This window comes from Coptis chinensis, chromosome 2, assembly GCF_015680905.1.
Source record: "Coptis chinensis isolate HL-2020 chromosome 2, ASM1568090v1, whole genome shotgun sequence".
Classification (NCBI taxonomy): Eukaryota; Viridiplantae; Streptophyta; class Magnoliopsida; order Ranunculales; family Ranunculaceae; genus Coptis; species Coptis chinensis.
In genome coordinates, this window is record NC_141457.1 from 331,310 (window position 1) to 445,625 (window position 114,316).

Below are 114,316 nucleotides of genomic sequence, written 5' to 3' on the forward strand. Positions count from 1 at the left end.
CTAACCAAAAAGTTAAGAAAATTTGACTAATGAGGCGTTGTGTGTTTCGCGAATTATAAACCACCAAAAATTTTTGATTCAAGCGGTATGTTGATACACAATTATTCGATAACCCATATCACAGAACACTCTAACTAGACTCCGATCCTTGAGCGGTTTTTATTTTCTTCACTCTAAGTGTAGTCTAGCTTGCCTAGTATTTGCTCGAATCCTAGCATCCATCAGATTGTGTTCATGGGTAAGGCTATATATGAAATAACCTTCATTCAGAATGATGATGCTAAGGAGGGAGTACACAAGCAGAAGGAAATAAAGGTCAGTAAGTGGGAAAATAGAGAAACGGGGGTTCAAAATCTAAACACTAATGGGACGTTACAAGGATCGGTGGGGGGGATGGGGCTGCAACACTACGCAATGACACAAGGTGAGGTTATAGCGACCAACAATGGCTCGACAGGTTGAACTCGCGCGGCAAATGGCACATGGTATGGGCATGGCATTGAGACATGGCAACAAGGAAATAATAGTATAAACTGATTCCTTGGCAGTAGATGCATTCAACACAGAAGAATGTGTTTAGAAATGTACTTAGAGGGAAAAAAATAAAAATAAAAATAAGAGTATAATGTACTTATTTGTTACTCTCTTAAAAACGTGTTTCTTGATATCCCTCCGCACAAGAGGGGTCGGCATGAGTAGGTGCACAATACATTCTAGCCATTTTGCCTATAAAGGTGACAAATTGAGTAGAACCAGGACCAACAGGTAGCCCATTATAATTGAACCGAACTTGCTTCTTTGGACCTAAAGATTTCAATATCTTAGATTACACAACAAAGCAAAAGCAATAACAACTAAACATTTATGAAAATAAATCAATATCATAAAGTCACCTGTATGTTGTTCCTCGCTTTCATGTTGTTCCTCGATTTCTTCGGAGTCACTAGGTTCAAAGTCAAGTTGATAGTCACTAGGTTGATCAGATCCGGTTTGCGACATAACTGATTCAAATCTAAATAATGAGTTCACCAAATTCTAGACATAATGTAAGTAATGAATTCACCAAACGCAAACTGATTTCAAACAAGAACATCATACCATTCAAGATTAGATATATTCAAAAAGCTCGACTTACGCAAAATAGAAATAAAATGCAATATATAAGTGTCACACCAAATCAGCAGACACACCAAATCAGCAGACACAAAATAATTTAAAAAAAATGCAATATCCAGATCAGCAGACACGCCAAAAAAGAGTTACAATTGTGTGCACTAATCTAATTTCACTTTACTATCCACTAAACTTCAACACCATCAATATCACCCATTAAAGCAGATGCTAAACCATCTGAGTTTGCCATTGCTTCAAAGACTAAGGGGTCTTCATAAACATCCACATCATGGTTCAATCTCTTAGGAGCATGCAAGACGACATGCCAATTATCTCTACTAAGATCCTTGCAATAGAAAACTTGAGCGGCTTCAGAAGCAAGAATGAATGGTTCATCATCCTCATTCGTATTTCTTTGGCACCTTCTCAAATTAACATATACCAGATTTGTATCTGGATCAACAACGATCCATTTCTTTTTATCTTCAATACGCACCCAATCACAAAAGAACACTACTTGTTTAAACTTATGGTAATCTAGCTCAAGTATCTGCCTAATGATTCCATAATAAGTGGCTTCATCTTCCACTAAATTTTTGTCTTTAGCACTTGCTCTGAAATTAGTAAAAGCCTTCATTGAGACACCACTATTTTGGGTTGTTGAGTTAAACCCGACTCATATGCATTACAAAAACATATCCATTTACTGCGTAGGAATTATATGACTTTGCAATAAATGATGGCCCATCAGCAAGCATCTTGAATTTAGACTCTTTTTCTTTCTCAAGTTGTTTCCTTAGCCAAGGAATATACTCCATCTCCTTTTCTGATGATGCAATGACCCTACGACTTTTACCCCTAGATTTGAAGCTTTGGAGGTATGTCTCATACTTCCTGTAATTGTAAACAATTTACATTTATTATTAAAAATGTAGAGAGACATAATAAATGAAACTGAACGCAAACGATATCTAATTTTACCTTTCCCACTCAACATTTTTACTTGACTTTCTCAAAACCCATTTGCGTGCTTGCTGGTATTGCAAACTCGGAAGCAAGTAGTCCTTCCCCTTTTTATCAATAGGGTAGCCACACTCAGTTTTATCATCCAAGGCAGCCTTTTCTTCTTGCTTATGTATTTCTCTTTTGCTTGACGGGATATATTCCATGCAGTATTTCATTGCTTCATCCATAAGGTATTGTTCAGCAATACACCCTTCTGGAAATTTTGGGTTCCCTACGTACGATTTGTATGTTTTCATCATCCTGTGGTGTGTAATTAATCAATGTAAATATACACAAAAAACTAATGAATAACATAATTAGTTTCAGAAGTAACACTGACCTCTCAAATGGATACATCCAACGATATCTAACTGGTCCACAAATTTGAGCCTCTTCCGCCAAATGCAAAACAAGGTGTGTCATGGACACAAAAAAGATGGCGGAAATACTTTTCAAACACACATAGTGACTCCACAACACGTTGTCCATTTTTTCAAGTTCAAAGACGACAAATAACCTTCGAACACAAGACATTAAAGAACAAAGAAAATTGTCGAATAGTCGCACTTAATGGCTTATGTTTCTTGAACGCATGCATCAACAACACCGGCAATAGGTCTTTGTAACAGGATGTGATAATCATGTGACTTTAGACTCTTCAATTGAAAATCATCCAAGTTCACATTATGTTTCCAATTTGCACTATATCCGATTGGAACCTTCAATTGGTGCAAAGTTCTACAAATCAAGGATCTCTCGAGCGGAAAGACAATAAGGAGCCTTAGCATCGATAACCTCCCATTAATTTTCACAGGCCACAACTTCTTTTTGATCTTCATAGCCTTCAGATCTTTTACGTCTTTGCCATACCATCCTTCGACTTACTAGTGTTCATGATTAAAGAGAAGAGATTATCTGCAACATTTTTTTCAACGTGCATCACGCCTACATTATGTGGAATAGGAAGATATCTGTAGTAAATGTGAGAAGAGTATTAGTATATGCAAAATATAATTGCAATACTAGTAACTAGTAGCAGGACATGCTTGAGATAAAAGACTGGTCAACTAGTCTTGCTGCAACCATTTAATTTAATATCAAAAGAGCATAATACAGAAACAAGGGTGAGGCCTAAAGACAGAGACTTGGCATTGCCACCCTAAAGACCTACAAGTCTGATCAACTACCAATGGGTGAGGCCAACAATAAGGAAATGGGTATGGAGGTACTACCAAAAAATCCAAAGGGAAGGTGATATTTTCTTTTTTTAGTGGCAGCAAGAAGTCTAAGGATGGTACCGGTAACAAGAACAAGCCTAAAAACAGGAAAAAGTTCAAGGATATGGTGGCAGCAAGAAGAAGTTCATGGATGTGGTCAACAATAAATTACAGTGCTATTACATAGAACATTGAAAAGAAAGGGTAATAAATACCTCCGGTAATCGGTTTAAAGAAGATGGAATCCTTCAACCAACCAAATCAACTTAACCTCGTTTGAACCCCTCTTCCTCTTTTTTACCATTCACTTTACCGTATACATAAGGAATTTTGCTCATTTTCTGCTTCACTCTTGAACCAACCAAACGGTGAGGATGCTCTCCATGTTCTTCCTTCCTATTAAATTGGGATTTCTGTGTTCTGAAAGGATGGTTTTTGTTTTTCAGAAATTTCCTACAACCCATGTAAGAAAATTTCTTCCCATTTGTTAACCATTTCGACTCTATCCCTTCACTACAAACTGGGCAAGCGTACCTTCCTGCTGTTCTACGTCCTGAAACATGACCATATGCTGGAAGATCGTGAATAGTCCACAATAAAATTGCTCTCATGTTGAAAGTCTTCTTACTGCAAGAATCATAAGTTTCAGCCCCCTTAGACCACAAGTTTTTGAGTTCTTCAATAAGCGGCTGCAAATAAACATCAATTTCATCTCCTGGATTACTTGGAATCAATAGTGTTAACATTACAAACTCTTTGGCGATGCACAAGGATGGAGGAAGATTATGCGGGACGATCATTCTGGGCCAACAACTATGAATGCTATTGTTGTTACCAAATGGATTAAATCCATCCATTTGCAAGCCCTAATCGAACATTACGTGGCTCAAAGAAATAAATCGCTCCACCGATAATTAACGGACTTCCAACAAGAAGAATCTCACCGGGTGCCGCGATATGACTTTGGTTTGGAACTGATTTTGCATGCCATGTCATATTCTCAGCAAGCCACGGCACACTATACATCTTCTGCAACCTTTCTGTTAAAGGAAAATATCTTAGCTTCTTCATTGGCAAAGGTTTAGCCCTTGGCTTGGATTCATCAGCTGGCTTCCATCTGCTCGCACCACATCTGAATCTAATAATCCTTAAGCCTCACCTCTTTGTTCCGAGCTTGAACCATTTTCCGCTACATTATCAAGCACATCAACTACTGAACCATAAGTGGTTATCATGCCAAGAAGTGTATAATAGTGTGAGTCCCATCGAGTGTCACCAGATTGTTTAAGACTAGTCTCTTGATTCAACCCTTTGCCACTTGAAATTTCTCCGCTTTGTAATGCTGTAACAACTTTAGCCTTCATTGCATCACGCAACATATCCCGTCGCTTACATGATACTCCAACAGTATTTACCACATTAGAGATAATACTAAAAAGGTTAGCGATTGACTCATGGTTCTTTGCAACTGCTTCAAGGGCTAACTGAAGCTGATGGGCAAAACAATGAACATAAAATGCAGACTCATTCTCCTTCATTACAAGTTCTTTTAGGTCATTCAAATCACCTTGCATATTGCTGGCCCCATCATACCCTTGTCCACGTAGTCTAAATATGCTCAACCCATGCTTGGAGAACAACTCATCGATTGCCTTTTTAAGTGTTATTGGTTTCCTTAACATGCACAACTCCAAAAAATCTCTTAATCACGCAACCTTTCTTATCGACATAACGCAAAACAACTGCCATTTGCTCCTTAATTGATATATCACATGCTTCATCAACTAAAATAGCAATCAATGAATTTCCATAATCTTTTAGAATAGCATTTGTAGTTTCCACAGCAACCGAATTTATAATATCTTTTTGGATATTAGGCGAGGTCAATTTCCGATTTTTAGAAGCATTATCAAGAACTTTCTTAATAACTTCGTTATGATCTTTCATAAACCGTATAAGTTCAAGAAAATTACCTTTATTGATCGACTCATCTGATTCATCATGACCACGGAAAGCTAAACCTTGTCTCAAAAGAAACCTAATGCAATCAGTTATTACAATTAGGTGTATTCGATAATCCCTTTGAACTTGGTCAAATTGTCTGTGAAGAAATGTCTCGATATGTTGCTCTTGTTTTAACAAAGCCTGTGCTGCCCTGTAAACAATATTATGAGCACTATTTGGTCTTCCAACATGCTCTTTTAATTTGGTCTTTCTTTCCCAATTAGTAAACCCCCTGTGAGAAAAAACATCCCCACCTCCTTGTGCCCCCTTATTAGATTTAAAGAGATAACAATATAGACAAAACGTGGCATCTTTGTGAATACTATATTCCAGCCAACTAAACTCCTTATATCACTCTTTCTGAAAGCGTCAGATTCTCTTACCTCTTGTTCTTGGAGGAAAAGCATGATTAGGCTGGCAAGGACCCCTAAGCAAATATGCTCTTCTCATCGAGTCTTGATCATTAGGATGATAATCTGAAATCTATTTCCTTAGTGCAGGGTCTCCCTGAATACTAGACAAGTCAAGTTCTTCACGATTTTCACGTTGAACCCGCTTTGACGTGGGTTGTTCAACACCACCATCCTCAGTTTCTTGGTGACTTCACTTTGAGGAGGATCCTATTTCAACACTGGCAATATTATTTGTGTTATTAGGTGGTTGAGTAGGTTAAGCGGGCAACGCCTTTCCTTTGATCAAATATTTTAATATATCTGTTTAAATAATTAAAATAAACTATTAATCAACTGAATTGAAATTACACTAATGAAAATAAACCACCAATGTTATTATGATATTCACAAAATAAAATTAAATAAAACTATGTGGTTTAATGAATTCACAAAAAGAATACAAAAAAATTAAAAAACATAGTTTAGGAATCAACTTAACATGAAAAAGATAAAAAATAAAACAATCAATTTAATAATATTAGGCTTACCTATAAAACTTTAGAAATTATGGATAGCTAATTAGAATAATAGAGAGAAAGGTGAAATTGTGGAAAAGTGGGGTACGTAGGGGTGTGGGTTTTGTTTAACTTTTTAATAATGAGGCAGAGAGTCAAACTGGAGTAAGGTATTGGGGTTTTTGTTTCGTTGTTTGTTTGGTTTGGTGTGTGTGTGATGTGCTTTTATTTTGTCTTTTGTCGGTTATGGAGGTGAATACTGTTAAGTCATTGACTCATGATGTCGTGGTATTCTAAATTCTAAAAGATGTCCTGACTCCTCCCGAGAAAGTGAGAAGTACGACTTTAGGCCATTCAATCGTGAGAAGTTTAAATCTCACTGAATTAGTCAATCGTGAGAAGTTTTACACTGTTAAGTAGTTGTTTTTTTACGGTTATGTTTTTTAGTTTCTGCAAGACTGTGAACAGTAAAACTTTTTTTTTTTGGCCGAAAGTTGAGGGTGAGCCAGGGTGTACCCTGGACCCCCCTGGCTCCGCCACTATCACTACATACCTATAAGTTATGGTGGTCGTATTGTTGAAAATAGAGATTTTTATCATAAATGTACGTGTCGTGTGTGGGTGCCATAAGAATTTTCACCGTCAAGAGCTCTCTGGTCTAGTTGGAAGTAATCAAGCACCACTGTTAGAAACACCACTGTTAGAAGAATCTGATGATCAAATGTTGGAAGAATTCGGTGGGAGTGGTGATTATAATAATGTGAAGAGCAAACGGTTTAGAACAAAGTTCACAAAGATGCAGCAGAATAGAATGATACAGTTTGTTGATATATTAGGTTGGAGAACACATAAGCGTGATGATACTGCTCTTAGTCAGTTTTGTTGGGAAATGGGAGTTAAGAAACATGTTTTCAAAGTATGAATGTATAATAACAAAAAGAAAAGGTGAAAAATAAGTGACAACTTATCCTACATCTTACATTATTGTTGTTGTTAAATGGACGTTACTATTATGTTGACCCATTTTTCTCGGCGTGTAAACTGATGAAATTCTGAGTCATTAATTTGTTCCAAAACATCTTTATATTAAATATAATAACTCTAGTTTGATAGACTATAAGTTAGGACATACAGGATTAGGGCGTCTTTGATTTTTGGTTTTTGTCAGTGCTGATTATACTTATTCTAATTGTAAGTGATTGACTACTATTTTTAGGTTTTTTTTTCAGCAACTTATAAGTACGTGGCAGACCCTTTTTATGGTAGATGTTTACTAAGTATCACAAGTGTAAGTATAGTAGCAAAGCTTTATTTACATAAACTTATAAGTAGCAAGCTCTTACAAATAGTCAGCACTTATAAAAAAAACTTGATATATAACAAAAAAAAAAAGAGACAACTTAGTTGTTGTATTCCGTGTGGGCTCTGCAATCCCAAACATGCATTTCAAGGTTACTTGATATATATTCAACGGCAACAGCGCAAAAAACCCAACCACAACTATTTACTCCTTTATAAGGTGTTAATTAGAGTGCTCTTGAGCCGGTCTTCATATGTTTTATTAAACAAAAAAGGCTATGAGAGTTCCCTTTGATTTTTTAAAGTGCTTCTTTTCATAAGGTTTTGATACTTGCTGTCGTGGGGATAATATAATCTACACTTTATAATTCAGACGTTGCCACTCACATATTCTCATTCAAATTATTTTTAAACTACCGCAATTGAAATGGATCTTGAAGACCTCTCTAGCACAAAATATGATTTCCTTATTGTACACTTTCAAAAGCTCTTGCTCATCATACTTCTACTGTACCTCATCCAATTAAAGATGTTACTGACCTTCACATTAATGGCCATAAATGGTAAGCAACCCGGTTATCGAATTGATTTTTACTCCATATAGCCTCACTACATCAGCACCGGCACTGAATTTCAATAGATCTTATGCAAAATCTACCAAGCTATACATTTTTGTTTCTTTTTTTTCCAAAAAACAGAGGAATATAATTTTATTGTTTTTTCAACATTGTTGTTGCCTTTTCAACTCTAATGGGACTTTCAATTTTTGTTTTCCTTTGGGTACCTTTATGACAAAGAAAAACTTCCAAATACAGTCAGCCCAATACGTTGTCCCAGACTTACAAACACCTGCATTCAGCCATAGACTAGATCCACATCTTCCAAGAGAATTGATGTACTCCTAACAACATGTTCATCTAACTATACATCCAACATTGTGGAACCTCCATTAAAAAATATTAAAAAAAATGTCTACCCAGCATTGTTTCGTTAATACTGCACAAATTCAACCAATTTAGATTACTCCATTAAAAAAAAAATGTTATAATTATACGAAATCTCAAATGATCCACATAACATACGTTTCAAACGAGAAAAAAATAGGAAACTTCTTTATCCTCAAAACTTCAAAATGTCTTAAAGCCTTCTCTCATCCTACTGAGTTCATCACTTTAAACAATTTTGTATTGCTTAACATCATGTTCTATAATCTCAACAAATTTACTAATTTCAACGTATAGTTTGTCTCTAACAACTTTACGACAAATTAATTTTGACTAATTTAACTATCTCACAGTCAATTAACTATATCCACTAACTTATTTAGTGCAAATTCTTGAATTGAAATTGATATACTACAAATGACTATATTACAACTAGTAAACTTTATATAGCATAGAATAACATAAACTAAAAAAATTACCTGGATAGATACTTATTTAGAGTGGTCAAGTGGCCTTCATGACGTGTCAACACCTCATCAATTCTCACTTGAGAGTTGAGACTAAAAAATAAACATTTTTCTGACTTATTATCAAAACAAAATCTCAAAACTAGGGCACAAAAAAAAACATTTCCCAACCATGAATATATTCAGATTATTCGGAGACATGACTCATTTATTCAGTGTATTACTTCTCTTACTCAAAATCTACGCCACCAAATCATGTTCAGGTAACATTAATTTCTCTTCTTCAAAATGAATTAGTTATTCAGTTGGGTTTTAATTTGCTTTTTTTTTTTTTTTTTTTTTTTTTTTTTTTGTAAATTAGGGATATCGTTAAAGACACAAGAATTATATGCAATGGTGTTCTTAGCCCGATATTTGGATCTATTTACGGATTATATATCGATATATAATACTGGAATGAAGATTATATTCATTTTGAGCTCACTGGCTATTGTATGGTGTATGAGAATGCATCGGGTTGTGAAAAGGAGTTATGATAAAGAGCTTGATACTTTTCGCCATTATATTCTTATTGCTGGGAGTTTTGTTCTCGCAATTTTCCTTCACAAGAAATTCACGGTTCAAGAGGTAATTTTTTTGCACTATTGGTTTGTATTATATACTTGGACACCCTTTTCTATGTAGCCTGTGATTAATTGGGTTTAGGATGATGCAATGTGAATGTGAATGATATGCTTATTTAGTATTGTTGGGGTTTTAGTTTACGGAATTAGATTTGCTGTACAAGGCTTAACATCCTCAACAGGCACTATGGGAAAATTGAAACCTTTTGTGTGAAATATAAGGGATTGTGTGATTAATTGGGTAAAAAAGGGTGCAATGTGAATGGAGAGACGTGTGGTCTTTTTATTTGTAATTTAAAATGATCTAGTTTCCAAGAATTGGGTTTTTAGTTTATGGAATTAGATTAGTTTTAGATGGCTTAATATCCTTAATGTGTGGAATATAACAAACATTGTGATTGTTAAGACATTTGAGTTTATTCATATTTCTTAAATTGTTGTTCCCATTGTTTTTTATTTGACGAGAAATTGAAACTTAAAATCTTTGTATATGTCACTTGTGATGGTTTATGAAGTTAAAAGTAATGGAGTGTTCTGATTATTAGGTTAGAGTTGGTGTAGTGCGAATGTGGAAGACGTGTCGTAATTTCATTTTGTCATATGAAATGCTATAGTTCTTAAGTATTGGGGTTTTAATTTATGGGAATAGATTTAATTTAGAAGGCTTAATATCCTCAATGGACAGTAATTTCAGCTGCACTACGTCTTATCCTGAACAGAGTGAGGTCTTGGGCCAGAGAAGCCAAACCCACTTGTCCGTCCATCCGCTTTATCACAAACACACCTCTTTTTTCTATCTTTTTTTAATCCTTCGCTGAACACTAAAACACGCTATCTCTCTCTCTCCGAACACCACCATAACTTCCGTTTTCCTCTTTCCGTGCCTTCGTCTCCCCTCTGCATCTTCAGGTTACCACTTGTCATCTTCTCCTTCTTTTCTGTTTCTCTGACTTCTCTCTTGACCTGATTTTTCTATCTATTTAATCAATTTTAGCCTAATAATTGTTCTATAAATTTTCTGCTTTAGGTGCTCAGATTGTTTAACTGCTTTTTTCTCCTCAGGCCGCCATCTTCTTCATTCGGATCCTATCAATTTGCAGTATACTAGTAGTGTGAAGCTGATTTCATTGTTTTATATGTTTATCTTGTCGGCCTCGTTTATGTTGCTAAACTAACAAATACTAAGATGATGTTATTTGAAGTCCTTCAATACCTTTTTTTTTTCCAGTAAACATGTTAATTCATTAATAACTAAATTATGGAACTAAATAGTCTTTGGTAGCCCTCCTAATATAGTTACAGACAAAAATATCCTTCAATTGACCCTTGTGGACTATCAAACCACATATTAACACGTCATCATTGCTGACACTCTTGGCTAGGCAGTCTGCAGCATATTTTGGTTTGCTATAGTTGATAGAAAAAATGCACTAACAAAATGTTTACTTAAAGCCAAAATATCATCATCTAGGTTCTTCAAAACCCAAGGAAGAGACATTTCTCCAGTCAATTACCCACTTTGCGGCTTTGAGTTGCTACTAATGATCAATTCCTAGAACTCAGCCTCTAGCTTCAAGCAATTCATTGGATAGGCTTTCCAATGCAACACGAGCAGTAGATTTGCTTAAAATGATTCCTGAAACCAGCTCTGATTCCGTCATAGAAAATGTTAGAAAAGACGGCCCATCACAATTACCTTTAATGAAGCTTTCAGGGAGCGGACTGCGGACTCCAAGGTATATTGATTTCAGAAGTTGGAGTAGAGGTGGAATTGTAAAACGATATGGTTTGGCCTGTTTAAATTATTTTGCAAGCTTGTAGGCATTATGAAGAGTGGAAGAAGTGTTGAATGGGATGGTTGACAAGCGTAGATTATTTCTAGAATTCCAGATAGACCAGAGAATGTAAATGAAAGTGATACCCAAGGGATTTTGAAGCAAATCATAATTTGAAGTAATCCAAACAATTCTATTAGGGAAATTGATGAAACTAAAACCATGTTTGTCTATAAGCTCCTCCCACAAAGTCTCACCTTTTGACAATCTAGGAACAAGTGATCTATAGTTTCATGTTCTATACCACATAGAGGGCAATGAGGAGAAGAAACAATGGTTTCAGAGTAGAGGAGGTCATAAGTGAATAATCTGTTATGAGAAATTTTCTTCCAGTAATTATAAGGTTGTTGAGATGCAACCTTACTACACTGAATCTCCTAGTAAACCGACTTAGAAGTCAAAATTCCGTTATCTTTAGGAGCTCAAATGAAGTGATCAGATTGGGACGAATGAGAAGGGAAATAGAACCTCATAGGCTTCATATGGGAGTAGGTTCTGAATTGTTAACAAATGGTGTTCTTTCCTGGCATAGAAGTCAGTTACTGACACTTCTTGTTCAAAAGCAGGAGAGACAAAATTACAAAGATTTTCACCAGTTCACCAGACATCGTATCAGAATCTTGTATTTAGTTCGTTAACCACAAACTTTCTCAAACCCAGGCTAAGTGAATCTCTGCCTGTAGTATGCCTTTCCAACACCAAGAAGAACTTTACATAGCACCCACATCAAGAAAATTTGGTCTGAAGTATTGGGCCTTGAGAAATTGAGAGCTCAAAGGATTTTCATTATTAAGAAGTCTCCAAGCTATTTTGGCCAAACAAACTCTGTTCACGTCATTTAGATCTCTAATTCTTAAACCATTATCATCGATATTGATCATCTTTGAAACGAGAGGATATTTATGCATACAATAGATTGCAAGTGAGTTAAGGACAGACTTCAAGAGAGGAGATATTTCAGCAAGATTAAGGTAGTTCCTATGTCAACAACTATTCAAGAAGAACCCCAAAAGGATTGGAACCCCGAAACTTGACAGTAGTAGGAGTACCGAAATAGAGACCTGAGGTCAGACTAAACATTAAGAAATTTGTGAGAGTTGTGTTGTGGCAAGCCTACGATTGTAGGAAGAAACAAAAATAGTGGGGGCTTAGAGGGATTGACAGGAAGACCACTTAACTTCCCAAAATCCTTGATCAAATTAGAGAATGTATTACAGTTGCTAATGGTGGCTTTTAGAAAGAAACAATTGTCTGCATAAAGAGAATGAGTGACCATAGGAGCACCCCTAGCAACAGCAAAGCCTTTGAGCTTTTTCCTGTGCAGTGAGATGATCTATCCATATTGAGAGAACATTACTGCAGATAATAAAGAGATATGGGGACAAGGGTTACTGTCAGGCACCCCTCGTAGGAATATCATCTAGAGGATCCATTTATTAAAACATGGGTGGAAATTGTGGAAATGCAACAGTTAATGAGAGAGATCCATTTATTAGAAAATCCCATCTTAGCCATAACCGAGAATTGGAAAACCCACTCAAGTTTGTTAAAGGCTTTTTCAAGATCAGTCTTGATAGCCACCCAACCAGAAACACCTTTTTTATATTTGAAAGAACTAAGTATTTAATTAACAAGTAAGATTTTGTCAGAGATGAGCCTATTTGGAATCAAAACACCCTGTGCCACTTAGACGTGCCCAGTATGGGTTTCATTCTTCTAGCAAGAAGCTTAGATATCAGTAAAGAAAATGAAAATAAGATGATAATTTTATTATTGCAAAGGTGATTACATCAATCCCTTAAGTGGGTTTAAATAGATAATCAAATAAACCTAATATGGAAACTAGAATAATCAAATCCTATTCATATCAAATCGCTAATTGATTAGGATCTCTAATATTCTAGAATATATATCCTAATTCTAGATCATTCCAATATATGATCCAATACACCTCCACATTTACTAACACCCCCCCTCTCCCCCCCCCCCCCCCTCAATCTCATGGTGATCTAAGATCATTATGAGATTGCTCACAACAATCCGTGTAACCCCAATGCTTGTCGTAGATCCATGTCCAACCAAGAAGCAAAATCATGATTCTAAAGTTTACTTGAGTGACTCAAATCAAATGGTGCATAAATTTTTGCTAAAATAACCTCTTTTGGGGACAAAATATAGGCTAAAATTAAGCTTCGTCTTGGGCACAATCATTTGCCACAGCCTCTCTTGGGTCTTACATTGGTCTAAATGTGGCTCCACTGTGGCCTCTTCATTGGCCTAATTTTTTGGTTGGGGCTTCTTTTCTCCCTCAAACCTTTAAAAAATAATTTGTTGAAATAGGCTTGCCATTGGACTTGAAATGACCAAGTGCATGAAATATCATGCTTCAACTCCTCCAAGATGTTTTACGCTTAAGTCACACAAACTGTGGTACACCCCCGTTCCCGCTCTAAATTCGCGCTCCTGCGCTCTAAAGGCAAAACCAAGGTAAAACCGCGCTCTTATATTTTGAAAACCATGCTCTAGTATTTCAAACCGGCGCTTTCCAGTGAAAAGCTAATTGATGGCAAAAGTCCCCACACAAACTAAAATTCAATCATTCACTGATTGATAACTATGCTAGAACTGCTTCAATCTTGCACTTAATATTTTTTTTAGCATTCTCTAATGATATTTAACGATTGAGTTCGCTCTTATTGCATCGCTGTCCTGAAGGCTTTAGACAATAGCTACTAGAATTATCTAAAACTAAACATATAAAGAGACTAAGAGAGTGTGGGGGAGATGGTTTAGTTTTGAGAAGACGATATAAATACACAGTAGCAAAATGAAGATATGAGAAGGAGAGAGAGACTGGAAAAGATGGAATTTTGACTAAAAGATAGAGTGGTTTTAGAATTGGGAAGAGTGGTTTTAGTGAAATTGGGGTTTTCTCGGTATGAGGACCAAGTGGTTTTGAGAGCGTTTGACTATTCTAGAGTAGAGTTATGTTTTTTGTTGTGCTACTATTGTATCCTATTAGATGTCACTTGTTCATGTATTCTAAATTACAAAAAAAAATGATAAACACAAAGATAATTTTAATTTTTAATTCAATTTATTGGTAAATCTCTAATCTAATAATCTAATAATATAAAATATAAAATATAAAATATTTTATTGGTGCTCTGAAGACGCTCTAGATCACAGAGTTTCTCAAGTTAGGCATTCTCACGATCCCGCTTCTCAAGTTAGGTGCTCTCACGGTCCTGCTTCCGCTCTCGCTCCCACTCAGCGTTCTATTGACTAAGGTTTTACACGATTTACGAACTCACAAAATATAAATGGGGTTGTAGGTGAAAACAAAGTTACAAAAGCTGATTGGGGGAAATTCCTTAATCCTTTCAGGCGGACTAGTTTTACGAATAAGAGAGATGAGAGTATTGGGGAGGCCACACGGAAGATACCCGTTATGAAAGAAAGAAGTAACCGTGTGGAACTCGGGGTGCCCTATTAAATCCCAGAAATGCTGGAAAAGAGCACCAAGAAAACCATACAATCCTGGTGTATTGAGAGGTTGGAAGGAGAAGACATTGTCTTTAGCCTCCTTGAAAGTAACAGGGGCTGACAAAGTTGAATTATTGAGATCCCGAAATTAGGGTCGATAAGAGGATTTTAACTTTTTAAAAGGACCAGTAAAATAAGAAACGATGTGGTCTGAAAGTTCAGTAGGACTCTTAGTCCAACAATCATCATTAGTTTTAAGGGATAAGATTTTCTTTTTCTGCCATCTAATTAAGTACGCAAGATGGAAATATTTCGTACTTTCACCAAGGACAATACAATTATCATGAGCTTTTTGAACCTAAAATATCTCTCCTGTTCGCAAAGCTTGCAAATAATCCTGAAGGCACCTGGCCTCTTTCTTTTCATTGCTAGTTGAATGATCAGATTCCAATTTCTTTCGATTATCCTCCATGTTGAACCTGAGACCCTATAACTAAGCTTACCAAAATGTCTATGATTTTTCTTTTTATTTTTGATAAAAGTAAGAAATATTAATTAGGATGCAAAGAGGATACAATGTGAGAGAGTGTACAATTCCAACATATGGAGGACGAAGCAAGCTTTTTAAGATTAGGATGCAAAGAGGATACAATGTGAGAGAGAATCCATGATTCCAACATAGGAGGACGGAGCAAGTTTTTTAAAAGTGTAAGGTCAGAGTTGGAATCTAGACAAGCTGGCCAACAAATTTTGACCAACATACGATAAGAGGGGTTGTGCATCCACATGGCTTCGAAATGAAAAGGTCTGGTTTTGAAAGAAGAGTTGGGCATAAGATCAACATGTAATGTTCTATGATTAGAAGTAAAAAAGGGAAGTTGACATACGTGAGCATTGGGAAAGAAGTATGCCAAAGGGGATTCACCAGCACCATATCCAGTCTTTCCTGCATATTTCATCTCTTGTTATTCTGTGAAAATGAGGACCATTTGCTCCCATCCAGAAGATTACAAGCAGCCATCATATTTTTCAACTCATCGGTTCGGCAGCACAAGGAATCAAACCCCCTTGTTTTTCACTAGTATCATGGATCACATTATGTATTACCATAACGTACCGTGGACAATTGAAGAGATGAGACTGCTTCAAATTCTCTCCAGAGGCCCATCATTCTGCTCTGTTCAGGATTATATAGGTACCAGGCAGCAGCCAAGGTGGGCTAGGCTTTTATTCACAATTGCATGAATAGCCCATCTTGACTTAGTGTATTTTGAATGTTCTAAACCTCTCTGTCATAGAGCAGCCAGATATGACTTGAGAATCCTTCAGTGCCTTTTTGTTACTCTGTTATCCTGTCATTCGCTGGCTTTGCAGGCAGGTTTAGGAAGTTTAGTTTTGTCTATTGTTTATTTCAGTCTTGCTATGACAGTTTGTTATCCGAGCATGTTAGAAGGCATAGCTAGCGTAGTGGATATATTTTTTGCATCTTTAACCCTTTTCATAAACCCGGAGTTCTTCTGAAGCTAGACTATAAAAGAACTCGTGGATGATCTTGTAGAAGAAATACATTTGCTGTTTCAAGTCATATACAGTATTCCTTTCTAATTGCTATGTAAACATCTTTCCAATTTTTCCCAGCATGTCATTTTGTGGTGTTTTGATATAACTAGTTTTTTTTTCCAGATCTTTTGGGCATTTTCGATATACCTCGAGGCAGTTGCAATTCTTCCCCAATTAGTTTTGCTACAAAGAAGCGGAAATGTGGACAATCTAACAGGGCAATACGTATTCCTGCTCGGGTACTGTTTTTCTCTTTGATTTTGCATATTTGTATGTAATTTAGTGATTACGTTACAGTTTATTAATATTTATGTAACCCATTATATTAGCAAAAGAAAGGATTTTGTAGTTTAAGAATTGTCGCAGATGGCAACCGTAGTTTGTACAAACCAGGATTTGGATCTTGTCAGTGCCATTCACCTATATATACAGAAATGTCTTTTTCTTTAAAGTTTTGGTCTGCTATGAAACACTGGTTACAAGATTGCAAAGTGACATCTGACTTGGCTAATGTCAAATTCTTGGATCTTTAAGCGCAACGGCTTAATAAATTAAGATCAATCTCAACTCTCAACAGTATCCTTAGAGCTGACTTACAAGGTGCAGTGGTTTTGGTGCCGTAACGAGTCACCACCTGAAGTTAGCATGCACTAGTATTTGTGCTGAGGGTCTTTGCCACATACCTTCTTTCTTGGATGGTTGGTGCATATTGCTTGTAATTGTTGCAGTTTGATTACGTCACACTTACTGTGTCTACACTCTATATTTTCATCCTCAATCCCTTGGCTATACCTCGCTCTCTTATCACTTAGAAGCCTACATGCTAGGGTAAAGCCTGGGGATGTGACTTCCTTGGAAGTCCTAATTCATCACCATTCAAGTTGTCAGAGTGGTGAGATGCTCATTGACATCTTATTTCTTAAATCCATCTCGTTAGGATTTCTAGTGTCTTACCTAGACCAACTTAAACTTCCACTCTCGGTGAGGGAAGAATTGAATTAACATTATAACTATTCTCGTTAAACTTTTAATTTTATGTGCTGACCTTGTCATAATATTCATGATACTGTAACTTCAGATTTTTTTCAAAATCTGGTATGAATGGGTTTATGCTTTTTAGGTTACAGTTTCATAACATACACACTTGTCAAGTGTAGTACATCTATATCAGAAGTTGTCAATGTAGTTAACTTGTAAATCGTGATATCGTTCGTGTCCTAATCTCTAAGTCTTGACATCTTGTCAACAAAATCATGGGGTAGGCATCAACCACTAAAAGGTCATCTGTTCTGCAACCCCGTTATCTTCTTGGTGGTCATTTCTGCAGAGTATGCCAGACTTTATGGGATAAGATAATACATCACCTACACCAGGGAGTTGAACTCCTGGCCCTTCCTCCTGTGTCTCTTCAAATCCATAATGGGCTGAATTCAGTAAATCTGATTGAATAGAATAAGTGAGTTTCAGCAACAATGGTTGCAACCCACCTGTTTGATGTGTGATCAAGCACAAAAACAGTTTTTATCTTTTTGGATGAGATTATAATTGTGTAGTTTATAATTTGGTTCTTCCTTTTCCAAAGTACACATTGTTTTTGTTTAAAAGTATAGGTTATTTATATGAGTTTTATTCTGTTTTCTCCATGCAGGGCTTATCGCGCATTCTATATCCTGAATTGGATCTACCGTTACTTTGTGGAGAAGCAGTTTAGTCGATGGATATGTAAGTTTCATTTACATTTTCATGTTTAGAAGTCAAAACTCGAACTGATATTGAAGTTTGACTCCTGTTTTATTGTCTTGTATCCAGCTTGTGTCTCTGGCCTTGTTCAGACAGCTCTCTATGCTGACTTCTTTTACTATTACTTCTTGAGGTAATATGCTAAGATGTTTTTGTAGTTGTGATGTAAACGATGTATAAACTGTGGGAATCTTATTTATTTCTATATTTGTATTGCAGCTGGAAAAATAATGCAAAGCTCCAGCTGCCTGCTTGATGCAGATCCATGTTGGAATAAAATGCATGCTAACAGTTTCAAACCTCTTAGGCTGACTCAGTTTGCTAATTTGGTTTGTGATGACGATACCCTGAGGGAAAGCAATCACTACAAGTTTTTTTTACTTTTTTGTTGGGGTTACATCTTTGTATCTGTACTCGGAGTAGAAGTTTTTGGGTGAAAATGTGCACTGCACACCCACATCTCATAGGGTAGTAAATGTGAAATGCTATTTAGCATCTACTTAAGTTTATACACTAGATAGATAATATACATGTAGAGGCAGCACCAAAATGTAGATTTGCGTTGACCTCATAACAAGCACTAATTTGGTGCAAGTAATATTTTCTTTCTTTTGTTACCTTTCATATATTTTCTTTTTTCACAGTTTTTAGATGCCTTGACACAGCAGATTCTGTTCCTCTGTAGTTAGTGTAAGGTGTTTTTTCAAGCAGCTGGAAATGTCATTTCTTTTCTATAAACACGGAGGACGCTCAGTTGTTACAAGCAGAAATAGGCAATATGCTCTACTTAAATAGGATATTGGTGTGTTGGTATATTTTAGACAAGCAAAGCCAAACTTTAGAAATGAACCTATGTCCGCCTGATCTTGTACAACAAACATGCTTTATCTTAAACGGACTGGTCTGTTAACGGATATGTTCGTGGCCCAGCTTATATAGTGTCTTGAAACAGTTTATATAGTGTTTTGAATAGGGCTGGCCATTGAACTTTAGCGAGTTCGAGTCGAGCACGCGTGTCCCTCTCAAGTCGAGCTCAAATTCTTTCGAGCCGAGCTCGAGTTGGCTCATCAAGTATCCAAGTAGCTCTCGAGTCTGGATCTTGACGGTTCAGAGCTATATGTTCGAACTCCATCACAAGTTTTCAATATTGATTTGATTTGTTTTGTGCATAAGTTTGAATTCGAACATATTCAAGATACAAGTGAACAAAAATAGATATATAATACTTACTAAATATCAAAATAATATGCAGAGATAATCTCACGATATACGAGAGTGTGATTACAATTCACTGAAATAACAATGAACCTCTATCTAACAAGTATTATAAGGTGAACACATTATTGTTGCAATCAATATGTAATAAGCTATTATAATTCAACACACTATTATAACAATTATCATGTATTTTAACAAAATTATCTAAAATATGAGTAGTTTCGAGTAGCTCACGAGCTACTTGATTTCGAGCTCGAGCTGTAAAACGTGCTCATATTTTTAAATAAGCGAACTTGAGCCGAGCCTAAAAATAGTCGAGCACCGAGCTACTCACGAGCATCGAGCCTGATGACCAGCCCTAGTTTTGAACAACTTTTTAATTTATGCTTATATATAAGATAAAACATGTTATTTCACCTGCTAACTCCCTCTTTTTTCCTGTCTGCCATTTTACATTGTACTCTAAACTGTGTTTCAATTAAACTGTAGCGTGATCTTAAAAGATTAGTGAGAAACTGTATAACCTTTTGTCCAGTGTATTTGGGTGCGTTAATTATAAAAATAGTCGCTATTGCCATTTTTTTTGTTAGATCGATATGGTACATGCTTTCTCTTAAACAGACTGTCTGTTTAGGGACTGTATGCCCACGAACACACAAACACATTAATAAGCATAAATTAAAAAGTTGTTCAAAACACTATATAAGTTCTCCCACGAACATATTCATTTAAGAGAAAATTTGTCGATCCACCTGGAAATCCAAAGCAGCTTGTGTCAGATTATAACACCCCATGTTTTTATTTAATATTTTCCTAGTACAATAAATAATAATAATAATAAAAATAATAATAATAATAAGAGATAAGATAAAAATAAAAGATAGGGTAAAGAGGATAAACCTCATTTCCTATTTTTAAGGGGTTTTTGAAAAAGGGTGTTTACACCGGAGTTACACGGAGAGTTTTAAACAGTGGAGAGAGGGAGAGTTTTACTCAAAGAAGAAAATGAAGATTTCTTGCTGGGAATTTGTTTGCAACAGGACCGTATCCCGAGTGAGTAGTCTAAATCTTTTCTTTACATCTTTTGCTTCTCTTAGTCTTCCACTATTTTTCACTATTTTTTTCTTTATCACAAACGACAATCTTAAATACATATAAAAAATATTAGTAGTTTGAGAAAAGAATGAAAATTTTACTATAATTGATAGCTACAAGCATCTGATTTTCTGGATTTCCCTCGTATATCTATGTTTAAAGATAATTATTTGGAGCTGCGCAAATGTGCTGCGCTGTACCTGGACCCTTATGATATGGCTATGTTAACTAATTCAGATTTGGGAAAAGTGGGGAAAAAATCCGTCTTCCCATGTCTGTACCTCTTCCTGATGTCAATATATACTTCTCTAGTCATGTTGCATGATGCATGTAACTAAATGTAGAGAGCTAAGTCCAAATCAATGCATAACATATATAACTGATTCTCATTGTAGATTAATGATTTATACAATTAACAATCCCTTGTCTCGGAACTCCAAAAGTCTAATAGCAAAAAATGTGTATGATGAATTGATAATGTTAGTACCATATGTTGGCAGTCTTGTGCCACTATACATGTATCAATCAGTGTTGATTGATTAGTGCCAATAGTTAAGTCAAACTCCTCTATGGTGGATATGTGGGTGACTGGATGCAATTAAGGTAGGACTGCCTTTCTTCCATAGAGAGGTGCATGTGTGCAGGACCAACATCTCACATCTCAGGACAAATTGAAGGTAGCTTTCTCATTACCAAACAAATCGTTAGAAATTATTTGAATGGACACCCATGCTGTCTCGTGAGTTACCTGACTTCCTCATATATATAGTAGTATAGCGCTGGTGACATTTTTTGTTTTGACACCATATGTTACTGTAGTGCTGGTGAAGTTGTGAGTAGATATTTTTATCTTTCATTGAACTTATGATTTTACAGGACTAAATAGTCTATTTAAACATTTTACGAAATTCTGTTGAAAATATAAGTTTTCTATTTATTCTGCATACTATCGAATTTGCCTGCATACTGTTGAAATACTGTTGAAACAAAGTTGTATTAATAAAACTTTGAATATTAATTATTTAAATATTGACGATATAAATGTGTTATTATTCGACTTGTTGATTGTTGATTTGATTGATTGTTGGTATATTAAGTGTTATTGTTTTGTTGAACTTTTGATGGATAGTGGTTGATTTGGTGTTGTTTTCTTCATATTCGAGTTAGGAATTTTGTCTGATTTGGAGACGAATTTCAGTGTGTTTAGAGATTGATTTTGGTTTTCTTTAAGGGATGTTAAGTAAGTGTTATCCGCCCTCTTTCAAACTCAAAAAGTCCCATAGCATTTCGGTTTATGTAGGAGTTACACCCTTTGGAAATTGGCACGTCATAATTTTCTGACTGCAGAAATCCGGTCTGTGCCTGGTTTGGAATCGAGTTTTCATATAATTAGAGTCAGATTCAAACTCTCGCCAAAACATGAAAAAATAAGTTTTATGTGTCTGCTTTCCAACCCAATTGGCCTCGTCGCATTCCGAGGTCTGTGGTGGTAGATATGATGTCTGGAAGTTTGGTTGACAGAAAACAGTGCGCAGAAATCGTCAGAAATCAGTTTCTGCGCACTGTGTTCAAGTCCAGTTTTAATTTAGTTAGAGTTTGAACTAGATTTTTATGAAAACCTGAAAAAGTAATATTGGGAAGTTTGCTTTATATTCCAATTGGCCTCATTGCATTCCGAGGCCTGTGGAATTAATTATGGTGTATGGAAGTTGGACTGGAAGAAAACAATATGTCAGAAATCAGTTTCTGCGCACCGTGTTCGAGCCTAGTTTTGGCACATTTAGAATGAGATTGAGTATTTTTGTAAAACATAAGAAATTAAGTTCTGTGTGTCAGCTTTGCAACACAAAAAACCTCGATGCGTTTGGATATCTGTGAAAAGAGTTGTGTCATTCGGAAGATAGTCCGTCATAAATCTACTTTGCTGAAAATTAGGATTTTTACCGTTTTCGACCTAAGTTTTCTTCTAGATGGGCTGAGGTTGGGATTTCAAGTTCTATATGAGAAAGTATATCTACATATCTTAGTTTCTAAATAATTAAGTTACATGTCATTTGGATGAATGCAGGAAAAACTATAACATTGACTATGTAGCTGATAAGAACTACGAAGGCTTGATTCCAATCCTGAAAGATTTGGATACGTAGGCAGCTTTGAACAAAAGTGCAGCCACTATATCTATAATATATATATTAGTTTGTGTGATAACTATGTGATTGTGTTAAAAATTACTGTTGTTTTGAGATTATATAAATATATATGTGTGAGATAGAAGTTGTATATGAATATAGACTTTAATATATGTGGATCTGTTTTGGACGTTAGTGTGTGTGGACTTGAATTTGGGCTAATGAACTATTTGTTTACGATATTGTGTATATGAGTGTGGTTATGTATATTGTATTTGTTTGATTATAAGTTTGTTTACATTCAATGATATTTAAGTGCTTGATTTGCCTTAACGCGCGAAAATGACTCTCTGCATGTGTAGTTTGTGTTGACATGAGTAATGCTAGTATAATTATAAGTGATAATAATGTTTTAATGTGTCGCCCACATCTTTAGATCTCTCTATGCCTCTTTGATGAAAAGAAATGAAAAGAAATGTTTATGACTTGTGATGTCATGTAATAGATGGGTATTCATTGAATGTGTCATGAATGACCTGGGTATTTATTGAATGTGTCATGAATGACCCAATAGTTTGAACTGCCCTAGAGAGGAACTAAGGTATTCGCTTTGCGAGTTGGTCGTATTCCTTGAATGTACGGGAATGTAGGGTTGGGTATTCCTTGAATGTGGCGGAAATGACTCAGTGCATTCATTGAATGTGTCATGAATGACTCGTTAGTGTTATGATAGGTATTCCTTGAATGTGGCGGGAATGACCTAAGATATTCATTGAATGTGCCATGAATAACCTGTTAATATTATGATGGGTATTCCTTGAATGTGACGGGAATGACCCAAGGTATTCATTGAATGTGTCATGAATGACCTTATATTTTGTTATGCCCAAAGGAGGCTTTGTGATTATGTATATGGAAAGCCCAGAGATGGCTGTGACTCACAAGTTACGAGTTTACAAAATGAAAGTATATTTCCTGGAGGCGATATCCTGCTTGGGACATATGTCTTGTAGTGGTACTCAGTGTGAGTGAGGCACACGGATATGTGTGATTTGGCAAATGTGTGTAGTGCAAATCATGGAGTAGGAACTAAAAGGTCATCGCGGTCTTTGAATAAATGAGTCAACAAGATAATTAATAAGCAAAGTGAAAATATTGATTTTACGTGTGATGGAGTTATTGCATATGATGTATATGAGTTCTTATGAGAAATATATACGTGGTTTGTATGAGTTGATACTCACAAAGGATGAATGTACTCCTTGGGTGTGACGATATTTCCCCGTTCTCATAAGTTGACGAGTGGTTTAAGTAAAAGTATATGAATTGTGTGATGTTATGGATGTGAAGTGTGACTGTGAATAATATTAGTAAACGATTGTGATTTCTATGTGACTGCGAAATGACTACCTTTGATATAGGTATTATGATAAGTGGTATTCCCCGAATATGCGGGACGAACCAGGTTATATCAATTAGACTTAAATGTCTTAAATGAGGTTTGGTTATGAATGAAAATTTGACTGGCTATGATAAATCATTTTATTGTGATGTCTAACTCTGTTTTACAGGAGGGTAGGATCTATTAATCTTTTTTGTAGGGACGTAAATATCTTACCCTAAGATGACGTGTTGGCTTAAAGGTAAGGTATACCAAACTCATATTTAATTAGGTTATCATATGTGCATTTAATAAATGGAATGTAAGTGGTATTTATGTTGTGAGTTATTTTGAAAAGAGGGAATGATGAGTACTCTTATATGAGGTTCTTGAAATTTGTATATTGGGGGTAAAATCTTACTTGAGAAGAAACTACACGCCGCTTTGGAAAATGGAACTATATTGTCTTCCAAGTTGAAATGGTAATGTTATATTTGAAAGATTATTATATATATTTTATTGTTAGTCTACTCATACCAGCAAATTCAATTTGCTGACCCATGTTTGCTTTGTTTTGCAACGTGAGTGTGTTCTTGGAAACATAGATGGTGGAGTGCAGTGGATGAGGACACGTGATTTGGAGTTGCTCTTGGAGTCTTCTGGTTTAAGTTTTTCTGAAGCGTACGGTTTGTTTTGAGACAGATGTAATAGAATTGGTTAGTTTCTTTGTAATTTAATAATGTGATGAAGAGTTGTTCCTTTTAGTTTTTTTTTATTTCAGTTTTTTATACCGTGTTTGATAATAGAGTTTTGAGTTTTGTTTCACCCCAGATTTCCAAATGATTGAATATCATTGTTTTAAATTTTCTGGAAATTTGAAATATGACAGATCTCCATGTCCACATAGAAGATTTGATTAGGGGCGGTAAACAACTCAAGCAAATGATATATTGAAAAGCATCGCCAAGAAATACTTCAAGAAAAAGAATATAATAGAAGAAGAAAAGGTGTTGGTTACGAAGAAAAAGTTGGACATTGTTTAAAATAAATTGGTTGTGTACTTCATATATCAACTTTGTTAGGTTTCTATGTAGTTCTGTAGAAGTTTAACTGTACTTCATGATGTATCAACTTTGTTATGTGCTAATCTGTGAATGAATGAAGTTGGTCTTGTTTTTTTTTTAGTTTTTGACAATAAAAGCATCAATATGAACGCATTAGGCATCATCATTACATTCTGATAGAAATCCTGCGCGAGTAATAAATCAATTATTTGCCTTAATTATGGAAATAAAAAAAAATGAACATGCCCACTAGATACAACTAGGGATTCTTAATTATTACGGATTTTATTTTTCTTTAATTTAATAATCCAACCTAACCTTCTTCGGATTTGGCAAAATTTCACCAAGCCAAGTCAAAACTAATGACGTTAGAAACAACAGCCAATATATATCCATGCCAAGTTTAATGTCAAAGAGTCAAAGACCATGTATGTTATCGACATGAAAGGTGTTAACTTTTGAAAACTCAAAAGATCTCATGCAATTTGCTGTCATTTTCCAAACATAGAATCATCTCAATCAAACATCTGCTAAAACGTATTTTAGCATGAGAAAGTAGTACGTACAGGGAAGCTTCCTCATAACTTAGAAGGATTGGTTAGACAAGGAAAGTCTCGATTCTTATTTGTTATGTTTCTTTTCTTACTTGATTACATACTATCACATACAGATGACGACGTACAACCCTTACTTAAAAATGCAAATCTACATTTTTAATAATCTCTAATATTGTTATCACGCTCTGTGCAATTTTGGATAAAGGGTGAACAAGTGGTAAAAGGATATCTCGCATGGCGTATATTGCATATACATGATCGATAGGAAAATGTTTCCTTACAGACTTTCAGTAGCTATTTAAAGACACTTGCCCAAATACAAATATAATATGCCTACACTAGATAACTGCTAAGCAGTGGGAGAGTTTTGGCGGAGAGAAGAAACATAGAAAGGATCGATATTCTGAGTTGTCAGTTCTCACGCAAATTGCATTTGGGAAAACAAAAAATAAAAAAAACGTGTATAGCAAGGCATCAGGCACGTGCAGTGGTACGATAATGATGTAGGAAGGAAGGTAGGTAGGTGTCTGGGTTGGGTTTGGTGATGGCGTGAGCAACAGCGGAAATTGCCGAGTCCGCCGGCAGCCAATCACTTTCAAAAAGCAACAAGCTTACGAGAAAAAGAGCCCGCTGACAAACGCCAAGTTGGACTGGAACGACCGAGTCCAGACCTGGGCCCTACGATGCCTGCTCCAATGACGCCGCGTGGGCCATTCTCTGTCCCCTCTTCCAGCTACACGTCCGGCGGACCAAAATATTTTTCCATTCTTGCATGGCCTATTTTAGTTCCCACTTTTGTCCCATGTCCTAACACCTTCATAACGTCTGCACTTATTTATAAGCAATCCCCCGCATCACTTCTTTCCCACTACAACAACTACAACAACAACTACTACTACCACTCCTCCTCTCCCTCACTTAACCAATTTGCACGTGTTTGATTTTTTATTTCTTCCCAGTACGTACGTACGTAATGCCTAATATGGATACCAACCGACGCACTCCTGCTATCGACCCCGCTGCTGCTACTAGTGAGAAAGACGCCAAGGCTCTTCAATTCATTCAAGAAATGACCAAAAATGCTGATTCCGTTCAAGAGAAGGTGCTGGCCCAAATTTTGACCCAGAACGCTCACACTGAGTTTCTCGGCAGATACAAATTGGGAGGAGCAACTGACCGCGATACCTTTAAGTCAAAGATCCCTATGATCACTTATGAGGATCTTCAGCCAGATATCCTACGAATTGCTAATGGCGATCGATCTCCTATCCTCTCCTCTCACCCTATCTCCGAGTTCCTCACCAGGTGATGACTTTGTACTTTATTGTATTATAACATTGCAAATTTATTTATCGATCCTCAATATATTTGAATATGTAGAATTTAGAATGGTAATACGCACCCTATCTAAACCACGTTAGTACTGATCGATCAATCCTAAGAAAAAGGAAAAAAAAGAATTTGTTCGTAAATAATATATGTATGAACGACAACTCAGTACTGAATCACTTGATCAGTCAAAATTCAAGAACGTACACGGCCCTCAATGAAAACCTTAACCTTTCACGAGTGATACAATAATTTTTAACTCGGAGACTTGTAATTTCATCTTTGCAGTTCTGGGACTTCAGCAGGCGAGAGAAAACTGATGCCCACAATTCATGAAGAATTAGATCGCCGGCAGCTACTTTACAGCCTTCTGATGCCAGTAATGAACCTGTAAGTACAAAGTTTCATAGAAATAAATGTTTGCACATATGATGTCTACAGAAATCATTTTAGAAATACTGTAATACATAGACAAACATAAATATTTAGACATTAATTTTCTCCTTCTGTTTTGAGTGGTTAACCATATATTATATATAGCTATCATGTAATCAATTTAATCATAGGAAAATGCTGTATAGGTACGTGCCAGGGCTCGATAAAGGGAAAGGGCTTTACTTCTTGTTTGTGAAGTCGGAAACAAAGACCCCAGGAGGTTTACTTGCGCGCCCAGTGCTCACAAGCTACTACAAGAGTGAGCACTTCAAGACCAGGCCATATGACCCCTACATGGTGTATACCAGCCCCGACGAGGCAATTTTGTGCTCCGATTCCTTCCAGAGTATGTATACCCAAATGCTTTGTGGCCTCTACCATAACAAAGAAGTTCTTAGAGTTGGTGCTGTCTTCGCCTCGGGGCTCCTTCGAGCCATTGGATTCCTTCAACTCAATTGGCAACAACTTACGCATGATATCGCCACAGGAACCCTGAATCCTAAAATCACCGACCCCTCTATCCGGGAATGCATTTTGAACAGGTCACCATTCTTCAAACCAAATCCCACCTTAGCAGAGTTCATCACCAATGCGTGCTCCATAGGTAGCTGGGAGGGAATAATCACCAAAATATGGCCAAACACAAAGTATTTAGATGTGATTGTGACGGGTGCTATGGCCCAGTACATCCCCACTCTCAATTACTACAGTGGCGGTTTACCCCTAGCCTGTACTATGTACGCATCTTCTGAGTGCTACTTCGGGCTTAACCTTGAGCCCATGGCCAAGCCTTCAGATGTTTCTTATACCATCATGCCCAACATGGCTTACTTTGAGTTCCTTCCACATGAACCTGCAGCAACAGCAACACAAACATCCACACAGCAACGGCTTGTAGATCTTGTGGATGTCGAGATCGACAAGGAGTATGAACTTGTGATCACAACTTACGCCGGGCTTTGCCGCTACCGAGTGGGGGATATACTTCGAGTCACAGGATTCCATAACTCAGCCCCACAGTTTCACTTTGTGAGGAGAAAGAACGTCCTATTAAGCATCGACGCAGATAAGACTGATGAGGCCGAGCTACAGAAGGGAGTGGAAAGCGCATCGCAACTCTTAAGTGAGTTCGGAACTACTGTTGTTGAATACACGAGCTACGCTGACACTAAGACCACTATCCCAGGACATTATGTAATCTACTGGGAGTTGATGATTAAGGATCCAGATAGTCCACCCACTGATGAAGTGCTCAATCAGTGTTGCCTCGCCATAGAAGAATCACTCAATTCCGTGTACAGGCAAGGCCGAGTTGCCGACAACTCAATCGGACCCTTGGAGATTAGGATAGTAAAAGGCGGCACATTTGAGGAGCTAATGGACTACGCAATCTCCAGAGGTGCGTCAATTAACCAATACAAGGTGCCAAGATGTGTTAACTTCACACCCATCATGGAGTTGCTCGACTCCAGAGTCATATCCACACATTTTAGCCCAGTTTGTCCCCGCTGGACTCCGAGTCGTAAGCAGTAAAAACAGTATTGTGATTAGTACAAGTCAACAACAACTTGGTTTGGTTTGTTGGTGACTTAGTTGTAATTCGTTTCTCTGTACGTATGTGGTTCATTTAGAATAATTGTATGCATGTTGGATATCAATGGACGTTTTTTCTGATTGACTTTCCCTCTGATAACGATTTAATAAGGATGGCTATATTTTATGTTAAGATAATTGGGCACAATTTTCCCTTTTTGTGCCCCGCACGTTTTCTGAATAAAGATTACTTAAAAATAACAATAATCTTACTGCGTATATAATGAGCCAGCCGGATAGCTATCAATCTATCGTGGTGTCCGACATAGTGAAATTTTTTGGACAGAAAACCAATTTTAGGTGTAGATAAGTCACAAGTGTATATTTGTAAACCGGAACTCTTTATTTTGTTTTTTCAACTGAGGTCCCCACCAAACAGTTTTTTTTTGTCCCCCATTTTTTCTATTTTTTTTCAATTAGAGTCCCACCACTCATTTTGTGCTTCTACTAACGTGAGAAACACGTGCTCAAAACTAGTAATAATAATTGTGCAAAAATACACAAATACCCAATGACTGAATAATTTTAAATAATGTATTCAACATTTAAGAATTGAATTGTTTCACAGTTATCGAAAAAAAATCAAAGAGCTTTCACGAATTTTCAGGAAATATTTTAGGGGCCCCCACAACTATGGTGAAATTAGAGATGCCTCCTCAAAACTATCGGAATTAGACATCTCCCCAAAATCTTACCCAGAGATATACAGTATACCGAATCAAAGCTATACGCAAGAGACTTTGTCATGCAGTCAAACCATCGCTTGGAATCTTGTCCCACTTGGGTTTATAACTTTTCATTCATTAACGACGAGTGCAGCTAAAATAATCACAATCACCGCCGTCAACATTATCACCAATCATTATCTCCTTTATTTTAGTCACCATTTTCATTCCTCGTATGTTCTTCTCCTTTTAAAACTATTTTAGTCAATTTACTCGGACTGACTAGCAATAGTAATTTGATGTTCGAATGCACATGACAAAACAGTAACAGGGTACGTTCCCAAAAAAACAGGGTACGTACTTTTACAGGATTTCTCTTACAAACTTAAAAGTACGTACTATATAAACATGTCTCTTTAAGAGAAAGCCTGCATACTTTTTAAGTTTTAACTACCTGTACAATTTTAATGAGAAAACACTTGCAACATTTTCGATACACAACCAAAATTTGATACACATGGAAACAATCCTCAAATATGATTTTTCGGAATTGTACACTCAATCACTCACTCTGTTGAATCAATGCATCAAACCCTTACTTCCAAACTTACGCATAATAAAAACAAGAAATGATACAGAATTCCAATCCACCTATCAAACTTCTATTACAACCTTGCAAAAATGTCATTGAAAAAGAGAAGTTGGGATGAACAAAATGTACCAAAAACTATTAGCCGAACACCCTATACAACCCCAGACAATCTCCGGATGTCCCGTACAGGTCAAAAATGGGTAGTGCCAGAGCACTGTATTTGACTAAGCTAAGGATACTCTTTCAGTTCTTTGAACATTCAACGAATCAAACAACGGACACTTCTAAATGTCAACCGATCAGCTATTAAACGGAGAACCATGCTTCTTGCAGACTAAACAGCATATATCCTAATTGCTGTCTTAAATTTGAGACCTATACGATACAGAGGGTTTTGTGGTCCGAATTATAGCCATCACCCATAAGCCAAATTCCTGAAACACACAAACATCCAGATATAAATTAAATCCAACTGCGACAGGATAGAATTTAACTATTGAGAAGTCGCAAAATCGACAATGAAATTCACTTATTCATGTGGGATTCATGTGGAATATTGGACATTAATTGGACTATGGAACAATATACTTCCATACGGTACAACTACGGAACAATATACTTCATGTGGCACTACACAGATGATGTATAATTCCATCAGGTAAAACCATAGAACGTCAGAAAACCTAGTTTGATAATTATATAAGCTGTACTTAAAGGTCATGACTGATTCATACAGATCTCCTAAATCAATGGTAGTTGATACACAAAAAGGAAAAAATCTTAGTTTGTAACAATATATCATATATCAGGAATTTGGTAAAAAGTCCAGAAATTTAGTCATTTAGGAATGTTTATCTACTCCTATTGGCGGTGTTTATTAAGACACATGTACCCTCAAAAGTTTGTTCAAAAACCATTACTATACAGTGGTTAACACTGACGAACCAAACCTGATGCAGCGCACCATGGACCATGGCATCATCCCGAGCGCACTATCCCTTCCCGCACCACCTATTTAGGAACAACTGTCCTCTATTTCTAGTTCCCAATTTTACTTTTAGATTCGTCCAATTCCTTGTTGCATTTACTTGCCGATCAGTTTCCTATTTGATTTTGGAAACCACGCATTATTATAAACTAGTAGTATTATAGTTCAACCCAATTTCCCTATTAATAGAGTTAGGATTATAATTATTCATTGGTGTCCATTTGTCCATTTAATCTCCTTCCGCAGATTAGTTTGCAGTCAAAACCACTCTACCGCGATTGTCCCCGCCCCGCTTAAGCGCCTAGCTTTGAGGTGTGAGGTTTTTTCTCAAGGGTCTCCGTAATAAGTAGAGTCTGGCCAATCATTTATATCACCTAGGTCTTGAGCAGAACCCAATCGCTATAGGATTAAACCTCTAGCACCAGCACAATGCGTACTCCTTGGCTGGGGTACCACTATGTCATGACTAAAACCATTATAGCGTCAATAATGTCCCCACTTCATCACCTCCACATTAGAGAGGTATGAGGTCTTTAACCTAAAAGTCCTACAGAACCAACAGTGAAACCTTCACCCTTTTCAAGCTAGGTTACAAACATGGCCATAGCCTCATAGGGCCAACCTAGGCCAATGTAACGGAATATCCATCATACTCCATGTTAAACCAAGCTATACGGGAAGGGTTGGCTAGGGTAAAAGCATAGACAAAGTCATCTTGTTCTATCTCCAGGAAAGAGATGTCTGACTCATTCAAGCTAACGCTCCGTGTGGTCCAAAGAAAGATCGTGTGGGATCGGATTCAAGAAGGAAAGTCAGAGATACTGGACCCGTGGACCGGATTGAAAGGCTGGATACAAATTATGCCTTGGAATGAAAGACAATTCCGGAGCTTGCCTCAATCAAGATTCGTGAATCATCATACTGCCGTATTGTTGGGGGATCAAACTGCGGCAGGAATTTCCGGTGGAGCGGTAAAATGCGCAGAGATCGGATGTAAGAACAACTTTTCCTCCTACCCAACCTCGTTTTCCATATTTTATTTGCTTCACTTATGACAATTTCCCGGCGGAACGAGGTCCTCGTTTTGAGACATTACGGCTTTGGGTCTCCTGAGCCAAGGTATAAGGGTTAAGATGACTTGACGTCATTTGAAGCCTTGAATGTAAATGTGATTCAGTAAGAGATGATCAATGGAAAATTATACTTAAAATAGATGGAATGGAAAATTTATAACCGTTGAGTTCCCTTAAGGATTCAGTATATTGTTTGTACTTGACTTCCCCCAACAACAACAAATTTTCTTTTGTTTCTTTTTTTATCGAAAATTAACAGCAACACAAGATCAGCATAAGCAACATAGTAGCCTGAATTGGCAAACATAGATATAATATTAATGCAAACCAGAAGTACCTTTTTTGCCTGGTATTTCTTCCCTGAGTTTGTTCAGAATGACTTCTTTTCAAGAATGGGGCAACCGAATCGTCGAGTTTGACCAACCATAGTGCAACTGCAGATGATGTTTGGGGAATTGTCGGGAAGAACTGAATGATCTCATCTACAGTTGTGTCACAACCAAAGCCAGTGTTGCATCGGCATAGCCAGTCCTCATTGATGGCACCAACAAAATCAGTGAGAACCTGTAGGTGTTGAGAAAGAAAAACACTGTTTCACTTTCAAACCATCATAAAATACACAGTATAATCTATGTCTTAGTTTAATACGTTTTCTTCATTGATTGACATGCGATATACTCTCTCTCTCTCTCTCTCTCTCTCTCTCTCTCTCTCTCATTGTGCAACAGAGAAAAACTTTGAAAGCATATAATGACAATCCAACAAACTGAACAAGGGCTAATTTTCTGGAATAAATAGGTAACCTGACCCTCTGTGTGTGTGTGTTGGGGTGACGAATTTTTATGAGCACTTCTACACCCACCTATTTTTTCTACTTACTATTTCTACTCCCTACTTGCATAACGTAGGCAGAAAAAGTAGTTAGAAAAAATAGTTACGATTAGAACAATTGAAATTTTATATGCCAAAGGCACATGCAGAACCACAAAAGTAACATGTGGACTGTGTAGGCAAGAATCTTTGTTGAAGTTCCAGCTGCTACATTGCATGTGAAAGGCACCCCTATGATATGTGCCAAAAAGGTGCAAGTGTGTTTGTGCGCCAAATACATTTCAATATCCAGCGAAGTTGCATGATTTTCAGCTTGTTGTAAGTGTAGGCAATAACAAATCCCCCACCAAATAAAGAAACTAACCTGCAGAAGTTCTGACAGCGAAGAAGTTCGCCTGAGCCGTGTAACCCACAACTTGTGGTCAGATGTTGTCCAAGAACTGACTAAGGCTTCTTTAGGCATCACGCCCTGAAGAAGAAGAGATTGAATTATTTCGAGGAAGTTTCGAGCATAAGAAAATGTGTGTGAACACGAAAGGCATAAACCTTGCAGGCCTTTCATATCAATAATAGATATAAAAAAATTATACTGATTAATTATTAGCATATTTCAACAAAGAGATAAAACTTATATTAACCTTGAAAACACATTTAAATTATATAGAAATAGAAATAATTCGTCACTCATTGCCTTGAATAGGTAGTCATTGACTCGTTAAATGTCAACTCAAAAAATCAAATGTTCTAGTGAACACAAAATTTTATTCCAGCATTCTTCTACTGGAAGCATATTTAGAAGTTGGCAAACGTGATAGCTGTTCTTCCAATCCTCACATCTAAGCATGGATAAGCAGCATAGCTCACAAAACTTCACTATAGCTTTGCACAGAGCATAAGTTGTTAGAGGAAGTCAAGGCGTTAGTCTTTGATTGGGATGCGCCTACGCCATTGTTTAGTGGTGTAAAATTTGTTAGTTTTATGAGCAATTGATGGGTAGTGAGATGAGCGAGCTCCCTTAATTTGGGTTTTAGGAGAGTCCTGAGTTTGGTCAGAGTAGCTCCTTGCAAACTTGGACCATACAAGATTGTACATTATATTGGCATATTGTCAATACAAAGTGAATTTAACCTATCCAAAAATAATAATAATAATAATAATTTAAAGATTTTTTTTTTTAGTGCTTCCACAAACCTCACTACAGGGCAACCTTGATGCATGTCAATCACTTCAATATTTACCAGAACTAAGTTGGCAAAGTAGCAAGCGAAAACAGAGAAATAAATAAAGAGTTGAAAACGAATAAGAAGTTAGAAACACAAAAGACGAGTTCATACAGCTACTAACATATACACTGACAACTTAATTATGGCAAACACCAAATCAGATAAACGATACAATAACAATTAATAACTCGATAAACTTTATTAGATGAAATAAAGTCTGTCTAAGAAAGTATCATCGCTTCTATTTGAGACATGGTAAAGTAGTTTTAAATTTTGCTGGCTTCTAGTTTATAAGTTTCACATATTGTCTCAACCTAGGAATAAGATAGGATTAATAAGAAAAGACATATAGAAGTAAAGACACACCTCAATGGCATGAAGTGCAGCTTTGAGTGATTGCAGTTGTGATGATAGAACTTTATGCTTTGGGAACATGCTACTTTCCGCTTTCTGTCTACAAGTGGCCACATGGATAGCATATCTTTCTTCCAGATCGAAATCCAACTCAAATGTAGTGTGACATATCTTACAATGCTTCTCATCTCTCCAATAGAGGTCATGACAACTTGTACAATGTACAAGTGAATCAAGATAAGATCTTTTTCCATGTTTAACAGCATTGAGATTAGAGTAAAATGAGCTCCATACCCATGCACCAAAGGCTTGAAGGTGGTCCCATTTCCTCTTCTGCTCTTCCACCTTCCCAAGACCGAGAACTACGGCCCCGGATGAAGGCAAGGAGTCATGTACAATCTCAGTGAGAATTAGATTGTTGTCCACATCAGATATAGGCGAAGACCCATCAGCACCAATGATATCAATGCAAGATTCATCAGATTGTGCAGGTTGCCTCATGTCATTGTGATTTGCAATGCCAGTGGACATTGCTTCACAAAGAAAAGCCTCCAACCTCATCAAAGTGGCAAGAAGACAAGCTTCCCTTGAACCTCTGCCATCCAAGACTGACACCAAAGCACACAAAGCCTGCAATTAAGTCACCAAAGAGAAAACCCAGTAATTCTAGAATTTCAAGGACAATGGAAAACCAGAAAGGACTATGTGAGTAACATTCAATAAGATACCCACAAAAGGAGAGTTACCTCTCTCGTATTGAGCATCTCCCAGTGACCATCTTCAGAAGACTCAAAATATATCCTCCTGTGCCCTGGATCATTTGCATTGCAAGGGCCCAAAAAAATCCAGTAACTATTAAACCTACGATCTGAACCTAAATAAATCGATTGCAATGGATGGCCATCTAACCCCACTTCTTCAATTGCTTCTGAACCCTCAGGTCTTAAGAAATCGTTCTTCTTGGTACAGTCATTCCTATTCATCCTACAGTTTAGAGGTTCAGAAGAATCTAGGACTACTTGTCGTGGTGTCTGAATTTCCTTCATTCCATGCGCGTTTGAAATGTTACCAGTAAAGGGATTTGACAAACTGTTCTGATTTGCTGAGGATCGCTTGAGTTTTGCCCCACCATGATGCTGAATGGTAGGTAAGCTTTCTGTGGCGACGCATACTGGATTCTGAAGAATAATGAAGAAAGCATAAATCTCAAATAAGTTTGTCCATCAAAATTCCAGATCGATTCAACAACTGACTATAGAAGTCAAGAATATAATCATAAATAAGTTCCAGCGCACAAGAAACAGAAAATAGTCGAAGACAACAAGAAACAATAAGTAAAAAATGTAGAAAAAAGATTATTTTCCCTGGACAACTCAATAACTAGAAGAAGATATATCAATAAACCCCAAATTTACTGGCATTCACATCTGTGTGATTAGCCATCAGACCAAAACGGAAAGAACCGTACACCCTGCTGAGACCCCACAAGCAAACCAAGCAAAAAACAAAAAATCCAAGAAAAAAACCCACTTCTTATCTCTACTATCCTGTACACCCAGAGCATAAAGCTTAACAGTCATCTTCCTCCCATTCCTTGTCAGATCCTAGATTCAGCCTTTCCTCATGATCATCCTCATCAATATCATCAACATCCCTGCTTCCTTCAGTAGAATCCCCTATATTTCTTCCTCCACACTATCATGCAACTCCTTAAAGAAGGAAACAGAATATACTCGAAAACAGAATTTACAAAATAACACATGTACATGAACATTTTAGGGAGCAAAAAAAAGGATTGAGGGAGAGAAAGAGAGATTACTCAGAACTAATGATTTGTCGCCTTTACGATTAACGTATACTTGTCACAAACTTCATTTAAGAGTGAAAACCCACTTTACGACGAAGAAACTTCCAATACCCAAGCTCAAGATGGAGCATACAAATTAAACATGCCATGATTGAAACACAATGAAGACAAAGAACCACGAAGTAAATGGCTTAGCAAAAATTGCACTCGACTGATCTTTGGACTTCATGTAAGGAATGACAACTTACTTAGCCATCATCAATTCTTCAAAAAGGTAGCAATTGACTTCTATAAGCTTGGTGAGCACATGAGCCACCTTGAAGATACCAGTTTCATTGTCATGGTACATTTGCGGAGAATTTAAAAGCAAGAACATATCTTAATAATGCCCAGCAAACCATATCAAGTCAATGGAACACCTAGCATTCTGGAAGAAAGATGATACTGTGACAACATGGACAGGGACAAGGAGAAAAAAATTAAAAAATGAAAGTATTGTGTTTTTGCAATTAAAGATGAATGTAATTGAGCTGATGACGATTTGGAAGAGTAGGCTATAATAACTGCAGGGGAAGGTGAACACCACTATCTGATGAAGTTGGAGTACCTCAGATAAATGAAGTTGCAGAATGACAAAAAAACATAAGCTAAAATCCATTTTTGTGACATCCATATAAATCAGCCAGGCAGTTCTGAAGCAGACTAGAATATTCTCCCCATAACTAAGTATTTAATTAAAATAAGCCCGCGGCAAACCAGTACTAAGCTTGTAAATTTGAAACAATTTCTATATGTTATAACACATTGTAAATAACTTATTCTATTTACCTTGACTCTTATGCTGGATCCAGCACTAGTGAGATCTACCAAAGCCACCAAAGAGTCCAACTTTTCTTCAATGCTGAGATCTGAATATTCACCTTCCATCAAGGCTAACACCCACAGTTCTCCTGAATTACTTTCATCAATTTCAGTGCATTCAATCATCACGTGACTTTTCTTTGTATGGTGCTGTTTAGGCTTAACTATACTGAGATTGGTTCTTCCTGAATCCAACTCAGACTCATCACTACTAATTGTGTTGCTGTTCCCAGAGTCACCATCAACACTTCCAGAATCTTCAGAATCTGATTGATAAACTCCTGCTGATTTAATAGTTAGAGGATTACTTCGCAGGCGGTACCCCGAGGGTGAAATCTTTTCAAATAAGGTGATGTCACTCGAAAGGGTAGAGTATATCAAAATTTCCAATTCAGCAGTTGTGTTGGTGAGATGTAACTCAACAACCTTCAAAACAAACACAAACATTTGACAAAAAATTAAGAGACATCAACAGCATTCTTATAGCTCATTATTAAATCTAATGAATGATTACCCGGACAGCTTTCGCTAACTCCGAAACCTTCGATCCATTGTTCCCTTGCTCAGAGAGAATACTGAACAATACAGCCTTTAATGTCCCCGGACGTAAGCCGTATTCAGCCAAATGATTATCATCCTACACAATGACAAGTAGGACACCGAAAATCATGTACTGAGGCTCGTATTTCACTCCCAGAAGAAAGTACAAATATATAAATATTTCTCCAGGTAAAGGATATTCATTGATATAATTATAGAGCCAATTACGTCATTACTAGTCTAGGTAGCAAGAAAAAGCTAAGAAGAGTAGTTCCCAACCTATTACACACATAACCCCAACGACAAAACAAACAAACAAACAAAAACCTATGTTACATTGGCACGGATAGGTGAGTCCATTTCCGATACGGATATGAAATGTCTGACATGCCGAAATATTGAAAATTGAGGTATATCACATACAATATGTATCCGACATGGACATGCGGATATGTATCTGACACGGACACGTGGATACGTATCCGTCACAGATTTTTTTTATAAATATGGCATGTCCATGTAACATTTAAAAAACAAAGGCAATAAAAACAAAAGAAGAACAAAATAAAAAATAACAAATAACAAATAAAAACAGCACACGACAAAAAAATAACTATAGACTAAAGTCCCAAAAGCCCCATCCTCAACAAAAGTCAAGCCACCACAATCCCAATTGTCTCTACTCACAGTCCTCCAATTCCTCTCCAGAATAAATTGAAAATCAAATGATCTTCTTCGACGTTGTCATCTTCCCAACCCAGGCTATCGTCGATGGTTCCCTTCTCCTCCCTCTCTCCCACTTCTCCATCATATCTTAACCCTATACCTATCCATTACGACTTGCAGACCGCATTTTTCTTCAAAACTTGACTATTGCTCAGTGTTAGCCTTGCTCATTGAACCCTTCCCCATGTTACCGATTCCTTGCTAGTCCATCTCCTTCTCCCTACCAAGTATCAACATCAGTTTTTGCCCCTTCTCGTTACATACACTTAGAACTAATATATTTGTTCTACTCCGATCAAAATGAGGTTGTCAATGAGATTGAAACAACAAATGCATGGAAAAGTGAAGCAAACATTGTCAGTTCGTTTGACATGATTAAGCACCAAAATAAACGCTATAAGGAATCATAATCTCGTAAAGGGTAATTTGGGAAAACAATTATGGAAACGAAAAAAAAGGCCCTCGTCCTTTATAATTAGTATATAGGCAGGTATAGAGATTGGATGCAATCTATGTACCAAAAGGTGTTTGGTACAAAGAGTCTGCCGTTGAACTTAAAAGATGACTTGACCCCTGTTTTTGGTGGATATGATCTCCTCACCGTATAGATTCTAGCATTTTTGTTGGAAGCCAAGTCATACAATTATACATGACACAATAATATGATATTGCTCCTCCTACTGGTGCATCATCTATCCAGACATCATTCTAAAAGGAAATATATTCTATGGAACCGGGTTGAGAATGAGGCCTCTAGACAAATTGGACTACCCATCAGTAAGTTAGATCATCAATCGAGTAATTTAACTCAGATAAATACTCTTTCGAGGTGAATCGCTCCTTCAATTGTATATGTAACAAAACACTCCTCAATCATACAAGACACACCAGCTGAATTGACTAGTTCAATTCAAAAAAGTGCAAAAACAGTCAACTCGAAAAGCATAAAATCAAGTGCTTTTTCATTCTTTATCAATTAAAAAATGAGAAGGAAACACAAAAAGTAGAAGGAGAATATAGGAATGATAAGGGGAGATGAAAGGTTGGGGTGCAAACACATCTTGCTCATGAACAAAGTTTTACTAGAAAAATGGAGTTGGAGATATGGTGAGGAGGATGAACATTTATAGCAAAATGGCCATTGAAGGTTCTAAGAAATCCTTTTGGGAGGACTCTTTGGAGGAGCATTGCAAGTGTATGGGACAAGTTTAAGAAATGCGTGATTTTTCTACCCGGACCCGGTCATTTTGGGATGATGTATGGGTAGGGAAAACCACACTTAGGGAGCAATTTGATGACATTTATAGCGTGCAATAAGAAAGCCTTGATATTGGATTATTTGGAGAGAAGCAATCAAGGGGTGATGTGGAACGTGTCACTTTGAAGAGGCCTTAATGATTGGGAGATAGAAAACTTTAGACCTTCCTTGAGTCCATTTACCATGAGGGGAGTAGATTTGGAGAGGTTGACTCAAGAAAGTGGATTTGGGAGGAGAAATATGGGTTTACCGTAAAATCATTTTATTTGGTCTTAGCCAACGAGTTTACCTGGCAACATCTCGACACTACGGAGAGGATCCTTAATTTCCCACATAAAAGGATTTGGAAGATGTCTATCCCGTTCAAAGTGGCATTCTTTTGTTAGCTTACTTACTTGGGAAGGATCAAAACAGTTGATAATCTTAATCGAAGGGGTATGAACCTCTCAACCCTTTGTTCACTTTGCAAAAGGGTGGATGAAAGTATTAACCACCTTTTTCTCAATTGTCCACTTGCGGGCGATATTTGGAATGATTTCTTCTTCTCATTCCACAGGCCTTGGGATCTACCATTAAATGTTAGAGAAGCCTTAGTGAAGAAATTGATTGCGGGTTCTTTGTCTAACAAGTCCAAGTGGCTTGCGTATCATCTTCCTAGTGCTATTATGTGGACTTTATGGAAAGAAAAAAAGATAAGGATCTTTGAGCACAAGGAGAAAGAGATACATAAGATAGTAAAAGAAGTCAAAGAATTGTTGTTCGAGTGAGCTAGTGTGTGCTCAAGCTTTCGGGGAGTGGGTTATGTAGATTTTCTATGTGATTGGGATACTCTTGTAACTTAAGTGTACAAGTGGGTATAATCGAGTAACTACTTGCTACTTAAGATCTATATGCAATTTGTAATGTGTAACCCTTTTATCTATAACAAATGAAATTGAGTTTTATCAATCCAAAAAAAAGGGGGAGACAAAAGGAGGAATTAATTGAATTTTTTTCAAAACAGTTGTACTCAATGAGAAGTAGTGATACACAAAAGACAATACATTAATAACAAAAAAATATTATATTAACACTTGAATTAATAGACAGTAGGTAACTTTCCAAGACCAAAAGCCCGCCTCATCGCCCCTAATACTTGATGTGAAGTACTGCCAAGGATTATTCCAAATGATTCATGTTAAGTTGAAAGGTAACTTAGTTAGGATACTAAGTTATATATATATATATATATATATATATATATATATATATAGGGGAGAGATAGAGGCACATTCTTATGCGCACATTATAGCCACATTGTAAATTAATCCAAACAAAATCATGGACTTAAAAGTTGAATTAAGGGGGGGAGGGATAGAGGCACATTCATTATGCGCACATTATAGCCACATTTTCGACATACAAATGAATTAAGGCCTAGATTTTTGTGGAGATGATCTCCCCACCATGAAGATCATTCTCACAAAAAATCATAATATTAAATATATATATAGGGGTAGGTTCCGTTTACAACACTTTTTATACAACGTTTTATACAATACCCCCCACCGGACCCTTCAAGATGTTTTAAGGGCTAATTTTTTGTGGATAAGATGTTCTCACCATGGATATGACCTCCATAAAAAATCGGGTCCTTTGAACATTTCTAAGTTTACCAAAAAATGGTTACAAAATCGATAGGAATCAATGCTTAATTCATATTTTCAAGGGGTATTGTATAAAACGTTGTATAAAAAGTGTTGTAAACGGAACCTACCATATATATATATATATATAAACGGAATGTCTGTTAACGGACATGTTATATAGTATCTTTAGCAACTTATATAATGTCTTGCACAGCTTATATAGTGTCGTATATAAAGTGCCCCCATGAACAAGTTAATAAGGGTAAATTAAAAAGTTGTTCAATACACTATAAGCTTCCCCACAAACATGTCCGTTTAACAGAAAACTTGTATATATGAAAACCCCCTCTGTTGCAAACTTGCAACTTGTAGTTCGTCTCTCTTTCTTAATTTTCATTCAAAAAAACAAGTTGACTTTGGAACGTCATACCAAAACGAAATAGGCATAGCATATGCAGTTTGTCGCTCTTTCATACTCAGTTTCAAAGACAGACTTAGAAACTCCAAATTAGAGGGGCATTGTTTCCAAGACTCCCGCTCAACCATCTGTCCTCTAATTAGCTTCTTATAAAATAAGTAGTTGGGCGCCTAGAGAAGATGCATCTTTTTCCCCTTTTCACGTACTCACCGATGTTTTCATTTTGGCTTCAGTTGTGCACCAAAATGAAGAAATTTGAAGTAATTTAAACAAAAAAATGCATCATGCATGCTTATTGTAGACGCCCTCGAACAAATATCGTGAGGAATGAAACATACTCGTGTCAATAACAATAGAAAAGCCAACTTTCTTCACAAAAGAGAAGTTTAAACTAGTTAAAAGGTGTATGTACCTTATTAAAAGGTTCCCTTCTAAATTTATTCGGTTTTGAATTAAAACCAGCTGCAATCAGAACTTGACGCAATATTTCTGTCCATGTAAGGGGATTTAGAGATCTATTCCAGAATTTCAGAACAACCTCTTGCTCTCTGACCTGCCAAACCAGGAAAAAAAGGACAATGAAATGGCTATTCTTCAATCTTCTAAAACATAAGATCGGCCAAGTTAATGCCAGTAAAAATCACTTGAAAAAATTGAAGTAATATACATAGTCAATCTTCAGCTATGATTGCAAGTGTGCTGTTTTCATACAACCAAGACTAACATTCATATGCAGAGGCCAACACTACGTACTTGAGTTGTATGGGCATGGATGTCATGTCAGAGTAAGACGGGTGAAATGTCATGTTGAACAAACCCCAACAATTAGAATGCTTTTACTCTAGTCCGAATATAGAGTTCATAACTTCATAGTAGAAAGGGATTATGCATAGGGATATATTACGGCTTCCAAGACACCACATACAAGGTTGTCACATACCTAATGTGATCTTTCCTTTAGGGGTATATACAATAATATCTAATTAAAACCAATTAATCATTAGAAGTGCATTTCACCTTCTCAGGAATCGTACGAGTAAAAACGAAACACACACACACACACACACACACACAAAGAGAGAGACACACACATGTATATACAAAAGCACACACATAAACACCTGCATACTGAGTGTGTCTTCCTCCAGGACTCTAAAATTGGAAACTTTTACATGATATAATAAATAAACTAGCAACTATGCCGCAGCAGTTGGTTTTGATGGGTGGTGGGGTTTTCCTAAAATGTGGTAAACAAGGCAAAGTACATTTAGACGTTCTTATTTTCCTTATGCATCAAACAACATGAAAATCATTTGCATTGCAATTCCTTGACCTTATCCAAGTTCTCAATGAATCAAACACGGGCTAAGCAACCCAATAAAAAACAGCTATATAGGAAATGTTAAGAGTTCTAAGGGACATTTCCCGAGGGCATCTAAGAGCAGGGCCAAGAATTTTCTATTATGTAAACCCTACATAATATATGTTTGAGACAAGGCTGAATCTAATTACGGTCGTACAGTGTTTCCTCTCCTCTTCTCCAGACTCTCTTCTTCTTTTATTCAATAGCTAAAATAGAATTTTACTGGAAAGTTTTGATATATGTTACAGAATCATAATAGCATCTGTTTTGTCGGGGCAAAGCAGGATCTCCTTGTTGGATGGGGATTAAGTAATAGTTTTCTTTTTTTCTTTTTTTTTTGCTCAATAATAAAGTAATAGCTTTGAATCTTGGGAATGTGAAGGTTCAAGTTCTCATATTCAATGGTCTGTTTTGTTTGTGGTACACATCTCTTTCCCTCGATCTCAATAAAAGGGCGCTCTGTCATTGCCTGATTTTTGGTTGACTTACATTACAGAATCAACTATCGTTACTCACCGCGTGAAGAAACCCAACAAATCTGTAGTCTTTATTAGCATGGGGAAGAGATCCACCACCAAGCTCCATTTCAATATCTGAAAAGAGCAGTTTCAGAAGAACCACGTGTATTTTTCCAAGCAACAAGGAGTCCTGAAAAGCTCAAAAAAAGTAAAATTAGCTCAATATAAAAAATCTACAATTAAAAATTGAAATTAATCATAATAGTTGAGTGGAAGGAAGTTATGGTAATTTGATCAAGCACAAAACATTTTGATCCAAATGAAAATTGACCTTATCATGAAATGCCTGAGCAAATTCATCGAGCGTAAAGGGGCATATATCAACATTGCAGGAATGACTACATATGAAGCGAAAGATCTGTTCCACAGAAATAGGATTTTATGTCAGCAAAACCATTATAACGTCAATAACTAATAGAAGTTTGCATGAAATACAGAGTACGAAGGACATAGCAAACTTTGAGAACTACAATGAGAAGAGAAAACGCAATGAAAAAATCTGCAACTGCATTGAACATGTTGTCAAAGTTTAGCTCTGCATTAACACAATGCAGTGATTTTATTCCTTTTCTCATACTTAAAGAAGAAAAAGAACAATTATACTTCACATCATAAGAATATCTTGGTAAGTGAATACTCAATACCGAATATCATGTTAAATGTTCTATATTGGTGGATTTGATCCTACTTACAAGTTTATCAAAACTGGAATTGTATCTCTTTGTTCTTTCAATACTCGTTCCCTTTGAACAAATTTTATTATTTTCAGATATTTACTAATATTTTCCAAGATTTCTAGCAAGCATGCATGTTTCATCACCTCATCGGTCAGAGGTCAGATTGCTCATACAAATAAATAAAAAATAATTATATTTCGAATTAGGTTCGAAGAGATAGATAGTTGATAAATTAATCATATAAGGAGGTTCTCCTGCATGGTAAAATCAGCCACATTTAGGTGCAGAAACCTTGAAATGGGCAGACATCAGTATATTTTGTGAAATATCATAGCATTTTGTTCTAGGAGAGCAAATACATAGAAGTGATAGAACAATGAACATGTGGTATATATTTAAATCTACAAACCTTGAACAATTTCTTAACGAGCTCTTCTGAAGAACCCCAAGGTTGCACGCACAAGGGTTGCTTCATCTTCACTGAAGGTGGAGGAAAGCTAGCAAGCAAATCTGGTTGACAAATGAATAGGATGATACAAGTAGATGTATTTAAAACGTAATAAAGTTATTTGTAGAAAACAATCTTTAGTAAAGAGAAGTGGACAGTGGACAGTGGACCTTTACATTTTATGAACGTTTCTTTTTCTTTTATTGGCAAAACTAAAGATTTTAGTAGAAGAAATTAGTAGGGAAAACCTACAAGTACACTAAAAGAAGAAAAAACATTCATCAAAAACTACACTCTACAAGCCCGCCAATCAAATCCACTAAAACATGGTGTCGAACACGACAAACTAAACAACTTCAGGACACGCCCTGTTCTTTGTGTAGCATATATACTTTATATGTAAAGAAAAATTCAAGAGTCGAAGCTGGAGCAGGAATATGGTATACATGTATGTATGCCATAAACTTAATCTTTTGGATTCATGGTCTGTGCAGTTCTGCATCATATAGGTTTCTAGAATCCTTAAATAACAGAATAAACTTGTGCTCTAAGTGTTTGTAGCTTTTTCATCCCATGGTCTGTACATCATTGAGTCACAGCTTTTAATTAGATCTTCTATTAATGCTTTTTCCGTTGTCTTCTTATTTCTAGTCATCCTCAATTCAACAAAGTACGGATTCTTAGATTTTTCACGTATATTAGCAGGTTAATTTGGTTTCTTCAAAATTCAGAGACATGAAAACAAACCTTTGCAAAGTGAACAACCATGCATGCCATTAGAAGCTAGATGAGCAGAGCAGGTCAGAGGATTTGGTCCTGTTTGCAATTCTCTTAGCTCTAGCTCTTCGTCATCCACCAATTCGGTAATTGCATTAGGATGTTCTTGAAATCTGAGTCGTTCGAGTGCAAGCTTGCATTCTGCTCGGTATGGCTTCTTAGTACTTTCAGCCTTGTGACTTGACACCTGAATTTGGGCCACTGATTAACTATAATAGGCATCAAATTAAAAATTCAGTTACTTTGTTATACTTACCTTAGCATTTCTATTAGCCCGCTTCCTCCTTTCCAGTAATTTTTTTCTACCTAGTTTCTACAAAAAAGGATACCATTTCAATGTCACTATTTTTTTGGACTATGGTTTCAGCACACTACTAACTAGCAGTTACTTAAACTCAATTTTAATAAACCAATGCAAGAAGTTTCTCTTAACAGCTACAGGACATTAATAAAACCTTTTAACATATGAATAAATCCAGCAATCCAAATATTACCGCAGCTAGATTATGATGTAGCGATTTTCTCCTTTCCCGACGTAACGGTTTTATCAATTTTGTGGATGTTGAATGTAAACGCGCCTCAACAATGTCTCGGTCAGAATAGTTGACACCAGTTGGACAATCCCCAACACCTGGATTTGTTGCACGCCACACTGTCATTAGACCTTTCCCCATACCATGCTTCATCAAGGAAACGCTCTTCTTTGCTTTAGCTTTATAGACTGAGATCAAAGAATTGGAGACCTAACAGAAGAAAAGAAAATGAGTTAGAAAAAAGAAAGGACAAGCAATATTCTCTTCTTGCCGAGTAAGAAAAATGTTGCCGTGGTTTTTCTTTCCCTCTTTAACAAGAATTTTTTGGACAATGCGAGGGTCTCTAATAAAGCTTTTCTAGTCATGAAAATTGACGACTTCTTCCTTTCGTTTCTCCTATTTAACGATTTTAAGGGGCACACAGGTCAATCCTCAACGGGTATGGAGACATTTTCATAGAAATAAGATGGACTAACATTTCTATATCATTTTTCTAATCCTTCACTTGTGGACTTAATTGAAAGGGATCACTTCTGAGTATCATGTCTTCAGATAAAATAAGATATATGTTTTAGATGTAGAGATTACTCATTGTGTTCAGTGTTTTAAAAAATGCATCAAAGCCTTCAGGCGAGACTCAGAGGCCTCAAGGTGCTAAATCCCTAAAAGGCTTGAGGAGCGCCTTGAGGCTTAAGCCTCAATGAGTCAATGCGTTTATTTAAAATTTGATTTTGTTTAATTAGCTACTATTGCGTTGTCAATTAGCATTTCATTTTGATAGGAAAATCCACCACTAGATTTTCTCAAGTTGTTCAAAATAAGCAATTATAATTTAACAAGATATGACATGTGAAAGAAACAACTATGGAAAGGATTACCGCACATCCCAAACACAATAGAAAGCTAAATAGAGAGGATTAGGGGATAACCTAAGTTACATTGACACGGATAGGTGTACCCATGTCTGACACAGATACGAAGCGTCTGAAAGCGAAATATAAAAAATTGAGGTAAATCACATACAAAATGTGTCCGACACGGACACATGGATATGTATCCGACACGGATATTTTTCAAAATATGGAGTGTCTATGTAACATAGGGGATAACTAATAGGAACGTCAGAAAATACTTTTTTCTCTTATCTACGGAAGGACCCCAATTTGCCAGGGAAGTCAAGGTCACCTAAGTTTAGATCAAAGTTTTTACAGGAAAGCCAAAATTCATCAGATATTCCAATTTTATACCATCCATACGGTATTTTAGAGTACAGAAACTGCCAAAACTAGTTTGAGCTGTCAACTAAATCCACTACGATGGACCTTGTCCTGAATTTTTAAAATCGATGAGAAGTGTCAAAGTTCAACCTGATTTCTGGTTTTCACACAACCGGAAATCTTTTCTATATGGTATTACGATCTATGGGGTTGAGGAAAAGTTCTAACACTGAATATGGACCACAAGTCTTCAAAATGCTTTATCCTAATCCAGCAAGATGTAAATTCTAAAACTGAGGGATTGACGCTTAAAAATTTTAAATATTTCCACCAAAATTATTATTAGACTTCCACCTGCAGATACAACTTTTAGAAGTTGAGCCCTGAGCCTAATGTAGTTCCACCACTTGCCCTTAATCCCTTATCCAACCAGGAATTCACAGCCTTAAAAAAACTTTTGAATAAACTTCAAACTGAGGATTACATCAACTATGAGGGAGTGCTCTGACCAAATGAGATACGAAGGTGTCACACGTGTTTCACAAACAGGTATCCTGACATCAACAAGTGTCTACTCATATTGTATAGTCAAGCATAGTCAAACTGGGGGGCCCATTGTTTTAGAGGAAAGAGGAATTCCATCATCTCCTAATCTTCCTTCACAGCTGTTTTAAGAACATAATAAAATTTATGTCCTAATTAGTAAGTACCTCTTTGTCTAAAGATGTCTCTAGGTAAACCTTTCTCCACTGGTGTCCGCTGGTGATCTACAAGAGATAGAAAGTGTCTTGGATTTTTACCTTTTACCTTGTGGCAGTGCTGAATCGTTGCATCACATTCAACGATGTCATAGACTCGGCCTATGAATTAGGATATACACAAAAATAAGTTGAAAAATACACTCCCATATGACCACGAATTATGTCAGGATCCCTCTTAGACATAGATTCAACAAAGAGTAACCATCTGACACTATTTTAAGTCTATAAAACCCCAACAAGAAATTTTCGCCGTATACACCCTCCAACGCTCTCATAGTCTCAGCCTACGATGTAGAATTTGAAAGTTAATTTCCAATATGGGCACAACTATGCCAGGATTCTTATAACCTGGATTCAACAAAGATGAGCCAGCACTATTAAGTCTGGAAAACCCAAGAAGAGACTTTTACTGTCAACAACAACTACGTGTAAATTTTGGTAGGGACGGACTCCCTCTATCGATCTATCTACCAATCTATTCAATCTGTTGATACAATCAGAAGAAACAAGACAAACCGGTATCATCCCTCTGGTGCTTGAATTTTGTAGAAATAAAATTTAGTAATAAAGGATAAGAAGCAAAAGCTTACAGGATACATTGTATTGTCTTCAGACTGCCACAATTCTGAATGCTGCACTATTAGACGTAACTTACGACACAATAATGAATCTCAAGTGTCAGAAATTTATGAGCTTTAGCAAGCACCATATGTAAACCAAGTTCAGTAGACACTAATGGTATAAACCAATGTAAAAAGGACCAGTTTCTCAGGCATTGTGTTGTAACCCACACGAAGGACATGTACCGTGTGTGAACTAATTCAGTAGATACTAACTATACAGACCTACGTAAGAAGAACCAGTTTCTGAGATTTGTAGGGCCAAACACTGTGTCGTAACCCACACGTAAGACAAGTCAATACACTTCAATAAGATCAAATATAATAGGTTTAGACTTTAGAGCAATCAAAGATCAAATATAATAGGTTTAGACTTTAGAGCAATCAAAGATCAAATCCCATGAACCCATGTATAAAAGTCATAGGCAAACATGTGTTATCTATTTCATGTGTATCTGTGTGGATGTACACCGTACTCAACTAGGAAGAGCAATTGTTAAACAGTAAAGACCAAAATACATCTTAAATGAAACCTGCTGAAATAAGCAATTATCTTCATTACCTTCCTCTTTTTTGTCTTTCTTTGATTCTGTGAGCAAGTGGGGCCGCATGATGTAGCTGGTAAGCACAAAATACTTCCAGTCAGGATCAATCATGAAAAACATTGGGGAAAAATTGGAGTTAGAATGACTAAGCACATAAAACAGTAAGCTAATCTGATAAAAGAACCACGGATCGGAAAAAAAAAAAAAAAAAACTACAGCAACCAGCTGGCAATAGAATTAAAATTCCTGGTGATGTGGAGTATAAAACGGGGCTGGTCATGTGGTGTGCGTCTTGTGTCATGTAGTTATGTACTGGGTGGATCTTTCGGGTTCCTGTGGTGGTTTTTGGGTCTTTGGTTTGCTCGTTAATGGCTGGTACCTTTGGATGGAATCCAGTACTTCTTTTCTCTCTTTTTCGTTAAGCAAATCCAGTACATCAATTGTAATGCTTATGGGTATTTGCAGATCAGGGTGCAGGTTTTAGGATGTAGAAGCTAGTCTAAGGCATTAGGTGCTTCGACATTAGGCTTAATGATCATCTAATCGGAAATTTGGTTACATCTCTATATGTCTCTTACGTGTAAAAAAAAAATTAAGTATAATTAATGAAATTCATTTGTCTTTTTTAAATAAATCATCCGAGAGGAGGGTGGGGGTTTGGCAGGACCCCTACCAGTTTATTAAATTACGAAAAAAAAAACTGATAATAGATTACAGGGGAGAAGTATTTCCACGGTGAAGGCAGGAATCGAACCCAAGACCTTGGACCCCAAGTATGGATAATAAATCAAAATTGATCATAATCAGAACATAGACATCCACAAATTAAAATTTAGTGTTGTGGACTGGAAAAGAGCAGTAAGTAGTAAATATTCATGTATCGAAATGGAATAGAGTTGGTAGAGCAAAATATACCTGCAAAGCTAAATGGTCGATGAGGAAGAGGATCAAATTGTACACCGAGAGGAGGGCCGTCTTTCCGGAATACCTTCTTGAGGATAAAATCAAGAGAAAGCAAATCCGGTTTTGGCTTAAGACTAGTCTGAAAGAGTGGCCTTTGTAAATCTGTTGAATGATATTGGTGAAAAGATAAAAGGGTGGTCTCTCTCTTGTCCTTCCTCCTCCTCTCGACAAACCAGCCTCGGACCTGTTTGTATGTGAGGTTGAGAGAAGAGGCAAAGTCATCCATGGCCTTCTTGGATGGATACCTATCGTCTGCATAATTGGGAGTTAGAAAGAATTGAGGAGTGAAGGAATTAGTATAATAGATTATTACCTGAATACCAGTCCTCAAGGGCTTCAAGCTGGTGGGGGGTCCTCCTCTTTGATGAAGTTGCATGAAAAGTGGTTACCAGATCGTCGTTTCCCATGGCTAAGACTAGTAAATTATTATATTTGCTTCATTTGTAACAAAAACTATAAATTAAATTAGTCAAAACTTAGAGGCCTAATATAAATAAAAAATAAAAAATGATTAGTAGGGAAACCTGAATGTTGTGGCGGTGGAGTGTGAAGGGATGGAGGAGGAGTTTTCGTTTCTCACTCACTCACTGTCTCCAGTAGTAGCTCTACCCTCTTTCCCAAACACTTCAAATATCTCCGAGAGTGATGATAATATGTGAAAATCCAATCTCACCCTTTTGGTCCTCAAAAACCACTTGCCTGCTACTCAGTCAATCCTCACCATTGAGGCGTACATAATGACTCGTGTTTCTGTTAAATCAAAAAATCTGATTTGCCTTTGGGCCTGCCCGAGCCCATTTACAGCTTTGAACTACACAACCTACACTCTATAGGTGGTGGTAGCAATAATTTCACAAATTTGCCAAATTGTCATTTCTAGCATATCAACTGTCTGGCACCTACTACTTGCGCCACTTAGAATGCATTGAAAATTGAAGTGCCTCTATTTCCTGCACCAGTTGTCCAGTTGGAACTTGGGTCGGGTAAACCCAAGTCCGAATTTTGACAAGCTTTATATTACTTCATTTTAAGGTTTTTCTATGTGAATAAATGAGATTTCATAAGTACATTAATATTATACACCCCCATAAATATAGGACTATCACCTCTTTGACCAATTCAAAGGTATTAGCACCCCTCTATTAAACACACAAAATACACTAACGGCAAGTAACTGCCGCAGAATCGCACAATTCACGGCATTGGATTACCGCGAGATCTCATATCCCACAGAAAGTGGTTGTCGTGGGTCTTTTTTTTTTAATAGCCACTGTAAAAAAAGTTTGTTGCCGCAAGATTATTTTGTTTATTAAAATGGAGTATTTATTTGTGTTAATTATCAAAACTCTTCTTCATTAATTTGATCACAAAATTTTCTTATAGCATATGAAAATTTGCCGCGAGATAGCAAAATTATGGCTCGATCATATATTATTTTTTGTCATGGTTTTAGTGTTGTTCTTGGAGTGTATAAATAAACTTTAAAAAAGAAAATGAGATATCCATATGTCGTGTGTATTTAATACGCAAAATTTGAAGTGAAAAAAAAAAAACAAAAAACACAAAACACAAAACACAAAACACAAAACACAAAACAAAAAAAAAAAAAAAAAAAAAAAAATATATATATATATATATATATATATATATATAGGGGAGGGATAGAGCCACAGGTACTGCCACATTGTAGGCACAGCAAATCCCGGCCCTTTATCTATTCGAATCCAACGGATGTGACATAAAGTCTTTCTCCAGCAATCTCCAGTTTTAAGTGAGAAATAAGGGAGGGTATTTTTGGAATAAAAATTTGACTGAAACAAAAACGAAATCATTTTCTCCCAAAAATTTGGTCGATCTCTCTTCCAAACATTATCTTCTTCACTCAACCACTGACTCTCTCTCCAAAATCAGTATACACCACCCTCTCTCCACCATTCCAACTCCCTCTATCTCGCTCAAGAGTAAGCGCTGCAACTCTCTCTCCGAATTTCAATTTCACTTTCAATTTGGTGGACTGTGATTTCAATTTCAATTCCAGATTTGGGGATTTCCTTCCTCTCTTTCTTCGTTCGAATCAAGGTGAGAGATTCTTGGTTTGATTTTTTTTTCGTATATGATGGTATCAAGGATCAATTTGGAAATTGCAATCTGGATTTTGATATATAAAGCTCTTGTTTAGGTGTCAAGGATATGATGGTGTGAAACAGGATAGAAATCCAATCATTTTTTTCTAATATATATTGGTTTTGAAAAAACTAGAGTTTTGGAACTTGTCATTATATATGTATGGGGTGTATATGGTTGAATATTTGTTGATTTGGATGATGACACAAAGGTTATTTAAAGGAACATGAAGAGGGTTGGTACGTGGCTGATTAAAGTTTTGGTGCTTGAGTCTATGTATATACCCTTATTTTGTATGGGGGCTTGTGGCAGGAGAACTTGCTATGGGACTTATCCTTCTGTTAGGTGTTATGTTATCATGCTACCATGAATATAGTTCTTGTGCTTATGGTGCCCTATGATATAAATATGATTATGTTGGTTTTATCTAGGATTAATGAATTTATTTTGTATTTTGTTTAGCTTTCCTAAGTGGGTATTTAGGAGGAAATTTAAAGCAAACCTGAATGCATATTGTTCTTGTTGGTTTGTGGCCTATGATAAAAGTCATTTTTCCATGGCGAGGTCCTTCATTACATGTAGTAAGAAGTTTCTTATTGGGATGGCCTAGGTTCTAAATAAAGGTGTGGGTCTAGTGATCTTAAAGGTTAGTTATATGTTGATTTTGTGGATTATTTTTTCAGCATTTGCTTTTGTATTATATGGGTGTATGCTATTTTTTCAAATGTATGATTGTCACCCCTTATTCCAAAATTTTCATGATCCATTTAGTTAGATGCAAGTCCTGTGTGCATTTCTTTCTAATTTTGTTGTTGTTGTTGTTGTCAAACAAAACTTCGGGTATTCATTGTTTTTATATCTTGTACTTAGTTTACCTCAAATGGGTATGTTTGAGTCGAGGTTTGGTAGTGGTTTAGTTGGAACCTTGAGTTTGTATATATATATGTTTTTTGCTTCTTTACATATTTTTTGTGGGCTAATCATGTGTTTTCTCTAGTAATTTGTTAATGCGTATATGTGATACAATGGATCCATAAGCTCAAAATGGCAGAGCGCTCAAATAATTGAGAGGTTGATGGTTCGAATCCATCGGGATCCAATTCCATTTTGATGGTGCAGAGGTGTACTGCAGGTGGTGGTGTTGGTGGTGTAGGTGTGGTGTGTGCAGTGTGCTTGTGGTGTAGGTGTGTGCTGCTATGCGGGTTGCTGTGTGTGCTGCTGTGTGACTGTGTGGGCTGTTGGTGTGTGTTGCTGGCGTGTTGGTGGTGTGTGATGTTGTGTGACTGTGTGGGTTGTTGTTGTGTGACTGTGTGGGCTGCTGCTGTGTGCAAGTGGTGTGTATTGTGTGCATCATAGTTTCTGAAATTTTTTCATGCAATCTGTTCAGAGTTCTTTGTTCAACTGGTAGAGAGCGAAAAGGCTCCTGTGTTTGCAAAATAGAAGGGTAGAATTTGTAAAACATTTGTGCTTTCAAATACAGCTCTGACCGCCCAATCACACATTAGAAGGGTCTACAATAAGAGTGAAATCTAATATGCTATATCTAGTACAAGCTTCACTTGGAGTTTTCACCCATGAATAGAGAGAGCTAATCACTCTTATTTCTGTTGTTATTGCAATGGTGATGATTGTGGCTACTGCCAACTCTTTTCTCTTGCTTCAGCTGAGTAATCTCCAATTGAGTCTTCGTGAAGAACTGCATTCTCTGCAATTCGAGATTATTGGCAAATCCCATCCGCTGCTTCTCCATTTCTACCACTTGCTGCAGCCGTTGTCTCTGCCCGTTAAGTAAGCCTCTCCAAACTCGCTAATTGCCTGACTTAGTTCTCTCAGAGAATTGGCCCAAGAGTTGCCTTTGCCTGCATTGCGCTTACTGGTTCCAGAATCAGTCTTGGGTAGCTCTGAATTAACATTTTCTTCAAACCTCAGTCTTTTATTGCTAACAGTCTCAGGTGGTAAGCTATCTGTAGAATCTGGTGAAGGTGGCGCCTCAGATGATGAACTTGAGTCCAGTGATCCCGATATCTGAAATTGCTGTTTCTGTTGGTGTTGCCGTAGCCACGGCTGCTTTTCTTGCTGCTGATATTTGTTGTGGAACTTGGAACCAGCAGTTATCAATGTGGTAGGCAAACCAGCATTGATTTTGGCATTTGGACCAATAAGTCGATCAAGCCGATGGAAAAAGATCCACTTACTAGTACCTTGACCGGAAGCAATCTTGGCCTTCTCAATCTTGTACTTCTTCTTACAGGTATCAATCCTGTTTTTACATTGAACATCTGTTTTGGCAGGCTTACTATAGTCCTGACGACTACTCACAATATCAGCTACTTCTCTCCAATGCTTTTGCTTCAAATTCCCCCTGCTTAATTCCAAATACCTTTCCCCCATGCGTTGATTAGTATCGAGGTAGCCCCTTCGCTCCAACAATCCTCACGACCACCCCCACCACCAACAACAGCTGTTGCTCTCGGGTGTTGAATTGGTAAGGCTAAGGTTAACGTGTTTTGAGGAGACGGTATTGAAGCTACCGTTACAGGTTGAGGTAAGTGCTCTGACAAGTGTAGAATATAAGTGCTCACATTTTCATTAGAATAACAAGAGTGAAGATCACAAGATTACCAAACCAGTGCTCTGCCATGTTTTACTTAAAAGTGCTCTAACATGTGTTGTTAATTGTGTGTTGCTCCAATTATAGCAAACCAGTTTTGAGCTGCAAATATAATGGAAATCAGTTTTGAGTTGCAAAATATAAGTTCTGACAAGTTAAAACCAATACTCTAATAATCACAAACTGCCCCATAACACTGTAACAGTCACAAGATTGTGTTTGAGCTTCAAAATACAAGCTCTGATAGGTTAAAACCAATGCTCTAACAGTCACAAACCGCCCCATAACACTGTAACAATCACAAGCTCAAACACAAGATTTTATTGCCTTAACAAACAAGTAAACTAAAAATAATCCCATAACACTAACAGTCACAAAAGATCCAATAACACTCTAGAATAGACAAACACAAGTTACAACGTTCAACACTCTAATACAAAAAATACAAGCTTCAAACAATTTCAATCATCTTCGTCATCATTTGTGTCCTCGTCTCCGTTCTCCTCCTCGTCGAATACAACACAGTGTGGTCACCGAGCGACATTTCTTTGAATAATGAGTGGAATCACCACACCTGTTAAAGAAATTTCTTTCCACCTATGGCCAAACCTACAAACCAACATATAAATCAATATCAATTACTCTAAATCAACAAACCACACTCAAAATCAAAAACCAACAAACAAGAACAATATGCATTCAGGTTTGCTTTAAATTTCCTCCTAAATACCCACTTAGGAAAGCTAAACAAAATACAAAATAAATTCATTAATCCTAGATAAAACCAACATAATCATATTTATATCATAGGGCACCATAAGCACAAGAACTATATTCATGGTAGCATGATAACATAACACGAACAGAAGGATAAGTCCCATAGCAAGTTCTCCTGCCACAAGCCCCCATACAAAACAAGGGTATATACATAGACTCAAGCACCAAAACTTTAATCAGCCACGTACCAACCCTCTTCATGTTCCTTTAAATAACCTTTGTGTCATCATCCAAATCAACAAATATTCAACCATATACACCCCATACATATATAATGACAAGTTCCAAAACTCTAGTTTTTTCAAAACCAATATATATTAGAAAAAAATGATTGGATTTCTATCCTGTTTCACACCATCATATCCTTGACACCTAAACAAGAGCTTTATATATCAAAATCCAGATTGCAATTTCCAAATTGATCCTTGATACCATCATATACGAAAAAAAAATCAAACCAAGAATCTCTCACCTTGATTCGAACGAAGAAAGAGAGGAAGGAAATCCCCAAATCTGGAATTGAAATTGAAATCACAGTCCACCAAATTGAAAGTGAAATTGAAATTCGGAGAGAGAGTTGCAGCGCTTACTCTTGAGCGAGATAGAGGGAGTTGGAATGGTGGAGAGAGGGTGGTGTATACTGATTTTGGAGAGAGAGTCAGTGGTTGAGTGAAGAAGATAATGTTTGGAAGAGAGATCGACCAAATTTTTGGGAGAAAATGATTTCGTTTTTGTTTCAGTCAAATTTTTATTCCAAAAATACCCTCCCTTATTTCTCACTTAAAACTGGAGATTGCTGGAGAAAGACTTTATGTCACATCCGTTGGATTCGAATAGATAAAGGGCCGGGATTTGCTGTGCCTACAATGTGGCTACAGTACCTGTGGCTCTATCCTCCATATATATATATATATATATATATATATATATATATATATATACGCGGCAACTGCTTGCCATAGGATATTGGATCTCGCGGCAACCCAATTCCGTGGATTATGCGATCTCGCGGCAACTGCCTGCCGTAAAACTATGGACATGTGGGGTGTAAAATGACATATAAGAAATAGTCATTATTATTTTACTTTTTTTCAAAGGGGTGTTAGTCCCATTTACGGGAGTATCAATACCGCGCCCCTTAATATTATAGATCGGTGAAAATCTATTTAATAAAAATGATTGGTGTGGGGCCTCATTCGACGGTTACAAATGTTTCTCACAGGTTATGACATGACATATCCAAAGTCTTATATGATATGTGCAGATTAAAATGTTAATTTGAATGAGTATTAGATCATTGTTGATTTGGTCAACAATGATTGCTTTGTGGGTTGGGTTTTTATCATTCGGTTGGTTTGAGTTCTTTTGGATATAATTTGAAACAGTGTCGTGGGCACAAGCTATATACTAACAAATAATTAAATTCAGTTAGTTAATCTCCTTATTGTCTATTTAATATGTGTGGACACATGACAATAAACTAGTTGACCACATAAATTATTGAAAAACAAAAACAAATAAACACACACAACAAAAAACAACAACAACATCATATATAAGTTATATTGGAATGCTTTATACAAGTCTCTTCTTACACTGATGTACGTCGTACATAATCCTATCGCAATGAAGTGCGAGTGCATGAATATCAAAACTAGTGATGCAGTTTCGACTCCACTATTACTTCATACATCGATAAGACCAAGAAGACTTGCATAGTTAATATATAGGTCTTGTACCCAATATGGGTCGCTCTACCACTCAATAATCCCTAAGCCACGTACCCCAATTTTGTTACATACTTCACCCATGGTAAAACACTAGTAATGTCTAGCCAAACTTCACGTAATAGTACGTGTGACAAGCTCGATTGGAGATCACAATTTATACGAGTTTTATTTCGTGCTCAAGCTCCGCTCATCGAACTTGTTTTCAAATTATTCAAAACTTCGAGCTTGAATTAGACAACTTGTTTCAATGCTTGATTTGATTTGTGTTCGTGTGTTTTGTGTATAAATTGTTTCTATGCATCAAGGGAAGCTTTCGTCTTCAATTGCATAATTTGTGGTAGAGACGTAGAGCTTGCAAGCCTTGTATCTGCATAATTTGTGGTAGAGACGTAGAGCTTGCAGGCCTTGTATCTAGTCTAGAATTCTAGACCTATGACAAATCTAGAGATTCTCTTTCGTTAATTAACAAGGAACTGTCATATAAGATTTGATAAGGGCATCGTTTGAGTGGTGGAGTAGGAGTTCCAAACTGTATATCTGAACCAAGGAGGCGGAGCTTTGCAGTGGTGGAGGCAAAATCGTTTGTTTGAGAGATTTCATGGTGGGGTCCCAGGCAAAAAGGGATGTTAGTCACAAAACGAGGGCAGAATGGGGTGTACAAGGCATAAATTTCCGACGAGAGAGGCAAATGTTTAGGTAAGTACTTATGTTAGTGTAGTTTGGGAGTACATCAGAATTTGAGGTTCCAAGATGATAAATGGTCGGTGTTAGGACTGCGAAGGAAGAACAGATGGGGCCTTTTCTTAGAGGTTATCTTCTTTAGTAAGACAAATAGAAGCACTACCAAATCGATCTGATTTTGGGCAGGAAGGGATAAGGAAGGATGGGCTGAAATGGGGGTTTGTATTTTGGATATTTTTCCTACGGGAAAGAATCCAAATCACTCGCAGGCAAGGGCTAATGTTACAAGTAATCCCTCTATTCAAACTCCGTAGCGAAATACAGTAATTTATAATAAGGATAAGGGTAATATCCTATTGAAAAAAGGTAAGGATGGAGAAGACGTCCTCCAAGTGGTGACGCCGAACATCATCTGACATTATTCATGGTGGGAGGTCATAGTGGTTGGGAAACCCATCAAGAAGATAACTAATTGGCATGCATTCAAAATAAAGATAGAGGAGAAAGTAGGAGCAATAGATATGAATATTACAGATTCTGGGGAAGCACTCTGGTCAACTCAGAACAAAAAAAATGCACAAAGCTTGGTAAGTTTGAAAGAGATGAGTATCAATGAGATAACAGTGAAACTGTCACGATGGACACCAGAGTTTGGGGTAGTAAAAAATATATGTTTGAAGCCAAATCAATGGGAAGTAAAGTTCTTGGGGATCCTTCTGCATCTTAAAGAGAGAGATATTGTTGAAGCTCTAACTTATAGATGTGGTACAAAGTTCCGTGTTGATGAATCTTTTTTGTTAATCTCTTCAAAGTATGTAAAGGTCATTTTTGATAATATTAACCTAAAAACTCTTCCTATAATTATATATCTTGAAGAGATAGGGTATTCTTATCAGATTCGGGTATCTCCGGAAACACCACCGGAAATTATGGAGCTTATTACTTCAGAAAATCCTGGTGTAGATGAAGATGAGGTGGAAAGAAGGTCCCACATGGACTCTAATGAGACAAATGCAGTTGATGTGGGCCACCAATAAGGAGTCAATCAAACAGAATCTTTGGTACAAATGGAGGGACAACTGGGGATTGAAGTTCAAAATTCAAATTATCATCGTTCAATTCCAAATGGGAGGTCAGTTTGTCACTTTTTGGCAAACATTTTTGGGGAAGGCCCAAACCCATCCTATGCTGAAGTAGTGAGACAAAATCGGTTTGAAATGCTTGCATCGCCATAAGAGAACCAATAAAGCCCACTTCCAGGTCCAATATAGCAGCCTAGGGTCACACAAAACCCAATAGCTTATCAGGATGGCCCGATGACAGAAACAAGACTAGTTCACTTAAGTAATACTCCTCGATCGAACAGAAGCAGAACAACAAATTTATTCAGAAATTATTTGGTTCTCTCCAAAAGATATCTTGGTAACGCTGATGCTACCTATAAGAGGATGAGTTTGTCTAAGAAAGAATGGGAAAGGAGAGCAATTTCTGATATGGAACTTGCGCCGATTGTCGAAGTTGAGGAGCTTTCTAGACCCCTTCCAAATGAGAAAGATCAAGCTCATTATCGCAGTCCTGATAGGGTTATATACTAAAAGCATTACTTTTGTATTAACTCAAATTATTTATATTTTTAATGAGAATCATATGGGCAAATGTTATGCATATTATATATGTTATTAGTTATATGCATGTGTCTAATACTTTATGGTGTAGATGATATAGTGTGAACACACAGAATATCATATCATTAGTACCTTATAAAGTATAAGTAATCGTTCGCAACCTATATGGATTTGGACAAACCATTAGTACGGTTGTAGTATAATCTGGTATTAGTATATATTGACTATAGAATTACACTAGTACACTTTGTGTGTATTGAACATGACCAAGTGAGGTTGTTTCTCATTATACTGACTATATAAGAGAACAAACGCCTCTGTTATTATGGATGTTTGTCCTCCTAATCCGGATATAATAACGGGCACTTACGTGCATTGTACATAACTTTAAATCATCAATCAGTGAGATTCATTGGTAAATCAACAAACTCGATGGATTGGGTAATGACATTGTATGTAAGGTGTGTTGTTGATTATAGAAGGAATATGTGTCCCGCAAGAAGTCGGGTTGATGATGTCCCCTTGAGGAGCTCAAAAAGATTGTCATGTAAACCCTGCAGGTGGATTTATTCCGACATGACAATGAAGTTGAGTGGTACTACTCAAGGACATAAGAAGTTGATTAATGTAGTTGTCAGTAACTTGACTTAATCAACGGACATTCGATATCTTAAACACGGGGAAATCAACGAGCATATAATATAGAGCCCATAAACGCTGACACGTAATTTAGGATTAGGGCGGTAGTGCAACAATGACCTTTAGTGGAATAAGTCATTTGTTGACGGACTTGGATCGTGTGTTCAGGGAGAACATAGAAAGCCCAAGCCCGTTAGGAGGCCCAACCCTAATTTATCCTCATGGTCCCTGTTGTAGCCTATAAATATAATACTCTTTCTCTCTGGCCGAAATTCACTATTTATTGTTCTAAAAAAAAAGGCAAGAAAAGTAGATCTAAAGTCGTTTCTGATCTTGAGGGAAAGAGGAGGATTGGTAGATCGTTGTTCACACAACGTCCAATATATTCTAAAGGAATACAACAGAAGATCAAGGGGTTGATTTCGGATTTGATAAAGCTTGGATTCTCAGAGTTATCTAAATTGATTCTCAAAGGTATGTTTTCCAATCACAAATCGTTGACACCCATTAATTCCGTTGCACGTGGTGTTCGCAGTTTGTAGAAATATTTGCATTCTGAATAACGGTTCCTACAAGTCCAACAATTGAGAAAGCTACCTCAAACTTGAATCCGCAAGAGATTGAACATGAGCCTTGGAACATTGGCGAATCCTCTTCAGTTCCATCGACCCCAGTTATACAGTTTAGAACTAGTGACGGGCACTATTCTATTTATGTCTTAAACCCACCGAATGCTTAAGAGGACCAAAGAATTTTAATGGAGAATTTTGTAGATGCTAAATTGTTAGAAGGTTTGTTTGGTTGTGACAGTGATGTTGAGGTTGAACGTTGGGTCAACACAGTAATTTTGCCTGCAGCTGATCGCTTGGGTATGTCTTAAAAAATGGGTAAAGAAAAAGTGCATAAAATTTTGTATGCTCTGGGCAGAGATAAATTTGATCAAGCTACAGATGAACTGAATGAAGATGAGATTGAGATAAGGAATTACTCTCATACCAATGATGTTCTTAGGGGCTACACCGTTCCAAATGACGATTAAAATTGTTTCTTGGAATGCACGGGGTTTATGTAATTTAGCAACTCAGGGTAGTGTGAAACAACTTGTGAGGTTTTCAAAAGGTGATGTGATAATTATTCAAGAATCTAAACTTGCTGATCGGAAAGTGATCGAGGACAGTGGTATATGGCCAGATGACTGGAAATGGGATTATATACCTTCGGTTGGACCCTCTCGAACTTCTGGAGGTATCATTATGGCTGTGAATTCTAATAAAATTGTGGTTGAAGACAAACTTAAAGGGGGATACTCTCTCTATTTTAGTTGCTCAATTAGAGATGATGATTATAAGTGCCTTATTACTGGTGTCTACGGTCCAAGTGTTAAGAGTTACCAATAACATTTTTTGGAAGAACTAGAAGATATTAGAGTTTGGTCTGACTTCCCATAGTGTATTGGAGGCGACTTCAACGTAGTTTGATTTGAATGCGAAAATAGGGGGAGAACTGGATTCACAAAGGGTATGCAGGAGTTTGTTGACTTCAAAAATCGTTATTAGATGGTGGAGTATCATTTGGAAGGTGTTATTTATACTTGGTCAGACAATCGTATTAACCCAGCTATGTCGAAGCTTGATCGATTCATAACTTCGGTAAAGTGGGACACTCACTTTAGTGATGCAAAATTAGAAGCATTACCGAAGTTTACTTTTGACCACAGAGCAATGATGTTGAACTGTACTCTGGTAGCTAGAAAACCGAGGTTGTTTCAGTTTGAAATCATGTGGTTGGAGGATCCTTATTTCACCCAAAAAATGAGGGAGTGGTGGAGTTCTTTTGTGGTCCATGGAAAACCTAACTATGTGTGGTGGAGTAAACTTAAAGAGCTTAAAACTAGGCTCAAAGTATTGAACAAACAAGTCTTTGGGATAGTAGACCGGAAGATTGAGATTAAGATTATAGCTATAGAAGACTTTGATAAGAAAGAGGAGAACGACGATTTGTCATGTGATGAGATGATCGAAAGGGCTAATCTGGGAAGGGATCTCCATAAGTTACTAAAAATTGAAGAAATTAGTTGGCGGCAAAAGTCCAGATCTCAATTAGCTATTGATGGAGAACACAATACTAAATTCTTCCATAAAACGGGCAGTATGCGAAGCATAGGTAATAGTTTGTCATGTATATATGTTGATTGATGACACTGTTTGTAGAGATAACAAACATATTAGAGAACACTTTGAGAAGACTTCTACTCCAACCTTTTCAAATACGCACACATGGTACGACTTTAGCTAGATGGGCTATATTTTGATATGCTTGATCAAACCCATAGTCAGTGGCTGGAAAGAGATTTTTCGGAAGGGGATATCTTAGAAGCTCTTAAGGATATGGTTGACGATAAAGCTCCGGGTCTAGATGACTTCCCTATACTTGTCTATAGAAGGTTATGGGGCATATTTAAATAATATATAATGGAAACATTGAGAGAATTTCAAGACTCAGGATTCATAGATTGGCGTAACAACACCACTTACATTTATTTGATTCTGAAGAAGCAAGGTCTTCTTGGGTTGAGTGATTATAGACCCATTAGTCTGATTGGAGGTATCTACAAGATTCTATCTAAAGTTATATTTATAAGACTAAAAGACGTTCTCTCCAAAATCATTTATAGTCATCAAGGTGCTTTTGTGGGTGGTTGACCGATAGTGTTATAATAATAGCAAACGAGTGTATTGACTACATATTGCGACAAGATACACGGGGGGGTCCTTTGCAAAGTTGATATTACAAAGGCATATGATCATGTGAATTGGTATTTCTTGAATTACACTCTTGTAAGGATGGGGTTTGGTGCGAAACGGAGGAAATGGATTCGTATTTGTGTCTCGACGGTTCATTTGTCAATTTTGGTGGATGGAGCACCGGATACCAACATTAAAGCACAGAGAGGGCATCGGCAAGGAGATCCAATTTCACCACTTCTCTTTATTTTGGTGATGGAAGCTCTGGCTCGATTGACTAAAAAAGCTATGGAGCTGAACATGTTGAAAGGTTTATCTATTGGGCTTCAAAATTTAAATATTGGAATTCTCCAATTTGCAGATGATACTCTCTTCTTGACGGAAGCCACTCCAAACGCTATGCTCATGATCAAATATTTGCTCCTTATGTTTGAAGCAGTCTCGGGGTTAAAGATTAATCTGTCTATGTCTTCCATCACTGGAGTGGGTGAAGTGACTAATATCAACATATTAACCAACATCATGGGCTGTAATATTGATACACTTTCTTGCAAGTACTTTGGACTTCCTCTCAGTGCCAAATACAAAAGTGTCAAGGTATGGGATCCGATTGTGAACGCTTTCAATAGTAAACTATGTGGGTGGAAGCGTAAGCTCCTATCTAAAGGAGCGAGGTTAACCCTTGTTCAAAGTGTTTTGTCTAATCTACCGATCTATTATCTCTCTCTGTTAACCATCCCAGCTAGTGTGGCGAACCGGCCTGAAAAAACTATATATGCGACATTTTTTATGGGGCTCATGTGAAGAAAAGAGGAAATTCCATCTCCTAACATGGGAGAAGGTTTGCACTCCTACTAAGGAGGGTGGGTTGGGCATTAGAAATCTAAAGTTTATGAATCAAGCTCTCCTAACTAAGTGGATATGGAGGTTTGGTACTGAACATGGAGCTATTTGGAGAAAGATTATCACTGCCTAGTATGGCCTTCAAAGCATGGGGGGAAGACCACTTGACGTGACAACCACTTATGGTTGTAGTCTTTGGAGAGGCATTTTAGCATCTAAATCATTGTTCTTCAGTGGTGTTAGCTACTGTGTTGGTCAGGAAAATAATACCAGGTTTTAGCATGATGTTTGGTGTGGCGAGGAATCTTTTCCCTTGCGATTTCAGAATATTTTCCAGATTTGCAGTTTTGAAGGAGGGCACAGTCATGGACCATATGTATATGGACGCGAATGGTGTTAAGTGGAACCTGTAAGTGTGTAGACGAAATATCCGAGAGAGTAAAGCAATTTCTCTCAATGCACTCACTAATGCTATTTCTACTGCTCATATTGGGGATGGGATGACTATTGGGAGTGGAATTAAGTGGACTAAGGAAAAAACTTTTACAGTCAAATCCTTCTATCGTCAACTACTCAAAGCTAGTAGAAATGGTGCTGAGATTACTTCTCCGTTTCCATATGAGATCGTTCGGAAGGTTAAGATCCCATATAAAACATAGTTTTTCTTCTGGTGCACTCTACGAGGAAGAATTCTGATGGTGGATAACTTAATCACTCGAGGCATGTCGATTCTGAATAGATGTGCTATGTGTAAGAATGGGGAGGAAACAATCTTACATCTCTTCCTCCAATGCTCTATCACAACTCAAGTATGGAGTCACTTATCTCCAGTCACGATCTCCTCTTTTCATTCGATTTGCCACCTCCTCAAGAAATGGCCTCCACCTGTACACAATGGATTCACTACCCTTATGTGGAAACTCTTGCCTTATGTAGTTATTTGGGGAGTATGGAATGCAAGGAACAATTTGGTTTTCAGAGATGGCAACCTGTGTATTGGAAACATTATCCAAGCTATCAAGGGGATTATATGGTTTTGGATGGGAGTTCGTAAGGACAAGAAGCAATTTACGTTCGCCGATTGTATGTTTAATTGGGACACCCTTATTGCGAGTATATGAGGCCTTGTCTCCTTTGGGGTAATTGTTTTGATTTTTTGTGGCGATGGAGCCCATGTTCATATTGTTGAGGTTTTCACTTAACAATCCCTTGTATCTTATTTGGTTGAGACGTGTCCCTTTAACAATTGACTTAGGTCTTTTGATAATGAAAATATTTTACCAGATAAAAAAAAAAAACAATTCGACAAAACTATTACAGCCATTATCTCAAGTGTATAGTTTATGTAAAACACAAGCTAGTAGCTTGCGAGCCACTCGACTTGATAAGTCCTAGTTAAAATATAATTATAAACACAATTAGTTTTCAATGGCCCAAATTATCAAATTTTTTGCAACATGCACATTTTCAATGGGAAAATCATTTTAAAATGAAATTAAAAGACTTAAAACAAATTAGCTAGGTTTTGTAATGAAAATCACATCACAGCTATTGGCGAAGGCGAGTGTTTTATTCACAGTTCGTGATCCCAAACGGAATCTCAAAATTTCGTCGAATATTTTAATTTTTGAAAAATTCAAAATCACCTGTTAAGTATCGAAAAATTGCAAATTTCAAAAATATACTAGAAATGTACTCGAATACCAATAGGAACTATGGTTTTTGGAGTTGTTGGAATTCCAAACATTTCGAAATCTTGAACTACAGTTTGAAGCACCACTTATTTTACCAAGGGCTGCCTACATCCAAAACAAAACCAAACGGATTCTGAGACCAAATGGGCACCACTTGAAATTTGAATAGACACCACTTAAGATATTTTTTTTTAATAAAAAGAATTGTTTATTTTGTATTAGTTTAGTTTTATCTTGCCTTCAATTGAATCACTGCGCATTTTCAATGTTGACAAAATTCAAAATTTTAATCATTTTCCATAAAATTGAACGAATGAGTATATTCAAATGCGTGATTGAATAATTTCATTAAATTTTGGACTTGATTTCAATTGTAATAATGTGGAGAAAATATTATGAATTTGATTCGTAAATTATTATGAGACTACTTAATTGTTTTCATGTTGGGGTTCCTCCAAACTTTGATAAAATTTATAATTTAGTAATTTAAAAAAAAAAAATCAATGAGTATTTTCAATTAATCATAAAATTTATAAATATTTATTGTTTGATTTTGAATATTAAAAAATTTCGTAAAAGAAAATTTGTGTTTTGATTATTAATAAACTAGTAAAGGGTACGTGCTACGCACGTGATAGGAAGCAAGTATCGTCATCACTAAAGAGTTAAAGAGTAACGACTGCAATAAGAACCCCCTTTCCTTGTAAGAGGTCATATAGGGTCTGAAAAATTGGTCTATAAAGTAGAATCACTAATCTTCTTACACGCTTGCACTAATGCAAACGATGCAATTTGATGTGTAAGAAGCAGGTTCACAATGCAGATGAGTGGTTACATATTACCTCATATACCAATTGGGCATTTTTTTTATCTAAAACCGGGAAGTACTCTTACTTCACATAGAAGTTAAGTTTAATTTGTGATTACATAAACAATACGTCAGTTAGGTCAATACATACCGCTCACATCTTGCAAAGCATATTTGTCCGATGGTATCAATTAGTGAAAAATGGAGCAAATTGGACATTGAAATTAATGTGATAGTCTTGTATTTCATTTGGAAACAAAAAGCACGAAATAAAAAACTGCATATATAACTTTCAACAATGCTATATAGGAAGGCGTCAAACTTATTATGATTTATCATTTCTTGAAAATAGGATATAAGAACAAAAAGGAAAGACATACAATAGACCAACTTCTCTTGAGTGTGAAAACTTTACATAGGTTGTCCATGTCCATGAAAACAGAAAATATTTCTGTTTGGTGACATTTCAAATCTTTAGATCCAACACGTTCCCTCCTAGTGGTTTCTCGTGCAAGAATATACTTTTTAATTTAGATCATTGCAGATATAACATCTTCATTCTTATCTACTATTCATCTTGGCATTTGGTCCGAGGTATAAAATCTTTCTTGGTGCACATTGGATTAGGTTCTTCTTAGTGCATTCATTGGCCTGGTCTACTTCATTGAGAATCGTTCACACAATAACATGCTCATTGTCGCCACTTCTTCTTGTCAAAATTTAGAAGCATCTTCTCATCAAGTTAGTTTATGTTATTGATTGTAGTAATGTCTGTTCAACCATAATATCAGCCCGGCATAGAATGTCATCAACAAAAGAAAACGATATAAGGTGCATTAAGAGTCAAGTCCTTCAAGAATGACACAACAACAAAACCACAAAATTGGGAACTTTGATGAAAAAAAAAAAAAATAAGGGTACTCAAAAATAATGAAACCAATAAGAATGATACCACTCATTACTCCTTCCACGTTGTGCACATACACACTATTGTACAAAATTCATGGTACTATTCTCAAAATGTAAAACAAACATAATCTATTATTCATAGGGGTAAATGTCCGGCAACTTTTTTGAAGTTAAAAATCTTAGCAAAGAAGTGGACATAGAAGTTGTGAGGGAAGCCTAGGATAGAAGTGATAAAATAATTTTAAACCTAAGAAAATTAAATGTGAGGTGCAATAGTTTTATTAACTGATGTGTTTAAAAGTAAAAAACAGAGCGGAAACAAATAAACATAATAAGAATGAAAAATGTATCTCATTAAGAGTGGTTTGAAAGAAATTATCCTTTTGTTAATCAAACTAATATTTTAAAACGAAAAAGTCAACATGTAATAATACAAAACATAATCATGAAATAGCAAAATGGAGACAAGTAATAGATTAAAATTATTGAAATTAAAACCATTTTACAAATACCGAAAGATACAAATATGAAGTTGGAAATAGAAGTAGACAACCACCAACAGTTTTGGTTAAGTAGCGAATGAAATACAAAAATTAATATACCCGTTAATGTGAAAAAAAAAAATGGGTTGTAATGAAAAAACCATAACTTTGACATTGATCGAATGTAAATTATTTGCATAACCAAAAATTGTGTAAATAATAATAATCAATCAATCAATCAATCAATTTTTTAAAAGGACAAAAGAAACATTCACTTATACAGGATCCTAGTCCAAGAAATAGTGGAAAACCGAGTAAGTCAAGTAACACCCATAATATGATATGTAATTGTGATAGAGCTCTGTAGTGATACTCTTAGAAGAACTATCAATTGAAATTCTGATAGGCCAAAACAGTGAATTTCACACAACTGTCTTCATAAACCACAACCGAAAAAAAGAAACATACACTGAATATCCAAAATCCAATAATCATTGAAAAGTGAAAAGGTAGTAATAAGCATTCAATATCCAAGATGTGATGTTACTGAAGCATTCAAAGCCCCGAAAAATTAATTTGGGGAAGAAGCCCATAAACGTAAGAGACGTGCATTTCATCAGACTATTAGTAATCAAATGAAAGACGCAAACACATTCTTAAGATGACTACAAATGTTGCTCAAGCATATAACGAAGAGGGCAAAACGTATCACATCCAGAAGCCATAATTTTTAAAATCAAATGGAAACCATAATGAAGATTACTATGAGTGAAAAGGCAGAGTCCATACCTTTAAGTTTGAAGCAGAAATTTGGGGAAGGGTTGATAATATTGGAATGATCCCTGAAATAAATGTTCAAGAATGAAAGATTACATAAATGATAATATTGGAAAAATAAACAAAATAGTACCTTTGCGTTTAAGAAGAAATTTGAACCATATAGCCATTGAAAACCGGCGAGTTTGTTTGTTTTGGTAGAGAGGAGATAGAAAAATAGAACTTCGTCTCTATTTGGAAGTGAGATCGAGTTAATTTTTCAGCCAGATCGTGTTTGAGAAGAAAGAAGTTATGGGAGGATATCTGAACCGTCGAGAGGCGTTGTATTTGAGAAAGAAATGGAAAATACGCACTGTTTGGAAAAGATTAATCTTATATAACTGATTAAATGACCATTATGTCTTATATAACTGAATAACTGATTAAATGACCATTATGTCCTTAGGTTTTAAGGCTATTGGGAATTTCGTGGGTGAAATTTTAGGGTACCCTTTTGATTTAAAAGATTGGTTTAAAACGGAGAATACGGGGACTAATAAAGGGGGCAAGTTTTCCCATTATATATAAGATTATTTTAAAAGATTAATTTTTTCAAGTCATATTGCTGGGACCCGTTTGTTTTGTGGTTTGCGTGTGGGTTCTTGGTAAAATGAGTAGTGTTTATATGAAAACCCTTTTTTTTATTTATTAGGGGGTAATTGCATTAGAATCTTAGATACGAATCTGCGACTAGTCGGAAATGGAATGGACCTGGCAACTTTAAAGTTTGACCTAATAATAGCAACACAGAGAAAATGATGTAGTAGTAGTAATGAGACGCTCACTAAGGTAGAGTGATGTAAGTTAATAAGTCAATGGATCATTGTAGGCTTGTGGGGGGGGGGGGGGCATTTGCATTATTTCAGGTGGTGCACGTGTGTATAATAATGTTTATCCATGTCATGGTCATGATAATGGTAATGTAGATGTAAGGTATTTTGAAGCATCTTTAATTGTTAGAGTTTTCACGAAAGTGCACACTTTTGTTTAGTCTGGGGCATATGAGCATATCCAATCTATTATTGGATTCCCTCTGAAATAAACCTAAACTTTTCAAATTAGAAAAAGATATGAAAAACGGAACACGTAAATAAATGACGTAAGGATATCGAAAAGAAAGGAGAGGTTTTTGTCCGTGTACAATGGAATCGAACGGATGAACACAAATACGACACGCGTAAGCCTCCAGCCAATGATAGTAAAGTAAAAAAAAATCTAGGGCCGGTCGAGTCTCACTTTTTGGAAACTAATTCTATAATAATGAAAAATCTGGCGGGCAAATGTGTGAAATTAATTCAAATTTTCAGCAATTCTAGACTCCCGCCCTCACTCCCACACAAAACCTCTTATTATTATTTTTATTATTGTTATTAGGGTTTTTCTTCTTCTTCTTCCTCCTCAGCCGGCCGGGGGTTCATGTTCAAATTTATTAAATTAAGAGGAGCAGTAGTAATTATTAAGATTTAATGGCGAAGGTTTCTCCAAAGGAGAAAACAACAACTACAGCAGAAGCAGCTATTAGAAGGAAGAATCATCATCATCGAAGTGGGAAGCAGCAGAAGAAGAGGTTTTTGAATAGCACTACTTGTCGGAGTAGGAAAGAGTATGTGAGGCCCGGAGCTCTTCGTTACAGTGTCAGCAGCAACAGCAGCAGTAGGATTGCAAAGTCTTCTTCTTGTACTGATCTTGCCAAGAAGAGAGTTCTTGTCTTGGATTCCTCCTCCCCTACTACTACTACTACTACTACTAATAAGAAGAATCAGGAGGACACTATTACCCCAAAACCTGATTCCGATTGCGATTCTGTTATTTCTGAGGCCCACTCTCCTCTGATGCTGCTCTCACCACAAAGGACTGTCCCTGCTCTGTTTGGAGGACCGCTGCTGTTTTCTTCTTCTAAATCTGGAACGCCCATGACACCCCGAACACCTTGCTTGGCTGCTGACCGAGGCTCTGATTCTGACTCTAGGCTTGAATCGCTTCCCATGGACTTACTGGTATAAACATATTGCCTCTTTATTTCCTATTTTAGATATATATGTTTTCAAAGATTGGATTTTTTTCCAATAGATATATACTTTTTGTGGATTGTTGCTTTAGGCCTCTTTCAATTCGAGTTTTTTACTAAACATTTGGTTTATGTGTGTAATTAAAAAAAATAAATCTATCTAATGAAAAATATAATGGAAAGGAACCAAATTTATCCAATCGTAAAATGGAAATTGGAATATTTTAGGACATGTGAATTGTGTAAAGAATATTCCTTTTCTAATTGTTGGGAATTTTTGTTATGATCCCTTGCTACTACTGAAGAATCAAACTAGATTACATATCTGCAGCAGATTCCCAAATCACCAAATCAACTTATATCTTAATTTTGTTATTAATTTGCTTGCTTGCCTCTGTTCTGTCTGAAACTATATCTAATTTTGAACTTAGACCGTTTCTGGTCGCCAATTTGTTGTTGCATTAATCTTCACTCCTTGCTTCAACTAATTTTCCCACCACTACACTTTAGGCATCTCAGATTTTGTTCAACCATGGTATATTGAGTTACTATTCAGGGATAGTATTTTCTTCTGATCTATTATCTATGCTAGGCTGCTAGCATTGCTGTTTGTGTTTCTTCACTGTGTTAATAAAATCAGTTTCCTATGAGTGGGTGGATGGACAGAGAGGATAACAATTTATGCTTATTTTCATGCAAGCCTCTTATATGTTTTGGCATGCTTCAGCTACCATTGTTCGTCTATGTAGACATACTTCATCGTTTATGTTTATTTGTCATTTTCTTTTTGTATTTCCAGGTTAAAATCCTCTGTCACTTGCACCACGATCAACTACGGCCTACCTTTCATGTTTCCCAGAAAATTAGAAAGGCTGTGAGTGTCTCTCTCCCCTCTATGTATGATTTGATTTAAATTATTGGCCGCAACAATTAGGTTTTGATATTTGCAGCACTGTTTTTTTCCAGGTTATTATTGCAAGACAGTTCCATTTCAATTATACAACTCCAGATCGTTCCCGACAAGAGATGTTGCGAACAATGACACCCCTTCCGACAGAGCACTGGCCTTTTGCAAGGTTGGTAGTGCAACGCAATCTTCCTGTATTTAAAAAAATATATATATTTGCGAATATTATATGGTTAATTGTGTTTCTTTATTGGTTCATTGTAGCAAGGAAGAGCAAAAAGGTTTCTTGTTTTCCAGCCCTCACACTCCAAAAGCACCTAAACATGGTCCTCGACCTCCTCGTTTCAAAGGGGATGCTGAAATACGCCAAATTACTACTGTGCTCTTTCAGGAATCAGTATTGACATCCAAGTGCATACCTCCCGGCTTACCGAAATCAGTATGCAAATCTTTTGCCTCAAATAGGGCCTTATTTTGTGAAGATGAATTATGCCAGGCTGTTGCTCAGAATAAGCTTCGCTAATTCCTCTGCAGTTTTTCTTAGCTCTTATTCCCCTTGTGTGAAAATTTGTATATAGCTCTACTTTTTCTCCGCACTCCAGAAGGGTAAGTAGAAGAGATTATTCAGTTTTGTACTCTGTCATGAAGGTAGTAGTTGTTTTAGAAATTTAGATCTGCAGTGAGGGTTGAGTGTTGGTCATCTACATATAAGAGTATCTTGGCTGTAGGACTTGTTATCTCAAGTTCATTTTTGTACAGTTTATCTTTATTGTTTGAAGTTGCAAGGTTTGCTTAGCTTCTTGTATAGTTGTATTGATGTTTCCCAAAGTTTGTCATCCTTCCCTCCTCTTGCCTATGCTTTTCTCAGGTTCACAGTTCTTTATGCCAGTTTGGTACTTTGGTTTACCTGTAAATTGATGTTTTGGATGTACTTGTATTTATTTTTCCGATGTACTTGTATAGTTGTATTTGAAGCCTTCTATTTTCTGTAGTGTTGAGCTCGTCATAACTCAGAATAAGCTGTGCTATTTCCCATTTTGGCTTAATGTTTGTGCAACAAAATAAGGGTGCCTAAACAGAAAGGTTTTGAGCAAAAAATCAAAACTATTCAACCGTCCTTTTAGTTTTATGACCTTGGCGCAATTGTAATATTTTATGACCTTGGCGCAATTGTAATAGAGTGTGCAATTTCTACAAAAGAGCATACCTATTCAACCAGGGTAAAGAAAAGCTAGAGGGTACTGCAAAAAGAAAATGTATCCTATGCTGTTTAGACCACTTGTAAAAACCTTCCATTTTTGTTTTTATCCGCTCACCATAATGAGATATCCTATTAATCCAAAATGAATATAAGTTAATCCATATGGTTACTGATGATGTAACAACCCTAATTTTATGCCAAATAATCTGGCGTAGCTGGAACTCTCCATGACGTAATATGGACATAGGAAACGAAAAAGAGACTTGTAATTTGTAAATAGCCCTCATCTCATCTCTTCTTTTCTTTCCATTCGTTTGAAAAAACACTAGACAATCCAATGGACGACGGGCACACAAATACCGAAACGGCGTCACCTCATCAGCAGCAAGATGAAGAGCTGCATAGCCTTCTTGTACCCAATATCGACGATCTGCCAGTCACCCCTCCCTCAGCCACTGACTCCAATTTTGTTACATATTTCGCCCCTGGTCACTCTTTACTTGTCTCTGTTTGTGTCTTGTGTTGTGCTGACATAGATTCATAGCTCTAATCTCCTCCTTATTGTTTTCAGATTTCATAAATCCAGGGCATGATCAATATGTTCATCGCCACGCTAATGGGTAAGAAAGAAAGAGAAATTAAATAGCATATTTCTGGAATTCATGTTAAACTAAATGGTCTTGTTTTCTTTTTAATCCAAAAAATTAGGTTATGTGTCATAGGCTTGGCCCCGACACACATTGCATTGAGAGAGAATGAGCCTGTTAAGTCTGTTGATTTCAACGTTGGAAAGTCCAATCGAAGCGAAATTAAAGTCACAGGAAAACATAAAAGGGTAATCCATTGTTTTACAATCTCATAATTGTTATGCTTAGTTAATCTCATGTGCTTGTCAGACGCCAGTTTTGCTCAACTAATCCCCAAGCTTGTCTCGCGCAGAATGCTCGCCACTTTGAGAGAAACACAGCTTTGTGCAAAGTTTTTGTCAAAGAAACATCCTATATTGTCAGGTCGGTACTGCCTACTATCATTGTTTGCTGCCTAGGTCTGTTTGATTAAAGACATTTTTATTTTGGGTGGCTTTCTTCAGGTGTTGCGTAAAAGGCTCTTTACTAGAAGTAAACGATAGACTCATAAAGCAGCCCGACCTTCTAAACTCTGCGGTAAGAGAAAGTTTGTATCATCATCATCATCATCTGCAGCCGCCATATGTTACGTTTTTACCTAATCACTCTATCTTGGTCCAAGTGTATGGAATATTGTGTATCTTAGTCTGGTGTATGTGGCATAACCTCTGGAAGGAGGGGAATTCTCATACGCCCTCATGGCTGATTGTAATTCGTAGTCTATTTCTTTTAGATCGAACTTAACATCAGTAATAGTTAGATATTACCGTTTCTTGTATAGTATTGCATGAACAGTAGCTCATATGTGTGATTCTTCTTCTCCTTTTCCGTCTGTAGTTGTGTTTTCTGCATATCTGATCAGATATGATTGGCAATATGGTTCGCTAATTGTAGCTGTTGTACATTGTACATCAGTCAAAGGTTGTAACGTAGTGGAAGCGTATGAATAGTTCATTGGAAATTTGAAAATTAATTAGTAGAATAAACATAAGTAAACATGAAAAGTTTTGATTGAATTAAGTGATGAATAATAATGATTTTCGTACATGGAGCTCTTTATGTAGAAACTTGCTAAAAACACTGAAAACATGTTTCTTAGGCTAGGTATAACTTTAAGTTAGCTTCTTAATGCTAATACGGCTCACAATGGAACCTATAGACTCTTCTAAATAGTTTAGGAATACTAAAAACGAAAATATAAATAGTTCTAATTAAACTAGGACTCAAAATACAAAATAGAAGCTAATCACTTAAACACAAAATGAACACTTCCTAAGCTCATTAAATAAACTAAAAGGAAAATAGGAAACTAGCGAAGCTACTACTAAAAACAATTATTATCAAGATCTCTTGCATTAGGTTGACTCTTTGAAATAATTTTTTTGGAACATGAAATTCACAAGGTTGACGATGTTCTTGACGATTTGAAATTTGAAAGAAAACATAATGACTTTTTCTTGAATTACTTGGTCTCGGATAACGAGTTGGACAACGATTTGGGTGATGCGGATGAGGTCGTCATATAGGCAGGTGTGATGAAGAGGAGTTGTTAAGTGATGAGGAATAGTTTGGCTAAAGCTGGAAGGGAGTTGATCTAGTCTGGGCGGTCTTTTACGTATTCTATTATTTCCGGCCACAAGATCAACTTAGTCTAAGTCTAAGATCTATGATGTTGATCAGGAGGATAACGAGGGGGAAATTGCTAATTTTTTGGGGTGTGGTGTTCACTATTTTCCCCGTACATATATATATTTGGGTTTGCCTCTGGGAGGTAAAAGCAATTCCAGTGGTACTGGAGCAAGGTGATAGAGAAAGTTGTTTCTCGTTTGGTGGTGGTAAAAGTCTAAGTGCCTTTTCTAAATGGGGGCGATTGACTTTGATACACTACACTCTTTCCAATATTCTTAACTATAATATTTCACTTGACCTAGTTCCTTTGGGTGTGGTGAAACATTTGTGTTAGTTATTTAGAATATTCTTACGGAGTAGTGAAGGTGATAAATTGAACTTTGTCTAATGAGATAGAAATTGCCTTCCTAAAGAAGAGGGTGACTTGGGTTGTAAACAAGTTTTGCTAATGGATCTAGCTTTGTTGGATAGGTTGCGGCGAACAAGTATGCGAAGAGAGACGAAATGGTTGATCAAGAAACCTAAAAACCTGTTTGGTATCACTCTTTGCAGGTATCTCTGGTGGACAATGATTGGAATACTTTTGTTAAAGGGATTACTTTTCATCTTGGTATACCAAAACTTCTATTTCTTTTTGGTATGACATTTGGGTGGGGGAGACCTCACTTAAAGGACGATATGGCCGAATCTACGTCAAATAAGAAAAACTCTCACTTCAGACTGCATGGAAGGGGTTGTTAATGGTGTGGAATGAAACAAGGCGGGACTCAATGATTGGGAGATTGAGAGATATGAACAACTCTTGCTTGCAATTTATGAAATGAGTAGAACTTTGGAGGAGTGGATAAGAGATTATAGGTGTAGGATGACAAAGATGCCTCTATTGTGAAATCATTTTACAACGTTTTGGCTAAGGAGTATGCCTCATTGGTGCTTGCGGTGAATGAAATAATTTCCAACTTTCTATTCTAGGGGATTTGGAAGAACTTCATCCCATATAGAGTTGTTTTCTCGGGTAGGAGTCGAACCATTGACAATTTGAATTGAAGGGGTGTGAATATTGACAATATGTGCATGCATTTCAAGGTAGTGGAGGAACATGTGGACCACCTTCTTAGTTGTTCATTCGCTTTTAAGATTGGGCACTATTCTTTGCGCCTTTCAATGTGTTTTGGGCGCCTCCATCTAATATTAAGGAGGCCTTGGGGAAGTGTATCATTGTGAAAACAAAATAGAAACAAGATTGGTCATCCCTCACCTAAAAAAGTAAAAAACAACAAAGAGCCACACAACTGAAATATAAATGGGACCTTGAAACTGTCCTATCTTCTTCTTCTTTTACGGTAAAACTCGCTTTGTAATTAAAAATAAAAAGAGCTACTCGACCAAATTCTCACTCCCCCAATACCCCACACAAGAGCTCACTCATCTCACTATCCCATCCCAATTGTACATGATCAACAAATATTACACTCGTAAACAATGTGTAGCACATTCCCAATCAAAGAGGAGCTCCTTGATTACACCCCTACTAAGTTCTGCACCCCATTTTTCTTTTGTTAAAATATCCTCATGTTTCTTTCTTTCCATATTGTTCAGACAATAGCATTTCGAATGTGATCTGCTAACTATTAGGCTTAGTTAAATACTTTTGGGCTTTTGGGATACCTTTCCTCGGTGCTGGAATTGTGTAGGAAAGTATACTGGTATAATGGGGCCAACCTAGTTACTTTCTGTGTTCATATTAACACTAATACATGTCCACTTCTTATTCTCTCTCCTTCATCACTTAAAAGTATTATTTATTTACTCATTCCCATCTCTTATCCTATCAGGCAGACAGAGAAGGATACATTGCAATTACAATGCCAAAACCTGGAGATTGGCTCAAAATCAGGAATTTGTTATTGACGCTTGAAGAGTATAAGAAACTAAGAGATCTTTGTTGATTCATTTGAAGGTAAATCGATAGTCTTGTCTGCAATGACCATGACATTTTCTTGAAGTTTTTGACCTGAATGTATCGTGAGAAGCATATTATGATGTGTTAGTCTATTGGGTTTGATGATGTTCGAGTCCTAATGGAACTTCATAACACATCATGTGCCATATAAGCTGTTCGTGAAACTTTTTTTTTTGTCTTCTTCCTTTCTTTTGGTTGAGGCTCTTTGAAGGTGAAAAATAAGATAAAAGCTATATCAAAGTTTGAACTTTGAACTGATGTGTTTGGTGAGCGTACATGTAATCTCTATGACCCACAATTTGGTAGGTGCTATAAGACTGATTTGCAACAAGCGCCAAATATGCTGATGATTTTGTACTGTCACAGTATGGTGCGAACTATTTTTGCCCGGCTAAACTATTTTGGTCCCTATGAGAACAAGAGTTTTTGAAGAATGAATTTTGGGCACGGAAAATATTATGCAGTTTGTCTGAAGGTTGTAGACTTGTAGGTGTTTTAGAAATTTAGATCCGCACATATAAGGAGTCTTGATTGTAGTCTTGTAGACTTGTAGAACTTCTGCATTTTATAGTATGGAAAAAAAAGGACTTCTTATCTCATGTTCAACTTTTTGTACAGTCCTTTTGCAATTTTGCTTGGCTTATCATGGGTTAACTAGTATTACCCCCCTCCACTAGATGAGCCAATTAGGATTTCCCCCCCACTAGATGGGAAATTAGGGTCTCCCCCCTAAACACACGGTTAACTTGGTTTGACCGTTAACTTTCAAGTCAAACAATTAAAAATTACACAAATGCCCTCGTTGTTTTCAAAAAGAAAATGTTCAATTTTAATTAGGTGGGGGCATTTATGTCATTTTCAGTTGTTTGACTTGAAAGTTAACGGTCAAACCAAGTTGACTGTGTGTTTAGGGGGGAGACCCTAATTTCCCATCTAGGGGGGGGTGGGGTAACACTAGTTCACCCGCTTATTATTAATGTTTTCAAAATTTCTTTATCCTCCCCTTTTCTCTTCCACTCACCCGGGATTGCACTTTAGTATGCCAGTTCGATTTACCTGTAAATTGGAGTTTTGGCTGTACACATAAAAGATTAAGCTTGAAGCCTTCCAATGTCAAGAATGTTTGAGCCTTTCTAATTATGTGAGTTTGATTTAGTTTTGTCATATGGTGATGGAACTAGCCTAATTTTATGACTGCACCTAACCCAAATAATGTGGCAGACCTGAACGTTGACAGTGGATCATGAGGAAGCCAGTACAGCTCCCTCAACATCTTCTTGTACCTACAATTTGAACCCTTTGAACATTGAGGATTTATTCCCTATTATTACAAATGGTACAATGTGTATTAAATTTGATGTTGCATATGACAGGAATTCTAACTGGGTTGGAGCTGGAGCAATTACTTGGGACCATGATGGATGGGTTGGAGCAAAGATTTAAAACTAGTAGTCCAGAAGAAGCGGAGCTACCGGCAGCTGAGGTTGCAGTACAATTGGCCATCAGGTTGGGAGGAGCAGAATATCTCTTTGAAGGTGATTGTAAGGAGGTGTTAGAGAATGCTGAACTGGAGCATGTCAGAAACTCTGTTACTAGGACTGCATTTTCTTTGTGCAAGTTTAGTAGATGGATCAGACTTTTCAATGGGGAGGGGGAGGGGGAGGGGGAGGGATAGCCAATAACCAGGAACGGGATCCACTTCCGAAGTGTATGCAAGAGTTGAATATTTCTCCTCTTCATTTTTAAGTAGTGGAAGTATGTTTGTTAGCGAACAAAAATAAAGTTGTGCACTTTTGTCGTGTGAGCTCCAACTTGTGTTATCGGTCAACAAATATAAATAGATGCCAAAAAGATAGGTAGTTTAATCGGGCACTCATCAAACTGTATCGGGTAATTTTTTATCAAAAAAACAAAAAATTGCATTGGGCAACCTCTCAAAAAGAAATATATATATTATAAGTTTGCTATTTTTAAAAAAAAAATGCTTTGTATTGGGCCTAACAACCAATCCAACCGGTCTCGTTAGGTTAAAACCACGGGTCGTTTGATATTCAAACGGTTTCTACGGGTGGTTTGGTACTCAAACGGTTTCGCCAAATCGTTTGAATATACACTCAAATTATCGTTTGTTTGAGTATATATTCAAACGGTCTCGCTATATCATTTCAGTACACTCAAGTGACTCTCTTGGGAGACATAGCTGGTTTGTTTGGATTAAAAAAAAATTGAGAAGTTCATTTTGTTTTTTTGTGACTCTCTTGGGCGACATAGCTGGTTTGTTTGGATTAAAAAAAAATTGAGAAGTTAATTTTGTTTTTTTGTCACTTTTATATCTCCGATTAAACGATCAATTCCAAACACAAATTCTACTTTCATGTCAGGATTGTGGCATACTACATCAGTAGATTTGTCAATGCTAGAAATTTCAAAATGAGAAAATTTTCAATTTCAATTTTCATGTACCAGGCAGAGCACGTAGCAAATTCTTCCAGCCCTCTCTTTTTACCTGTCGATATTCTCTTGCTTGTAATGTTCTCGAGGACCATCGCGTTCTTTAGTAAATAAGAAGCTTATTAAGTTCATTTGTAGAACCTCCGCATGTCTAAAGCTTAATAGATTTGAGGTGTTCTAATTTACAATGGCTTGACAAGGCTTCCTTCCAGTCGGATGTACCTCAAATTCGAAAAGGTTTTTAGGTGGGGGGTGTATTGGGCTTGGGATCAAAAGATATCTAGACTAATAAGTTTGATAGCCCACTCTATTGATGGGTTAAATATCTGTACAGGCGTAAAAGTCGGGAAATATCAGATTCAGATTGCGTTCTAACAATAGTAAGTTGATGGTGACCCATTGTTTTGTAGAGAAGCAATCAGAGAAAAGTAAGACCAAAACGAATTTGTTTCTTTAGAGTTTTGATGGTAGATCTTGAATTTGAGAATAATAATTGTCTAAAATGTGTTACACAATCTAAACAAACACTGAGCAAGTTAATAAAGAAACAACCTTTTGTACTACTGAATCTGGGCAGACTGCCAAACAGAGCCGAGGACGATCTATTTCACTCACTCAGGTACTTGTTTTCTCTTATCATCTATCAACTTTTCAATTGTTATACTACTGCACGCTCTCAATATTATTCTACATTTGTTATGTGCAACTTTAATGTCTATATTCATGGGGTTCAAACTCACTGTTAATTGTTAAGGACTTACGATACATACTGAACCATCGGAATTTAAGAATTTTTTCTAGTTTTTAAAACATTCAAGTCTTTAAAGTCCTGTTAACAATTCTACATCTTCAGTAGGAAGCTTATATTCTGTGGACATAGTACCAAAAACTCTCAGAATTGATGAACCAATGAGCCAGTTGGGCTAACATACTAGTAAATAAGCATTGAGGAAGGGGATTGGATTGTATGGGCACAAAAGCTTAGTGGAAGTCACAGCAGTAATCTCCTCGTACCACTATAGAAAGAAATTTAAGACGCAATAATACATGAATGCTCTCTACTGGAAGATACATTAGGTGACAAGGGTGGACCCTGTCAATCTCTCACCTATTAGTGCGTATAAACTATAAAAAAATACAGGGTTCTGTGCGGTGTTTCCATAACAGTTATCAATTAGAGATATGGGCTTGGAAGGTTATAGGCATATAGCATAGAATTCTTACATATGATTAAATCTGAAAGTTTTTGCTTAATAACAAATCTGCAAAGTTGGCAAATTTATGGGTGGTATAGGAGGAGGATATTAATTTGGGGTAGGTGCTATATCCTCTCAACAGATCATTGTAGGAACTATTAGGAACCGACATCTTTTTTGCATGCTTGATCTGCCCATATGCATAGAAGAAGTTATGTTGAGAACTCTATTTCATTTGTCAAGGACTCACGGAGAACTATGCCTATGTCTAAAGAAACCAAAGAAGTGATTTTGAACATGGACCCTAAGAATTCTTGGTGATTTTCTTGGTGCTGTTGGAATTAGGTGGTGAGATATGTGGACATAAATTTGAAACCAGATTTTTCTTTAAGGAATGGGACCTTTTTTAAAAAAAGGGTTCGGTTCAAGAGAATGCAAACTTTGAGATGATAGATAATATATGGACCTAAACTACCAATTGACCAATACTTGGTTACTAGAAAGTATGCACAATATGTAATACCATTCTGGCATTCCCCTTTCTTGATGTGGTTCTTTCGAGTTAGTCACTGAATTTGATCAGAAAATTAATTTTTAGGTGCTGCAGTTTATTATGAATTTGGATTTTGAGAGCTGGAACTGACAATGTATGTCTTTTCAAACTTCCAAATTTTATAATGCTTTGCTGATTTTACATCCTTCCTGCTCTGTTCAAGTTTGTTCGGCTTCCAATTGAAATGTACTATGTTTGTATGCCTTTGAGGCTTTAAGGGATAATGCATTTCATTTGTGTTTTATGTTGACATATTGTTTGATTCTGTTCTGATATTATGGAAAAAGCTAAAAGTTCACTTTATTGATGTCAGTTATTATCTTGCAGGTGCTCGATTCAGCGTTAGTCATCACCACATTACGGTCAAATCACTGGAAACATGACTTCAATCACACACAAAATGTGCTTAATTTTTCTGCTCATTGTTGTTGTTATGAGTCTCATTCCCACCATTGCCTCGAAAAGTCACATCATCACCTTTCGATCTCCCAATCTCTTTCCAGAAGGTCTCACTTGGGACCCCCACCCATCTGCTCAACACTTCCTTGTTGGATCTCTTCGTGAACGTTCTATTCACTCCATCAATCACGCTGGCGAAGTGCAAACCATTATCTCTGACCCTAACCTTCCACCTAATGTCACCATCCTCGGTCTTGCGGTTGACTCCATTAATCGACGTCTTCTTGCAGTCATCCACGCAATTGAACCTCTTCCCCCCTTCAACGCACTCGCTTCCTATGATCTCTCTTCACGCAAACGACTTTTTCTTGCAAAACTATCAGACGACCGTGAAGTTGCTAATGACGTTACCATTGACTTCAGTGGCACCGCCTATGTAACCAATTCAGCTGGTAATTTTATATGGAAGGTCAGCTTTGAAGGAGAGGCGTCTATCTTCTCTAAATCCCCAGCTTTCACCTCTTATCCGGTGCCTCAAGATCTTCCACACAGTGATCTGCTGCCCTATCGTTCTTGTGGGCTCAATGGGATTGCGTACCTCAGCAAGGGGTATCTGTTAGTTGTGCAGACAAACACTGGCAAGATGTTCAAAGTGGACGCGGAGGACGGAAGAGCAAGAAGAGTTTTATTAACAAAGGATCTGGTAGGGGCTGATGGCATCTCGGTTAGAAGTGATGGAACTGTTGTGGTGGTGTCTCCATACATGGCCTGGTTACTTAAGAGCCAGGATAGTTGGGGAGAAGCAGTTGTTTATGACGAAATTGCCCTCAATACGGAGAGGTTTCCCACTTCAGTTGTGACCAAGCATAATGACCACCGTGCGTATGTGTTATATGGAAATGTTAACGTGGGTATACTGGGCAGAGGTGAAAAGGAAGTGTTTGCCATTGAAGAATTAGAGTCATCAAAGGATACTGAAGATGAAATGATTTGGGTGTTTGTGTTGATAGGATTAGGACTTGCTTATTTTATGTATTGGAGATTTCAGATGAGTCGACTTGTCAAAAACATGAGCAAAAAGTTGAGTTAGATTGGGTGAGCTTCCAGGATCAATATACATGTCTCTGTGGTTTTTATCTGTAAAAGAAGATAAAAGGAATTTTTTTTTATCTGTTTGAAGTAAGTATTTTCAATGTATATAAATTTTGTTTTTGGCTTCCAAGTTTTGGTCTGAATTCATTTTTAAGTGTGGTTTCTTAAATTATTATTATTAAACAACTGTGATATCTGAAAACTATATTATTAATACCGAAAACATCATATCTCGATATATCGGAAGAAATGGCGATATATAGTTTTGAGTTGAGCCCTAGCACCGTCAGTGAGTTAGTGATTTGGCGGGAAACACAAGAAATGGCGATGGCACGCGGCGGCGGCGAAGAAGAAGAAGAGATGCAGGAAGAGTACAAGGTATGGAAGAAAAACACACCCTTCCTCTACGATCTGGTCATCTCACATGCCCTGGAATGGCCTTCCCTCACTGTCCAGTGGCTCCCTTCTTCTTCTTCACTCATCCTTGGGACCCACACATGTGATGGCGCTCCCAATTTTCTAATGATTGCCCAAGTTATTCACCTCGACGACGACGACGACACTTCCCTCCCTCGGGTTCAGATTACCCACCAAATTCCACTCGACGACAGCGACGGGGAACTCAACCGCGCAAGGTACATGCCTCAGAACCCTCATCTCATTGCTGCCAAGACCACTGCCTCCGACGTCTGTGTTTTCGACTCCTCCTCTCAAAATCAATGCTATCGACTCAAGGGCCACTCCCAGGAAGGTTACGGCTTGTCTTGGAGCCCTCACAAGCAGGGTTACCTTCTCAGCGGCTCTAATGACTCCAACATTTGCTTGTGGGACATTTCAACAACCCCTCTCACACTTCACCCTATGTCCACCTACCAGGTATTCACTCACCCAACTATAATCATAATACATTATTCTTATTATTACTATGCTTATTTTATTTTATTCTAGTTTCATGAGGATGTTGTTGAAGATGTGTCTTGGCACTCCAAGAGTGAAAACTTGTTTGGTTCTGTTGGGGACGACAACCGCTTAGCCATTTGGGATTTGCGCTCCAACGTGCCCCAATCTTCAGTCATTGCTCATGAAAAAGAGGTGAATCAATCAATCCCTCATTTTATTATGGTTAACAACCTCCACTATTATTCTGCCTCCACATTGATAAATAATTATATGCATCTTGTTAATTTCCGATATACTTGTAAGCTAACTGCTCCGTATTTCTGTACCAAACATTACTGGATAACTATTCTACCCGTAGATGTTTTCCAACTGTACAGTCTCTGCCGTACATTTGGTTTAACTATGCTTCATCTTCTTTTTTTTAACTCCATGTAAGCATTGTGCTGACCTTTTTTGCTCCTTAGGTCAACTATCTGTCATTCAATCCCTTTAATGAATGGATTTTGGCTACTGCTTCTTCAGACACAACTGTGAATCTTTTTGATCTACGCAAGTTAACAGCAGCACTGCACAGTTTCTCTGGTCACACGTATGCCCCTAATCTTTAATGACATTCGTATTTACCTATTTTTAATCAGTGAAATGATGTTATTTGTCAACTAAATATGCTATCAGATTTGCATTTACAGATTTACTTGGTCTACTGTTTATAAGTCTAGATTATCCTTCCAGGTGTCTCATGATACTACTCAAGATTTTGTAAGACATGCTGCTATAATTGTTTTGAGAATACTTAATTGTAGGTAACATATCTGCTCTGCCAAGTGCTGTTATGTTTTCACTCGTTATTGTATGATTCTGATGGGCTTTGACCTTGACTCAATCTAGGTCATGTAGAAAACAGAAATTTGTCTGTTTTAGCTCTAATTGAGTTAAGCAGAGTTAAATATGAGGGTTTCCTAACTAATTCAAAACGAGTCTCTCTCTCAGCACGAAAATACCTAGAAGCAGATGCGGGTCCAACAAGTTACATGCACTACTAAAATCCTTTGTGTTTAAATGCTATGTATCCCTCTCCTGAAATATTGTTATATGCATAACTTACACTCTTGCAGTTTCCAAACAATGAGGAGTCTGTCTATGTTATGTACATCATGAATTTGCCCATGTTTTTCAACTTCCTATAATTTAGTCACTCCAGTTTTTTTTCCTTATCCTTTTTAATTACCATACAAATCTTATATTTCACCTTTCTCAAACAAATAGTAAATTTGTAGGAATTTTAGTAGCCTTACTCAGGTAGATCTCTATTTTTCATTTTTTTTTTAAAGATAATGAAACTAAGTTGTTTATGTTAGCCTTCTGTTCAGTTGGCCTTTTCTTTTCCAAAAATAAAAAAACATTACTTGAAGTTCATTTTGTTTGTGCTATATAGAAAATGATCGTGTGGAAGAAACACATTTTTGACATTGTTGGTCAACATTTTGCATCCCCCCCCCCCACCTCCAACACGAAAATCCTTGCTCGGTTACTGCCTAGAAGACACTTGACATTTGTCATCAGCATGAACAATCAAAATGTAATGGATGATTTAGTTGGATTTGTGTCTACCCCATAAGCTGCCTCAAGCCACAAGAAAAGAGGATGAGTTTGACTTATTGAGCCAATCAAATTTCTGGTAAAGCAGTGTCATCTGAAGATGCCCGGTACTTGGCCCCTAGTACTGACTCTGAGGCTCTGGCTCAGCTCCACTATGGTTGCCACAGTCACCATCTTCTCAATATTTCTAACACTGGGATTTATTAGAAGGGACATAGGGGTCGCGTGATTCTTCTTTGGCTCTTGATATGTCCAGCTGGAGATCTATCAGTGAGAATAAAGGACCGTCTTGCAGCTTAATGTAATTTGACATTCTAAATCAATTTGCTCCCCCCTAGTGTTCGGCTGATAGAGTTTCCATATGATGATGCTCAGATGATGGTGCACTCTAGATTTTTAGAATTCATCTGTGTAAGGTATATCTGTTTAAAGCTTATCTTGCCAAAGGAATAGACAATAAAAAAGTTTGGGGAGTAAAGAGAGTACAGCTGAATTAGTTTTGGCCTTCTCTCATACTTCTTATGTAGGAAAAATAGTTGGTTTACAATATAGAAACATAAAAAATTTCTTGGGGCTAAAGCGTCCTACCTATATCTCACTCAGAACTCTAACAATAACGCTATTAGTAAATAGATAAGTAAGTTGTAAATTAGCAAAAATCATAAAGAGGGACACAGGGTTGAGTTGGAGAGGTTTGCTTTGCTTTTTTGGGCCTCTCCAGACTGAGCAGGAAAGGTTTTTACTTTAAGGAGGTGATTTTTTGGTTCTTACTTAGCTTAGATCCTTAAACATGCTTTTCTTACATCTCTCCCCACCCTTTATACCCTTTGTCTATGTTTGTTTTCCATAATGTTAACATGATATTTATGTTACAATTGCTAGATCAATTAAAAGCATGAGTAGGATTTCTACCCCCTGCATTTCTGCTGTGCCGTGTGGACTTTTGGTTTGGTCTCTTACTATTGCTCTTTGTTTTACTTTCAACAGGGATGAGGTATTCCAGGTTGAGTGGAGCCCTAAACACGAAACTGTCTTGGCGTCATCTGCTGCTGACAGGAGGCTGATGATTTGGGATCTCAGCAGGTAGGTCACTCTGACTATGGCATGATGGTCGTTCAAGATTTGAGACCTGTAGTCGTTTCATTTTAATATTGTGATTATTAAGAAGTTTCCCGCTGTCTATTTCGATGTAGGTATTTGATGTAGACATAATAGAACTTATATATACAAAACTATCTAAACCTCCTGTGTAGGGATAAGTTTGATGCCAACAGATTTAAACATCATGGATCCACTGTAGTTTAATTATGAAATATTGTACATTCGGTAAATGTAGCCACTGCCACTAGTTCAGTTGGTAAACTCTTGGATTTGCTACTGCTATTGTTTGCATTCTGCCAGCATTTCTTTAGAAAAAGGTTGAGGAATCGATCGATAAGAAATATGAATCTCTTTTATCTTTAGAATATACTGTTTTTCTTTGGTTTCCGATATCTTGGTAAATAGGGATTTTGCCGAACATGCACCGAGTAATTGAACACATCAGTAGTGATGTTAGTGGTGAGTGGCCCCATTAGTTCTTCAGTGAATAAGTGAATATCTAAGTAAGTATGAAAACTAGAAAGGAAGAGGAAAAGGCTTGAATGAGTGAATATCTGAATAAGTGATTGATTCTTGACTGGGAATAAGAAACTGAGGGGTAGGATAGGCCTTCATTCTGTGAAGTTTCTCTTTCATTTACATTAGAGCAGTATTACATTTCCCAGTTCCCAGGGTCAGCAAATGGTAACCCTCGAAGGCTCTGGATCACAGCCCCTCCCCCCCCCCCCCCAAACTGGCGACAGATTGCTTGGAACACCGAGGAGTTAATGTGTTGGTCAAACTTTTGCGCTCTACCATATTATTTGTGATATTTGTACGCTGGTTCATCATTTTTCTTAACGTGTTCATGTCTTGGTTTGGGTCATTTTGTTTTTCGTTGCACTCTTATATATAAATAGCATTCCTATATTCACTTTGCCTTACCTTCTGATCAATGCCTTCAGGATCGGTGATGAACAATCAGAAGAAGATGCTGAGGATGGTCCTCCTGAGCTTCTCTTTTCTCATGGTGGTCATACAGCCAAGATCTCAGATTTTTCTTGGAACGAGAACAAGCCATGGGTCATTTCAAGCGTGAGCGAAGATAACATCCTTCAGATATGGCAGATGGCTGAGAGCATATACTGTGACGACCGTGAGATGCAAGCTGATACTTGTCCATAGATTAACTTGTAGCTTGGAACAAGAGATGTTGAGCTGTACAACTTTAGGTTGGCTGGAATTGATGTTATCGTGTTTGATTTTCCAATTAGGCTTTAATAGACACTGTACTGAAACTGCTGTAGCCTTCAGTAAAAATCTCCAGTGTTATAATCACTTTGCATTGCCTTGATATTTGACATACAGTAGTCATAGTGATGTCCATTTTCACGGTAAATTAATGTAGTAAATTCTGGTATAATGGTATAATAACTGTGTACAGATGAATTTACCAATCTCTCCAACTCAGCCTCTTCATATTTCCAAATAAATTTCTTTTGAAAGAAATGTATTCTTGAATGCCACGGTTCCAGACTTCCAGCCTAATGAGAGCGCTGATTGCCGAAGTTCTTGCAAGGGGCTCAGGAATCAGCTCCCTGCGTCTCATTTGATGACCTTTTCTCTTAATGTTACTTGAAGTAGGATCTGTTCTATAGCGTGTATATCCATCATTTAAATGGAGGAAATCGGTCTATATTAGATGACAACGCAAGCAGTCGAATGTTTACCGGTACTTGATAAATCCAAGTGTTTTACTGGTACTTGTGCTGACAAGCTTATAACTTGTCTCTTAGCAAATTTCATAAACGAACAACTGGCCGTGATGTCATTGCTTGATATGAAACTAAACCTTTAGCCAACTGCATGCTGGAAAATAAATGCACCATATCGTAATTCCAAAAATCAAAGCCAAATAAACTGGTTCTATGGTGTTTGTTTTTAGCCACTTATAAATAGCTTGCCACTTACTGTAACTTGTAAATGGTGTTTGTTTTTAGCCACTTATAACTGGCAGACCCATTATTTTGCCTTACTTGGCTACTTATAGGTACCAAAAGTGCACGCTGGAAAACCCGACTCACCCAGACTTATAAGTAGCAAACTGGCGTAGCTGTAATTCCCCGTTTAATTCGAGAATTATAAGGATTCCCGTATAAAACAAATAAGACGGTGAATATTTGAAAGATGCGGTTTAATAAGCGAATTTCTTGGGCTAGACTTATTATTGCCGAATTATAATGTCCGAATTATTGAAATTAAAAAAAGCGGAGCTTTTACTTGTAAAAATTGGAAACTGGAAATGGAAACTCTCATACTTTAATAATTGGAAAAACTCAACCCACTAAAAAAATAATGATTAAAGAACCCCTAAATGTTTAGACTAAAAAATAAGAAAAACATGTGTTTAATTCTTGAAGGCTTTAAACCATAGCTAGAAAACATATTCCACCATTTTTTAGTTCTTGAAGCCATAGCCATGAAGATCAAAACTCAAAAGTAATATTGTTTTCCAGGAATGGATGTGTTGGTGGTACGTTTTTAATTTTGTTTGTGTTAGTAATAGTAAGTAGAACAAAAAATTTGACATTTGTATTATTTTTTCATGAATAAAATTGTAAAAATAAAAATAAAAACGTTATATAATTATATATATCAAAATTTTAAATGTAAAATATATAGCCGAATTATAAAGAAATGCATTCGTATTATACCTGTTTAAAACACGTATACCGTATTTTTGCCATTAATATTTTATTGGACCGAATATTTAAAAATATTATTGTTAAATATTTAGAATCTTAGGCGAATAATTTCCATATCAAACTTTTGCCATCCACGAATTTACTAACTGACTGACCTTCAGTTTCAGTCAATCCCGCAAGTACATGGAAATTTTCCAATCCGCAGTTGCTGAAGCATTAATAGCTAAGCAACAAGTGAATTAGTGAACACATCCGCAAATGCAGTTGTGAACTGCAGCATAGTTTTTAATGGGGATGCTGACCTGTTAACTGCTTGGGCCAACCAACAGTTAGGAAGCTCAGATCTTCCAAGTTGTATGTTGTTTTCAAACTGCCGTCCTATGTTTGTGTGAAGAGTTTCAATATATATATTAGTATGATTTGCATCAAAAAAAAACTGCAGCATAGTTTCAGTAGTAAACAGATACGCAGATCATCTACTCTATGTATTTGCTTAACAATGATCTTTAAAAAATGAATGTACAGCAATTATTTTACCTTCAAATGTACCCGTAACAATTATCTATAACTTAGACTTGCTTGCAGAAACCATTTTAGAACGTATTACACCAAAAAAATGCTGCCTTTCACAAGCACTTAATAGAGAAACAAAACTTGGACATCAAGATTCAGAAGGAAGCACCAACATACACTCAATCCTTAAACAAAAAGTTATTCTGAAGCCTTGATCCTAGAAGACTCTCCAACTGCTGTCTCCATTCGCGTGTACCACTCACCAATTCGTGTATGCTCCACCATATCTTTACCAGATCTCAGGTATCTGATGGGTCTCAGGACGCCAAAGACAGCAAGATCTGCCAAATTAGGTTTAGAGCCTCCTGCAAAGACAGTCGCCATTCAGAAAAGAGAAGAAAAAACTGGATTACTCCTGATTCGTGCCCTCTCGACTATTAGACATACATACCAAGAAATTCCCGCCCATTCAAAGCATCCACCCAGGTTTCTGCAGCTTCGTACAAGGATGCCCGTTCATCATTGATATTATATTTTTTCTTAAGCTTCTTCGAAACAAAATACATGGCTACCGCTCCTGCATATTTAGCCGTAATTCTCTCTGTAAAGCTGAAATTGCCTGCAATGACAAGTGACCCATGGTTTAATATATCCTGAGGGCAGTAAACTTGAATCTGATTATTTGATTATCAAAATGAAGATACTAATTGTCAAGTAGTTTTCAGTGGCCGTCAACATTAAGCTGCTGATTGCTGAAAATAATCCACTGACTTCTAGATGACTTTTTGGATAAGAATGAAGGGACAAATCAGGTGAATAACCTGATCATCAAAAATTTACTTAGAAATAATAAATAAAATCAGCAATGGCTGATTAATACGCCTGACCTCGCTGTGTCTTGATTTACCCCTCCCAAGATTGCACCAGTGCTAGTTTTCAAGCATGTTTTTTTCCCCGGTATTATGATCTCCTATAGTGTCATTTCTTTAAGTTAGTGTAAGACTATGCATCACTATCATCAATTTCATTGTGTGATAGATAGTTCATAGGTTTCTCTTTGAATTGGTGAGAGTATTATTGTTCCATTACGTTTTTGTTATAGATTTATGCCAATAACCATTGATCAACAAATTTGACACAATAAAGGTTAGTATTATTTAAAAGAATGCCATGAACTAAGAAACATAATATGCATGATGACCAATATTCAAATATTTTTAGTTCAAGCTATTGACAAGGGGGACATTTGCTTTGCCAAGGTTCTTGCCATATGTAACCGGACCAGCCTCAAAAGCACATCTGAAATAACAAAGTTTCAGAAAACTTTGCCATCCCTGACCCATCTCTTCTTTCTTGTAAAGGAAGTTCTACTATTTATGTTTTGAAAAACCCTTAAAAAAATTTCAATCTCCAATAATTCATGAAATTATCATTATCTAATAACTGTTTTTGCATAAAATCAAACCTACATTTCAGATCATAGAGTAACCACATGATGCAGTCCCCCTCTCCCCTATCTTAAAAGTACACATTTCGAAACCCCAAAACATCCCTTGACCAAGTAAACAACACCTCTTTGACCTCAAGAAATATCATGTGACTCCATGGTTTGGATCATATTTTGGTCTCTTAGGGTATGCCCTCAAAGCAAACAAGCCATTTTTTTCCAGATAATACTCCACCAAACTTTTTAATATCGAAGCTCCATCCCCACTTCATCTTTTGAAGCATTCGTTCAACATATTGCTTGGCAAGAACCCTTTAATAGGATTTCCTCATTCATTTTCTTATTGCTTGTCATTACCGATTGAAGTATAAGGCTAAGTTAGAAATCAAATCAAACTGGATTCCCTCCCAAAGCAATAACTTCCACAATAATTGAGATCTCGATGATAATTGAAAAAGGACTACTAGTTCCCTGGCAATCAAGGAGCTCTATTCTAATACCTTCTCTCCGTTCCCATATAAGAATGGACTCTGATAGGTGAAGTATTCATTCTTCACAACTCTTCTCCTTTATTTTCTGTCTCTAGCTCTTTTCAGAGCTGACTTGTTGGAGTGGCTTTAGCCAACACCATCCTAGATTAACTGGCCATCCTGACCATTGTTTATTTTTTGCAGAACTCCAGCCACAGGACAATGTTATAATTGTTGGGATCTCATAAAAAACCACACAGTATCAATCTCTTCGAAAGGTACATGTTTTCAAAACATTCCTGTAACCAGCAACTTTTTGTTCTTCAGTTACTGTCAGCATTGCAAGAGTAGAAAGTAATAACAGCACTACAGTATATTCAGCCGCAATAGATAGTTTTTGTATGTTGTTTCACTAGCATAAATAATTTTTCTTCATAACCAATGGGAATATATTTTTTGCCAATTCCAGCTTCATCTTATTCCAAGCTGTAACTTTCGTGTAACCCAAAGATATGAGAGTATCCAGTAAATCATCACACCACAAATGCATAACCAGATAATTTGTCGTAACCACCGTCACTTTTTTTAACTTTTTAAGTCACGAATTCTTTTTATTTTAAAGCATTTTCTACTTCACTTAGTGTAAGGCTTTGTGGAAGAATATGAATAAATAGGTAAGTGAACATAAAGGCTGTTCTTGGACAGTCAAGAACGAAGGTAAAATCAAGGGTTAAAAAAACATGTTGGGGCTTAAGCCTCAAAGCGGGCACCTTAAGCCTTTTAGGAGTTTTGCACCTTGAGGCTTAAGCCTTGCAGGCTATCCTCAATGGCTTGAGGCATGCACTTTGAGGCTTAGCCTTACTGGAAGTCGGGCTTTACCCAGCCTAACCATTTTTTGTTTTTACTTTTTTCCCACTATTTTGACAACTTATTTATGAGTATTGAGTCTATTACTTTAAGCCAGTGAGTGTATTAATGTCTTCATGTCTATGACTACTGGTCTATATGTGACTCAGTGAGTGTCTACTTCTAGTGACCTGTGACTGTGACTATGTCTACGTTTGAGACTTATTTGACTAGTTAAGTATCTGTGATTTGTGAATATACTTATTGCTATTTGCCTATCTGTTTGAAGGTAAAACCTTAAGCTTCACTACATTTTCTATATGCTATAGTAATTTCATTAATATGGTAATACTGTTTCTCATTTTTCTGAATTTACAGCTATTGGCACAATAAGGTGATGACGTGTGGCTAGCGGTGAAAGGCCAACCAAGATCGGATATAGCTGGTTTTCCGTTTTTTCTTGATTTTTCCAGTCTGTTTTTCTCTCTCTAACTTTCTTTTATAAAGATTTATTTTTGGGGGATTGAGGCTTAAGCCTCAAAGTCTCAGGCAGTGAGCCTCAAGGAGCTGATGCGATTTTTAACAGACTCCAAAAGACGAAGCGGGGGGGGAGGGGGGTGGGCGGCACTCTACATAGGAACTAAGATCAAGACCCTTGAGCTCCCTTACCCTTTTCCATCCCACCCTTTTCTCTTAGTAGATACAAAGTTAAGCAGTAGAGCCAGAAGTAGACCAACAACAAACCATAAAAAATGGTTACAATACAACCTAACCCCATTTCCCAAGTCTTTTTCTTTTCAAAATCCACTTTTTCCTTGTGGGTTTTCTCAGCCTACGTTTATTCGACCAAAAATCTTCACTTTACTGAGAGAATATAAAATAAAACACAAAGGACTAAAATCAACCTCTAAATCTAGAAGTCCTTCTGTCAGAATCAAAGAGTGCTCCTTGGCTCGTTTGCTAAAAAATAAGTTTTACCACAAACTACCAATCAAGCCTTGCAAGGTTGGGCCCAAAGGTCTTGGGGCTATTCCAATGTCCACCGGGGAAAAAAAGGGATTTGAGGGGTTATGAAATATAAAACTAACTATCTCAAACTGATTATTGAGTTTATCACCTAGTGGGTGGGCAAGGTGACAAACCCCATAGCCAGCATTTAATAGTTATTTTAATGCTTTGCAATAATAATAATAATAATAATATCCTCTAATGGATCTAAAAAGGTAGTATGCTATCCTGAAAGCACCGACTCCTGATTTTATCTTTCATGTCTGTGCAAATCCATATTGACGTCTTCAACGCAGTTATACTGAGGTTTGCTTGATTTGAAAGAAAAACAAATTTTACTGCAAACTAAAAGAAAGTAACACACCTAACAAACATTCCTTCTTCCTCACGTTGAAACTCATCTCTCCCACCCATAAAGATTCTCAACACAGCCTTCGCATCTCTCCTTCTTCAAGCTCTCTTCATAAGTCACTCCTCAGTTCTTACCAACTACTATTCCACATAGTTACCGATAAAAAAGACTGGAAATTTATCATGAAAACTGTATTTTCCTAAAGTTCATCTTCCTCCTCTCCTCAATAAGGAAATCCAACAAATGGAATATTTCCAATTTGCGAAACCAGTTTTCCACAAATGTAACACCCCCTAAGAGTTACGGAAAATAAAGGACACAGCAAAGGAGCCAAACGCAGAATCAGAGATTTATGAGCATTTTGATTCAACAGTACATTTGAAAAAAGCACAGAGAGATGGTTAGAGATGCAAAATTCTACAACCAAAGATAGATTTCCCCCTCTAAACCTTTATGTGTTTTTTTGGGGTATCAGGGTGAAATAGACAACAACTAACCAGCGACAATTTTGTGGCGATTATATAACATTTTTCTTTTACCGATATTACTGCAGTAATTGAATCAAACGTAGTCGTTATTGCAGAACACTGGTGTTTGAAATATGATATATTACAAATTTACAACCATCTACAATCTGAAGATGTGAAGATGAATGTCATCACATGAGAACAAAGGCTAACAAGATAGTAAGCATATGTAAGCAAAGCATCTGAGAAAGTTACCATGACTTGTGATATAGTCGAATGACTCAAGCGCCTCAGAAGGATTCCGATATATGTTGGGGGACAAGATATGCACCAAGTGATTATCAACCCATCTGCACAGGCAAAGAAAAGTATTAGAACAAAAGGTTATGACGGAAGCAGCAGTGAGCTATGCAGTGATAAACAAGAATATATAATTTAAAGGATAATGGTGGAGATTACCCGCGCCACTTGTTCTCTTCAGCATCATCCTTAGGAGCTGAACCGACAGGATGAATCTTGTGGTTCAACTTATTGATAATATCTGCAGCAGAAAAGAAATAATTAACAAGTATGGGTGTTGGATTAAATGAGCAAGAGAGGAGTTAGTGAGAAGCAAAACAAACCAGAGGAATCAACAAAGTTTTGACCATCGGCAGACAAAATAGGAACTTTCTTGTAATCAGACCATTTGATCTCTTTCTTAGAGATGGGATTAACCTCGACAACCTTGTAAGGAATGTGGTAATAGTCCAAAAAGGCTTTGACTTTGTTGCAGAAAGGGCAAGCCTCGTACTGGTAGAGAACAACGTCCTTGGGTAGGAGATTGATAGGGGGTGGCTCCTTGGCGTATATTTCGGAGGATGCAGCAACAGCTGAGAAGGAAACGGCTCCAGCTAATACACTGCCGGAGGAGGGGGAGGAAGGCGGGAACCAGCGCGAACGTGACCACCCACCGTTGTTGTTGTTGGTGGTGCTGCTGCTGTACATAGAGGCAGCAGCAGCAGCAAGGTGCAAATTATTATTATAGAAATTGTTTCCAAGTACCGATCTTCCATTGACAAGAACATATTGTTGAGCCCTTCTCATTTTTTATTTTTTTAAAAAAATGGATCGTCTAGCAAAATCACAGACGAAGAATGAATCAGATATTATGTTGTATGCATACTAAATTAGGATCAAATTTGGAATTATTATTAAAAGAAAGGCAACGTTGATACCTTTACCCGAGGAGGAAGTTGAAATGAGAACGGGGCTGGGTTTTAGACTAGGGTTTAATAAGTGATGCAACCAACTCCGCGTTGCTATTTTACCATTCATTCATATTAACGACACTTGACCTCCTCTTGCCACCGAGGTTTATCACGACATTTGGCGGTAAATTCGTTAGATTGTGATATTTCATTGATTCAATTTGCACCGAAATTTCATCATGCACGTCAGATTTTCGCTATTGAACAACATCTTGAAAATTTGACTTGAGAGAAGAGAGAGAGATTGGGGGAGATAGTTAAGTTTTGCGATTAAGCAATAGTAAAATGACGAGTATTTCACACTTTGGCTTAACTGTCTCTACTTAAACTTTTTTTTGTTCATGTCTCTATGCTATACCAATGTTAGAGCATCTTTAATGATAATACCTGAAAAACACAAAAAAAATTTACCAAATAAACACCAAACAATTTCAGCTCAAACATCAAAAATTCGATACCAAATTATGTTGTTTCCGCGCAGCTTATTGAACAACATAATTTCAGCTCAAACATCAAAAATTCGATACCAAATTTTACCAGTATACATAAAATATATTATACAAAACCGCGCAGCTTATTGAACCAAACACCAAATGGTTTCAAGAATTTGGTGTTTGGTATTTATTTGGTCTCACCATTAAAGATGCTCTTATTAGATGTACTTGTTCACTTTATATTAACAAAAGAATAAATGCTTAATTACTGAAAAGTAAGATATAGTATAAGATAATTTACTTTTTAATACAAATATTATCTCATTCATCTCTAATTCAATATACATAAAATATATTATACATAGTATTTATTGGCGCTCTGAAAGCACTCTAGATCACAGAGCTTCTCAACTTGGGCGCTACGTTCTGGTGACTAAGGTTGAAACCACATACAATAAGACTAACAGCATAACACCCATCTCCTACAAATCAAGCGACTTCATCTCGGATGTAGATTTAACATAAGAAGATTCAAAACAACTTTTTACTTCCTTCACCGAAACATTCTTTACTCGAACTTGGCAAAGATGGATCCAGAAACTCTCTTGAAGAATCTAACCAGATTTGCGATCAATCAGTACTACAGCAAATGACATAATCAGAAACCTTACTTTCCAATACGAAACAAAACAGTAATATACCTGCTGGTAGGCTTTGAAAGGTCGAACAAGGTAAAGAGTATGCCATATTATAAAAAAAAGTCACACTGGTGTTTCCGCCAAACAACTTCCCCTGCTTTTGAAAAATGTCTCCTTGCTAGTAATTTGTCTTTATCACCATTCTGGAAAAAAGAAAACAACAGCATGAACACTATAGATATCAGAAATCAAAAGGAATCCAATTAAAAGGGCATGGAATCAAACATGGCCTCAATAAACACAATATCTAAGATAGCATACATGACATCAAAAACCCAAACAAAATGTAACAAATAATAAATGTATGGACTATCAGAGTATACAAATGTAGAGTTTTTTCACAGCAAAAACAGCATTATCAACACAAAAATATCAAAGCATACATCAAAGTGACATTGAAACCCTATAACAACAACAACAGTGTAACAGTACATGGTCTCAGTAATCATACATGAGGAAAAACCTTATAAAAAAATAGCCACAAGTGAAAAAAACTTGTATGAATTACCTTCTTAGCAACATATCTATAACACCCCGTCTTTTTATTTCATTTCCTATAATAATATTAATAGAAATAATAATAATAATAATGTAAATAGAAAACAGAAATATGATATCCAGTAGTTTTGAAAAAAAAAGCCCGTAAGTAAGTAGATAGGTTTAAAACCCTGGTTTTTCGGAGAGGTTTGAAAAACTAGAAAATAAGGGTTTCTCACGTAGAGTTTTTAGGAAAGAAAAAAAAAGGTGAGAGTTTTACTGAGAAAAAAAAAAAAGGGGTTTGAACAAGAAAGATCGATTTGTCGACTTAGGTCTTTGGAGGTTTTCGATTTTAGGGATTTGTTCGGATTATAACGGTGAGTAGATATTTTATCTTTCACAGAACCAATATTTCCAAGTCCATTGTAAAAACTTTTCCGTTTAATATCCGCTAATGTAGAATTTCTTTTCGTTCAATTATTCGCCGGTGTTATTCTAAATATCGTTTATTCTACATACCGTTCGTTAGTTGCTCTTTGTGATCGACTTAGTCCGGTAATGCTTGTGTAAAACAAACTTAAGTAATAAAAAGGCGATGTTGAATCAAATTTAATTGTTGATATCGTTGGATATAAGCTTGTCTGTTGGAGTTGGGTAAGCCGATTCTATTGGGTTTTGGATTAAGGTGGTGATGTAGATCAAGTTGGTATGGACTGTTGATTGAATTGGAGATTTGAAACCGTGAGGGTGATAATTGATGTTAGAAGGGTTGTGTGTTGAGTGGAGGTGGGTCTCTTTGAAGCTCCTAATGGCTTGAATCGGCACCAAACCAAACCGCTCATCTCTGGATCGTTTGGATTAATGTTTTGATTAGTTTTGTTGTGAGTTTATGGTTGGAATTGAACATGGAGGATGTGGGGTAAGGTGTTGAGGGTTGTGTGTTGAGTGGAGGTGGCTCAGTGGTGCCGAGCGATACCGGTGGAAGCTCTGAGAGAGCTTTAATGGCGTCGATCGTTTTTTTTCAGTATCACAGAATCATGCTTTGTTGATATGGGTAGATAGGGTTTTTCTCCCTGAACCAAACCGCTGGGTTTGTTTTACTGATGGGTGGCCGGTGGTGGCTACATCGGTGGTGGAGGGGCTGTAGAAGTTGAATGAGGGAAGGAGATGAACAGTGTTTCACGATTTGGGCTTGGGCCAAATCGTGATGGGCTTATGTTTTAACTGTTGGATTTTTAGTTTTTGGGCTTAAGTTAGACTATGGGCCTTATGATTTGGGCTTTTGGGTTTTTGGAGTTTAGGCCGGGTTGACCAGAGTTGACTGTTGACTTTGACCAGAGTTGACTGTTGACTTTGACTAGGGTTGACTTTGACCAGTTGACCCGAAAATTTGACTTTTTCCTAAAATTACAATTCGGTCTAATAGGATAAGTTTAGGACTATTAACGTGTTTGATTTTAGGCTAAGACTTTTATAAATATATTTGTGTACGTGTATTTACTGCTTTGTGATTTTTTCAGTCTTTTACGCTACACAACGTTATGACACTTATACATTCATGAAATTAATAACGTGTAAACCAAAATTTATTGAATCAAGATATTCCTACGTTCTCTGAAATAATCTATTCAATAAAATACAATAATGTGTAAACAAAACTTACCGCACCCTTTTAGAACTCTCCACGCCTCAAGTTTTAGAATTGAGTTTATGACTGATGAAGTCATATGTAGGTGGGCATTTATTGAATGTGCCATAAATGGCCCGTTAGTGTTATATAAGGGTATTCATTGAATGTGTCATGAATGACCAGATTGTAGTTGGGACCGCCCACTAAAAGAGGAACTAAGGTATTTCGCCATGCGGTTAGTTGTATTCCTTGAATGTGCGGGAATGTAGGATTGGGTATTCCTTGAATGTGGCGAGAATGACCGGGGCATTCATTGAATGTGCCATGAATGCCCGTTAGTGATATGATAGGTATTCATTGAATGTGCCATGAATGACACGAAGTTTTGTGCCCAAAGAGGTGAAAAATATGTATGAAAGCCCGAGATGGCTATGATATTGTGGTATTGATTGGGAGAGAGACAATAGGGAATGTGTGATTTGGCAAATGTGTGGAGTGCAAATCGTGGAGTAGGTACTAAAGGGTGGGTGTATAAGAAAAGTAATCGAGTAATTGACAAGAGAAATTGATTTGTTTATACGAGCGTGCTTGGGTTTACCTTTAAATACATATAGAATAACTACATCTGTTATATATACAAGTTCTAACTTTCTTTTGCAGGAGGGTAGGACTTAATAATATTTTGTGCAGGGACGCGGTCCTACCCTTATACAGCGGCGGATATCGGTAAGTGTAATTTAATTATTTAGATATTAAAAGGGAGTTATTAGAATGAGTTAATAAAATGGAGGTTAATAAAATGGAAGTTTTGCTTGGGAAGAAACTATGCCGTTTGAGATGACGGAACTACCTGTCTTCCAAGCTGAGAATGGTTAGGTTATGATAGATTTAAAGTGTTAGTGGGATAAGTAAGAATTTGAAATGTTTATATGTGTTTAGTCTACTCATACCAGCAAATTCAATTTGCTGACCCATGTTTGCTTTGTTTTTGGCAACGTGGGTGTGTTCTTGGGAACATAGGTGGAAGGCAGTGGAACCGCGGCGTGTGATTGGGATTCGTGCCTGGAGCGGTCCGTTAGTTTTCTTTTAGGTTTGATTTTCTTGGTTGGAAGAATGTAATAACGTAGTTTTTTTTTTCATGGCATAAGGACATGGTAGTGATGAATTTTATTTGGAGAGTTTGTTTTGATGTTTTATTTGGAAGGATGTTATCTTAATAAAGAGATTGCGGATAATTGTTGGGATTATTGTTATTTAAGTTGTTTCTTTTATGACATGGATATTAGGGTTTGTATGTGTAGTATTCTCCGTCATAGCCTGAGTTTTAAACAAGTGAACCTAGTGATGTTTGAGATATTTATATTTCAAATATTCACTTTGTTATTGTTTAGAAATTCGGGCTGTGACAATATCTCTCCGGCCATAGTTTCCGAGCTTCTTCAGGTTCAATTGCATTACCCACAAGGCTAGCTAACTTGAGGTTACCCGGTACAGATTGAATATTCCCTACTTGAGTTGGTCGGCCGAAGGTGAGTTATACACTATATGTATGGATCGAAGCTGTGAGCGTCAGGTACTCACCAAGTAATACAAATACATGTGAACCTAAGTACAAGTAATTGACTACCAATAAAGCAAAAGTGTAACTGCAATGCACCAAAAATTTGTTAGCCCAGACACCAAATATATAGATGACAATGCATGCACATCAGTATAAGAATGGCAACAAGATGGCATTTCCCAGTCATTATTTCATCATCTAAATACCTGCATCTCAAGATGTTGAAAAGATAGGAAGCCAGAAGAAGCAATGTTTCCAATATTCATCAGTACAATCATGTTATATCATAACATTGAGCTCCAAGAGATACGACAACTAAAACATGTTTTTCCTCAATTCATCAGTGGAGAAATTAGACAAAAAGTTAAACAAAGCCTAAAAACGCAGAAGATAAACGATCCAATGGACTTCACTAACAGAATTTGCAGCTCCACAGCTTCATCAGTTTAGCATTATCTGTGAACAACAACGCATCAGCTTCTATTCAGGATTGCTCCAACTTCTCCCTTTTCTGCATTGACCTTTGACTTTTTAATTCACGTCTGCTGCAAGATAACAGAGATAGATATTAATGTTTCTGTACGGAATGCTAACGAGACGAGAAAGATTTCTATTCCATAATGCAGTTCATATCTTGGAATTATTATGAGGCGACCCATACCCCTACACTGCCCGTTACCTCAAAATTAATATGTTAGAAGGTGAAATAATAGAGAAGATGTTAGGATGCTTAAACAACTAAAGGCGAAATAATAGAGAAGATGTTAGGCTAAGTCCAATGGTTTGGGGCACCAACCACAATAGAATAGTTCATAGTGTTAGTGGGTTTTACCAAAAAAAAAAAAAAAAAACACCTCCCTAGCCGCATTTGACAATGGCAGGTAAACAAACCAAATAAAACAAAAAAAAATTCCCTAACCGCCATTGTGGATTTTTTTTTTCCTTCTTTCCCATTTTGCCCTTTTTTCCTCAAGTATACAAAAAAAAATAAGGATACAAACGTAATTAACCAAAACTAAAGATTTTTAAAAATAAATTTGGTCAAACAAATTTTCTAACCGCCGTTTCTACTGGCGACCATACGCTGTATCGTTAAAACTGGCGGTATAAATAGGTAGACTTATACCGGCGTTGGCGGGTTAGCGTTTTGACGTACCATTGGATTATAATTTTCCTCACATTTTATGTTTTGCGGTACTATTGTACTTAGCCTTAAGAAGCTTAAACAACAAAAAGCTCACATATGCCCACAATAACAAAGCGGGAGACCCAAGACCGACAAACAACCTCAACACAAGGTTGGATCTATTTTATTAAGAAATTGTTACCAGATTGGGATTAAATTAGCATAAAACTGGGGTAAAAACCCTGATTTGAGTCTTTATTAGCTTAAAACCCATTGACTTTTTGAATTACGGCTAAAGCCCACCCTTTTTTTTAAGTTGTGAATTAAAAGTTTCTGTACGTTAAAATTATGGAATAAGGTCATTGACCCAATTAGATCACCTCCTTTAGCTTCTTCTAATACCAAATTTACCCTTTTCTTCTCTGTTTAGTTCTTATTGTAGTTTGTCTTCGAAAAATCTCTCTTTTATTGAGTTTGAGATCGTGATATGTGATTTCATCAATTGAAAAAGTTTGGGTAACATAAATTTGTTATCCATGTTTGGCTAATGAAGAAAGGAATCACTAGTGGCTTAGCAAGAAAAAGGTTAGATTTTTATGATGTTAGGCTTTTGATTTAATGTGTAAATGAGAATTGGTGTTCTTCATTTTTAAGTTTTAAGCTTAGTTTTGTTAAGGTACGATTAATAACGTTTGGCTTTGTTAAGCTTCAAATACTTAAGAAACAAAATTTTTCTTGTTTGTTATGATGTGAATAAGATCTAGATAGAAATGTCAAAGATGCAAGAGCTCTTATTGCAACACAAGATCAATTAGAGATGGTTCTGATGCTTAATCTTATTGTTGCAAAAGACTTGCACTTTAAGCCTAGATATGAAGTAGCATTGGAACTCAATTCTAGAACACTTCTTTCGAATTAAGGAAGTGGCTAATATGCTTTAGGAATAACGTTCTTAGCTATAAAATGGTGTATGATGAAGAATTGACTACTTCTTTAGACAATAGTAGTTAACAAGAGATTTCGAGAGAAAGAGTGAAGCTTCTTTTCGAAAATTCTTTTCGTCAACCGATTCATCGATAGGCAGTCTTCACTCAAATGCTTTTTGTTTCGATATGAAGAAAAAGTTATGGTTGGACTTTGTAAACAATATGATAAAGAAGGTCAATGGGGGTAAATTATTCATCTCAATTTCTTTAGCAATTGTGATTTGTGTGGATTGATTTGGAGGATTATTGGAATAAATGGTATCTCACTATCCCTATGCAATGCAGGTATTTGGTATTGGGTGAAGCTTGTTGCTATCTTGGATTAATAGAAGATACAATGGTTCTCCTACAAACAGTAAGCCGCTACAATTTAAAGAGAAATCATATGATGTTATGAAGATATCTTTACCTTGTCTAATGCCGCTTTGTGCAATGACATGAATAACACCACGCCGCCTCCTTCCGAGGCTACATCAAGTTTCAAAGGGGTATTATGCCGAGACATTGTTTGTATTTGTGATTCTTCTGAGCATTGGACTGTGCGTTGTTGTTGTTCTTTTTTTTTTGACAAACCGTAGTTTTACGAAGGATCCATAATACTGCAATTGATTCTGTCTCATGTTTGGAGCCCTTAATACTGCACAAATTGTCATTTGTAGAATGTCTCATGTTTGGAGCCCTTAATACTGCAATTGATTCTGTCACCGTTTTAATCCATATCTTTGCGACAAACTTTCTACTAAGTATGTCCATTAGTGTGAGTATAATAAAATGACTTGTATGCTCAAACTGGAAGAGCGCTCATTAAGTGTGAGGGTGATGGTTCGAATCCATATGGATCAATAATAAAATGACTCGTATGCTCAGAATGGAAGAGCGCTCATTAAGTGTGAGGGTGATGGTTCGAATCCATATTCGTCTTGATGGTAGTATATGTACAGTCGATAGTATTTGTATGTGTTATGATCGAAATTTGTAGTCACAAATAAATGTAGTCAATAGAATCTATGTTGTTTTTGTGTATTTTTTAGTCATTGATATAATACTTCGGTTAATTTCTAAACTTGAAGAACATTGCATTGTTTATGTGACAAAAAACCTCGACATCAAGTGTAATGTAGGAATGCGACCTTATGACTTGAGTCTAGTGTTGTTGATGAGAATGCGTTGATGAGGCAACATTCATGTTGCAATGGGAGTTCACAGTGGTTGTTGCAATAGTAATAGACAATGCAACATCTATGTTGCAGTTGAGTTGACATTGTAACATTCATGTTGTAGTAGAGTTGCCAGGGCAACATCCATATTGCAGTGGGAGTTCATAGTGGTTATTGCAGTAATAATAGACAGTGCAACATCCATTTTGCATTAGAGTTTGACAGTGCAACATTCATGTTGTTGTACAGTTGCCAATGCAACATTTATGTTGCAGTAGGAGTTGCCATTGGTGATTCTTGCAGTAGTAATAGTCAGTGCAACATCCATGGTGTTATAGAAGAGTTAATAGTGCAACATCTATATCATAGTGGGAGTTGATAATGGTTGTTGCAGTAGTAATAGACAGTGCAATATCCATGTTGCTATAGAGTTGACAGTGCAATATTCATGTTGCAATAGTTGTTGAAGTAGTAATAGACAGTGCAACATCCACGTTGCAGTATAGTTGACAGTGCAACATTCATGTTGCAGTAGTAATAGATAGTGCAACATTCATGTTGCAGTATAGTTGACAATATAACATTCATTTGCGATTGGGAGTTAGCGTGGTTGTTGTAATATTAATAGAGGCGGTCAACATCCATGTATTAGTAGTGTTTGAGGGAAATTTCAGGAGAGAAATCAATCGGAAATTTTAAGGACAAAATTACCAATTGAAATTTCACAAAATTTCAAGACAAAATTCACATGATAAAGTTAAGCCGGGTTTCATATTTGGCGTTATTTGTTTTGTCTTAAAGGGCAAAGTGGTAATCTAACTCAAAAGTCAACCGGATGGGCTTTACACATAAATAAAAAATCAGGTGTCTTTTATCCATAATTAAACTGGAACTGTGGGCTTTAGGCCCAAACTCTGTTAAATTAGAGTTCAGCAATTTCAAAAGAAGGACAACTAGTAAAGAGACAAGATAAGATTGCCAACGAAATTCTAAAATTTTGTACTTTATGCAACCCTTTATAACAATACAAAATTATAAACCAAGGTTAACGAAGGGACTTGAGCAAACCTTTTATGGTGCTTGCTGCACGCCTGAGCAAAAGTCCCTTGCCTTGACTCAAATGGTGCTTGCTGCACGCCTGAGGACGGACCCTGAGCAAAATTTGCTTGCCTGGCCTCAAATGGTCTCCCTAACACTCTCTCAATCTCATCATTCCTCCCTTCCTTTCCAAAAGCTTCATCTACAGAATTCCGCAGTGTAGGAGTAACACCAACTCTATACCTCACCATGTCGCCAAGTAAATCTCGAGCTAGATCCAATTTGCCATCTTTGCACAACTCAGTAATGACAAGCTCATATTTCCCTCTCTCCCAACCGCATGAGAAAATCAGCAACCTCATCGAGCTTACCCTTGGTAAACAATCCACCAAACACCATACTGAAAAAACGGGGATTACCCTTTATATTGGATTCAACTAGCATTTGAAATTTCTGCAAAACATCATCAATCCTTTCTTCTTTAAAGTAAGCTTCAATAAGAAACCTGAAGGTATTGTAATCCAGGATCACACTCTTCCCGACCATTTCCTGGAACAGCTTCTCTGCCTCCTCTAACATACCATGCTCACAGAGCCTTCCAAGCAAATTATTGTAACCTGCGCCATCCATCTGGAATGCTTTTGAAGCTTTCTCTTTACCAACCTGCCTAAACACCGTAAGAGCCTCTGAAACCTTCCCCAACCGGAAATATTCATTCACCATTATGTTAAAGGTTTCACTATTGACCGCTTGAGTATTAGGTGTTTTGTGATTATCCAACATTGTTTGAAAGAGAGTAGCAGCCTCTTCATTCTTCCCATTCCTTAGCAAAGTCTGCAAAAGAACATTACAAGTGGCAGGAGTCATCTGAAATTGGCGATCAAGAAGAGCTTGGTAATTATCCATAGCTTCTTTCTCCATTCCTTTCTTAAAGAACCAGTTCATATAAGTTGCATTAACAGTCCCATCATAGACAAGACAGCGTTCACGAAGCTCGTCAAAGAGCTCGTTCGCTCTCTCCACATTACCTAACTCAAGGAACCCAGCAATGAGATTATTATAAACAAGGGAATCAGCTCCATGACCCTTATTCAGCATTTCTCTAAGATGGTCCATAGCATCAGAAATTCTATCCGCCTCAACAAGCCCTTTTGTCAAATGGCGATAAGTAACAGCCGAGGGACCAAATGGGGCATTAGCAAGAATATGGGCATAGACATCGAGAGCAACATCGACTCGACCAGCATCACAATGAGTATTAATTAGAACATTATAAGAGACGATATTAGGAACTATATTGGAGTGATTAAAGAAAAATTGGAATAGAGTTACGGCTTCTTCATACCGAGCAGCGCGATACATTGAAGCCATGATAGCATATTAGCATTACAAGTGAAGACAGTAGGATGAGTGTTGGAAAAAACAGCCTGTCTAGCGTGGGCTGATGCGGTTTCGAGGTCACCAGCACGTATTAAAGACTGGACTCTATTGTGAAGACTAAGACGAGGGCCAGTGAGTGCAGAAGTGGAGTCGGGCAAACGAGGGGCAGATGGGTCGCGGCGAAGAGCGTGGAGTGGTGCTTCGATACGGAGACGACGCTTGCGTCTACGACGCTCTATTGCGGCTTCTTCGGCGGATGAGTACGCGAATGAATGCGTAAAAGTGGCGGTGATGGAAGCTAGGTGTGTGGTATTTTGCGTGGTTTTGGAGAGAGGTGATGATCTTCGAAGCAGGGATTGGAGGAGGAGGAGGAGACGGTAAAGAGTCATGGTGATTGTGATTATTACCTGTTATTATGTCCTTGTCTTCTATTGTTTTCTTTTATCTGCATACAACAATCTTAAGGAAAGAACAAGATGTCTACACCTGTTGACACCACGCCGATCAAAGAAACCAGTGCGGAGTCATGGAAGTAACCGTCTATGAGAGATGCACGACCTTGAATGCTCGCGAACTTACCTAATGTGTCTAAGATTGAATCCTTCAACGGTTCACACTTCAAGAGATGGAGAGAAAGGGTGTTCACGACCTAGATGTACTTCAACTATGCAAAGTATCTCATCGATACAAAGACCCGTGGAGGGTTACGGATGATTTCGAAAAGAAATCAAGCCGCTTGGCTCAATGGGAATAAGGTATGTCGTCATGCTATTTTGAGTACCTTGTCCAATGAGATTTTTGATATTTATTGTTCAAATAAGAATGCACATGATATATGGGAGAGTTTGAACAAGAAATACATAATAGAGGATCTTTGGTACTTTCGAGAAATATGCTATTGGGACTTTTCTAAAGTTCCATATGAGAGAGGATAGAGATGTAACGCCTCAAATCCATGATTTTCATGTCTTTGATTAATGATTTGAAAACCGAGGGTATTAATTTACGAATCCTTTGTTCTTTGGATGTTTGATTGAGAAACTCCCCGAGTCTTGGAAACATTATAAAAATAGTATGAAGCATATAAGCGAAGCAGATGACTCTTGAGGATGTGATCATTCACATTCACATAGAGGAAAAGAACAAGACTTCGGGATGAGATGTTGTCTAAGGAATTCCATTCTAAAGCCAATATCATTGAAGGTAATCCCAAACAAATCTAACAAAACCTCTAAGAAGCGAAGTCCAACAAAAAAATAAAATTTCAAGGTCAAAGGCACTTCTTTAAAAAGGAGTGGTAATGGCAATGGAAATTGTTATGTTTGTGGTAAAACTGGACATAGGGCTTTTCGGTCTTGGCCGGAGAAAAGACACCGATAATCCTCCCAATGCTAGTCTAGTTGAGGGAGATGATATTGTTCTTCTTTGTGGTGTCACAAGTGTTCATAGCCAATTGGGAAGAGGCTGGGTACTAGATTCGGTGCCACCCGCCACATCTGTGGTGATGTTGAGGCCTTCTCGGACTACATACTAGTGAAAGATGAAAAGGTCTATATGGGTGACTCTAGGTCCGTTGTTCTTGTTGGAACAGCAAGGTTCTCTTGAAGTTAACTTCGGGGAAAACCCTTTCACATAGTAATGTTCTTCATGTTCCCGAGATTCGCCGAGAATCTGATTTCTGTCCCTTCTTGGAAAAAGTCAAGCGTCAAGGTAACTTTTTGAGAGTGACAAGTTTGTTCCGACAAAGAATGAGGGTTTTGTTGGTAAAGGTTATTGTAATAACAATTGGTCTTTTCATGTTGAATGTACTTGACAACATTATTATTAATAAGAATGAATGCATACGCTTACTTGCTTGACTCTTTTGATATATGGCATGGTAGACTAGGACATGTGAATGTTCAAGATATGAAAAGGATGAAAGCATGTGGTTTATTGTCTAATATTTCTGATTTCTCTAATGATAAATGTGAGATATGTCTTTGAGACTAAAGCCCACGAAGAAACCCCCGCAGAATGTCTAGTCTAGAGATAAACCTGGATTACTAACTCTTATTCATACATGGTTTGGGTGAATTCGAAGTACCATGTCTAGAGGGGAAGTTTTATAATATTACATTCATAGATGACTTCTCTAGGTACACCATGGTATATTTACTTAGACACAAGCATGAGGGCAGGTGAGATGTTTCTCAAGTACAAAGTTTGAAGTTGAAAACCGCCTTTAAGCTGTAAGATTAAGAGACTTTGGATCCGATAGGGGGTGGAGAATATGAGTCTAACCCCTTCCAGGGGACTTTGTGACAAGAGTGGCATTATTCATGAGACTACTCCACCATACTCTCCCGAGTCTAATGGAGTAGCCGAACGGAAAAACGAACACTAAAAGAGATGATGAATGCTATGCTTGTAAGTTCCGAGCTTCTGAACGAACTTGTGGGGGAAGCAATCCTATCTGCTTGTCATATACAGAATAGGATACCCAACAAGAAAATAGGGAATAAGACACCATATGAGTTATGGAAAGGTCATGTACCTAACCTGACATACTTAAAAATGTGGGGGTGTCTTGCTAAGGTTCTTGTGAACGAACCTAAAAAGAGAAAATTGGGACCTAGAACTGTTGATTGTATGTTCATTGGTTATGCTCATAATAGTGCTGCATATAGATTTTTAGTAGTAAAATCTGATAATAACCTTGCCGATGCTAACACTATTATAGAGAGTAAAAATGCTGATTTCTTTGAGAATTTGTTTCCTTTGAAAATTGGCATTGAGAGGTTGGTAGCTCCTAGTGAACAACAATCAACAGATCCTGAAATTTCTGAACAAGAAATTCGGAAGAGTAAAAGAGACAGGAAATCCACCAATTTTGGTGATGACTTTTACACATTTCTTCTTGATGATGATCCTGTGACGTATAATGAGGCAATCACTTCTCGAGATGCACCTTTCTGGAAGGATGCTATATACTCAGAGCTAGATTCGATTATAGCTAATCACACATGGGAGATAGTTGATCTACCTCCGGCTTAAACCTATATCGTTACAAGTGGATCTTCAAAAAGAAATTGAAACTAGATGGTTCCATTGAGAAATACAAGGCTAGACTTGTAGTCAAGGGATTCTCGAAAAAAGGCATTGACTATTTTGATACTTATATGCCCCGTAACTAGGATTTCTTCTATAAGAGTTCTAATGGCTCTAGCTGCTATTCATAATTTATTTATTCATCAAATGGATGTAAAACTGCACTTTTGAATGGTGATCTTGATGAAGAAAATATATATGATGCGACCGAGGGTACGATAGTACCGGGGAATGAGCATAAGGTATGCAAGTTAGTTAAGTCTTTATATGGGTTGAAACAAAGCCAAAACAATGGCATGAAAAGTTTGACAGTGTCATGATGTCTAATGGATATCACATAAATGATCTTTGATAAATGTATTTACTTTAAATCTTTTAATGTGAATACATATGTGATTATCCGTCTATATGTGGATGACATGTTAATCATGAGTCCTAACCTTGATGTTGTGAGAAACACCAAGATGTTTTTATCCTCCCAATTTGAAATGAAGGATTTGGGAGAAGTCGATGTGATTCTTGGAATCAAAATCATCGTAAAGCGATGATGGCTATATCGCTTTCACAAGAGCATTATGTTGAGAAGTTTTTGAAGAAGTTTAACTTTTATGATAGTAAGCCCGTCGACACCTTATGAGGCAAATAGTGAACTTGAGAAAAATGCTCAACATGGTGTACTTCGATCTAGATATGCCCAAATTATTGGTAGTCTCATGTACTTGATGAATTGCACTAGACCGACATTGCTTTTATGCAGTTAGCGAGGCTAAGCAGATACACTCATTGTCCTAGCCAGGAACATTGGAGTGCCTTAGAGAGACTAGCCAAGTACTTGAGAGGAACAATGAATTACGGCATAAGGTTTAGACAAACTCCACCTGTGATAGAGGGTTATTGTGATGCAATCTGGATATCTGATTCTCATGATATCAAGTCCACTAGTGGTTATATTTTCACCCTAGGTGGAGGTGCAGCCGCTTGGAAATCTTCTAAGCAGACCTTGATAGCTCATTCAACCATGGAGTCCGAGCTTATTGCTTTAGATAAAGTAAGTCTTTGAGGTCGAAAGTGGCTTAGAAAACCTCTTGGCAGATCTTCCTATTGGTACAAAACCGCCTCAATTTGTACCTATGCATGCATTTGCGGATTTGTCGATAATAGCAATAGCAAAGGCAAAGAGCAAATTGTATAATGGGAAAAGCGAGGCATATTAAATGCGAGACTACAATCTATAAAGCATTACTTTGGAATCTAGAGTTGTGGCTCTAGATTATGTGAGGTCGAGTTAAATTTGGCCGATCCTCGACAAAACCACTTAAGGAGACAAGTGGTTGATACGCCGAGGGGATGGGACTTTTGCCTTAGATAGGGCTTACATCGACGACCAAGAACCCCACCTATGTGATTGGAGATCCCATGAAGTAGGTTCAAAGGGAAAAACAAGTCACCTCGTAAGCTCTGGTATGCTATTGTCTTTCTTTGAGACGTCCCACCCTATGACTAGATAGCATTATTGTATACTTTGTATAACTTGAATAGCAATGAGAAAAAGGATGAGTTATTTTACTCTTAATGGAATCCATAGTCCATTATTTTTATGAGATAATGTATTTTAACTGCTATGTACACTTGATGGATATCCACCTACGTGAATGTAGAACTGGGTCGGTTCTTATGAGTATTCAGGCAAATACTCTAGAGCATTCACATAACACAGGCAGCGCAAGGGCCAAAAAGTGCAACACCGCAGAACAGGCATATAATGAAGGAGCAATGTGGATGCATGTCCTCTATTTTACTACAAGGGAATGTTGGTTCAAAGATTTTTTAATCCACCACTTTCACGTATTATAAGACATGTTACCCTATGACTGGTTCAAGCCCGAAAAGCACCAGTATCTTATGCATTGTTTTTTCGATTCTCTCTGGCATTTTGTTAACCCATTTCTTTTGTAATATCCTATTCCAAAATAGTGGGGGACTATTAGTATTTTGAAATAGTGGGGGATTGTTGGAATCTCCAAGTGTATTTCAAAACACTTGTATGTTGTTTAGTCCCACATTGGTGAACCACCACTAGCAAGTGAGGTATATGAGGTGATCCTCTAGCATAAGGGCGTGCCCTTAGGGTACAAAGGCTTTTGTGTTAGGAGGGAGGACTCACCCAAAGCCACACACGCGCCCGCCCGCCCCGCCCCGCCCCGAACCGAGTCGCGTCGCGTCGTGGGCTTGGGCTTGGGCTGTTTGTCTAGTGGGTAGTGGATTATCAATTGTCTAGTGGGCTTGGGCTTGAACAAGTTTTGGCTAGAGTCGCAGTGCGTGTTGGACTCTGTCTCATAGCTGTTTTGGGAGACCGAATTTGAGGAGTTATTCTTAGGTTTGGATACCGACTGAAACCTCTATATAAACACAGCAGTGTGTGTCTATAGGGATGAATCCAGAACAGAGAGAGAGAGAACTCGTGTATACTGTGCTGCTGTTGCTGCCTCTATATTGAGAGAGACAGAAGTCGTGTTGCTCCTCCATACATCAGCGAAACAGAACTCGTGAATACTATCCCTTCATCCTCCATACACGAATCAGATAAACAGATAAGTCTTTAATTGCTTTATTCTTCTTCTCTTCTCTTCTTCCTGTCAGCCGCCAGAGAGAGTTATATTGCTGTTCTAGAGGGTAGTCTGTTCTAGTGCAAAGTCAATTCTTTGTTAACCATTGAATCGTGAGGAAGACGCCCATTTGTTGCCTTTCTGCACCATTGGAAGGGGCGAAATCTTTCCTTAATGACAGCCTAATCCGCGCCTTGGTTATTACCTGTTATTCTGTCCTTGTCTTCTATTGTTTTCTTTTATCTGCATACAACAATTGTGATTATTAATTGATTGTCTGTGAAATGGGCAAAAAAAAGAGCGAAGACTGGGTTTTAGAAGGGTTTTTCGTCCTCCTAAAATCAACAGAGAGAATATGATAATTCAGAACACTTACTAAAGAGTCGAACTAGTACAACTTCGGATGCAAAAGGCGTGCTAGTACACACCACAATTTAGTCCACTGGATTTTCATTTTCTCGGTCAACATTTGTCCAAATTTCAGAGACTTCAAAAAAAAATGAGTGCATTTGCTGTTGGATATAATTCTTTGCTTGGTGAACAAGGTTGAGAACTGTGCAGATACAATGGCATAAATCAAACAAGTAGTAGCTCATATTGGAGCTAAACGCAACACTGCCTTTGCTACAAACATCCCCACTATGAGCGCTCTCTCTCTCTCTTCCCAGCAACCTTAATATTAATTTTTTTTCAGTTCAAATAACAAACTCAATCCTCTGTTTGAGCTACTTCCTCTTTTCCTTAAGCTTCACTCACTTCCCTCTCTAATCTGCAAGTTTCTATATTATCTTTATCCGTCACATTGTCTTTAGATGTTCAAGTAGTGTATGTATTTTGTTGCTATATGATATCGATGCTTAAACTTTTTCTTCTATGTTCTTGCAGTTACTGTCATTGTTCTTCTTGTTTGATTTTCTTGGTCTGTGCTACACTTTTTGAAAATTTTATTTTATAATAATGTCACATAAATATGAACTATAATTTGCTGGTTGATATGATGCATGCACGTTTTTGAGAAAAATGAAACACCACTCCCCTTTCATTCTTTAACTCTATACGATAAAAAAAAACACTAATTATTTTGTGTTTTTAATTTCGATACTTTGTGTCAATCTTTCACTTAGTCCACCGGAGTTTGCTGCATAGAGAAAGTTGAACTGGGTTAAATAAAGTGAATTGAATTCTGACAAATTTGCTGCACTCGTCAGATTACATAATACCTTCTTAGCTATTTCCCAATATAGTAATGAAATTTGACTGTGGTAGAATATATGTAGATATATATGATTGGATGAGCATTTTTGAAGTGAGTTGCTTACAAAAAAAACACGGACAATTTCTAATGTCAGATACAAAGCAGACAGAAAACTTATCTATCAAGGCAGAGTACAAATTATATAGAGTCACCTGCCAGGAACCACAAATACCAAATCATAATCATTTTTTTTGCACGCAAGTAAGGAGTAGTATTACGAATAAAAGAATGTGTTACAGAGAGATAATAAAATTACATTTCATCTGACTTAACAGAATCTAAAATAGGATCGAAAGGGGCACTCCACTCTTGGGACAAAACCTGGTCGAATGTCACTCCAAACAGCTTGTGTATTATCAAGAGTTGAAGCATGCCTTGCTGCAGTCGACTCCAAAGTTAGCTTCCACTTAAAGGTATGGGTTATTCGCCAGGAGCTAAGTTTCGAAGTGGCTATTTTCCATCTTGCTATGATCTTCCATGGTGTGTTCTCTCCCATAAGGCTTTGAGCCACAGCCAATGAATCACATTCTATCCACAACTTCAACCATCCTCTACGCACAACATGTTCTGCTGCCAAGATGATTGCCCAATATTCTGCTTCAAAGTTTGTTACTACTCCAAGCCCTTGTGCAAGAACACCTAGTATCTGATTTTCTTTATCCCTAAAGAGAACACCCGCACCTCCATTACGGGTTGCCAATAGAGGAGCCGCCGGTGTTGGCTTTTATCTCCTCGTCTTGGCGGGATCCACTTGACTTCTTTGATTATAGGAACTACCGCGGGCTTGCAAGTGACCCCCAATCTGTGAAGGAATGCCGGTTCATGCACAGTATTATGCATAGTGCCTTTGGACGACCACGATGCTATTTTCACTTCCTTAAGAATATCTCTTTTGAATCGATCTTTATTGAAAGATCTCCCTTCAAAAAAAATTGTTTCTAGTTTTCCACACTGCGACTTTGTGATATGCACCACACCGGCATTCCATAGTGTTTTGACAATCGGGCTTCTATTGTTAATTGCTTTGATAAATTCTCGGAAGCTATAATTGGTGAGCCTAACTTCAAAGACTCCTGCAAACCAATCCCAAATTTCTCTGACAGTAGGACAATCCCATAACATGTGTTCCACTGTTTCTTCATTGCTTTTACATAGTCGGCATCTGGACGCTAGTTTGATACCAGCTCTTTTCACTCTATCATCTGTAGGAACTACTTTCTGGATAAGTTTCCAAGCAATGCCAGCTGCTCTTGGATGAATATGTGTTGCTTAGATCCATTTCCACCAGCTCACCTTGTTCCGTTTTTCCCGAATCGTTTCATGTGCAGACTTAACGGAGAAGTTGT

The 114,316-nt window shown here is 37.0% G+C and overlaps 12 protein-coding genes, 4 long non-coding RNA genes and 1 pseudogene across 22 annotated transcripts; 9 read left to right on the forward strand and 8 right to left on the reverse strand.

The window, feature by feature from the left end:
- Window positions 1-1,852: 1,852 nt before the first annotated feature.
- LOC147514219 (uncharacterized) lies at window positions 1,853-2,537 on the reverse strand. The gene is made up of 3 exons (XR_015213171.1): window positions 2,459-2,537; window positions 2,095-2,350; window positions 1,853-2,007 (listed from the first exon to the last, which is right to left on the reverse strand). It is a non-coding gene; the product is annotated as an uncharacterized LOC147514219 (long non-coding RNA).
- Window positions 2,538-4,991: 2,454 nt separating this feature from the next.
- On the reverse strand, window positions 4,992-5,746 carry LOC147514220 (uncharacterized). The gene is made up of 2 exons (XM_086595036.1): window positions 5,723-5,746; window positions 4,992-5,606 (listed from the first exon to the last, which is right to left on the reverse strand). Exons 1-2 carry the CDS (start codon window positions 5,744-5,746, stop codon window positions 4,992-4,994), a joined length of 639 nt encoding a protein of 212 aa, XP_086451162.1.
- A 1,062-nt stretch (window positions 5,747-6,808) lies between these two features.
- On the forward strand, window positions 6,809-7,168 carry LOC147514221 (zinc-finger homeodomain protein 2-like). Its single transcript, XM_086595037.1, has one exon. It carries the CDS (start codon window positions 6,809-6,811, stop codon window positions 7,166-7,168), a length of 360 nt encoding a protein of 119 aa, XP_086451163.1.
- Window positions 7,169-8,942: 1,774 nt separating this feature from the next.
- On the forward strand, window positions 8,943-18,824 carry LOC147514222 (ER lumen protein-retaining receptor A-like). Its single transcript, XM_086581681.1, has 6 exons — window positions 8,943-9,219; window positions 9,318-9,583; window positions 16,584-16,699; window positions 18,109-18,182; window positions 18,270-18,333; window positions 18,420-18,824. The coding sequence occupies exons 1-6, from the start codon at window positions 9,129-9,131 to the stop codon at window positions 18,454-18,456; spliced, it is 648 nt and encodes a 215-aa protein (XP_086437807.1). The 5' UTR covers window positions 8,943-9,128; the 3' UTR covers window positions 18,457-18,824.
- Window positions 18,825-26,453: 7,629 nt separating this feature from the next.
- LOC147514223 (putative indole-3-acetic acid-amido synthetase GH3.1) lies at window positions 26,454-29,086 on the forward strand. The gene is made up of 3 exons (XM_086581692.1): window positions 26,454-26,949; window positions 27,262-27,363; window positions 27,555-29,086. The coding sequence occupies exons 1-3, from the start codon at window positions 26,618-26,620 to the stop codon at window positions 28,939-28,941; spliced, it is 1,821 nt and encodes a 606-aa protein (XP_086437818.1). The 5' UTR covers window positions 26,454-26,617; the 3' UTR covers window positions 28,942-29,086.
- Window positions 29,087-30,128: 1,042 nt separating this feature from the next.
- Window positions 30,129-51,053, reverse strand: LOC147514224 (Homeodomain-like transcriptional regulator). 4 transcript variants are annotated; one of them, XM_086581705.1, is made up of 18 exons: window positions 50,912-51,053; window positions 50,701-50,796; window positions 50,340-50,639; window positions 49,442-49,497; window positions 46,243-46,491; window positions 46,005-46,061; window positions 45,719-45,935; window positions 44,933-45,033; window positions 44,118-44,204; window positions 43,845-43,976; window positions 42,378-42,518; window positions 37,910-38,032; window positions 37,363-37,821; window positions 35,474-35,905; window positions 34,740-35,357; window positions 33,515-33,619; window positions 32,657-32,883; window positions 30,129-30,692 (listed from the first exon to the last, which is right to left on the reverse strand). In XM_086581705.1, the coding sequence occupies exons 2-18, from the start codon at window positions 50,792-50,794 to the stop codon at window positions 30,674-30,676; spliced, it is 3,417 nt and encodes a 1,138-aa protein (XP_086437831.1). In that variant the 5' UTR covers window positions 50,795-50,796; window positions 50,912-51,053; the 3' UTR covers window positions 30,129-30,673. The 4 variants fall into 4 exon arrangements, with proteins under 4 accessions (XP_086437831.1, XP_086437839.1, XP_086437835.1 ...); XM_086581713.1 differs by having other exon boundaries at window positions 50,701-50,822; window positions 50,912-51,043; XM_086581709.1 differs by having other exon boundaries at window positions 50,701-50,840; window positions 50,912-51,031.
- On the forward strand, window positions 46,490-49,459 carry LOC147514225 (uncharacterized). Its single transcript, XR_015207239.1, has 2 exons — window positions 46,490-49,207; window positions 49,246-49,459. It is a non-coding gene; the product is annotated as an uncharacterized LOC147514225 (long non-coding RNA).
- A 2,897-nt stretch (window positions 51,054-53,950) lies between the features above and the next one.
- LOC147514226 (trihelix transcription factor ASIL2 pseudogene) lies at window positions 53,951-54,918 on the reverse strand (annotated as a pseudogene).
- A 502-nt stretch (window positions 54,919-55,420) lies between these two features.
- On the reverse strand, window positions 55,421-56,669 carry LOC147514227 (uncharacterized). The gene is made up of 2 exons (XR_015207251.1): window positions 56,372-56,669; window positions 55,421-55,731 (listed from the first exon to the last, which is right to left on the reverse strand). It is a non-coding gene; the product is annotated as an uncharacterized LOC147514227 (long non-coding RNA).
- A 5,461-nt stretch (window positions 56,670-62,130) lies between these two features.
- On the forward strand, window positions 62,131-62,769 carry LOC147514228 (uncharacterized). The gene has a single exon (XM_086581324.1). The coding sequence runs from the start codon at window positions 62,131-62,133 to the stop codon at window positions 62,767-62,769; it is 639 nt and encodes a 212-aa protein (XP_086437450.1).
- A 7,357-nt stretch (window positions 62,770-70,126) lies between these two features.
- LOC147514229 (F-box protein At4g35930-like) lies at window positions 70,127-72,624 on the forward strand. The gene is made up of 4 exons (XM_086581738.1): window positions 70,127-70,867; window positions 71,678-71,752; window positions 71,845-71,954; window positions 72,050-72,624. The coding sequence occupies exons 1-4, from the start codon at window positions 70,337-70,339 to the stop codon at window positions 72,306-72,308; spliced, it is 975 nt and encodes a 324-aa protein (XP_086437864.1). The 5' UTR covers window positions 70,127-70,336; the 3' UTR covers window positions 72,309-72,624.
- Window positions 72,625-73,014: 390 nt separating this feature from the next.
- LOC147514230 (Single hybrid motif superfamily protein) lies at window positions 73,015-78,986 on the forward strand. Of its 2 annotated transcripts, XR_015207271.1 has the most exons (8): window positions 73,149-73,474; window positions 73,558-73,606; window positions 73,695-73,821; window positions 73,926-73,996; window positions 74,077-74,149; window positions 77,077-77,201; window positions 78,426-78,483; window positions 78,578-78,717. XR_015207271.1 is itself a non-coding variant. In XM_086581744.1 (7 exons), the coding sequence occupies exons 1-6, from the start codon at window positions 73,324-73,326 to the stop codon at window positions 77,188-77,190; spliced, it is 585 nt and encodes a 194-aa protein (XP_086437870.1). In that variant the 5' UTR covers window positions 73,015-73,323; the 3' UTR covers window positions 77,191-77,201; window positions 78,578-78,986. The 2 variants fall into 2 exon arrangements, 1 of the variants encoding a protein (XP_086437870.1); XM_086581744.1 differs by lacking the exon at window positions 78,426-78,483 and having other exon boundaries at window positions 73,015-73,474; window positions 78,578-78,986.
- A 2,797-nt stretch (window positions 78,987-81,783) lies between these two features.
- LOC147514231 (NHL domain-containing protein) lies at window positions 81,784-83,025 on the forward strand. The gene has a single exon (XM_086581770.1). The coding sequence runs from the start codon at window positions 81,784-81,786 to the stop codon at window positions 82,891-82,893; it is 1,110 nt and encodes a 369-aa protein (XP_086437896.1). The 3' UTR covers window positions 82,894-83,025.
- A 68-nt stretch (window positions 83,026-83,093) lies between these two features.
- LOC147514232 (WD-40 repeat-containing protein MSI3-like) lies at window positions 83,094-87,812 on the forward strand. Its single transcript, XM_086581759.1, has 5 exons — window positions 83,094-83,771; window positions 83,844-83,987; window positions 84,260-84,384; window positions 86,382-86,477; window positions 87,440-87,812. The coding sequence occupies exons 1-5, from the start codon at window positions 83,145-83,147 to the stop codon at window positions 87,657-87,659; spliced, it is 1,212 nt and encodes a 403-aa protein (XP_086437885.1). The 5' UTR covers window positions 83,094-83,144; the 3' UTR covers window positions 87,660-87,812.
- Window positions 87,813-89,684: 1,872 nt separating this feature from the next.
- Window positions 89,685-95,633, reverse strand: LOC147514233 (Glutathione S-transferase family protein). The gene is made up of 6 exons (XM_086581781.1): window positions 95,500-95,633; window positions 94,906-95,396; window positions 94,742-94,823; window positions 94,538-94,632; window positions 90,144-90,311; window positions 89,685-90,057 (listed from the first exon to the last, which is right to left on the reverse strand). The coding sequence occupies exons 2-6, from the start codon at window positions 95,366-95,368 to the stop codon at window positions 89,891-89,893; spliced, it is 975 nt and encodes a 324-aa protein (XP_086437907.1). The 5' UTR covers window positions 95,369-95,396; window positions 95,500-95,633; the 3' UTR covers window positions 89,685-89,890.
- A 629-nt stretch (window positions 95,634-96,262) lies between these two features.
- On the reverse strand, window positions 96,263-97,190 carry LOC147514234 (uncharacterized). 3 transcript variants are annotated; one of them, XR_015207298.1, is made up of 3 exons: window positions 97,173-97,190; window positions 96,668-96,807; window positions 96,263-96,580 (listed from the first exon to the last, which is right to left on the reverse strand). It is a non-coding gene; the product is annotated as an uncharacterized LOC147514234 (long non-coding RNA). The 3 variants fall into 3 exon arrangements; XR_015207300.1 differs by having other exon boundaries at window positions 96,263-96,606; XR_015207294.1 differs by having other exon boundaries at window positions 96,263-96,807.
- A 2,995-nt stretch (window positions 97,191-100,185) lies between these two features.
- LOC147514235 (pentatricopeptide repeat-containing protein At1g10270-like) lies at window positions 100,186-106,490 on the reverse strand. The gene is given in 4 exon segments (XM_086581790.1): window positions 100,186-100,877; window positions 104,670-104,960; window positions 104,962-106,016; window positions 106,019-106,490. Coding segments are annotated over 4 exon segments (1,797 nt in total). The 5' UTR covers window positions 106,409-106,490; the 3' UTR covers window positions 100,186-100,816.
- Window positions 106,491-114,316: the final 7,826 nt, after the last annotated feature.

What these genes read in the sequence shown, in the direction of transcription:
- LOC147514220 (XM_086595036.1), bottom strand. Translation starts at nt 5,746, where the DNA reads ATGCTTTTCCTCCAAGAACAAGAG. An exon ending in TTTTCCTCCAAGAACAAGAG is followed by an intron (nt 5,607 to 5,722) that starts GTAAGAGAATCT and finishes AAATCTAATAAG; the next exon opens with GGGGCACAAGGAGGTGGGGA.
- LOC147514221 (XM_086595037.1), top strand. Translation starts at nt 6,809, where the DNA reads ATGGTGGTCGTATTGTTGAAAATAGAGATTTTTATCATAAATGTACGT.
- LOC147514222 (XM_086581681.1), top strand. Translation starts at nt 9,129, where the DNA reads ATGAATATATTCAGATTATTCGGAGACATGACTCATTTATTCAGTGTA. An exon ending in AGAAATTCACGGTTCAAGAG is followed by an intron (nt 9,584 to 16,583) that starts GTAATTTTTTTG and finishes TTTTTTTTCCAG; the next exon opens with ATCTTTTGGGCATTTTCGAT. An exon ending in TTTTACTATTACTTCTTGAG is followed by an intron (nt 18,334 to 18,419) that starts GTAATATGCTAA and finishes TTTGTATTGCAG; the next exon opens with CTGGAAAAATAATGCAAAGC.
- LOC147514223 (XM_086581692.1), top strand. Translation starts at nt 26,618, where the DNA reads ATGCCTAATATGGATACCAACCGACGCACTCCTGCTATCGACCCCGCT. An exon ending in ATCTCCGAGTTCCTCACCAG is followed by an intron (nt 26,950 to 27,261) that starts GTGATGACTTTG and finishes TCATCTTTGCAG; the next exon opens with TTCTGGGACTTCAGCAGGCG. An exon ending in CTGATGCCAGTAATGAACCT is followed by an intron (nt 27,364 to 27,554) that starts GTAAGTACAAAG and finishes AATGCTGTATAG; the next exon opens with GTACGTGCCAGGGCTCGATA.
- LOC147514224 (XM_086581705.1), bottom strand. Translation starts at nt 50,794, where the DNA reads ATGGGAAACGACGATCTGGTAACCACTTTTCATGCAACTTCATCAAAG. An exon ending in AGTTAGCGAAAGCTGTCCGG is followed by an intron (nt 37,822 to 37,909) that starts GTAATCATTCAT and finishes TTTGTTTTGAAG; the next exon opens with GTTGTTGAGTTACATCTCAC. An exon ending in GATCCAGCATAAGAGTCAAG is followed by an intron (nt 35,906 to 37,362) that starts GTAAATAGAATA and finishes ATTATTCTTCAG; the next exon opens with AATCCAGTATGCGTCGCCAC.
- LOC147514228 (XM_086581324.1), top strand. Translation starts at nt 62,131, where the DNA reads ATGGTGGAGTATCATTTGGAAGGTGTTATTTATACTTGGTCAGACAAT.
- LOC147514229 (XM_086581738.1), top strand. Translation starts at nt 70,337, where the DNA reads ATGGCGAAGGTTTCTCCAAAGGAGAAAACAACAACTACAGCAGAAGCA. An exon ending in CCCAGAAAATTAGAAAGGCT is followed by an intron (nt 71,753 to 71,844) that starts GTGAGTGTCTCT and finishes GTTTTTTTCCAG; the next exon opens with GTTATTATTGCAAGACAGTT. An exon ending in GAGCACTGGCCTTTTGCAAG is followed by an intron (nt 71,955 to 72,049) that starts GTTGGTAGTGCA and finishes GGTTCATTGTAG; the next exon opens with CAAGGAAGAGCAAAAAGGTT.
- LOC147514230 (XM_086581744.1), top strand. Translation starts at nt 73,324, where the DNA reads ATGGACGACGGGCACACAAATACCGAAACGGCGTCACCTCATCAGCAG. An exon ending in GTTCATCGCCACGCTAATGG is followed by an intron (nt 73,607 to 73,694) that starts GTAAGAAAGAAA and finishes CCAAAAAATTAG; the next exon opens with GTTATGTGTCATAGGCTTGG. An exon ending in TCACAGGAAAACATAAAAGG is followed by an intron (nt 73,822 to 73,925) that starts GTAATCCATTGT and finishes TGTCTCGCGCAG; the next exon opens with AATGCTCGCCACTTTGAGAG.
- LOC147514231 (XM_086581770.1), top strand. Translation starts at nt 81,784, where the DNA reads ATGACTTCAATCACACACAAAATGTGCTTAATTTTTCTGCTCATTGTT.
- LOC147514232 (XM_086581759.1), top strand. Translation starts at nt 83,145, where the DNA reads ATGGCGATATATAGTTTTGAGTTGAGCCCTAGCACCGTCAGTGAGTTA. An exon ending in ACCCTATGTCCACCTACCAG is followed by an intron (nt 83,772 to 83,843) that starts GTATTCACTCAC and finishes ATTTTATTCTAG; the next exon opens with TTTCATGAGGATGTTGTTGA. An exon ending in TCATTGCTCATGAAAAAGAG is followed by an intron (nt 83,988 to 84,259) that starts GTGAATCAATCA and finishes TTTGCTCCTTAG; the next exon opens with GTCAACTATCTGTCATTCAA.
- LOC147514233 (XM_086581781.1), bottom strand. Translation starts at nt 95,368, where the DNA reads ATGAGAAGGGCTCAACAATATGTTCTTGTCAATGGAAGATCGGTACTT. An exon ending in GAAGAGAACAAGTGGCGCGG is followed by an intron (nt 94,633 to 94,741) that starts GTAATCTCCACC and finishes TTGCCTGTGCAG; the next exon opens with ATGGGTTGATAATCACTTGG. An exon ending in GAATGGGCGGGAATTTCTTG is followed by an intron (nt 90,058 to 90,143) that starts GTATGTATGTCT and finishes CTGTCTTTGCAG; the next exon opens with GAGGCTCTAAACCTAATTTG.